The 144,179-nt window shown below is 39.2% G+C and overlaps 2 protein-coding genes across 7 annotated transcripts; one reads left to right on the forward strand and one right to left on the reverse strand.

Moving 5' to 3' along the window:
• Positions 1-4,034: 4,034 nt before the first annotated feature.
• On the reverse strand, positions 4,035-79,623 carry SEPTIN10 (septin 10). Of its 6 annotated transcripts, XM_082744291.1 has the most exons (14): positions 79,455-79,534; positions 74,639-74,777; positions 43,885-44,083; positions 41,228-41,296; positions 34,812-34,932; positions 34,215-34,410; positions 28,799-28,985; positions 25,494-25,655; positions 23,417-23,513; positions 22,058-22,226; positions 13,381-13,513; positions 6,801-6,988; positions 6,131-6,288; positions 4,035-5,040 (listed from the first exon to the last, which is right to left on the reverse strand). In XM_082744291.1, exons 3-13 carry the CDS (start codon positions 43,894-43,896, stop codon positions 6,171-6,173), a joined length of 1,452 nt encoding a protein of 483 aa, XP_082600417.1. In that variant the 5' UTR covers positions 43,897-44,083; positions 74,639-74,777; positions 79,455-79,534; the 3' UTR covers positions 4,035-5,040; positions 6,131-6,170. The 6 variants fall into 6 exon arrangements, with proteins under 6 accessions (XP_082600417.1, XP_082600419.1, XP_082600418.1 ...); XM_082744293.1 differs by lacking the exon at positions 43,885-44,083; XM_082744292.1 differs by lacking the exon at positions 74,639-74,777 and having other exon boundaries at positions 79,455-79,521.
• Positions 79,624-80,226: 603 nt separating this feature from the next.
• SOWAHC (sosondowah ankyrin repeat domain family member C) lies at positions 80,227-84,619 on the forward strand. The gene has a single exon (XM_082744272.1). The coding sequence runs from the start codon at positions 80,308-80,310 to the stop codon at positions 81,934-81,936; it is 1,629 nt and encodes a 542-aa protein (XP_082600398.1). The 5' UTR covers positions 80,227-80,307; the 3' UTR covers positions 81,937-84,619.
• Positions 84,620-144,179: the final 59,560 nt, after the last annotated feature.

Consider the following 144,179-nt stretch of genomic DNA (forward strand, 5'->3'; position numbering starts at 1 on the left):
TCCATCAGTTAATGGGCATTTGGGTTGTTACCAGTTAGGCAGATTATGGAAAAAGCTAAACGTTTCAGTATAGGTCTTTGTATGAGCAAATATTTTTGTTAATCTTGAATACATCTTTTAGGACTAGAATTGCTGGCTTGTAAAACATGGCAGGCAGACCCATGTATCCCTCGATCGCAATCTCTGGAACCTTTGAATGTTAGGTTACATGGCAAAGGGTAACTAAGGTTGCTAGCCAGCAGATACAGAGATGTTGCTAGTGGGCCCCATACAATCACCAGGGTCTCTGAAAGTTGAAAGAGGGAGGGAAGAGGTAAGGTTAGACTGAGGCCATGTGAGAAGGATTCAACTCACCACTGCTGACTTTGAAGATGGGGCCAAGTAATTGAGCCAAGTAATGTAGGTAGCTTCTAGAAGCAGGAAAAGGTAGAGGATTCTCCCCCAGGGCTTCTAGAAGGCACACTGCCCTGGCCACACCTGGACTTTTTAATCATGTGAGACCCATGTCAGCCTTCTGGTCTCCAAAACTGTAATACTGTGTTTTTTTAAGCCACTAAATTTGTGGCAATTTGTTATGGCAGCTGTAGAAAACTAACACATATGGTGAGCAAATGGGAAACTGCTAGACTTCCTGAAATGGCTGAACCATTTTGCTTCCCACCAGCAATGTTCACCACTCCATGTTCACCATTTCACAACTTCTCCCCACTTTTATTGGTAATGTCAGGTTTATTGTTGTTCTCAGCTTTAGCCATGCTATGCCCCTTTCTTCTTGGTCATTCTTTCCATGGTTTTTAAATTTTAATAATCTTTTAAAAATGTAAGAACTTTTTTCCCCCCTATTTCATTAATTCCCATTTTCAACTTTATTATTTACTTTGGGTTTAGTTTATTTATTTTTATTATTTTTTCCTTCTTGAGATGAATGCATATACCACTGGTCTTCAGCCTTTTCCCCTAATACTAGCCTTCAGGATTATAAATTTTGACTCTAAGAATGGCTTACCTGCTTCTCACAAGTTATATGTAATATTTTCATTATCATTCAGCTCAAAACACATTTTTTAAAGATTTTATTTATTTAATTGACAGAGATCACAAGTAGGCAGAGAGACAGGAGGGGAGCAGCCTCTCTGCTGAGCAGAGGGCTTGATCCCAGAACCCGGAGATCATGACCTGGGCCAAAGGCAGAGGCTTTAACCCACTGAGCCACCCAGGTGCCCCTCAAAATATTTTTCTAATTTCCTTTTTGATTTATTCTCTGACCAACGGGTTACTTAGAAGTGCATTTCTTTGTTTCCAAACACGAGAATTTTTTATTGCTATGACCAGGAAACACAGTCCACATGATATAACTCCTTTAGAAGGTACTCAGGCTCACTTTGTAGTCAAATGTCCTAGTCAGTTCTCATTAATGCTCCTGGTGGGCCTGAAAGCAGTGTGTGTTCTGTGATTTGGGGTATACTGCTCTTTAACTGTCCACCAGGCCTATGCAGTTGAATGTTTCCTTCAAGGCTCCCATATCTGTACCAATAGTCTACTTAGTCTATCATATGCAAAAGGTGTGTGAAAATCTCCTATCGAGTATAGATTTGCATACTTCTCCATGTATTCTCATCATTTTTGCTTTAAATATGCTAAGGCTGTTATGTACATACAAATTTGGAGTAGTTATATAGTCTCATATTTGAAAAGTCTATTTCCATCTCTAACAATGCTTTTGCCTTCAAGTTTTAATACATAGAAAATATCGCTACACATTAGCTTTTGGCTAGACTGCATGATGTACCTTTTCCTATCTTTGGTCTGTGAGGACAGGAAGTTTCAGACTTCTCTTGTCAAATGTTTATAGCTGATTTTCAAAGACTTTCTAATCTAAAAAAAATTACAGCATGTAATCCATGTAATTATTTATTTGGGTCTAAATCTACCATATTAACTAAGTGCTTTCTGGTTGTCACACTTGTTTTATTTCCTCTGTTTGCTTTTGGATCATCATTTATTGGATTACTTCTGGCTTGAAAGGCATGTACTTTACCATGTCTATGTGCACTCCAAGTCTCATGTTATGGGTTGACTGGGACTCTCAGTTAATACAATTTATCACCCTCCCCCAATTTATATGACACTCTAGTTTTATATTTTAGTTCTCCCTGTATCTCCATCTCCACAAGACATTTTTTGGTAGTCATTATTCATTTTGACTTATCCAATGGTAAATGGTTACCATTTCCATTAAAATGTATACCTATCAGCATCTGTATTTTTTTAAACACTACTTATTTATTCTATTGCACAATGTATAAGAAGTGCTTGTCTGGACTGCAGTCTTTCTACTGAGTCAGCCAGCTTGGGCCAGTTCCAGCTCCTCCAGTACATCTTTCCTGTGAGCCCTGGAGGAGTATCTGACCGTGTGAGGACAACTCTTTCCATGGCTCCTGCTGCCCACAGGGCTGGGTTTATATATAAACTCTTTCTTGATCTGTCCCCTACCTAATTCTACAATCTCATCCTTATTATGCTCCACATTTCCCCTACACTCTTCACTCAGTGATTTTCTAGAGTACCCAGATTTTATAAAAAACATGCTATTCTCCATTTGTGTCTTTGAAAAACTGCAAAAAGGAAAGATAATTTAACCAGTTCCAATTCTTCAAGGCCCAGTCACTTCCCTGGATGTTTTCTTGTGCTCTGCGGGTAGAGGCTCAGGCCTTCTGAGAGTATTCCATGCATAAATCTGATGTCTTGTTACTGAGAGCAGACTGATTCTGGTTGCTCCATGAGGGCAGGACTAGCCTTAACCACGTGTATCCCCATTTCATAGCCCAATAAGAAAATGAGGCCTAAATGGAATTCATCTTCCAAAAGGAGATTATACTCCCCATAATGCAACTGTTTCCCTTTGTGTTGTTCTGAAGCTGAAATCATAGTCTATGTAAAAGTGCTTTAAAAATCGGGTAAGTATGTAAAGATTAATGGCTGGTAGTGAGTGTTAACTATTTCACATACTCTATGGAAAAAACATTTATACAAAACATGTCTAGCTTTATTTTGTTCCCAGGAAATTTGTTAGTTTAAGTATCAGTGGATCATAACTTCCCTTGTAACCTGGTGCTTGAATAGTGAAAAATAAATCAGCTTTGTGAGGAGAAACATTACAAATTTTAAGTTGTAATTATACAAATTGCTATAAAAATGTAATTGTTCTAAAAATTTTGTTCTTTGAAGGATAACTCTTTTAAACTAAAATCTTACCTGGAATCCCAAATACATAAAATCACATTGTGATTGAAGAACATGTGGTGAGTCTTTCTCACAGCAGAGTCACTAGAAGCACAAGATGATCACCCCTCTAACTTCAGAGTTTTGGGCAGGTTTCCATAATCTCTTCAACTACAGAACTGAATAACTTTGTTTTAGCATGCCAACAACCAATCTGGCATTTAAAAGTAACTTTATTAAAGCTGAGGATAGCTGTTTAATACAGTTTGATATAATAAATCTACAAATAATCACTACTCACATCACATAATTCAGTTTCTGGGATGATACTCTCCTCTGCTAACACTCAGCGCTGTGGCAGTGGTTGGGCTCTATATGATAGGCTACCTGCCCTCATGGACTCATGGGCTCTTGGGCTCCCACATTCCAGAACTTGGGGATTACTGATCAAGAGAAGAAAGTTCAGAGCTTTTTCTGTGATACTTATAACTTACTTTACTAAAGTTTTAAAAGGCTAAGAGACATTTGTAGAATTTACATTTGTGAATGTAAAACTGGAATTTAAGGTGTTTGTCCAGATAAATTGTGAATGAAATGAAATGAAAGGTTTCATTCACAACTTTTACAACTTCACGAAAATACACACTGCTCAGAATCCAACACTGGCTAAGTAAAACATTTTGATTTCTGAACAATACTGGTAATATATACCTCTGTCTTAAAATAATTCAAGAACATGATTAAATGAAAGAATTTTGATAATGTTTAAGATGACAGTTTGCAAAAAGAAAAGATAAAGTAATTTAACCACATTTTAGTAAATATGTAGATACATATTTTATTTATCAAGAGTAAATGTCAATTTTATTTAGGATATTCAAGTAAAAAAATGAAAAATTATATACCAGTGACTGTTAAGAAAAAGTTAAAAGACATTAAATTGTCCTAAGAATACTACAAAGGCACTGAATCCAAATATCCCCTTATATATGAATTACCTAAGTTTTCATATCTTGCTCACAATTATGGTCTTAAAAAATATTTGTAATAAGATGATTCTACCTTATGATTTTTCCCCTGGAAGACAGAGTTTTAAACAATAAGTATGTAAAACATTCTAATGAAATAGAGTGGCAATACCTCAGGTTCAAAGGTACTCATCACTAGAAAAGGGATTTATACCTACATGTTTTTACCTTAAAACACAACTTGTTTCATCACAAAACATCAACGATAGTAAGGCACACTGAAGCATGGAAGGCCATGTTACATAATCTGATACAAATCTTAGGATCATGTTACCAACTGGATAATGATATCAAAAATTAAGAAGTTCTATAAAACTATCAAGAGGTTAGAGCCTCAGGTGGGTAATATGTTTTAAAACACATTTCCCAAAATTTACCTTTTTTATGTACAAAAAAAGGAGTTCATCTTAGAAATAAAAATGCAATCAGATAACCATATAATGAATGACTTCTGTGTTTTCAGGGGCACTGACACTTTGTGGTACAATGCATGTAAGTGACAATAAATGGGTAACAGGAGAAATGATTTAGATTCCTCACAAACCAGCAACTTGAAAACTTCTAACAGCGAATATAAAAGTGATATCATACACTGTGGTTTATGCATTAACCTTATACTTAAGAATGTCTTCCATAAATGGCAATAACTATAGCCATTTGCCAGATATAGAATAACTGATACAGCAAATAAAAACAGCAAGAAAATCAAAGCATACTTCTAACATTTTAATAACTTTTGCTTGTGATGACCTTCTGTGATCTGGAACCTTTGTTTTACATAAAATTGGAGCTGGAAAGAGAAGAAAAAACCTTTTGATTGGTACAACAAAAAAACCATATAGGAAATAAAAATTACTAGAATCATTAGTTTTACAAAGCTTTTACAGAAAGAGCAAACATACATCTAATATACTACAGGATACCTTTGGAAAAGAAAAAATAAAAAAACACCAAACTGTATTTTGTTAAATATGAATTCTTTTGAGCGCTCAAAAAAATTGTGGGCTTGGCCCTGACTTTATAAACAAGAGCACATGCTAATAATGGTCTTTAAGTGGAGCAGGGCAACAATTTTTACAAAGCAAATGTAAACTGTCTTTCATATATGAAATAAACTTGGGAAATCCAATCTTAATAACACTGGATTAGATTAAGGTGAAAGGATAAGAACAGGTAAAAGGTCTTAGCTTTATATTTCAAAGCATATCTTAAAGCCATAATAAATTATAGTTTATCTTTTGAAATTCAATGATTATGGCTATTAAAAGTCATATTATTTCTTTTGACAAGTAACTGTATGCCCACTACTACAGCAGGCTCTGTTTATTATTATTATTATTACTACAGGCTCTGGGGATGGATGCATCAATGAACAAAACAAAGATCCATGCCCATGTAGAACTTATATTGCAAGATTAGATGTGAGAATTCATTCCTTCTCTTTTCCCCACAAACCATAAAACCCACAGGTCAGTTAATCCTACCAAAACTCTGTGGATTCACTTTTCCGTAGTTCAAAAATAGAAAGCTGCCATGGGCCAACATTAAGCTCTCCTAATTATTTTGAACTTAAATTACAATATTCTGAAAATGCTGGGTTTGAAATAAGATGTGATGACAAAATTAAAGCATAAATATTGCTCTGTGAGGAACAGAAGGAAAGCTGGATGCTGCCAAAACAGAGGTAGCTAGAGTAAATTAAGGCAAAGAGTCACCAAGAAGCAGTCTCAAAAGAACCAGTCAATGCTGAATTTCAAGAACAGTCAAACAGGCAAAATGACAAGGATACTTTAAGTGGGAGAAATAAAGGACATAAAGTATAGAAAAGGGAAAAAAAACTTATTTTCTAAAATTTTGGTAACTTTGATTTTAACACATACCCCAAACCTATAAGCCTTGAGATTATCATCCAAATGCTACTCATGGCCGCCCCATTGTACGGGGACCCTCTCTACCTTCCTCTGCATCTTTACGTCCACCATTGGTTTCACAAGCTCTGACATCAAAGCACAGGAGTTCGAATCGATAGCCTGGTTCCCTTATTAAAATAAAAATTCTCACAAAATCATCATCAGTAGAATTTGTTAAAAAAAATAAACTAAATTCTTCTTATCAAGTATTATTTTACTTCTATGATTCCCCCAAAAGTTATATAGCTTCCATTTACACATGAAATTTAACATAACAGTAGTTCAGCAGTTATTAGATGTGTGCTAGAAACACAGCCTAGACAATGAAATAAGGGCAGATATTTTTCCCCTCAGGTAAACTGAGCCTTCTTATATTCTGATATTTTGTTCATTCATTCTTATGCTAATTTTGGCAAATATTTACTGAACATCTCATATGTGCCAGATGCTCTTCTAGATGCTAGGGAAATAGTGAACAAGAGGAACAGGTCTCTGCTCTCAAGGAGCTGATATTTTAGTTGCCAGAGGCTGACAATAAATAAGGAAATGGACTGTAATAAGCGTAAGATCAAATAGGGAATGAAACAGAAAGTAATGGGGGAGAGGACCTCCAGAGTGGAGGGATTTGGAGATAGCTTACTTCTTACGGTCCTTGTCCTTCTTCAGGTTGCTGCCTGATGCCAGGTAGGACTGGTTCTGGTATATCTCCGACGTAGCTTTCTTTTTTGAGAAAGCTATTATTTCTTCTTCCAAGAATCTTCTTTTCTCTTCAAGCTTCATTCTCTCTTCTTGATGAACTCTTTTAAGGTGCTCAAATTTGGCCTGTAGCTGTGAAACAAAGGTGCAATTCCCATCAATGACACAGTGTGGCAGCACGCACACAAGAGTGTTCTCCAGCTAAGCAACAATTGCTAACACTAACCTACACAGTAATCTACAAATTTTCCTGATGTTTCAAAAGTTCATGCTTTAAGTAAAAATGTACATATGAGACTGCCTCGGTCAAAAATGAACTACTGGGACTTCATTAAGATCAAAAGCTTTTGCACAGCAAAGGAAACAGTCAACAAAACCAAAGTCAACTGACAGAATGGGAGAAGATATTCCCAAAGGACATAACAGATAAGGGCTAGTATCAAAAATCTGTAAAGAACTTACCAAACTCAACACCCAAAGAACAAATAATCCAATTAAGAAATAGGCAGAAAATTGCACTACTGGGTATTTACCCCAAATATACAGATGTAGTGAAAAGAAGAGCCATCTGTACCCCAATATTCATAGCAGCAATGGCCACAGTTGCCAAACTGTGGAAAGAGCCAAGATGCCCTTCAACAGATGAATAGATAAAGAAATATGGTCCATATATAGAATGGAGTATTATGTCTCCATCAAAAAGGATGAATACCCAACTTTTGTATCAACATGGATAAAACTGGAGGAGATTATGCTGAGCATAATAAGCCAAGCAGAGAGAGTCAAATATCATATGGTTTCATTTACTTGTGGAACATTAAGAAACAACATGCAGGACAGTAGGAGACGGAAAGGAAAAGTGAAGGGGGGTAAATCACAGGAGGGATGAACCATGAGAGACGGTGGACTCTGAGAAACTGAGGGTTTGGGAGGGGGGAGAGGTGTGGGGTTGGGTGAGCCTGGTGGTGGGTATTAAGGAGGGCACATATTGCATGGAGCACTGGATGGTGAATCTTGGAAAGCTGATAAAAATAATTAAATTGTAATATTAAAAGACAAAAAAAGAAGACACGAACAGACACACGAATAAGTGCTCCGTATCACTTGGCATCAGGGAAAAACAAAACCACAATGAGATACCACCTCACACCAGTCAGAATGGCTAAAATTAACAAGTCAGGAAATGCAGATGTTGGCAAGGATGAGGAGAAAGGGGAACCCTCCTACACTGTTGGCAGGAATGCAAGCTGGTGCAGCCACTCTGGAAAACAGCATGCAGGTTCCTCAAAAAGTTGAAAATAGAGCTACCCTACGGTCCAGCATGCACAATACTGGGTATTTACCCTAAAGATACAAATGCAGTGATCCGAAAGGGCATGTACACCCTAATGTTTATAGCAGCAATGTCCACAATAGCCAAACTATGGAAAGAACCTAGATGAATGGATAAAGATGGTTTTGGATATCTTTATATCCAAATGGTTTTGTGGTATAAATACACAATGGAATACTATGCAGCCATCAAAAGAAATGAAATCTTGCCATTTGCAATGACGTGGATGGAACTAGAGGGTATTATGCTGAGCGAAATAAGTTAATTGAAGAAAGACAAATATATGATCTCTCTGATATGAGGAATTTGAGAGGCAGGGCAGGGGGTTGTGGGGGGTAGGGAAGGAAAAAAATGAAACAAGATGGGATCAGGAGGGAGACAAACCATAAAAGACTCTTAATCTCATAAAACAAACTTAGGGTTGCTGGGGGGTAGTGGGATAGAGAGAGGGTGGCTGGGTTATGGACACTGGGGAGGGTATGTGCTATGGTGAGCATTGTGAAGTGTGTAAGCCTGATGACTCACAGACCTGTACCCCTGGGGCAAATGATACATTATATGTTAATAAAAAAATGAAAGAAACTGCCTTGGTAGCTTTTTTATTTTTTTAAAGATTTTACTTATGTGACAGAGAGAGTGAGAGAGCACAAGCAAGGGGAGTAGCAAAGAAAGGTGGAGAAGATTGATCCCAGGACCCTGGGATCATGACCTGAGCTGAAGGTAGACCGCCTAACTGACTGAGCCACCCAGGCGCCACCCCAGTAACTATAATTATAAATGCGTTCCCATCCAAAAAATGCATGAACAGAAAAATAAATAAAAATCCCCAAACCTGCTTTTAAAACATTTGACCTTTTCTTAGAGTTTTTATTTTCTTGCTCTGTAGTTTCCCCCCTCTGCAAATAAACTTTCTAAAATCTATGTTCAATGAAAGGGACACAAATCACAAAATCAAGTTATCAAAAAAACACCTTATTTTCCAAATAAAGTTACCAACTGTAGTGAAACAGTAAAAAGTTACATTGGTAAACCTATCTGAAAAGTGTCAATTATCAATTTAAATCAAGATCCTTAAAAATCTATTACATTTTTATACAGCCATTAACCTTCTTGAAATCTAAAGTAAATCAAGAAATCCTAAATTTGGGGCGCCTGGGTGGCTTAGTGGGTTAAAGCCTCTGCCTTCAGTTCGGGTCATGATCCCAGGGTCCTGGAATCGAGGCCCACATCGGGCTCTCTGCTTGGCAGGGAGCCTGCTTCTCCCCCTCTCTCTGCTTCCCTCTCTGCCTGCTTGTGATCTCTGTCTGTCAAATAAACAAATAAAATCTTTAAAAAAAAAAATCCTGAACTGAATGGGTTTTTTCATAAAAATACTCACTGTAGTAGAATTTACACCATAATGTGAAAAAATAGCCTGTGTCTAATGAAGTAAAAAAAATAAATTTATGCTAAGTACACTCAATGCAGTTATTAAAGTGAGTCCATAAAAGGTTTTAACTTTACAAGGTGAAATTTCCCTAGGGACTTGAGCAGATTCCACCTGAATCAGCTGTGTGCCTTGCCTGCCAAGAACACAAATACAATATCTAGAATCTAGATCAAAGAAGGCAACTTTTAAAATTTTCTAATCTAAAAGAAACAAAAAAAAAATTCTCTAATCTAGTTATATTAAGTATTTTCAGTTCTGGGAAGCATTCATATAAAAAAGTAGAACTTGGAGCACCTGGGTGGCTCAGGCAGTTAAGCAACCGACTTCAGGTCAGGTCACGATCCTGGGATCCTCTGATCAGACCTCACCTCAGGTGAGGCGATCAGTGGGGAGTCTGCGTCTCCCTCTGCCCCTACCCTGCCCATAGGCACATGGGCACTCCCTCTCTCTCTCTCAAATAAATAAAAAAAAATCTTTTTAAAAAATGTAGGACCTGGTTTCTAGAAAAGATGGCCCACTGAAGAAATGTTTTGCTAAAAATCAGAGGTTGAAGATAGAAACTGAAGAGCTGAACTCCATCCTAATAAAAATTAACCGTTCCAAATCTGGAAGAAGTCATGCTGTACAGGAGATGTATTTAAATGGACAGAGAAAAGAACTGAAACAGATTCAGTAAGACTCTCCTACCCTAAGATTCTTTTATTGCCTTCTTACGGATGGCATTTCAGAGAAGCATCTGTTCCTTAGTATCTACTTATTTATATAGTTCCTGCTTTTGCAAAAAGCTACGTTAAGTGTGTGTGTGTGTATGTGTGTGTGTGTTTAAAGGGTGGGGTATATCTGGTTGTCATTCAAATCAGTGGTATAAATAAGAGAGTCACAATTGAGTATGTGTGCATTTCCTATAAATGCAGGAGAGCAGCTAAGTAAACCCAGGAAAAGAGGATATAGGAGTGGATTTATATAAATTAATAAAGAATATCTGATTACTTAAATGGAGGCTGCATACTCTATATGCATAGTTAAATCTTGAAAGGTTATAGGGTACTTCATATTTCATTCATAAGTTTGACTAAAAATTGCAGAAATACTATAAAGAGAAAAATGTTTTAAAAAGGGAGGTGGGGAAAGGGGGCCTGGCTCAGTGGGTTAAAGCCTCTGCCTTTGGCTCAGGTCCTGAGATCGAGCTCCGAATCAGGCTCTCTGCTCCTCGAAGAGCCTGCTTCTTCCTCTCTCTGCCTGCCTCTCTGCCTACTTGTGATCTCTGTATGTCAAATAAATAAATAAAATCATAACCCAAAAAAGGGGGGGGTGAGGAAGGGGGCGCCTGGGCTGCTCAGATGGTTAAACATCTGCCTTTGGCTCAGGTCACGATCACCAGGTCCTGGGATTGAGCCCTGCATCGGGCTCCCAGCTCATGTGGGAGTCTACTTCTCCTTCTCTGCTTCTCTCTCTCTCTCTCCCCCTCCTTGTGCTCTCTCTCTCTCAAATGAATTAAAAAAATCATTAAAAATAAAATATTTTAAAAAAATAAATAAAAGGGGAGGAGGGGATAGGTGTAACTACTATTCACATCAGGAGTTCACAATTTTTTATTGCAACAATCTATACCATATACAAGACTCACTCATGGTTCACAACTTTCACAACATTAAGGATTTAATTCAAATATATTTTCAAATACTCAGAAGTAGTGTTTAGAAAAGATAAAGCAGTGTACCATACTGGTGATATTGTCTTAAGGGCATTGGTGAGAAGTTAGCAACAGCACAGAGGTCTTCTGTTTTTCTGAACTTGACTCTTAAGTATTTAATGATACTGACTTTAGAATTAAAAAACTGGTCATGAAGTACCTTGTAATATTAATAAAAGAGGCCTGGAATCTACTGCCACTAATGCTATATAATTAAAAGTTTAAAACTCTCGTGAGAACTTTGGTTATTGATGCCTTAGGTTTACATTAACTTCATTTTTTACACTTCACAAAAAAGCACTTGAACCATAAAAGTCTACAAAGGATCTGCTGACAAATAGTCTTTCTCTTTTCCTTTCAACAATTTTGCTACCCTGAATTTTTAATTTCCTTTTAAATAAAATATTCTTATGTGGGATTTTAAAAATTAAAAACTCAACTAAAAACCACTTATACATCTTTTCTCCTCACTGGAGAAACTAAAAATCATGATACATGAGCGAGAAACTCTTAAATAAAGAGTTTTACTCTACTACCATCTTAAGGATGAATCTACAGGGGCGCCTGGGTGGCTCAGTGGGTTAAAGCCTCTGCCTTTGGCTTGGGTCATGGTCCCAGGGTCCTGGGATCAAGCCCCACATTGGGCTCTCTGCTCAGCAGGGAGCCTGCTTCCCCCTCTCTCTCTGCCTGCCTCCCTGCCTCTCCCTATCAAATAAATAAATAATCTTAAAAAAAAAAAAAGATGAATGTACTAATAGAAAAAAATATCAGCATCCTTATTTCCTACTCATCACAACTCTTTCCTCAATATTTGTATTTAAAAATAACTCGGGGCTCCTGGGTGGCTCAGTGGGTTAAAGCCTCTGCTATCAGTTTGGGTCATGATCCCAGGGTCCTGGGATTGAGCCCTGCATCTGGCTCTCTGTTCAAGGGGGAGCCTGCTTCCTCCTCTCTCTCTCTCAGTCTGCCTCACTACCTACTTGTGATCTCTGTCTGTCAAATGAATAAATAAAATCTTAAATAAATAAATAAAACTCAAAACTAGGGGACTATTTTCCAATATAAGAGACTAAACAAAGGTAATACCCAAATGTGACATGAGACCTACAACCAAATTCCAGTTCAAACACAAAGTAAAAAAAATCACCAAAAAACCCCCAAAACAAAACAAAACGAAACAAAACAACAACAAAAGGCCATCTCTGAACAATTAGGGAAGTGTGAATACCTACTGGAGATCAGGTGAGATTATGGCACTCCTATTAATTTTCTTAGGTGTAAAACTCGTACAATGGTTATGGAGGAAAACATGCCTGAGCTTCAGAGATGCAAACTGAAGGGTCTTGGGATAAAGTATCATGATGTCTACAACTAGCTTTCAGATGACCAGGAAAAAACATCCTCCCCTCAGATGCATAAACACACATATATAAAATACAGATGGCAAATTCCCTTTTGAGCTTATCCTTTTTGACCGTCATCTTGAATATGGCCATTTCACTTAAAAGTAGCCACTGTGGTTAGGTCCACAGAAAAGAGTTTAACCCAAATATAAAATTATTGCTTGAACAACTAGAAGCACACAGAATTATGGAAATTAACCGTGATGTTTATGTGTATGCAAGCGCACATGTGTACCAAGATTATCCAAAGGTCATACAACTACCTGACTCATCTAGAAAGCCTGACTTCAAACTCAAAGAACTACTTAACTGCTTTCATAGTTACCTATTTCATAGCAAGCATCAACTCCAACAACTCTCAATAACTCCCAAGAAAGGCTTTATCAAGCCACAGCTAAAACATTTCTGGTTCAAACTTAAAGCACTTAAAACCCTTATTAGTAACCTAGGCCAATGTAAAAGTCCTTGGTGAACCACTTCTTATGGAAGACTATTTACGCAAAAAGGCCAAAAAAAGTCTGTACTCAAAGACTATGTGTTACAATAACTACTTTTTAATGAACAACAAGTAATCTCCAAAAGCATCTCAGCTAAATTCTTGAGCTAAATCTCCCCAGTAGGATACTTAAAAAACAAATGTAGATCACATCAAACCAGCATACTTGCCTCTCTTTCAGCTTCTTTCAGTATGGCTTCTTTCTCCTTTACTCGCTGCACAAACATCTGCTTCATTTCTTCTTCCTTCCTCTGACGTTCTCCATAAAATTCATGTCTTTTAGCTTCATAGGTTTCTTGAAGACTAAAAAGTTATTTGTGGTACTCTCATGTTAAAAAATGATGTAGGAAACTTCCAAACACTCACACTTTTCCGGTTAAGCCTTATACTATAATAACAATTACCAATACCCTCTTATACAGAGTAACCTGAAACATGACATTTCCTACAGCATGAAACATAAAAAGCCACAGATGCCACAGCTACAGAATACCAGGTTTCTGAAATCTCTGATTTATCAAGTCCTTCTCAAGAAGTATTCTCGTATTACCCCAAATGAATTCCTCTTTCAGTCTTAATTAGCATCACTGTCTTTGGAAACCTTGAAGTCTTGAAGTCATCCTTGACTCTTCCCTTACCTTATCTCTGTATCTGATCACCAAGGTCTGAGAGTTCAGTCTGTGACCTTGACATCATTTTAATCCCATCTTCTGATTTCTACAGATATTGTTACAGCCCAACTCAAACTTGGTGATTTTTTTGCCTTCACTATTATAAATTAATATCCTAACTGACCTCTGGGCTTTTAGTTCCCCTTTCTTTCATTTTCTTACTTCTTGCCACTCCTAGATTTTCCAGAAAAACCGCACAGACCTCTTATCTTTTTTTCCACAGCATTAGTTATCTACAGAATATGGTACCACCTCTTTTGAATAGCACTTACACTTTTGAATCTGGTCTAATTCTACCTTTCCAGATTTGTCTCTTACCAAACAAATTCAATCCTCCTAAGGTGCCAGCCATACCAACCTAGTCATTCTTCCTAATACCACAGATTTCATGCTTTAGCTTGTGTAATTCCTGTGCTTCCAACACTAATGCCCCCCTGCCAAACCCCATTCTACCCAGCTAATCCTTTACTCCTCAAGTCCAATTTCAAATGCAACTTCCTTCTGGGTGGTTCAGATGGTTAAGCATCTGCTTTTGGCTCAGGTCATGATCCCAGAGTCCTGGAATGGAGCCCCACATAAAGCTCCCTTCTCCCTCTGCAACTCCTCCTGGTTATGTTTGCTCTCCCTCTCTGACAAATAAAAAAATAACATCTTAAAAAAAAAAAAAAAAAAGCCTTCTCTCCTACCCCCTGTTGGAACTAGCTATGCCTTCTAAGCACTCTCATGGCACTTCGTACTCTTCTTTGGCATTTATACCCTGTCTCTCTCTTCTAATAGATCATTATCTCTGTAAACCGACTACCCAGCAAAGCTCTCTAGACACATCAAGGTCTTTGTACAATGTTCATTTAATGACAGAAATTGCCAGGAAGTAGAGCTTGATTTAACCAAGCAGAGCAAGGATTGTCCTGGAACACTATGCCCAGCTGCCCTTTCTTACTTAAAGCATTCAGAGGTATCACAGACTTCTTATATATGTCAGACACCAAGCCCTTCCATTTTAACACACTATGAGACTATCCCAAAGATTAAACAAGGAACACAAATGTGCCTTCCAGCTGTTTTACAGTAAGAAATTTCTACTGCTTACATAAGTACTTTATATCTAAATAGAAATAAGTATGATGAATTAAGGAATTTTACAGTCTTAAATAAGGTACCACCTCCTTTAAATAGCACTTAAGGAACTTCACAATCTGGCCTAATTCTATCCTTCCAGATTCATCTCTTACCAAACAAATCTAATCCTCCTAAGGTTCCAGACATACCAACCTAGTCACTGTTCCAATAACTGGAAAAATAAATCTTCTAAGTATAGAATTCTAGAAGTAAAAGGAGAATTAGAGTAAGAAACGTTACGCAACAGCTGTTATGGCTGACTGTGCAGGGTATGAGTAGCAAGTATTTTGAAGAGGCAAATATCCTAAACAGTATCTTTAAAAGCAAAATGTACAAACTGCCCTAGATAACCACATTAATGCCCCAGATCTTAAGGAAACATTGACCAGGCTTTTTATTTTTCTATGTTTGTTTTGTTCTTATTTTAAAGAAGCCTCTATATCAGGCTACTTTCATTGTTTTCAGAAACCTCACTACAATTCACTGATCCTACATTGGATTGATAGTCTCTAATGACAAATGACTTAAATAATGTTTTGAATTCGTACCAAATGTAAGTTTAAAAAAGTTCTCATTATCTGTGTATATAAACACTTGAGTTGCTTAAAAGGAAAATAAATCTACCTGGCAAAGAGAAAAGACCTAATATTTATTGAATAGCTACTCCCAACAAGATACTTTCCTGGAATCCTTTATCTACCTAATTCCCATAGCACTCAAGCAAACTAGCACTAATACTCTGTTTTACAAATAAGAAAACTAAAGCTCAGAGAAGTAAAATAATCAAAGCAACATAGCTGTAAGTAAAAAGCTAGAATTTGAACCAGGTCAGATTTTTTGTTTTATCAAAAGATTAAAGGGGCACCTGCGTGGCTCAGTGGTTAAAGCCTCTGTTCAACTCAGGTCATGATCCCAGGGGTCCTGGGATTGAGCCCTGCATCTGGCTCTCTGCTCATCAGGGAGCCTGCTTCCCCCACTCTGTCTCTGCCTGCCTCTCTGCCTACTTGTGATTTCTGTCTGTCAAATAAGCAAATAAAATCTTTAAAAAAGAAAAAAAGGGGCGCCTGGGTGGCTCAGTGGGTTAAAGCCTCTGCCTTCAGCTCAGGTCATGATCCCAGGGTTCTGGGATCAAGCTCCACATCAGGCTCTCTGCTGGGCAGGGAACCTGCTTCCTCCTCTCTCTCTGCCTACTTGTGATCTCTGTCTGTCAAATAAATAAATAAAATATTTTTTTTTTTAAGATTTTATTTATTTATCAGAGAGAGAGAGGGAGAAAGCGAGCACAGGCAGACAGAATGGCAGACAGAGGCAGAGGGAGAAGCAGGCTCCCTGCTAAGCAAGGAGCCTGATGTGGGACTCGATCCCAGGACGCCGGGATCATGACCTGAGCCGAAGGCAGCTGCTTAACCAACTGAGCCACCCAGGCGTCCCATAAATAAATAAAATCTTAAAAAAAAAAAAAAAATAAAATAAAATATAATAAATAAAAAAAAAGATTAAAAAATCATGTTACTCCTCCTGCATATTTTCTGTCACATCTCAATGTTTTTCAGCTTTGAGAACCAGAAGTAAATTTTAAGTAAAATCAATTCTAAGTAAAGAAACCTGCACTATCTTTCAAAAGGTGGTAAAAGAACTCCTAGAAGATCTGTAAGGGAACAATTTACATAGTATTATAAAACTAATGCAGCTGTTTATTATTATGGATTTATTCATTAAACAAAAATGAAAAAGTTTTCTTGCTATTTTAGTAAAAATTCTTGCTTTTTTTAGTATAAAATTAGCTTAATATTCAATGAAACATTACTATACTTGCAAATATCACTGTTTAAAGCAAAGTTTAAAATCAAAGAGGAAGAAAAAAAAATTCTCAAATGCTCATATTCATCAAGAAAATCACTACAGTCCCTTCACTTAGGACTTGTGTTTTATATCCTGTTCTAAAAAGCCTGCTAAGCTTTTTCCATTTCGGCTCTAGACTAAATGCAGAAAGTTATTTATTCTTGAGAGTTCCAAAGACACAAATTTTACAACACAAAAAAATTAAGTCCAACACTTAACCTAAAATACTACAAAAATCTTCCTTTCAAAACTACAGGTCCCTCAACACTTCAAATGGCAGTGATTTTGTACTTAAATGTTAAAGATGATTAACTGTGGGAATGAAAATGGTTATGTTAATCTAAAATAACTTAGGGATTAAAAAAAATAAATAAATAAAATAAAATAACTTAGGGATTTAAGAAGGTTTTTAACACCACTTCTGATCTAGCTTTAATAATTAAAGATCAGCTAATTAAGATTAGAGGAGAGTATAATGCCATTTACTGGGACCTCATGATAAGCACATGAGTAGTGTTGAGAGATTTGGACAATATGACTCAGCCTAACTCTTCACAATAAAATGGAAATGGAAAACAAGCTGAAGGTTCTGGCAATAAAGAAGATTGGGTAGTAAAGAGAATTAAAAGTCATCCCAACAAGTTTATATAACTATTTTTTTAATTGATAGATATAGTATTGAGGGATGAACTTTCAACCAAATCAGAGTGACTACTATTAGGTATACCCCAAATTAAATGGAAAATATTGCCCAGAAAACAGAATATAACTTTTTGAAACTGTAGAACCTTCCTAAGACATCAAGCTATAATGAACTACAGAAGCTTTATCAAATAATTTATTCACAAATAAAACACCAAGAGAAGAAACGTTATGCCGTGCCTGATTCAAGAAATTCAGTAAGAAATGTCTTCTCTCTTAAGAAGAGCAGCCTAGGAAGGGCAGAAGACGCAGGCAGGCAGAGGCCTCCCTTACATAAGATCTAGTTCCCCATCCTTTCTTGCTTGTTCCCTACCCAATCTGTTACCCAGTATAAATTGAAGAATCTCCATTTTCCAATTTTCCATTCTTCATTTGATCAGTGAGCAGATGTTCCCCAAACTAAAGAAATGCTTTAAAAAACATGGATGTTCTAAGCAGTCTTTGATTCTGAATGTCCACCATCTACCTATACCTCCTTTTGGTATTGTTAGCCTGATTAATTTTGGAGAGCTACCTCTTCTCCCTGGGGATATAGTCTGGTGGGACAATTAATTAGATTCATACCCACTCTGGCCAAGACAAAAAGGGTACATGTCCTAAGCCAGGCATATTGGACTAGGCAGTAAATTGTCAAGAAGAAACCAAAAAAGGCTGGAAATGGTTTCAGCTCATTCACTCCACTCCCAGCACAGAATGAAACTGGTTTCTACCTGTTCTAAGGTTTCCCTTTGAATCTGTAATTCTTGGCTGATGTAGTCTTTCATAGAACTTATTGCCCTTTTTGTTTTAGAGGAGTGGTCTTCATTATGTTCAAAGAGCTGTAAAGGAAGCAAATGGATTTTATTACACTGCTGTACTTCTATAGCAAGAACTTGATCCTCAGCTTCAACACAGCTGACTTCTCCCTGAAACTTTCTTCACTTGGCTTCCAAGACATGACACTGCTGGCTTACCTCCTTCCTCTACCCAAGACTTCTCAATCTTTTCTATCTACTTCTCCAGCTGACAAATATCAGAGTGACTCAAGTCTGTTTTCAAGGCACCTTTCTTTTCAGACATACTTCTCTCTCTAGGCAATCTCATCCCTATTCATACATTCAGTTAACCATCTAAATGCTGATGACTCTTAAGTTTATTACTTTGGCCCAGCCCTCTTCCCTGAGCTCCAGAAAAATACCCAAAGTGGAACACTGTCACTTGTATGTTCCAGAGGAAACTCAAGTCAGCAGGTCCCAAACCAAGCTTATGCTCCATCATGCCCATCACTGCAGCTCCACAAAAAAGCCAGTCCTTCCAGAGATAACCTGTCTCGAGGAAAAGTACAACCATCTACCTAGCCAATGAAACCATAATACCAGGAAACTAGATGTCTTTTTTTTTTTTTTTAAAGCAGCATCTTCTGGCATTTCCTGCTTCTTTACCTCATTATATCCAAACAGTCACTAAGTTCTTTCAATTTCATCTTCTAGATATGTCTCAAACACATCCAGTTCTATTTTTACCACTTTTACTTCAGTCCAAGCAATACTCTTCCACTGGTCTCTCCTAAGCATCTCTGCATACCACTTTAATACTTTCTTTGCATTATAGCTAAAAGTGATTTTTCAAATGTAAATATGGTAATGATAACTCCTTGAATGGTGGTTTTGCCTTTCCCTTGGAACAAAGCACAAATCCCAACCAAGTTTGATTACTGCCTACCTGTTCTCTCAATCTTATGCTCTCTAGCTGCGCTGACCTTCTTAAAGAGCTCTGAAGATGTCATTCTCTCTCTGCTTGCAGTCTTTTCATGTCTTGCTCTGATTTCCCCAAATTATTAGCTCAAAACAGTAACTGCCTCAAGAAAATCTTCTCTGATTTTCAAATTAAGTCAGGAAACCCTCCCTCACTACATACCATCTCTCCTTTAGCAGACATTTCACAACTGTGATTAATTGTGCTATTTGATTTCGGCCTCCCCAATAAGAATGTAAACTCCATGATAGGCAGGTCTATAGGCTCTTCCTCAGTATTATATCCCCAGAACTTAGCCCAGAGCTTTATTTTTAAAGTTTTATGATTTATGATTTAAATGTTATGATTTGTTTTAAATGTTTATGATTTGGGGGCACCTGGGTGGCTCAGGTCACGATGCCAGGAGCCTGGGATGGAACACCTCCTCAGGCTCCCTGCTCAGTGGAGAGCCTGCTTCTCCCTCTCCCTCTGCCCTTCCCCCTGCTTGTGTTCTCTGGCTCTATCTCTGTTAAATAAATAAAGTCTTTTAAAAAATAAAATAAAAGTTTATGATTTTTCATATTAAATCACTGCTGACTCCCAAATTATTATCTCAGCCTTAACTTCTCCCTAAGTGCCAGATTCATTTATGTAATAACATACTGAAACTTTTCACTGGAATATTTATTTTTTAAAAGCTTTATTTATTTTAGAGAGAGACAGATAACACATGTACATATATGAGTGGGCAGAAAGGCAGAGGAATAGAATGCTCAAAACAGACTCCCTGCGGAGTGTGGAGCCCAATGCAGAGCTCCATCCCACAATCCATGAGATCATGACATGAGCTGAAACCAAGAGCTGAATGTTTAACCCACCAAGCCAACCAGATGCCCCTTCACTGGCATATTTAATAAGCAACTTAAATTTAACATGTCTGAAACCTCTCAATTATTAATCATAACCCCTAAAATCTATCCCTTCCCCAGTCTTGCTCCTATCAGTAAACATTACCACCATTTAGCCAAATTCAGGTCATTTCTCAATGACTAGAGTCATCCTTGATTCCTCTGTCCTTTTACAGCTCATACCCAAACCATCAATGAGTCCTATGAACTTTACCTTCAAATTACATGTCCTAAATGTACTTTTGACCACTTCTACACTACCAAGTCTTTAGGGTCTCACCAGGACTACTGTGTGAGCACCCCGACTCTATTTTCCACAAAGGTCCAGAGGGTCCTCCTCTCACCTCCATCCCAGAAATTCTGTAAGGCAGTTTCTGTTTAAGCCCACGGTGCTTACCTACCCACTGACCAGCAGTGTGTGAAAGCATATGGGAGACGAACAGCAAGTATCTGTTAGATGAGTGAATGGAAAATTTAACTTAAATGCAGACTCTTAGGCTCTATCCGTAGAAGTTCTGAACCTGCATTTCTTAATCTTCCATAGATGCCTGATGACTGACCCACCAGGCAACCTGAATCCCTCTTCTCAGAGTACTTCAAAGGCTGTCCCACTTGCTCTCACTCAGTATTTGTGTCTTACTAATGTACACTGAGACCTCTGAATTGCCCCTTAGACTTGAAAGAATGAGACATGAAGCCTCCTCTGGAAAACACTAGTAAAGCCAAATCTTCAATAGAGAAAATAGTTTTATCAGAAGTGATCAAAAGCACAGCATGCCTGAAATTGGTGAAGAGGGGTTGAGTATACATAATTCTTTCTTATCATACTACTAGATTTATCATATTTTATATGATATCATATAAAATATCCTAACTTACCATGATGATATCATATGATATGATATCATAATTTATCATACTACTAGAGCTAAAAAAAAAAAACTAATTAAAACCATAGATTAAAAACTTGAAAAATTTAACCTCATCTACTATTAAATCTTCCCAAAGGTCAGATACAATGGCATCACTGAAGTAATGTTCTCCTTCTCCTTTTTGTGTTTACTCTAGTACAAATACTAAGAGTCAGGGAAATGACCAAAATGCAAATAATGAAATGGAAAAAAAATCCTTAGTTCCATAACAGAGTTTTAGAGTGTTTTTTCCTGAAGATTTCCTACTTTCCTCCATGCAAAAAACCTATTCTGGAATGCTACATCATATCAAATCTGATGTAGTAGGTAAGGATTAGAGTTTCATGTTTACGTATCTTAATAAAAACAAGTCAGGAATGTAAAGCCACATAAAATTACCTAGCAAGTTTATAACACTGAATGCTGTAATTACTGAACAAGAAGGTCATCAGGCTTTAAAATTCTTATAACTACCCTGGAATATTTTAAGAAACAGTTTAATCCCTGACTTCCTACAAGCACTTTCATTCTTCCTTTAGAAGACATTTTCCTAAATTTAAGTCATTCCAAACTTTCACCAAGCTAAAAACAACAGGTTTTTTGGTTTAATATGATTCACATTCCAACTTTCTTTTAGAAGAACAGATAAATATACTTTTATCTTTTTCAGAAAAATACAAATATAAAACCAAATGAGAATTCTTTCCTTTAGTTATTCATTTCAGCATGTACTAAGATAATGGGCTTCTGCCATTATGTTCTTTCTTAAACTCTTAGAATCAGATGAAGTATTAGAGACCCTTCAAAGGCAAGAAAGCCTCAAGTGATCTGAGAAGCACAATAATTAATCATAAGCAAATGATTCTACTTCATGGTTTGCCAGGTTTCTGAAAACCACATTCTCCAACATCCTGGATATAAAACAAAGTACAATCCTCTATAACTTCCTCTTTGATTGGCTTCTCACAGAAATCCCGTTACCTGAGCGGCTTATTCTCTGGGCCCACATCTGTAAAGCCCATTTCCTCCAGTTTGCAACGCCTGTAAAGTTCATAATGCCTAGTGTGGGTCTGTTCTCGCAGATCTTCCATGTTTGTACAAATGAGCATTTCCCGGAGCTTTACAAAATCACAGTGGTTTTCATTTTCCACTAGCCATAAAAACAAGAAAACAGCAACACCAATTTTTAATTCCTGGCACACAGTGCTTGTTGAATGAAAGAATCTATAAAAACACATTTGAAATAACAGTGAAATGATCAGTCTAACACCTATGATTGTTTTATGTAAGTAACCAAGGAAGAAACTCTTGCATTACACACACTGAATTATAAGCAATGTAACAGATTGGGAAACTACTTTAAATTTAGTAGGCAATGGATAAACAGGAAAGAAATACATTATATTATGTCACTAAAATGTTCCAATTATTTCACTAATATTTTGTTAGCATTTTACAAACCATCCTTAGGAGATTTTACAAAGTGCTTAAAAAGACCCTGTAATATTATTTTATTAAAACTTCAAAGTAGTAATTCTACATACTCAAGATACCATCTGTACATGCTATAATTATCAAACTCTTTATATACAATGCCATATTTATGATGTTGTGTTTGACACCATTCAAAATTAGTGAATAAATATACTTAGTTCTCCTTACATGGTCCTTCTTCTAGGGTTATGGTGACTGGAAGACTACAAATAATTATGTAACTGTAACCAATAGTTTTAAGTACAATTACTACTTTTATATTTTTATACATTAAAAATGTTAAGTTTTGTCAATATCTTTTAATTACAAATCTGTCAATTAAAATATCAGCAGTATTAGGAAACCAGTACTAACAGGGGTAATCCATTTCCCATTATTAGTACTACAAGTAAATGAATGAACCAGATAGTACTAATTACTTATTCATTACAAGGCTAGATAAATCCTAAAATTTTTTAATTGGGTGACTTAGTTTTGGAAATAGTTGGCAATACTTTGATAATTGGAATACATAAATGTACGAGGTGGTTTATTGTGCCTAGAATTACGTTTTAGTAATTAGTTTATGTATCATGTTTAAACACTAGTATTTATATTCAAATTCTGTTCTGTCTAGTGCTTCCCACTTTCTGAATGTCTTGGCACACCAGGCACAAAATGTGTGTGATATAATAAAGAAAATGGGAAAGCCCAGCCTCCACATACTTGGCCAAAACAAAATACATGCCACTGTTCTGATAAGCAAATCATAACCCAAAATAAGCATCACCTTAGAGAATGCACTGAATGCAACTTTCAGACTGTTAGGTGACATGCGTATTCCCAGTCATCATTCATCTCATTTACCTTGTACAACACCCCACGGGTACTGGCGAGCTTTGACCATCTTATTTCCAACTTTTACCTCATCCATACTTCCTACAACAGCAAATGGCAAATGTCCCTGGAAAGGAACCATGATACCAAATCATATCGCACACTATTATGATAAATCACTAACTAAAAAAGTTTTATGAAAGTAATAGATTAGAGAAAATGTACTAAATAACAAAGTTATTAAAATCAAATGATCTGCTATGCCTCTGATTTTATTTTAAAATTATTTTTTTAAGATTTTACTTATTTGCCAGAGAAAGGGACAGCACAAGCATGGGATGCTGCAGGCAGAGAAAGAAGCAGGTTCCCTCTTGAGCAAGAAGTTTGATGCGGGGGACTCAATCCCCAGGACCCTGGGATCATGACCTGAGCAGAAGGCAGATGCTTACTTAATCAACTGAGCCACCCAGGCATCCCTATATCTCCAATTTTAAAACTTGGCAGTGAGTATGTGACAACTGTTCTATACGAGTAAATTTCAGGCCCCATAAAGAAAATTAATCATTGAGCATCCCCCACATGCAAGGTATCATGCTACAGGAATAAAAAAAGATTCTAGTATAGGTATCATTTCCCTCAATATTATCTTTGCCCTAAAAGACAAAGATAATGTTGAGGAAATTACACACGTAAACACACTTACACATACCAAATGAATAACTAAAATATATATCTATGTTTAATGTGTGCACAGATGCATGGTACTAATACAAAATGGTAGTTAAGCCCCAAACTAGTACAAAAGGTACTAAAATGTTACATAAACTTAGAAGAATGAGGAATCACTGTGAGCAGGAAGATATAACCCAAACCAGAGATGGACCAAGGAGAGTAAGAACTAACTTAAGTAAGGAGAAGATTTTGAACAAACACATAACAGCTAGATTTAGAGAATAGTAGTAGAGTAGACTGGTATGTCTGAAGGTGAGAATTAATACAGGAGAAAGGTCTAATGTTTAAGTATTAAGTATTATGTTTAATTTTTAATAACTGATAAGTATCTTAATTGTGTCTTTCTGAAAAATTATTCCAAGTGGGCACAAATAATAAAATTATATCTAGAGACAATATAACACATCGGTATTGAGATCACTTCATTTACATTAGTCAGTTTTTTATATATTTAAAGTATCTTAATGAAAAATCAGAAAAGGAAAAGGAGAAATGGCATGAACAGTTACTGAATGTCACTGTGTTAAGCAGTGAACAAAGACTAAATCCTCACAACAACCCAACTGCAGGTATTAACCCAATTTTGTAGGTAAGTTAACAATCTCAGGGAGGTTAGTATTTCCCACAAGAACATATGGTTAAGTTAAAACCAATGACTCTTCAAAATATAGCCAGATATTTAAGAATTTAGTAGCCTGAAGAAAGTATCACAAAGAACTTAGCCATCTTTAGTCATATTAGATAAAAAGTTACGTGAATATTGGGGCACCTGGGTGGCTCAGTTGGTTAAGCAACTGCCTTTGGCTCAGGTCATGATCCTGGAGTCCCAGAATCGAGTCCTACATCAGGCTCCTTGCTCGGCAGGGAGTCTGCTTCTCCAGCTGACCTCTCTCATGCTCTCTCTCTCAAATAAATAAATAAAGTCTTTAAAAAAAAGAAAAGAAAAGTTATGTGAATGTTTAATATGTACATGTGATGCTGTAAGGGAGGATGAGCTTAAATACCAGATCGGAAATATGTCCTTAAAGATTTTAAAGTTCCCAAGCATTCCAAAGGAGAATAAATAGAAAGACTTCACATGTTTTTTAAAGATAGGACTAAAGGCATCTTTCTAAGGCAATTAGTAAACATGGTGCCACAAAAGGAAAATCCCAGCCTTGCCAATGTATCATTTTATTTAGGTGAAAGTAAATACATTCTCATATATTTTTTCCAACTCTAGAAAATAAAACATTTTCCTATATTGAACTTATTGAAAATTCAATAAGTATGAAGTCTTTTTGGAAGACACAAGTGAAAGTGTGTTAGCAGAAATGTCACTTATAAATTAGTCTATTCACATGTAAATAAAATTAAAATTCAACTAGGAGCTTACATTCATTGAAGCATTGATTTTAGCAATAGTTTCATCATCTGTTGGAAACTGATATATCTGGACACCGTTGCTAACCAATTCACTCATGAGCTTGATCTTAAACTTCTGTAATTCAGCTTTAGAAATTGCATCTGCTTTGGCAATCACTGGTATAATGTTCACCTATTAACAATAAAGAAAAACAAAATATCATAATTGGAGATTTATTTTTTTAATTCTGTAGTTTTGCATTCAAAACCACTCAGTCTCTGACTAACTTCCGTAACCTAGATCTGGGAATGAACAAACTATGGTACAGTTGTCTGTTGATATAAATTAAGATTTACTAGAGCACAGCTTCACAGAAAAAGCTTGCCAACTCCTAACCTAGATAATCGCTGACTGTCACTGTCACCATATTCCCCTACACAAATCACTTCTATAGATGCTGGCCTTAATAGTAACTGCTTTTAAAAGGCAGAATTCTTACAAAATTAATCTTACATCTGAATTTAGGGTTAGAAATCTTACATTTTCTTCTATTTCTCAAAGTCTCTCATAATTCTGTCACACACAAAATGTAAGCAGGAAGCTGAGATCACCTGCTGAATTCACTAAGTATTTTTAATTTAATAATCTAAGCATTAATAATCAGGATAATTGATCCTTCTGTAGAACTATGAAGCAGGTGAGTTTCTCCTTCTTCCTCTCATTTTGGCAGATCCCCTTCCCAGTGAATCCATCTAATCTGTAGTATTTTTTATTTCTTAATAATCTAAGCATTAATAATCAGGATAATTGATCCTTCTGCAAAACTATGAAGCAGCTGAGTTTCTCCTTCTTCCTCTCATTTTGGCAGATCGCCTTCCCAGTGAATCCATCTAATCTGTACTCTGTTGTGAGAGACTCCTACCTAATTGTTTGAAGAAAGGAAATTTTATGAATACCAATTGAAAGTGTTCATGACATTCTCAGCCTTAAAGTCCTATCACTGGCCAGAAAGGAAAAACTCTGGGGTCATGAAGACTATCTTTGCAACATCAGTCCCATAAAAGATTGAGGTCTCCACAAATCTAGGGTTTGTAGGTTTTTTTGTTTTTTGGTTATTAGTTGGTTTCAGTGAAAAATTTCAAGCTAACTAGTATCAAGAGAGTGAGGTATCAATGTAATTTTCAGAATGAAAAGTAAAAATCAATTCTATTCTTAAATTTCTTGCTCTTCTACAATTCCACACTTACTGTGTATATTCAATTTATTAGTCTTATAAATATGCTCCAGAAGAAATAAAGATTTTCTCATCTACCCATGAAAACTCACCAGCAATAGTGGGTAAACAGCTTTCATGCTAAATTAGCTAAAGTACATACAAATTTGATGCCAAGTTCTTGGATTCAATATTATATACTTAGACTGTCAATAAACTATGCCAAGTTAACATCTTATAATTACTTCCACAGTAGATAGCAAAAGCACTCTGTAATAGAAGTGTCTGACATTAAGCTTTGATTGTCAAGGTGCTCATTTCAAAGACATCCATATCGAATAAACATATTGCTAGCTGTATGACACAGCTAATAGCAAAACCGGATAAGGCACAAAGCCACCTCCACCCGTAACATTTTCCTTTTAAAAAACCTGGGTGACCTTGATAACTGACCACTTGAGCATGCCCTAATCCCACTCTTATGTTTTAAAATTGCCAATAAAGAGTGAACTTATAAAACCTGAGACACCTGACGCTCAACCCTAATAAAGGCAGAGCCCAGGATCACATTTAACCCCATTGTGTGGCCTTTCAGCATGCCATGTACCCTCTAGGACCTGTAACAGACCTTGTCCTTCAAAGTTTCCTGATGGTATCTGGCTGAAGTCCCAAAATCATAGTAAGAGCCACAAGGGTTGGCCTAGTCATGACACTGGCCCTGGGGATAATGTCTGTGGGGCTTGCTATAAATAGTATAGTTGGGGAGTACCTCAGGCATTCTTAGCCAAGAATATCACTATAATTAGGCTGGCAGGGTACATCACAGACTGAAAGCTAAACTGAAAGCTGTACATATATTTGTATGTTAAGACCAAGGAAAAAGATGGTTTACACTGATGGTAACCTGTCACTGGTTGCAAAAGGTAACTTTCATTTCAAGCAGAGGAGTATTCTGCTTTTAGGAACGAAAGACAAGCTATCAATTTAATTAACACTCACATCTGCCCCCGGAAGTAGGGCATTATTCTCCTTAAATTTTTATTTTAGATGTGAGGAAACTGAGGCTCAGGAGACTATAGAAACTTATCAAAGAACACAAAGCTATTAAGTGACACAGCCAGGATTTAAAACCAGCCTCCAAGGACACCAAATTCTATGTTGTTTATACAGATTAGTTTATACAGATTACATCATGTTGCTTCTCTCTAGCTAAGAAAAATTCGCACACTCTTGGTTTTATGTTGATTTTAAGAGTTTCTATATAATTAGACTCAACTATGAAAATACTGGATAAATGGTTATGACATCTGATCAGATAAGTAAACTACCATAAAAGCTTCATCAAGTTTTTGCTAAAGCCAGGGGACTATGCAACTAGCCAAAAGTCAATCAATCACAACTTCACTGGCAGCCTTATGCTTTTCCAGACTGATTTTTATACAGAAAATACTACTGGCCAGCATGCCCTTTTTCTTGAATCCTTTCTCAAAAAATCATTAGCCAGTATAATGAAAGCTGCATTTCTCACACCATCAGAGGTTATAGGAAAACTAGTTTTTTCAGTAGAGATAGCAGTCTTCAACCACCTTTAACATGGATTTAAAAAAACAAACAAACAAAAAAAACCACCAAGTAAGTTAATTTGTAGATATTACTTTTTATAGCTCCCTGAATTTATATATCACTCTTTGGCTGGCTCAGAAATTCAAAAGCAGGTTTTCAGACGGTTCAAATTAAAACATAATTTATTATAACACATGATGAAACATTAGACCTTAATCTTTGTCAATGAACTTCTTCTCATTTAGTAGCATCATAAAGTAAAATTAGTGTCAAATAAATTCTGGCATGCAATTTAATCACTTAAAAAAAGGACTAAAACTTTATGTTAATGTGTTTTCTTTGCAGCTCATCTTCCAAACTGAATTTCTCTGGGAAAGAACCTAACATTGAAACTTATCAAATGTTCTAAAAATGCACAGAATAAAAGTTAAAATATATATGTGTGTGTGTATATATATATATATGTATATATATATATATATGTATATATAATAAAGATATTTTAGAAGTTCAAAATAAATATTAAAGCATGACAAACTGAGTCCTTTTCCAAGCCCACCTTGCTGTCAAGGCTCTTCATTGTTAAGAGATCTAGTGTCTTCAGAGAGTGACCTGTCGGGGAGATGAAGTAGAGACACACGTGGATGCGAGAATCGTGGTAGCTAAAGAGAGAGCGCTTGATCTTCAGCTCCTCTTGGAGATAGGCCTCAAACTGAGCATCTATGTAGTCAACTATTGGTTGGTAGCTGCAAAAATAAATATTTAATTATTTAATACAGCATATCCATGTTACCTAAGTAAGATATTTATGTAATTCTAAGGTGTGAGATCTATACTTTTACCAATTAATAAATAGTTATCGTATTTGCTAAACAGAGAACTTTAATAATAAAACAAACTGCACAGAATATGCATACAAAGGTAGAACTTTAAAACCATCAGTACAACCTGTGCTTTAAACTGCTTTATAGAAACTGAATGAAGATACATGGACTCATTTTCACATTCATTCACACATTGCACCCCTTTCTGATAAGGGTTCCCATACTTGCCACGGTGCTCAATGAGGCCAGGCACTTAACCAAACTGAACATATTATTTAACTGAGAAAAGGCATGAGTATTAATAACCTAAAAGACATTTAAGTCAAATTCTATGACTTCTTGCTTTTTAAATCAGATTCATAAGGCATGAAGAACAGTAACAAAGAAAGGAGGAAAGGCGTACATCAAATGAAAATAACCAGTAATCCAGGCATGATTTTATCTTTAATTACAAGTAAAGGAAAGGCACACACACTTTAAGTCCTTGCTTAGATCACTTCTCTTCCTGGCATGCCTTTTTCCCTCTAGCTATTTCATTCTATTCGTCCTTCAAGATGCAAATCATATCACACTGCATGGACATGGGCATTCATCTTAGTTTGTGAATGTTCCACTTCATTCTGATATACTAAAAATTATCTACACAATTCAACTTCCTACTCTTCTTAAGTAAACCTGACTTTCCAAGTAAAAATAATAGCAAATAGTTCCTCTGTCAAATTCCCTGGACACCTTTATAATTGTCTTTGTAGCCCAAATGGAGATGTACTTTGAGAAGCCTAGGGACTCAATAAATGTGCACAGAACTGACTTCTTCCATAAAGTTGCCTGATCCTTCTAGTCCTTCAGGATCATCACCTTTTTTAATTTCGCAGAATACCATTCTTCCCATGCAGATGGTAAACAAATGTGAGAACAGAGACAGTTATCTTATATTTCTGTGTTCTCTACAATACCTAGCCTATACTTTGAACATTATCAGAGAGAGTATTAGGAGCACAAGTATTCATTATCAGGAACACTATCCTTGGGAAACTTGTCTAAATGTGATCCAACATGATTCCCTCCCCAAAATAATAAAATAGTAAAACTTAATCTGTAAGTACATATTTAACATAAGAAAAATTCAAAGAAGCATGTATTAATGACCTGAAGGAGATCAGTAACACGACCTATTTTATGACCTAATAGCCATAAACAGTCCTCTACATGACTGTGTTGCATTACACTTGTCATAAATGAAGACCAAAACATCTTCTGCTAAATAAACAGCATACCATTAGAAGTTCTTCCACAGTAATTTGCCCTAGGTTTCCAATTCTAATACACTGCATACTCAGTCTTCCAATGAAACAAAAGACAATGGCTTAAAATATAAAAATCACCTCCTTAAAAACTTCCAAAGTGATAAGGAATTACCAGGTCAAAATTGAAGAGACAGTGGAGCCTGAGAGAGGTGAGCAGAAGACTAGAGAAGGGGGTCAGTAAATGGGCCAAGTCCAGATAATGTCTGTATCACATAGGCCTGTTCACTGGTTTATGTATTGCCTATGGCTGCTTTGAGTAGTTTGGACAGAGATTGTAAGTCCACAAAGTCTGAAATATTTACTATCTAGCACTTTACAGAAAGAGTTTACTAACCCCTGTACTAAGAGCATCAGAGCTAGTTTTGTCCTGAGGCCACTTGTCAATCTAGTTCCTGAGCCTCACTTCTAAAGGACTCACAGGACAAGAAGGAAAAAATCAAAGCCCAGGGACCATACAGGTAGGAGTCTATTAAGAAACTGCCTCCCCACACTGAATGGAAGTCCTAAAAGCCACACCTTCAGGGTAAGAATGAACTAGAAATTAACCTACAATTCCTTTCCTCTCCCCAAGTTTCTGTAGGAAAGGTTGCCCTGGCACTAAATGAATCAGGAAAAATAAAAAGGGAGACAAAAAGCCCTTGAGAACTTGAAGTCACAGGGTCTGCTCTCACACATATTCAAAGCCATAAACAGTCCTCTACATGACTGTGTTGCATTACACTTGTCATAAATGAAGACCAAAACATCTTCTGCTAAATAAACAGCATACCATTAAAAGTTCTTCCACAGTAATTTGCCCTAGGTGCCTCTTTGATGCTGAGAACCCTGAGTCATAAAATGAGTTTAAGGATCCTCAGAGTATTAAAGCCAATAGGGGCCAAACATAAACATATCCAAATCTGTTTAAAGGAAGACAACTTCATCTTAGACCTCAAAGTATCTCTGCAAAAACTTTTCCAAAGACCATGAAATCTACAATAAAAAAATAACAAAGCATAAAAGAAAAAAAAAACACAATGAATGAGAATCAAAGGAAAAAAAACAAACATCAGTAAATAATTTTTTATCTTAAGAGCATAAAGCTGAGAATCAATGAGAAATTAGAGCAAATTAGATCAAAACCCAAAGAAAGGCAAAATAAGTAGGAAAAAAACAATATAAAATTGAGAAGACCAATAATAAAGCCAAAAAAAAAAAAAATAGACGACCTGGAGATTCACAGACCTGTACTCCTGGGGCTAATAATACATTATGTTAATAAAATTTAAAAAAAATTTTTAAGAATTCCACATAAAACAACAACAAAAACACAAACAACAAAGCTTTGTTGAGACTGATCAAAGGGAAAAGAAAACAAGCACAAATAATCAGAAACAGAAAAGAAAATGAAGATAGCTTCACGGATGATGTAAACAATAAAATGATATGAGGAATACATTATCAAATATTTTAAATAAGTATCTTCGAAAATTTGGATGAAATGGACACTTGGAACACTGTTAAGATTACAACTGTCTCAAGGGGCACCTGGGTGGCTCAGTTGGTTGGGCGACTGCCTTTGGCTTGGGTCGTGATCCCGAAGTCCTGGGATTGAGTCCTGCATTGGGCTCCCGGCTCCATGGGGAGTCTGGTTCTCCCTCTGACCTTCTCCCCTGTCAAGCTTTCTCACTCTCTCTCAATAAATAAATAACATCTTTAAAAAAAAAAAAAAAAGATTACAACTCTCGAGAAACTACTCTCAATTGGCCTATAATCATTAAAGAAAATTAGTTACTAATTAAAAACCTCAGAAAACTCCAGACTGAGATGGTTTTATTAGTGAGTTCCACCAATCACTTCAGAGAAAAATAACTCTAATTTTATACCTAATATATAAAGAATACAAAATGGTATTCAAGATTTTGAGGCTAAGTTACCAATGAAAAGTCAGTTACTAAAATTCATCTTGTTAAAGATTAAAGAAAATGTACAATCTTCTCTACAGAATGCAAAAACAAAAAATGTCTGGTAATATTTACTCATAATAATAAAAAAAAACCTCTCACTAGTAATACAATGGAACTTCCTTATTCCAACTTTTAAAAAAAGGAAGCAAGCATAATAAATGGTAAAAAATAAAGCTTTCCCTTTGCATCAGGACATGGCAATGATACCCACTAATAACATGATTATCCAACATAATACTGTAAGTCCTACCCAGTACAGTTGGGTTTTAAAAATGGAAGAAAGAAAAATTAAAACTGTCTTTAGCCATGATGAAGTAACCAGGACTACATTTATTCTCCCACTCTGAACAACTACAAACTTGATAAAATATACAAAAAAGTCTTTCAGACATCTGACAACAGGCAGTGTAAAATTGTGTTCATTGAGAAGGGAAATAAATGAGAAAAGCTTTATGATTCTCCCAGCTTACTGCCTGAAGGCAAGTTTCCAGAGCACAGCACAAGAAAGCAGAGAGCACAGTGGACTCACTGAGTTGAAGAGACAGAAACAGGAGGTCAGGAGGGCCAAGACAACTAGAATTGGTAGGTAAGGACACTGAATAGAAGGCCCTGCACCAACAAAAGTACTAATAATCTAGACAGACAGCAGTTTCTTCCAGTCCGTGGTGAAGCATTAAACCTGCACATACATGTGAGAAAAGAACCTCAGACCATGGATATTTCCTATGTTATAATCATGGTAGTAGTTAGAAAACTATGTATTTGTCAAAATTAACTGAGTTGTACACTTAAAAAAAAAAGCATTTTATTTATTCTGTTTAAATTATACATCAATAAAACTTTTTAAAAGAAAGAGAAGAACTGAAAAAAATATATAAATGTTACTATTTGTAGATTATACTATTATACATACATAGAAAATCTACACAAATTTAGAGATGAATTGTTGGAATTAATCAGAGAATTTACAAAAGTCACTGTATGCAAAATCAATTATATTTCTAAACACCAAATAGAAAATGAAATATTTCTGAAAGATATCATCTATGAGAGCATCAAATATGCCAAATATCTAAGAATAAATTTAAGTAAAGATGTATAAGAGCTCTACATAGAAAACTATAAAGAAGAAATTATGAAGATTTAAAGCAACTTGTGATAGGCCTTTGACTACCACTAATCTGCTTCTTCTGGAAAGTCCACATAAATGTGCTGAAAGGCTCACGTTAAGTCACATAAAGGGAATCAATTATGCAAACTATTTCCCCTCTAAATCAAACTTAGAAAATTAGAAATACACCTCTAACAATGAAAAAATATGCATTTCAAAAAGAAAAAATAAGAAGTTCCTGCTTAACCGCAACCTATTTCCCTGTTTCATATTTTGAGTCTCATACACAATCTATAATCACTTTATAATACCATAGAAGAAAGAATGACATAATACAAAATATAAATAATAATTTCAACTATCAAACTTTTCCTGCAATGCTTAATAGTGGACCTGGCTGATTTGCTTAGAATTTTACACACAGAAAAATTCATGCACCATGATTTTGGCCATTATATATTTGCTATTGTATGTCTTACTTTTTTTCCCCTTCAACAAAATAAGTCCTGCCTCAAAATTAGTACAAATCACTTATTATACACCAAACTGGAATATGATTTTTGCCCAAGTACACATTTCAATAATTTGAGTCAAATTATGCTAAAAAGAATTAAGACAACTGGGTAGAAAAATGTCAATTTGTTAAGAATAAACATTGCTGATTTATTTAAAAAAAATAAAGTCTGGGAGGAAACGGTATGAATTTCCATAGTAGAAAACCAAATCATGCCTATTGGGACAAGACAAATGTCTTAAAATAAGACAATTACAATAAGAAAACATGTACCTCTCTTCTTTGTTTATTTGGTCACCAAATCCTACTGTATTCACAATGGTCAATTTCAATCGAACATTACTTTCGTGGAGTTCATATGTCTGAGCTTTAAGTTTAACATGTGGGTAAAAATGTGAGGATTCATGGTCTTCAAAATTAGTATTAAACAATGTGTCAATCAGCGTTGATTTTCCAATTCCAGTCTCCCCTGAAAGAAACAAAGGTACATTGTCCCAGGTGTAGAGGACAAATGAGAAAAAGAAGAACTCTTAGACTGGTTTCAAGGATCCCAAATATTTCAAACATTCCAAGGACTGTGTTGTCTATGAAAGACATACAAGTTAAGGCTGGTCCACTGAGTCATTAGCAGAACATAAAAGCTAGTATACATGCTAAGTTACTCAGCATTCTGAAGAAAGCACTGAATTGTTTAAAGATCAAAAAAGTTTAAAGCAGTACAGCAAAGAAAACCAAAACTGATAGGATTTAAGTAACTGAAAAAATCTGTAATCATCTCAAATTAATAACATGAGCATCATACTGCTTCCAAGAGTGAAGAGAACACAAGGAATATAAAGGAATAATTTAGAGGAAGAGTTTGCCACTTACCCACACAGAGAATATTAAAACAGAAGCCTTGCTGAATGGATCTATTTACCAGCTGATCAGGCAAACTCTCAAAACCAACATGGCCAGACATAGTTAAAGAACGAATATTTTCTTTTTTTTGCTGAAGGAAAACAAAGACAATGGCAATAATTTAAAACAACTAATTAAGATTGTTTTAAATTAAATTTAAAATTTTAATTATAATTCATTAAAGCAAAAAAACTTTTACTAAAATAGGATGCAGGCACATTTGAAAAGATAAATATAATTTACCAAAGAAACTAAAGATTTTATGATCATTAGACCTTAACCAAGATACAACCATGTTAAGTTAATTTGTGAGAAACCCGATTCCAAACCCTGAAAACAAACACATTTCTTATTCTCTTCATACAATGAGAGTCCAGCATTACTTACAACATTCAAATACTTGATTTCCAAAAAATAGGAAATCATGTAAACTATGGCAGAGTCACTCACAAAATGGAATAAAGTTATTATAGGTGTTTATGATAAGTATTTGGTAACTTAAATTTTACATTGAAATGTCACATGGGCTGCCTGGGTGGCTCAGTGGGTTAAGCCTCTGCCTTCAGCTCAGGTCATGATCTCAGGGTCCTGGGATCCAGTCTCTCATCGGGCTCTCTGCTAGGCAGGGAGCCTGCTTCCTCCTGGCTCTCTCTCTCTCTCCCTCTCTGCCTACCTGTCATCGCTCTCTGTCAAATAGATAAAATATTTAAAAAAAAAGTCACATGAAAAATGCACAATACATTATGCAGTTTTAGCTCCCAGTAATGGCATGGTAACTTATGTCACCTGTTAATAACATTTATAATCTATTCTTCCAAATCAGTGGAGTGCAACCAAAGTCCAATGGGCACTGGAGGGAATGAGACTCTTGGGAGTAGGAAACCATGTAAAGTGAGATGCACTTTTTCAAGGTCTTTCTGAAGGCATACCCCAGTCACTGCTGCACAAAGAAGACAGACCTCACGATGGGTTCAGAAGTTGGAAATAAGGGCAGGTGTATCAGCTGAAAATTGAAGAAGAAAATTATAGAAAGGAGGGAGTCCAAAATCTGCAAGTGCACTCCCCTCAAATCTCGTTGACTGCTGAACTGCACAAGTACAGGGGAAATACAAGGAGCCTAGCAAAGGGAAAATGGAAATCAGAAGGAGCTATGTAGAGTTTTCAAGAATGTCAGCCCAGGAAGCTTGAAGTTTAACTCTGTAAATTAAAGGGGCTGAATAAACATTTCAGACTTTCCACTAAAAACCTGTATGAACCATATGTTAAGAGTAAGGATCATATCCCAGGAATCAGAAATGTTCCCTAGTACACAACTGAAATAGATCTGCCCTAATAACAAAGTATAAAACTAAGGCTCAACATGAACAATACAACAAGCTAATAATTTACTGCCTGCTAGAGCCAAGGTCAACACTCTTCAGAAGAAGAAATAAGAATCCAGCACCTCTACAATGTATCACCCACAACATCTACTATACAATAAAAAATTACTATAGAGGAAGAAGCACAAAAATGTGATTCGCAGTCAGGAGAAAACAGTCAAAAGAAAGAGATCCACAAATGAACCAGATATTCAATCAGGTGATAAAAACTTTAAAAAACGACTATGACAAATATGCTGAAGAAGAAAAAAAATATCCTCTTTTTCTACAGGAAAAGAAGATAGATATAATGGGTGGCGAGCTACAAGAGAGATTTGAAAACTCTCAACAACAAAAGGCAACAAATGGGATTCCTAGAAGGAAAAATGCAACATCTAAAATAAAAAACCTACTGAACAGAATTAACAGCAGTTCAAACAATGGAATGAAATTATTTGTTCAATAGTTATATCCAAGTTAAATATCTTCATCAATCCAAGCTAAAAATATCTTATAGAAAAACTAAAACTGTAATAGAGTCCAAAAAAACTGTGGGACAATATCAAATGGTCTTACATACTTGTAATTGGAATGCCATACAGAAAAGATGGGGACAGACTGGGGGAGGGAAGGAAATATCCAAGTGATAGTCACCGAAAATTCTCCAATTTTCTAAACATGAACTAAGAGATCCAAATTAGCAAACTACAAACAGGAAAAAATCCAGAGAAACCCATAACTAGGCACATTAGAGTAAAATATTTCAAAAGAAAGATAAAGAAAAACTTTATGAGCTACCAAATATGGGGAGACATATTATAGACAAGTGAAACATATAAAATGACTACAGGTTTCTCATAAACAACAATGCAAACCATAAGACAACAGAACATCAATAAAATGCCAAAAGAAAAAAATGACAACCTAGAATTCCATAACCAATAAAAATATCATTCACAAATGAAAGTCAAAGGAAGACATCTTCAGACCAAAAAAAAAAAAAAAAATCTAAGAAAATACACTAATAGCAGACCTACACTATTAAGAAATGTTAAAAGTTATTCAAGAGAAAGGAAAATGACATCAGACCTATAAAAAGAAATGAAAACAGCCAGAAAAGTAGAAATGTGGATAATTGTAAGAGAACTTTTTTGTTAGTTTTAATTTCTTGAAAATATTATTGTTTAAAACAACAACAACAACAATGTATCACAGAGTTTGTAATCACAGAGTAGAATGTATGACAGTGACCGCATAACAGATGGGAGAGGGAATGGAGAGATACTGTTGTGAGGTTTCTATATTATACATGGAACATTATAATATTGTTTGAAGATATGTGTGATAAAGTAAAGCCTACACCAATTACTATTTTAAAGAAATAAAAGGCCAAAGAGATACAGACAGTAAGTCAATAGTAAAGATGAAATGCAATCATAAAAATAATCCAAAAGGCATAGAAGAAAGAAAAATGAAAGAACAAATGTGACAAAGAAAATAGCAGCAAACTGGCAGACTTAAACCTAGCCAAGTCTATAATTAAATTAAATGTGAATGGTTTAAACCAGTGATATCCAACAGAACTTCCTATGATGGTAGAAGTGTTTTATATCTGAGCTGTGCAACAGGAACCCACCAGCCAGCCACATGCAGATACTGAGCACTTCAAATGTGACTAATGCAACTGAGGAATTGATTTCTACATTTTATTAAACTGATTTAAATTTAAATAGCCACACATGGCTAGTGGCTACCACGCTGGACAATGAGTGTCTAAACATTTCAGGTTAAAAGGAAATAATCAGACTGGATAAAAGAGTAAAACAACTCTATGACAATCTGGTTCTAAAATCTATATGGAAATGTAGGCAATTAGTAACAACTACAACAATTATGCAAAAGAACAAAGTTAAAGGACTTAACTACCTTAACATGAAGGTACAATCACCAGGAAGTATGATATTGTGACAATCTAATTATTTATCTATTTGTATGTTTCATCAAAATTAAAAACTTGTGGGGTGCCTGGGTGGCTCAGTGGGTTAAGCCTCTGCCTTAGGCTCAGGTCATGATCCCAGGGTCCTGGATCTAACCAAGCATCGGGCTCTCTGCTCAGCAGGGGGCCTGCTTCCCCCTCCCCTTCTGCCTGCCTCTCTGTCTACTTGTGACCTCTCTTTCTCTGTCAAATAAATAAATAAAATCTTTTAAAAAATTAAAATTAAAAAATTTTTTAAAAAATTTAAAATTTGTGATCAGCAAGGAATATGTAAATCAAAGACTGAAAGAAAATATTATATACTTGGCATATATACATGACAAAGCACTTATATTCAAATATCTGAAGAATTCAAATAATTTAATAACAATCCACTTTTTAGAAAATGGGTAAAGACTCAAATAGAATTTCACAAAGACAGCCAAGCAAATGAAGGACTGGTCACAGTGCCGGTTATCACTGAACACTCTCCAAAATGGCTAAATTTGAAAGCCTGATAATATCAAGTATTAGATATTATGAAGTGGAACTCTGATAAATTTGCTGGTGTGAAAGCAAAATGGTACAGGCACTTTGGATTAACAGGTGGGCAGTTTCTTATAAAGTTAAAACATACTACTATACAACCAAAAAACTCCACCTGTAGGTACCCAAGGTAAATAAAAATACACATGAATGTTCTTGGCAGCTTTAGTCCTAATAGTCAAAAACCAGAAAGAACCCAATACCCAACAATGGGTGAACAGAGAAATAAAATGTAGTATATCCATACAATGGAATACTAAACTACTGATATATGCCACAATATGCCTAAGTCTCAAAAATTAAGTGATTTATTTACTGTGATTTGACTAAAAAATTAAAGTATATTTTTTCATATTCTCATATCTATGAATATGGATAAAAATCTTTCAAAGGGTAACGACAGACTATGGAGAGTGGTTACTACTGGAGAATGCACTTGGAAGTTGAGGGAGTGGTCTGGGAGTACAGGTGAGAAAGATTCACTTTTTACACTGTACAGTGGATAAAATTCTAACATGGACCCCATGTCAGATGGCCTCTTCTATTTTTTCCGATCAATCACTAATCTACATGATGTTATGAAGGGATTTTGTAGGTATAATTAAGGTCACAAATCAGTTAACCTGAGAAAGGGAGATTACCCTGGGTGGGGCTGACATAATCAGGTGAGCCCTTAAAAACGACCAGGAGCTTCCAGGTGAAAGAGATTTGAAACCTTAAGGGGATTTGATAGTTGGGTTCTCCCCTCTTGTATGGATGACAGAGAACTATATGGCAAGGACATAAGCTAGTAACAACCAGCCAGCAAGAAACTGAATTCTGCCAACAGCCTGAAAGAATTTGGAAGGGGAGCCTCAGATAAGAATCCAACCAGCCAACATCCTGAGTGAGACTCTGGGCAGAGAAGAGAAGCCAGTTGTGCTGGCCTGGCTTTCTAACCTACAAAACAATGAGCTAATAGATAGGTGTTTTTTAAAGATGCTAAATTCATAGCAATTTGTTATGGGGCAACAGAAAACTAGTATACTATATTCTCTTTTCTACCCTTTGATTTCCTTTTAGTAGTCACGTTTGTTGAGAGAGAAGAAACACTATGCTTCCTAGTCATGAAAGTGTTCAAGAAGATTAGAGTAATACTTGTTAGAGTTTTTACGTGATAAACACACACTTACCAGATAAAAGTTAAATTAAATGACCTACAGAATTCCTTCCTGTTCTTAAGTTGTAAGATTTTAGGGTCATGGTAACAGAAGCTTTCCAAAAAAATGTGGTGGTAGTCACCATAATTCAGTGAAGAGGGGCCAGAGAAAATGAAGATTAAGCAATGACCACTCAGTGGATTAGTCACTAAAGTATTACTAGTGACTGTGACAGTAGTTTCAGCAGAGCAATGTGTCAGAAAGCAGATAAAGAATAATTCCAAAGGTCTGCCAGGTGATAAAGATGGGGCAGATTATTATTACCAAACCATTAAAAAGAACAATAGTTTTGCAGTCAAGCTACAATTTATCAAAACTGTTGGGCCTTTGGGGCGCCTGGGTGGCTCAGTGGGTTAAGCCTCTGCCTTCAGCTGAGGTCATGATCTCAGGGTCCTGGGATCGAGTCCAGCATCGGGCTCTCTGCTCAGCAGGAAGTCTGCTTCCCACTCTCTCTCTGCCTGCCTCCCTGCCTACTTGTGATCTCTCTGTCAAATAAATAAATAAAATCTTAAAACACACACACACACACAAAACTGTGGGGCCTTTAGCATGTGTGAAGGAAGAGGGGAAAACAAGAAGAGGCTTAATGGGCACAGAACTAAAAAAATAATTAAATCTTACTGAATTATCCAAGCTTGTATTTGTAATTTTCATTTTTTTAAAAGATTTTATTTATTTATTTGACAGAGAGGGTGAGACAGCACAAGCAGGGGGAATAGCAGAAGAAGAAAAAGAAGCAGGCTCTCCAGTGAGCAGGGAGCCCAATGCAGGGGATCACAATCAGAGCCAAAGGCAGATGCTTAATCTGTTTTTGCAATTTTCTGTTTAAAGAATCATCAACTCACCTTTCACCAAGTTAAATTTATCTCTCTTTTTAAATATAAATTTTAATATGAATTACCAAAACATACCCCTCCTATGCGGGCACACTTAGAAGAACCTTTAAGGGCTGATCTGGCACTCAGGCAAGCCATCTGACAGGGCCATCCAGTGAATTCCTACGTTCTATTATTAAAGGAGTTCTCTCCAAACACCAAGTTCTGCAAGAATGCCCTATTAAAGCAGTGCTAGTCTTCTTACTGAATGCTGTGGAAGAAGCCAGAGTTTTAATTTGCTTCATGTCCCTTAGGAAAGAGACACTGAAAACATTCAACAATTATTTAAACTGATTTTTAATTTCAATCAATATAGAAGTTAATTTATATTCAAGGTACAAACAAAAGTCTGTCAGGTCTCTGAGTAGTTATTTTGAAAACCTAGAGGCATGTAGAGTACAGTATGGATCTATTTAAAAGGTATACTCACTTTCTGTTCATCTTCAGATACTTGTGAGGACAGACAGGTTGTTTTTGTTGGCATGTGAGACTGAAAGAGCTGAAAAAGAAAAAAAATTAAAACAGATATTAGTTGATAAAACCTTGTATCTAAATAATATATCTATGTTAAGAAGGAATTGTAATATTATCATTATTAAGTTTTTACTTGCAATCTATACAACTGACTCATACTTAAAACCATGATTTTCTTACTGCGTAAATACATGCAAAAGTAAATAATATATAATATTCAACATATACATCAACATACTTACCCAAACATGCAAAATACTGTAAAAGAGTAAATTTCCATTTATAACCAGGAAGACAAAGAACATTACTTTTATTTAAAAGACTTAATAGTGGGGCACCTGTGTGGCTCAGTTGGTTAAGCCTCTGCCTTCAGCTCAGGTCATGATCCCAGGACTCTGGGCCCCACATCGGGCTCTCAGCTCAGCAGTGGGCCTGCTCCCCTCCCCACCCCCGTCTGTCTCTCTGCCTACTTGTGATCTCTCTCCCTGTGAAATAAATAAATAAAATCTTAAAAAAAAAAAAAGATTAATAGTGGAACAAGAAAATAACCTGGATAGCCAAGAAAATGTTGGGGCGGGGGTCAGGGGATACTGAAGCTGGAGTCATCACAGTTCCAGATTTCAAGCTGTATTACAAAGCTATAATCATCACGACAGTATGGTTCTGGCATAAAAACAGACACACGGATCAGTGGAACAGAATAGAGAACCCAGAAATGGACCCTCAACTCTGTGGTGAACTAATCTTCGACAAGGCAGTAAAGAATATCCAAACGGTCTTGGGAAAACTGGACCATGACACACAAAAGAATGAAACTGGACCACTTTCTTACAGCATACACAAAAATAAACTCAAAGTGAGTAAGAACCTAATTGTGAGGGGAGAGGGGAGAAAAGATGGCGGGGAAGTAGGAGGAGGTGCCATTTCAACCTGTACCCTAAAGTGAGCTGATTACCTACCAAAGATGTCTGATCACCCATGAAATCAGCCTGAGATTAGAATTATACACTTCTGGATCTCTATGGGGGCAGAAGACGCCAGTGGGCAGGTAAAGCGCAGTGGGAACATCGGACTGACATTGGAAGATAAACAAAAGGGGGAGGGAGCCAACAGAAGCCACCCGTTGGAAAATAATACCCCAATACGAGAGTGCTCTGTGATTGGGACCAGCATTAACTTCGAGTATGGTTGAAAGCACTCAAAAAGAGCAAAGAATCGTTGGGGGAAAATTGTGGGTATCGAGACAGTTAGGTACAGGGGCTTAAGTCCCCCCAACCCAGGAAAGTCACTGCTGGCACTGAGCCAGAGAGAGTGTGGTGAAGAAGCCAGGTCTTCGTCCCTGAGCCACCATCACGCCTGAGAGCACCAGGGTGGCAGCACCGGTGAGGGTGAGAGAGCCTCAGCAGTGAGCAGAAACACAGCCCTTTGCACTTTCCACTCGCAAGCCACACAACCAGAGTCTGAGTTGGGCCCCACACCCTACCCTGAGAGGTGTGTGCAGATGCCAGCCTGCACAACCACAGTCTTTTCCCACTCTCCATGTGCGTGCCCTGTGACCAGAGTCTGAGTTGCGCCCCACAGCCTCCCCTGAGAGAGGTACATGCAGGTGCCGCCCGCACTCTCTCCGTCTTGGAGAGTCTGAGCACTCCCAGCTCTCAGTGTGCTCTCTCTGCTTGGGAGAGCAGAGCCCTGCCAAGACAGCCGCGGTTAGTATTTCTCGTGGTTTTAGGTACAAGCAAAAGTTCCTGTGACCCCAGAGACCATGAATGGGAACGTGATCTGCTAACGGCAGATGGGTAATTTATGTGCTCTGGAACACCCAGAGGAGAACAAACTGAGGCTTCTCTCTGAGAAGGAGGTCTGGGTACTGTTTGCTTTCCTCTAAACCTCCAAAAACCATCAAAAGCTGCCAAAGGGAGAGAAAACAAATGAACAAACCAACAAAAAAACCTCCAGAGAACAAAAGCCTGGAAAAGTGGTTTCCTCAGAGCCCACCCCCTTGATGGGGGCAGGATGACATAACTCCAGCAAGATTCTCTGAAAAACCACACAGCAGGCCCCTCCCCCAAAAAGCCAACCAAAAAAAAAAAAAAAAAAAAAAAGAGGACAACCACCACTAACCTATTTATCATCACAGTGAGATGTCCACAACATCAAATTCCATAATAACCTTTTCAGCTGAACTTTTTGATACATATACCTGTGTTTTTCTTTTTACTTTTCTATTTTTTAATTTAATTTTATTTATTTATTTTTTTAAATATTCATATAGACTTAAGCTCTTTCCCCAATCAATGCTACCCCTATAGGTAAACCAGTTTCTAATCTCTCTTTATCTTAGGAAAGTTGAGTCCTTTAACAAAGATACCAAAATACATCCAGGAAGAATCAAAATAACCTTCCTCGCCCACACTGAGAATTTATAACCACTCTCCCATCTTTTCTTCTGCCAGTGTTTCTATGTATTTGCTTTTATCCTGGTAGTATATAAATCTTATACTTGGGGTTGTTTTTCATGAGCTTCTTTTTTTGTTGTTGTTTTTTTTCTCTTGTCATCTACTTTTGTCAGTCTTTTTGTTTGTCTGTTTTGTTTCTATAATTCATAAATCTTACCTTGGGGCCCATTTCGGCCGGGAAGTCTCTTTTATTTTATCTTTCTTTTTTTCCCTGTCTCTCTCTCCTTTTCTTTTCTTTTTTCTTCCTTTTGGGTGGGGACTCTAGATTTCTCAGAAGCGTTCCAGGGTGCACCTTGCCTGCACCACGGTCAATACATTCAGCTACACATCCATTCAGCCATCTCTCACCAAAATGACTAGAACGAAGAATGCCCAACAGAAAAAAAGTTCAGAGACTGGTCCTTCTGCAACAGAGCTATTAGATATGGACATAGACAGTATGTCGGATTCAGGCTAACAAATATCCAGGCAATAGCTAGGCTGGAGAAAGCCTTTGATGACAAAATGGAATTGATTAGGGCAGAACTGATAGCCACCAGGGATGATGTTCACAATGTTCTCAATGAGTTCCAATCTAATCTAAATTCTCTAAAAGCCAGGGTAACTGAGTCGGAAGATAGAATTGTGAACTGGAGGACAAACATATAGAGAAAAAGGATCGAAGCCTGGAATAAACAACTTAGAAGCCATGAAAACAGAATTAGGGAAATAAATGACGCCATGAAACGTTCCAATGTCAGAATTATTGGAATCCCTGAGGGGGAGGAGAAAGAAAGAACACTAGAAGATACGGTGGAACAAATTCTCCATGGAAATTTTCCCAATCTCGCATTCATGTACTAGAGGTGGAACGGTCTGCCCCCAAGACCAAGGAATCTAGAAAGACCTCAAGACACCTGATAGTGAAAATGATGAATCATAATTGTAGACAGGAGGGGCGCCTGGGTGGCTCAGTGGGTTAAAAGCCTCTGCCTTTGGCTCGGGTCATGATCACAGGGTCCTGGGATCAAGCCCCGCATCGGGCTTTCTGCTAGGCAGGGGGCCTGCTTCCTCCTCTCTCTCTCTGCCTGCCTCTCTGCCTACCTGTGATCTGTATCTGTCAAATAAATAAAATCATAATAAATAAATAAATAAAAACCACTTATCTTTATAAAAAAAAAATTGTAGACAGGAGCTTTTGAAAGCAGTGAGGGAAAAGAAATTCCTTAGGTACAGAGGAAAACCCATCAGAGTAACATCAGACCTGTCAGGAGAAACCTGGCAAGCCAGAAAGGGCTGGCAAGACGTATTCAGGGCACTAAATGAGAAGAACATGCAGCCAAGAATACCTTAAAATCCAGCAAGACTGACATTCAAAATGGATGGAGAGATAAAGAGCTTCCAAGACCGGCAAGGTTTAAAAGAGTATGTGACCACCAAACCAACACTGCAGGAAATATTAAGGGAGGTTCTATAAAAGAGGAAAACTCCTCAGAATATTATTAAACAGAAATATATGGAGACAATCTACAGAAACAAAGACTTCACAGATAACATGATGTCAATAAAAACATTATCTCTCAATAATCACACTCAATGTGAATGGCCTAAATGCGCCCATAAAACGACAAAGGGTTGCAGATTGGATAAAACGACAGGACCCATCCATTTATTGTCTACAAGAGACCCATTTCGAACCTAAGGATACGCCCAGACTGGAAGTGAAGGGATGGAGAAGCATCTTTGATGCCAATGGGCCTAGAAAGAAGGTTGGGGTAGCGATTCTCATATCAGACAAATTAGATTTTAAACTAAATACTGTAGTCAGAGATACAGAGGACACTACATCATTCTTAAAGGGACTATCCACCAAGAAGATCTAACAATTGTAAATATTTATAAACCCAATATGGGAGCAGCCAATTACATAAAAAAACTGTTAATCAAGATGAAGAGTCATATTGATATGAATACAGTAAAATAGTAGGAGATCTTACATGCCACTCTCAGTAATAGATCATCAAGCAGTAAATCAATAAAATTGAACCAGATGGACCTCATAGATATGTACAGAACATTCCACCCTAAAACAACAGAATACTCATTATTCTCGAGTGCACATGGAACCTTCTCGAGAACAGACCACCTACTGAGTCACAAATCAGGGCTCAACTGATACCAAAAGATTTGAGATTATTCCCTGCATATTCTCAGATTGCAATGCTTTGAAACTGGAGCTCAATTACAAGGAAATGTTTGGAAGGAACTCAAACACCTGGAAGCTAAAGACCACCTTGCTTAAGAATGCTTGGATCAGAGGGAGGAGTCAAGATGGCGGAGAAGTAGCAGGCTGAGACTACTTCAGCTAGCCGGAGATCAGCTAGATAGCTTATCTAAAGATTGCAAACACCTGAAAATCCATTGGCAGATCGAAGAGAAGAAGAACAGCAATTCTGGAAACAGAAAAACAACAACCACTTTCTGAAAGGTAGGACCGGCAGAGAAGTGAATCCAAAGCGAAGAGAAGATAGACCCCGGGGGGAGGGGCCGGCTTCCGGCAAGCAGCGGAGCAACGGCGCACAAAATCAGGACTTTTAAAAGTCTGTTCCGCTGAGGGACATCGTTCCAGAGGTTAAACCGGAGCGAAGCCCACGCGGGGTTAGCGTGGCCTCAGGTCCCACAGGGTCACAGAAGGATCGGGGGTGTCTGAGTGTCGCAGAGCTTGCGGGTATTGGAACGGGAAAGCCGGCTAGAGACAGAGCCGACAGTAAGCTCACAGCTCGGTGTTACCTTGAACCGGTCGCAGGCTCGGTGAGCTCGTAGCGCGGCCGGAGGTCAGGCAGAAGGGAGTAACTGGCGCTGTTCTCTGAGGGCGCACTGAGGAGTGGGGCCCTGGGCTCTCGGCTCCTCCGGGCCAGAGACCAGGAGGCCACCATTTGTATTCCCGTCCACCGGAACTCTACGGAAAGTGCTCAGGGAACAAAAGCTCCTGAAAGCAAACCCTAGTGGATTACTCACCCCGGCCCCTGCTAAGGGCGGTGCAATTCCACCTGGGGCAAAGACACTTGAGAATCACTACACCAGGCCCCTCCCCCAGAAGATCAACAAGAAATCCAGCCAAGACCAAGTTCACCTACCAAGGAGTGGGGTTTCAATACCAAGGAGAGCAGCAGAATTCCACAGGAGGAGAAAGCAAAGCACGGAACTCATGGCTTTTTCCCTGTGATTTTTTTTAGTCTTGCAGTTATTTAATTTTTTTCTTTTTCATTTTTTGTTTTTTTCTTTGCATTCGGATAAATTTTTTTTTAACTTTTACCTTTTTCTTTTTTAACGTTTTTTAACCAGTTTATCTAGTATATATCTTTTTTCTTTTTTATATTTTTCTTATTTGTTTTCTTTTTTTTTAATTCTTTTCTTTTTTCTTTCTTTCTTCCTTTTTGAACCTTTCTCCCCCCTCACGATTTGGGATCTCTTCTAATTTGGTTAAAGTATATTTTCCTGGGGTTGTTGCCACCCTTTTAGTATTTTCCTTGCTCCTTCATATACTCTTATCTGGACAAAATGACAAGACGGAAAAATTCAACACAAAAAAAAGAACAAGAGGCAGTACGAAGGCTAGGGACCTAATCAATACAGACATTGGTAATATGTCAGATCTAGAGTTCAGAATGACAATTCTCAAGGTTCTAGCCAGGCTCGAAAAAGGCATGGAAGATATTAGAGAAACCCTCTCGAGAGATATAAAAGCCCTTTCTGGAGAAATAAAAGAACTAAAATCTAACCAAGTTGAAATAAAAAAAGCTATTAATGAGGTGCAATCATAAATGGAGGCTCTCACTGCTAGGATAAATGAGGCAGAAGAAAGAATTAGTGATATAGAAGACCAAATGACAGAGAATAAAGAAGCTGAGCAAAAGAGGGACAAACAGCTACTGGACCACGAGGGGAGAATTTGAGAGATAAGTGACACCATAAGACGAAACAACATTAGAATAATTGGGATTCCAGAAGAAGAAGAAAGAGAGAGGGGAGCAGAAGGTATACTGGAGAGAATTATTGGGGAGAATTTCCCCAATATGGCAAAGGGAACGATAATCAAGATTCAGGAGGTTCAGAGAACGCCCCTCAAAATCAATAAGAATAGGCCCACACCCCGTCACCTAATAGTAAAATTTACAAGTCTCGGTGACGAAGAGAAAATCCTGAAAGCAGCCTGGGAAAAGAAGTCTGTAACATACAATGGTAAAAATATTAGATAGGCAGCTGACTTATCCACAGAGACCTGGCAGGCCAGAAAGAGCTGGCATGATATTTTCAGAGCACTAAACGAGAAAAACATGCAGCCAAGAATACTATATCCAGCTAGGCTATCATTGAAAATAGAAGGAGAGATTAAAAGCTTCCAGGACAAAAAAAAACTGAAAGAATTTGCAAACACCAAACCAGCTCTACAGGAAATACTGAAAGGGGTCCTCTAAGCAAAGGGAGAGCCTACAAGTGGTAGATCAGAAAGGAACAGAGACCATACACAGTAACAGTCACCTTACAGGCAATACAATGGCACTAAATTTTCATATCTCTCAATAGTTACCCTGAATGTTAATGGGCTAAATGCCCCTGTCAAAAGACACAGGGTATCAGAATGGATAAAAACACAAAACCCATCTATATGTTGCCTCCAAGAAACTCATTTTAAGCCCGAAGACACCTCCAGATTTAAAGTGAGGGGGTGGAAAAGAATTTACCATGCTAATGGACATCAGAAGAAAGCAGGAGTGGCAATCCTTATATCAGATCAATTAGATTTTAAGCCAAAGACTATAATAAGAGATGAGGAAGGACACTATATCATACTCAAAGGGTCTGTCCAACAAGAAGATCTAACAATTTTAAATATCTATGCCCCCAACGTGGGAGCAGCCAACTATATAAACCAAATAATAACAAAATCAATGAAACACATCAACAATAATACAATAATAGTAGGGGACTTTAACACTCCCCTCACTGAAATGGACAGATCATCCAAGCAAAGGATCAACAAGGAAATAAAGGCCTTAAAGGACACACTGGACCAGATGAACATCACAGATATATTCAGAACATTTCATCCCAAAGCAACAGAATACACATTCTTCTCTAGTGCACATGGAACATTCTCCAGAATAGATCACATCCTTGGTCCTGAATCAGGACTCAACCGGTATCAAAAGATTGGGATCATTCCCTGCATATTTCCAGACCACAATGCTCTGAAGCTAGAACTCAAACACAAGAGGAAGTTTGGAAAGAAGCCAAATACAAGGAGACTAAACAGCATCCCTCTAAAGAATGAATGGGTCAACCAGGAAATTAAAGAAGAATTGAAAAAAATAAGCAAACAAATGATAATGAAAATACAACGGTTCAAAATCTGTGGGACACAACAAGGCAGTCCTGAGAGGAAAATATATAGCGGTACAAGCCTTTCTCAAGAAACAAGAAAGGTCTCAGGTACGCAACCTAACCCTACACCTAAAGAAGCTGGAGAAAGAACAAGAAAGAATCCCTAAGCTCAGCAGGAGAAGAGAAATCATAAAGATCAGAGCAGAAATCAATGAAATAGAAACCAAAAAAACAATAGAACATATCAACGAAACTAGGAGCTGGTTCTTTGAAAGAATTAATAAAATTGATAAACCCCTGGCCAGACTTATCAAACAGAAAAGAGAAAGAACCCAAATAAATAAAATCATGAACGAAAGAGGAGAGATCACAACTAACAACAAAGAAATACAAACTATTATAAAAACATACTATGAGCAACTCTACGCCAATAAATTTGACAATCTGGAAGAAATAGATGCATTCCTAGAAACATATAAACTACCACAACGGAACCAGGAAGAAATAGAAAGCCTGAACAGACCCATAACCAGTAAGGAGATTGAAACAGTCATTAAAAATCTCCAAACAAACAAAAGCCCAGGGCCAGATGGCTTCCCGGGGGAATTCTACCAAACATTTAAAGAAGAACTAATTCCTATTCTCCTGAAACTGTTCCAAAAAATAGAAATGGAAGGAAAACTTCCAAACTCATTTTATGAGGCCAGCATCACCTTGATCCCAAAACCAGACAAGGATCCCATCAAAAAAGAGAGCTACAGACCAATATCCTTGATGAACACAGATGCGAAAATACTCAACAAAATACTAGCCAATAGGATTCAACAGTACATTCAAAGGATTATTCACCACGACCAAGTGGGATTTATTCCAGGGCTGCAAGGTTGGTTCAACATCCGCAAATCAGTCAATGTGATCCAACACATCAATAAAAGAAAGAACAAGAACCATGATACTCTCAATAGATGCTGAAAAAGCATTTGACAAAGTACAGCATCCCTTCCTGATCAAAACTCTTCAAACTGTAGGGATAGAGGGCACATACCTCAATATCATCAAAGCCATCTATGAAAAACCCACCGCAAATATCATTCTCAATGGAAAAAAACTGAAAATTTTCGCTAAGGTCAGAAACATGGCAGGGATGTCCATTATCACCACTGCTATTCAACATAGTACTAGTGGTCCTAGCCTCAGCAATCAGACAACAAAAGGAAATTAAAGGCATCCAAATCGGCAAAGAAGAAGTCAAATTATCACTCTTCACAGATGATATGATACTATATGTGGAAAACACAAAAGACTCCAACCAAAACTGCTAGAACTTATACAGGAATTCAGTAAAGTGTCAGGATATATAATCAATGCACAGAAATCAGTTGCATTTCTCTACACCAACAGCAAGACAGAAGAAAGAGAAATTAAGGAGTCCATCCCATTTACAATTGCACCCAAAACCATAAGATATCTAGGAATAAACCTAACCAAAGAGGCACACAATCTATACTCAGAAAACTATAAAGTACTCATGAAAGAAATTGAGGAAGACACAAAGAAATGGAAAAATGTTCCATGCTCCTGGATTGGAAGAATAAATATTGTGAAAATGTCTATGCTACCTAAAGCAATCTACACATTTAATGCAATTCCTATCAAAGTACCATCCATCTTTTTCAAAAAAATGGAACAAATAATTCTAAAATTTATATGGAACCAGAAAAGACCTCGAATAGCCAAAGGGATATTGAAAAAGAAAGCCAACGTTGGTGGCATCACAATTCCGGACTTCAAGTTCTATTACAAAGCTTTCATCATCAAGACAGCATGGTACTGGCACAAAAACAGACACATAGATCAATGGAACAGAATAGAGAGCCCAGAAATAGACCCTCAACTCTACAGTCAACTAATCGTCAACAAAGCAGGAAAGAATGTCCAATGGAAAAAAGACAGCCTCTTCAATAAATGGTGTTGGGAAAATGGACAGCCACATGCAGAAAAATGAAATCGGACCATTTCCTTACACCACACACGAAAATAGACTCAAAATGGATGAAGGACCTCAATATGCGAAAGGAATCCATCAAAACCTTGAGGAGAACACAAGCAGCAACCTCTTCGACCTCAGCCGCAGCAACATCTTCCTAGGAACATCGCCAAATGCAAGGGAAGCAAGGGCAAAAATGAACTATTGGGATTTTATCAAGTTCAAAAGCTTTTGCACAGCAAAGGAAACAGTTAACAAAATCAAAAGACAACTGACAGAATGGGAGAAGATATTTGCAAACGACATATCAGATAAAGGACTAGTGTCCAAAATCTATAAAGAACTTAGCAAACTCAACACCCAAAGAACAAATAATCCAATCAAGAAATGGGCAGAGGACATGAACAGCCATTTCTGCAAAGAAGACATCCAGATGGCCAACAGACACATGAAAAAGTGCTCCATATCACTCGGCATATCACAGGGAAATACAAATCAAAACCACAATGAGATATCACCTCACACCGGTCAGAATGGCTAAAATCAACAAGTCAGGAAATGACAGATGCTGGCGAGGATGCGGAGAAAGGGGAACCCTCCTACACTGTTGGTGGGAATGCAAGCTGGTGCAACTGCTCTGGAAAACAGCATGGAGGTTCCTCAAAATGTTGAAAATAGAACTGCCCTATGACCCAGCAATTGCACTATTGGGTATTTACCCTAAAGATACAAACGTAGTGATCCAAAGGGGCACGTGCACCCGAATGTTTATAGCAGCAATGTCCACAATAGCCAAACTATGGAAAGAACCTAGATGTCCATCAATAGTGAATGGATCAAGAAGATGTGGTATATATACACAATGGAATACTATGCAGCCATCAAAAGAAATGAAATCTTGCCATTTGCGACAACATGGATGGAACTAGAGCGTATCATGCTTAGCGAAATAAGTCAAGCAGAGAAATCAACTATCATATGATCTCCCTGATATGAGGAAGTGGTGATGCAACATGGGGGCTTAAGTGGGTAGGAGAAGAATCAATGAAACAAGATGGGATTGGGAGGGAGACAAACCATAAGTGAATCTTAATCTCACAAAATAAACTGAGGGTTGCTGGGGGGAGGGGGTTTGGGAGAAGGGAGTGGGATTATGGACTTCGGGGAAGGGTATGTGCTTTGGTGAGTGCTGTGAAGTGTGTAAACCTGGTGATTCACAGACCTGTACCCCTGGGGATAAAAATATATGTTTATAAAAAATAAAAAATTAAAAAAAAAAAAAAAGAATGCTTGGATCAACCAGGAGCTCAAAGAAGAACTTATACAATTCATAGAAACCAATGAGAATGAAGACCCGTCGGTCCAAAACCTATGGGATGCAGCAAAGGCGGTCCTAAGGGGGAAATACATAGCCATCCAAGCCTCCCTCATAAAAATGGAAACATCCAGAATAGACCAGCTGTCTCTACGCCTTAAATAACTGGCGAATCAACAACAAATTAAGCCAACTCCACACACAAGAAGGGAAATAATCAAGATTAGAGCAGAGATCAATGAGACAGAAACTAGAGATACAGTAGAACGCATCAATGAAACTAGACCCTGGTTTTATGAAAGAATCAATAAGATCGATGAACCACTGACCAAACTAATCTAAAAGAAAAGAGAGAAGGCCCAAATTAATAAAATTATGAAAGAAAAGGTAGAGATCACAACTAACACCAAGGAAATAGAAACAATCATCAGAAGTTATTAAAAACAGTTAATGTCAAGAAGTTTAGCAACCTAGATGAAATGGATGCATTCTTGGAAAACTATATACTATAAACTTCCAAAACTGAACCAGGAAGAAAGTGACAACATGAATAGACTGATTCCAGTAACGAGACTGAAGCAGTGATCAAAATCCTCCCAAAAAAAAAGGACCTGAGAGATTCCCGGGAATTGTACCACACTTTCAAAGAAGAAATAACACCTATTCTCCTGAAGCTGTTTCAAAATACTGAAGCAGAAGGAAAACCTCCAGTCTTTTTATGAAGCCAACATTACCCTGATCTCCAAACCAGGGAAAGACCCCACCAAAAAGGAGAATTTCAGACCAGTATCGCTGATGAATAGGGATGCTAAGATTCCCAACAAGATCCTAGCTAATAGGATCCAACAGCACATTAAAAAGATTACCCACCATGACCACGTGGGATTCATCCCTGGGTTGCAAGGATGGTTCAACATTCGCAAATCAATCAATGTAATAGAATAAATCAGTAAAAGAATAGAGAAGAACCACATGGTCCTCTCAATTGATGTAGAAACAGCATTTGACAAAATCCAGCATCTGTTCCTGATTAAAATGCTTCAAAGTACAGGGATAGAGGGAACATTCCTGAACTTCATAAAATCTATCTATGAAAAACCCACAGCAAATATCATTCTCAATGGCAAAAAGCTCACAGCCTTCCCGTTGAGATCAGGAACACGACAAGGATGCCCACTCACACCACTCTTGTTCGACATAGTATTAAAAGTCCTAGCAACAGCAATCAGTCAACAAAGAAAAATAAAAGGTATCCAAATTGGCAATGAAGAAGTCAAAGTCTCTCTCTTCACAGATCACATGATACTTTATATGGAAAACCCAAAAGACTCCACCCCCAAACTACTAGAACTCATACAGCAATTCAGTAGTGTGGCAGGATACAAAGTCAATGTACAGAAATCAGTTGCTTTCTTACACACTAACGATGAAAATACAGAAAAGGAAATTAGAGAATTGATTCCATTTACCACAGCACCAAGAACTATAAGATACCTGGGAATAAACCTAACCAAAGAGGTAAAAGATCGAGGAACTACAGAACACTCATGAAAGAAATCGAAGACACAAAAAGATGGAAGTCCATTCCATGCTCTTGGATCAGAAGAATAAACATTGTTAAAATGTCTCTACTGCCTAGAGCAATCTATACTTTAATGCCATTCCGATTAAAATTCCACCAGTATTTTTCAAAGAGCTGGAGCAATAATCCTAAAATTTGTGGAACCAGAAGAGACCCCAAATTGCTAAGGAAATGTTGAAAAAGAAAAACAAAACTGGAGGCATCACGTTGCCTCATTTCAAGCTTTACTACAAAGCTGTGATCACCAAGACAGCATGGTACTGGCACAAAAACAGACACAGAGACCAGTGGAACAGAGTCGAGAGCCCACATATGGACCCTCAACTCCATGGTCAAATAATCTTCAACAAAGCAGTAAAGAATATACCGCGGAAAAAAGACAGTCTTTTCAACAAATGGTGCTGGGAAAATTGGACAGCTATATGTAGAAGAATGAAACTTGACCATTCTCTTACACCATACACAAAGATAAATTCGAAATGGATATAACATCTCAACGTGAGGCAAATAATCATGTCAAACAATGGGTAGAAGACATGAACAGACACTTCTCCAATGAAGACATACAAACAGCTAACAGACACATGAAAAAATGTTCATCATCACTAGCCATCAGGGAGATTCATATTAAAACCACATTGAGATACCACCTTACACCAGTTAGAATGGCCAAAATTAGCAAGACAGGAAACAACGTGTGTTGGAGGGGATGTGGAGAAAAGGGGAACCCTTTTACACTGTTGGTGGGAATGCAAGTTGGTGCAGCCACTTCGGAGAACTGTATGGAGATTCCTCAAGAAATTAAGAATAGAGCTTCTCTATGACCCTGCAATTGCACTCCTAGGTATTTATCCCGAAGATACAGATGTAGTGTAAAGAAGGGCCTTCTGTACCCCAGTGTTCATAGCAGCAATGGCCATGGTCGCCAAACTGTGGAAAGAACCATGATGCCCTTCAACGGAGGAACAGATAAGGAAGATGTGGTCCATATACACTATGGAGTATTAGGCCTCCATCAGAAAAGATGAATACCCAACTTTTGTAGCAACATGGACAGGACTGGAAGAGATTATGCTGAGGGAAATAAGTCAAGCAGAGAGAGTCACTTATCAAATGGTTTCACTTACTTGTGGAGGACATGGGGAGACGAAGAGAAGAGGGAGTTGAGGGAAACTGGAGGGGGAGATGAACCATGAGAGACTATGGACTCTGAAAAACAATCTGAGGGTTTTGAAGGGGTAGGGGTGGGACGCTGGGGGAGCCTGGTGGTGGGTATTATGGAGGGCACATATTACATCTAGCACTGGGTGTGGTGCATAGACAATGAATTCTATTACACTGAAAAAAAATTTTTTTTTAAAAATCCTATTAGATAACACTGGCAGCCACCTTTTTGACTTTAGCCACAGCAACTTCTTAGACTTGTCTTTCAAAGCAAGGGAAACAAAAGCAAAAATGAGCTATTGGGACTTCATTAAGATAAAAAGATTTTACACAGCAAAGGAAACTATTGACAAAACTAAAAGGCAACCTATGGAAGGGGAGAAGATACTTGCATCTGTCTTATCAGATAAAGGGGCTAGTATGCAAAATCCATAAAGAACTTACCGAACTCAAAACCCCCAAAACACCAAAAAATCCAGTGAAGAAATGGGCAGAAGATATAAACAGACATTTCTCCAAAGAAGACATACAAATGACCAACAGACACTTGAAAAAAATGATCCACATCACTCAACATCAAGAAAATATAAACCAAAACCACCTGACAGATGTGAAATACCATCTCACACCTGTCAGAATGGCTAAAATGAACAACTGAGAAAACCCCAGATATTGGCGAAGATACGGAGAAAGGCTAACCCTCTTACACCACTGGTAGGAATGCAAACTGGTATAGCCATTCTGGAACAGTATGGAGGTTACTCAAAATGCTACAAATAGAGCTACCCTAGGGGTGCCTGGGTGGCTCAATGGGTTAAAGCCTCTGCCTTCCGCTCAGGTCATGATCCCAGGGTCCTAGGATCGAGCCCCACATTGGGCTCTCTGCTCAGCAGGGAGCCTGCTTCTCTTCCTCTCTCTGCCTGCCTCTCTGCCTACTTGTGATCTATCTGTCAAATAAATAAATAAAATCTTAAAAAAAAAAATAGAGCTATCCTAAAACCCAGCAATTACACTTCTAGGTACTTATCCAAAGGATACAAATATAGTGATTCGAAGCGGAACATCCACCCCAATGTTTATACCACCAATGTCCACAACAGCTAAACTATGGAAAGAGCCCAGATGTCCACCGACAGATGAATGGATAAAGAATATATAAACACATCACATGTATATATATATAATACATTTATATATATATTTATATATGTGTGTGCGATGTGTTTATACACACACACATATATGGACATGGACAGAAACAGAGGGTATTAGGCTAAGTGAAATAAGTCAATCAGAGAAAGTCAATCATCGTATGATTTCCCTCATACGTGGAATTTAAGAAACAAAACAGAGGAGCATGAAGGAGGGAGGGAATAATAAAACAAGACACAATCAGAGAGAGAGACAAACCATAAGAGACTCTTAACCATAGTTAACAAACTGAGGGTTGATGGAAGGGAAGATGGGGTAACTGGCTGATGGTCCTTAAGAAGGACACTTGATGAAATGAGCACTGTTATAGGCAACTGATGAATCACTAAATTCTACCTCTGAAATTAATAATACACTGTATGTTAAATTGAATTTAAATTAAAAACTTTTAAAACTGAAAGACTTTACAGGATTAAAAAGGGAAAAAAAGCTATTTCACTAAAAAATATTCTAGGAGCCAAGAAGATACTCAAGATTGGTATATTCCACAGTAGCATGCCAGGGTAAATACAAATGTTAATGATCTAATTTCAGTATAGTTAGGAAAATAAGCATTTAAAAATCTGAACAAGTCCCTTAGCTATCCAATTAAAACAGAAATAATTATTATTTATAGGATTCCTGTCATATGCCAATCACTAAGTACATTTTTTTATTTAAGTACATTTCTTAGTTTCTGAGGTATACATATTCCATTCCCACAGCCTACATGAGAAAATTAGGATTCTGAAAGGTTCCATAACATACCCGAAATCACAAAAGCCAGTTAGCCACAGACATAGGTCTGACCTGCCTGTGAAGCTAATGTTCCTTCCACTACTGTCCCAATTTGTTTGGCTATAAACCAAACAAATGTTCACTATTTTCAACAGTGAGGAATGGGGGAAGAAAAGTACAAGAGAAGTGGGAATTTCAAAGCAATGCTGCCCCAATAATTGCTATTGTACTTTTGAGTGCAGCACAAGATACTAAGGAAATGTGGCATTTTTTAAAAAGTAGCACCATACGGATATAGTAAGAAAAATGTAAACAGTGCCAGTAAGGAAATAGTGCAAAGTAAGTTCCTCTTCTATCCTTAATTTACTAGGACCTCAACAGACCTATGTATCTTTCCAGAGAAAGACCGTGCATTTTATGAGTATATGTGAATAAGCAGGTGTCTTAATTTATTTAAAAAAAAAAAAAAAAAAAAAGGCAGTGGCCTATTGCTCTGCATTGTGGTATTTCTCCTTAATCTCTCATGGAGACCGTTTCACTGTTAGGCAGATCTACTTCACTCTTTCAGTAGTATAGTATTTTGTTTTATATGTAACAATATATGTGGATCTCTATCTTTATTTTATCTTTATTCCCTAGTCTTTAATTACAATAAATTATACTGTAATGAGCAGCTTTGACCACATGCATGATGAAAGGGAGAATCTTCCCACTGCAGCAAGAGAATAGTGGTTTTGGCACCTTGAAGTCCCCCCCAACACACACACACACACATTGGGATTATGAATGCAATCTCACAGATACACAGGTGTGTATCATGACTGGATTTTACAGAATGCTAACAATTTCCCTCTGTATATTCTGGGTAATATAAGCTATTGAAGCAAGCCTTGTAACTTAATTACTACATATACAGTGTTTCCAAATCCTGAGTACCTAACTGAACACATTGTTTCAACATGAAATGACTCTTGTCCTCTTGTCAGTTGGAAGATGTCCTTACATAAAGCACACAAAAGTTCTATGATGAATACTTAGGTACTGGCTGTATTTTCACAATTTAAAAAAGTGAAAAATACACAAGCACATCAAATTGGCTTATGGTTTTGTTTTTTAACTATGCATACTTCAACTTAGTCCCTCCAGCCAGCTCCTCTGTCCCTAGTCATTGTGTGCCATGTCGGCAGTAGCTCATGTCCCTCTCCCATGCCAGAACACAGAAGAGCAAAGAAGAGCAGTGGTAGTTATGGAGATGTGGAAAAAGAGATCATTAAAGGCCAAAGCAGTTTTCAGAGAAGACCATGATATTGCAATGAGTCAGGAAAAGTGGCAAGAAAGAAGGTGGCATTTAGGGTAGAAAAAAAAAATCCCTGAGTATCAGAAGGAGGTAGGATTTAGTATTTGGAGAAAGAAAACAGCGAATATAAGAGTTTCGTGGAAGGAAAAAAAAAACTTCATTGGTTTCCTATTGTAGTTACGAATAAGTTTATAAATGAGGTTGAGAAACTGATTACATACAACAGATAGGTATCTGACTGAGGAATTTTGAAGTGCCCATATCAAGAGTCTGACTTATTGGTAAAGGCAAAGAAGTGCCACAGAAAGTAACTGTTTGGGGCCCTGTTTAGAGCTTGCCTTAGACACACTCAGTGGGAGAGTAGAACAGTCCATGGCCAGTGGTACTTCCTGATGTCAAAAAATTATGATAAGAAAGCTGCACAGTTTTAACATAATGACTAGCATATTTTTGTTAAATACTTGCTGAGTAAGCCCTTTGGCTGAAAAGTAAAATGTGCTTAAAAAATGGGATGGGAGGTGCCTGGGTGGCTCAGTGGGTTAAGCCTCTGCCTTTGGCTCGGGTCATGATCCCAGAGTCCTGGGATCAAGTCCCGCATCGGGCTCTCTGCTCGGCAGGGAGCCTGCTCCCCCCTCCCTCTCTACCTACTTGTGATCTTTGTCTGTCAAATAAATAAATAAAATATTTTTTTTTAAATGGGATAGGTTTTGTACTAGTTTATCATTAAATTTTGACTAATAAAACCTCAATTATATTTCTGTCATTTATGGAAGTTCATTTCAAATCTGCTTTTGATTGTTCATTTCCTGTGTTTCTGAATACTTGCCCAAAAAAGTCTACTTAGTATCTCTGTAGATAAATGTTTTGATCAGGAAGTATGAATGAGTCACATAGAAGTATTAAAAATAGTTGTTTTTAATATTCCCACTGCCACTACCTGACTAGTCATATTTCCAAACCAAGTTTTAGAATAAAGTTTTTAACAAATTAACAAGACATTACTGAAGGCAAAATAACATGGGGACAAGAGCTGACCAAGTCCCTCTAGTGGCAAACGCTAAGCTAAAAAAAATTAGAAGCAGATTTCCAGTCTGCAATACCAATGATCACTTACTATGTGTAAATCACTGTGCTGGGTACTGGGGTCTCAGGAGGAATAAAACAGAGTCCTTGATCTTAAGAACTTACCTCAGAGAAACACAAAGCCATTGATCAATCTCATTCCAAGGAAGACTACAAATCACCACCTATACTTGATTACTCAGTTTGCTTTTCTATAGTTTTTACTTTATTTTAAATACATACACAGATCATACACAAACACATAAAAAATTTAGAACTATCTACATACTACCTACAAGGAAAAACAAAACAACATACAGCACCTTTAACTCCTGGCGAAGTCTAATACACTTTTTTTTTTTAATTTTTAATTTTTTATAAACATATATTTTTATCCCCAGGGGGACAGGTCTGTGAATCGCCAGGTTTACATACTTCACAGCACTCACCATAGCACATACCCTCCCCAATGTCCATAAACCGACACCCCTTCTCCCAACCTCCCTCCCCCCAGCAACCCTCAGTTTGTTTTGTGAGATTAAGAGTCACTTATGGTTTGTCTCCCTCCCAATCCCATCTTGTTTCATTTATTCTTCTCCACACTTTTTTTTTTTAAGTTGTAATATATAATGAATCATAGAAAAAGGGGCCATAACATTTTAGGGCAGCTGGAGGAAGAGATGGGCTCTCTACTTTCTTCAAAATTTCAGTTTGGGGAGTATGGGCAATACAACAGGGGTGGGTCTTGTTCTGGGGTCCTGTGGGAGACATACAATAGATGACCTTTTTCCTATCAGCCAATTACAGGGAAACATTTGGTGATTCTTTCACAATAGGACCTCAGATAACAAGTTTCCTTACTTGTAAACATTTTGAAACTAACTGCCCCTCTCTCTAGGTATAACAATGAACCTTACAGGAACAGAAATGTGACTTGGCTTTATCTTTGTCCTACATTTTTTTTTTCTTTATAAAATTAATCCAAGAAATAGAACCAAAGTTTTCAAACTCTTCCCTGGTGTTTCCTGGAGTTCTTCAGGAGAAACGAGGGTGCGGGGGTCTGGGGATGGAGTAAGAGAGAATGAAAAGCAGAGAGTGGTCAAAATAATTACCTGAGCCTATTTTATGGGTTTAAGATGACAGAGTTCTTTGACTTAAAATAATATTTTGCAAGATTCCACGAACTCATTATTTAAAATCATTTTATTAACTCTTCAGGTTAAGGAATCTTAAACTTAAAAGAGCGCCAATCTAAACTTTTCCTAAAAACAAGTAATAATAACGTTACTGACTCTAGAAGTGGATGCTAATTACAACCCAGCGGGGAAAAGAAAGAATTCAGATGAAACCAGTAAGACTGGAGAGCATAAGGCAAAGCAATACAGCAGCCCCGTGAGTGCATATCCCACCTGGATTTCCCCCAGGGCAGTCTCAGTTCAGGGCAGCTTGGGGTAGTCAAATTTCCATCAAAATATCATCTCAGTGGGGTGCCTGGGTGACTCAGTGGGTTAAAGCCTCTGCCTTGGCTCAGGTCATGATCCCAGGGTTCTGGGATCCAGCCCCACATCGGGCTCTCTGCTCTGCAGGGAGCCTGCTTCCCTTCCTCTCTCTGCCTGCCTCTCTGCCTAACTTGTGATCTCTGTCAAATAAATAAATAAAATCTTTAAAAAAATCTATCATATTAGTGTTACCATCATTTCCAACAAATATAAAAATTAGAGGATAACTACAAAGTCTAAATTTCAGCCTCAGAAGATCAAGACATGGAAATTCTTGAAATTCATGTAATAAAGAGTTAGGGGTATCAAGCTTAACAAAAGCTTACAGTAATTAGAAGGCCGCTTAAAATAATAAATACAATTTATTTTGAAATTACTTCTCTCCCTTTAATTAGAAATGGGAGTATTGGGGCGCCTGGGTGGCTCAGTGGGTTAAGCCGCTGCCTTCGGCTCAGGTCATGATCTCAGGGTCCTCGAGCCCCGCATCGGGCTCTCTGCTCAGCAGGGAGCCTGCTTCCTCCTCTTTCTCTGCCTGCCATTCTGCCTACTTGTGATCTCTGTCAAATAAATAAATAAAATCTTAAAAAAAAAAAAAAAAGAAATGGGAGTATTTTGTGTTTATTATAGGAAAAAAATACCATTCTTTATTGTGTCATTTTTTAATAACACTGCAATGAACATCCCTCCTGTGGTACACTACTTAGATTTCCCTTCTAGCAAGAACCTGCCCTTTGAGTACAAAGAATGCAGCTGGCTGACAGCCTCTAGCTATGGATGGAGCCTTCAGGATCTGCCTAGTACTCTGGAGACCAATCCTCCCTGGAAGACCCTAGCCCAGAACTGAGCACAGTGAGGGTGTCAAGACCTGGCCCCCTCTGTGCTAGATGGGCAGCCCTAACAGTCAAGAGAGCTTTCCACTGCTTTGGCCCAGACTCTGCCAGACCTGCATGGCATCTGAGGCTCTCTTCACCAGGTTCTAGCTTCCCAGCTTCTTTCCTTTCACAGCTGGCTGTCTGCAACTGCATCAGAGACTGAAGGCTCTTCCTTTCCAATCCCATTTCCTCCTTTCTGTTCTCCCCTCCCTACCTCCTATCCCCAATCTACCTCTTACACTCCTAAGTTCAGCATCTGCTTCTTGGAGGAGCCAATGGGTAACAGCTGTATAAGCATCAATCATTTTGTGCATTTGATAATTTCCTCATGATAAATTCCTAGAATATAATTATTGGTCAAAGGTACGAACATATTGCCTAAGTGCCCCTCAAAAAGGCTATACCTGGGGCACCTGGGTAGCTCAGTGGGTTAGAGCCTCTGACTTCAGCTCAGGTCATGATCCCAGGGTCCTGGGATCGAGCCCTGCACTGGGCTCTCTGCTCAGCAGGGACTCTTATTCTCCCTCTCTCTCTGCCTGCCTCTCTGCCCACTCATGATCTCTGTCAAATAAATAAATAAAATCTTAAAAAATAAAAAGGCTATACCTACTCACATTTCTAAAACTCGTATGTTCAAAAATATTACCAAAAATCAAAACTGGTATGTTCATTTCATTATTTAGTCAACAATACAGGGTATTAACACTTTTTAAGTGTTTGTCAATTTGACAGAACATTGACATCTTAATTTGATGTCCAGTATTCTCAACACTTTTTCAGCATATTTTCATAAATCATCAGTTCCATGTTTTGGGCCATTTGCCCATCAGGGTATCCGTTTTTTGCTCCTCTTATTAACAAAAGTCGTTGGATATAACCCTGTACTTGCAATATGTATTATAAATATCTTTTCCTGATCTGTCACTGACCTTTTCAATTTTCATAGAGCCCAATTTATCAATCCTTGCCTTTATGGTTTCTTCCCTAAACAAAAAGGTTAAAAAATCTTTTCACACCCTGAGGTTTAAATAAAATGCATCTAAATTTTTCCCAAGTTCTTTTAGGGTTTCATGTCTTACACATAAGTTTTTATTTAGGCTGTCTTAAAATTACTTTCTAGCACTGTGTGAGTCAAGGCAATCTGACTTTTTCCCAACATCCTTAGCCTACTACTCCGTTAAGGGACATTCAAACATCCATAGTCTGTTTTAGGGAAACGAAACCCCAAGGGAAAAATTAGAATGTATGAATGGACTAGAGAAGCCAATCTGACACAGTGAGGAGAAATTACTGAAGGACTAGGGCTGCCTAGCCAGAGTAGAATGGCTGTCTAATAAGAGTGAAAGGATTTAGCTACTGCCCTCCCCAGGGCAGTAGTTGCGGGGAGGGGGGGGGGGGTTCAAACAGTGATACAGTCATCAACTGGTCAAACAGTAGACCAATTTCGGCACTAAGTGGGAAACAAAAATAATGATCTTCTAAGGTCTCTTTCAACTCGATTTTATGACTGTATACCTATGAGCAAGGATGTGATGTATTAGAGAATAAAGAATGAGTCATGGAAACTGCATGCTCAGACAAGGGGAAGTAAGGAAAGGCACAACAAAACTGCTAGTTGGTGAAAAGACTTCTTGAAACTAAATCTCAAGGCTTAATTAAATGAAAAGTAGACAGCTTGAATTCCTGAGAGAAGGAGTATGTTCCATGCAGACTAGGTGACAAAAAAGCCAATCAAATTTTAAAAGTCATTTATTTCACCCAGAAAAAGCAAGTGGGAAAAGGAACTGAAGAAGGGGGAAGGCAAAAGAAACTCATTAAAAAGACTTAAAAGTGAAAAGGAATATCTGAAGAAAAAAAGAATACTGAGGAATCAGGTGAAAACAATCAATACACAACTGCTTTTTAATTGTTCCACAAATGCACACCATACTTACTAAAGGACTTCCATTTTCAGGACAGAAATACCCAGGCACTGAGGATCAAAAGTGAGTAAGTCAAATATCCTTGCAATTTCAATTTTAGTACAGTGAAAAAACAGTCTTTCAGTTTATGAACAGGACACAACGATAGCTCAGGGAATAAGGAAACCTGCATGGTCAGAGAAGATACTGACAAGATAAGGCTTGAGTAAAGACTTGAAGGAGAAATACAAATATTCCTAGCCAATGGGAAAAGAAAATAGAGGAACTGATATGCGCAAAATATGCAAGTATACTTGGAATGGATGGAAAACAGCAGTAAGCTCATTATCATTTAAGCCCAAGGAGGCTTAAGGTTAAGTGCAAGGAGGACAGAAAAGGTGAGCCTGGACAAAGCAAGGAGGGCAGGGGGCTGAACATCCACTGTGCCTTAAAGTGAAGGCCTGCCCACCTTCAAGTGTCTTGACCTAAGATAATCTGGTAGATGCTACTGTGAAATAGGAAAGAAAATGAGATAAATCAGCATATGTTTGATGCAATTTTGGAAACGCTGAGTTTAAGGTTCCCCTCTGGATCTCTTACAGAGTCTAATCACCCAAATCTTTAGTCAAGTATATAATTAATCTAGGGTAATTTTTTATGATTATTAAAAATACAGTGATAATTCTCCTTTCTAAGTTTCCACTGATTCTCTAAAACTGGAATTCATCCATATCGGTAATTCTTCTACATTTTAGAGCACTAAAAAACTTAGCCTAACTCATTTAGTCAGTCAGTCTTACTTTTTAGACTGAACATAGTTAATGCTATATTACTACTAGTAGGCTGCAGTTTAGGAGATAGTTTCCATTTTTGTAAGTCAGAAAAAGAAATGATTTTTAAAAAAGGAAAAAGTGGGGCAACCTGGGTGGCTCAGTGGGTTAAGCCTTTGCCTTCAGCTCGGGTCATAATCCCAGAGCCTGTTTCCCCCCAAACCCCTCTGCCTGCCTCTCTGCCTACTTGTGATCTCTCTCTCTGTCAAATGAATAAATAAATAAATCTTAAAAAAATAAAAAAATAATTTAAAAGAGGAAAAATTGCATCTGAAAGTCTATATTGAAATACTATGGGGAATATTATCACAACAACTGGAAGCAATAATTATGAAAATTAAGAGAAATGATATGATGTGAGATTAAATGACAAAATAAGAATTTAAGACTGCATTGACATCATGGTTATAACTTATTTACATATGAACAAGCATAAAGAGTTTGATTCTTAGAAGGAGGAGAATAAATACTATCTTTTTTTATTCATATCCATTAATATTATCACTTATATGAACTTAACAAAGACTGAAAGGAAAAAAGAAATAAGTATTTTTAAAATACCTATAAAAAGGCACTTATTCAACAGATACGTATGTGTATGAGTGACTACTACATTTCAGGAACTGTCCTAGGTACAGGAGAAGTATAACTTAACAAAACAGAAAAAACTCCAGGCCATCAGCAAGCTTCCATTCCAGTTAGGGGAAGACAGACATAAAGCATATGCTGTGATAATAGGTTCCATACTATAAGGGGTGTCCATTAATGACAGTAAGCCTTGAAACAACGCTCCCACAAATCCCCTGTGGGAAAAGTTTGGTCACATGTAAAATTGGTAAAATATTACTATACTCTGACTAAATTAACAAATACATAAGGAAGGCTTAATCCTTCCTAACCTAAGAAAAGCAATGGGCAGAACTCTCTAGGGAACTGTGAAACAAAACACAAGCAATAAATTTAAGTGAAAAATTTTATTATTCCTCTTTCATCTGTACTGACAAAGAGGAATATTATGCTGTGATGATGCTGTTCCCTCTGTAGGGCAATCCTTTTTCCCTGGGCCATACTCTCCTTTGGTACCATGGCCTCTCTAAGGTCCTACAGGATCTGACCACCATCTTTCTTTCTCTCCAGCTTCATCTTGTTCTTGATGCCCCCACTTTGGGCATGTTTTCAGACAGGCCAAAGCTGCACGCCACCACAGGAAGGCGCTTTGCAACTGTCACTCCATCTGCCTGGATACCCTTTCCATCCTTGGTCCCATACAAAAATTCCTCCTTTCAAGGAGCTTAGTGAAGAGGAGGCAGTTAAAAGAAGAAAGCAGAGTATGGTCAGCGTTAGGAAGGGAAGAGAGAGATGTGAACCAGAGCAGTCAAAGGGATAATGGGGAGAAGGAAAGATTTCCAACAAGGTGCAAACACAATTCAATGGAGAAAGGACAGTCTTTTTTTTTTTTTTTTTTTTTTTAAATGGTGCTGGAACAATTAGACTCCCATATGCAAAAAAAAAAAAAGGGGGGGGGGATGGAAGAAGAAGAAGATGGAGAAGAAAAAGGAACCTTGTAGAACCTTGTACAATATACAAAAATTAATTCAAAACAGACTGTAGATGTAAAACTTTATGGCCTTAGTTTAGGTTAGACAAAAACGTCTTAGGTACAATACCAAAAGTGTGATCCATAAAGAAAAAAATGATAAATTGAATCTAACAAATGAAAAAACTTCTGTTCTTCAAAACACACTATTAAGGGAATACAAACACATTACACATACTTTGATGACACATTTTTAAGTCATTTATCTCATAAAGGACATATATGAGAAATACATATATATTTAAAGCTTGTACAACTCAGTAATTATACAAGAACTTAATTTTGTAAGTGGGTAAAGTTTTGAACACACACTTCACCAAGAATATAGGGATGGCAAATAAGCATAAGACAAGATGCTCAACATCATCAGTTAATTAGGTAAAGCCAAATCACGAGCTATCACTATATACCTATCAAAATGACTTTTTAAAAAACTGACACCACCAGTAAAGATGCAGAGCAACATGTCATTACTGGTGGAATACACATTGGTACAAACATTTTGGAAAACAGTTTGACAGTTTCTTAAATTAAATAAACACCATTCCACTCAGCAATCTTACTCCTAGATATCAACCCAGATGAAATAAAAAATTATATTCACATAAAAACCTGTATGTGAATGTAACCAGTAACTTCATTTAAAACTATTAAAACTGGAAACAGCCCAAATGTTCCTCAAATGGAGAAAGAATGAACAAACTCAACTTTGACACATCCATACAATGGAATAATACTCAGCACTAAAAAGAAACATAAAACAGGGACCAATCTCAAAAGTATTATATTCAGTGAAAGAAGCCAGCTCAAAAGCTACAGCAATTCCATACATAGGATACTCTGGTAAACGCAAAACAATAAGGAGAGAAAACTAATCAGAGATTAGGAGGAAGACAACAAAACATAAAGGAATGGGGGTTAGATGGTTTTATACCTTTGATTGTGGTTGTGGATACATAACTGAATGTGTTCATCAAAACTCAAGGAACTTTGTATTAAAAAGGGTAAATTTTACTACACATATATTATACCTCAACAAAAAAAAAGTAATGAAGATATAACAATTTTCTAAGTAAATATAAGGAAGCAATACATGGGAAAGCAGTTGCTAACAAAAACTTAGAACATTTGAGGATAAACTAAGTAATTAAGACAACGTATCTGTAAGCAACAGAAAAAGTAAATACATCAAAATAAGCAAATGCAAAAGGCAATTAAAAATTTTCTCCAACTGTTCAAATTACAACTGAGCATTAGGTTCTTCTGGCTCTCAGAGTTATGTGGAAACTGTAAACTATATTTCTATTCTATACAACAGAATCTCTGTTACTAAATGACAAGCAGCCTATCTTCTCCCAAAACAGAGAGCCCTAGAAATGATCTCAATGGTCCATGTCACAGTAGAGAAGAGTTAACATGACATCAGTATAAATGTACAGCTTAAGAAGGCTGTTAGAATTAACTGCTTATAGTGGTAACAGATGCTAACTGCTGGAGCACAAAGTAACTGCCGAAGCCCTGTACGAGGAGGTACAACGACAACATGAACAAAACAAGATTTCTCTGGGAGCACCTGGGTGACTAAGTCGGTCAGGTCATGATCCTGGGGTCCTGGGATTGAGTCCTGCATCAGACTCCCTGATCAGCAGGAAATCTGTTTCTCCCTCTTGTCGCTCACCCCACTCCTGCTTGCTCTCACTCTCGCTCTCTCTCTGCCTCTCTCAAGTGAATAAATAAAACTTTAAAAAACAAACAAAAAGCAAGATTTCTCAACAAAATTTGAGAAAGTTAATGTTCATCCTCCCAAAATGGAGTAAGAGTACTTAGCTCCTAGGGTTAGGAAACAAATGTGGTAATACAACCAAAGTACTTGTCATAGTGAATGCGCTTTAGCATTTGGTGGCATTCAATCATGCTGGTGGATATACTCAAAGCAGCAAAGGAGAAATCCACATAAAAATATATCTAGAGGGACACCTGGCTGGCTCAATCGGTTAAGCGTCCAACTCTTGCTTTCCATGGTCTCAGTCATGGGATCCCAGCCTAAGCCCAGTTGGACTGTGTCAGCACAGAGACTGTCTGAGATTCTCTCTCTTCTCTCTGCCCCTCCTGTTCATGTTCTCTCTCCCTCTCGTAAACAAATAAATACATCTTTAGCCAAAAAATTTTAAAAGTATCTTGAATACTTTAACGTTTGCAAAGATCTTTAGAGGTTACTAGGCCACTAAAAGAAATAAAAATATGTCCAGAGAAATTGGAAGTAATGGCTAAATTTATCTTTAGTTTTTACAACTATACCTCAAAAATTTTGAAGGGAATTTTTCATGATTAGTCAATATAATTAAAAGGCATCTCATGTTATTTTAAGATTGAATATACAGACTGAGTCTGAAATACCGAATCTTCCTCCTACCTAAAGTATCTAGCCAGTTCTTCTAATCTATGGCCATCTCTTCCTTTAATATTTAGCTCAATATTGAACTTTTGCAAAGTCTTCACTAGATAACTTAAAACTAGTACAAATCATAATGGGTTGTATTTTCCAAAAGTTAATTTTAGTAATAAGCTTTTTGAATTTAGAATACAGTTTCCATTAGAAACAATATTATAAATGGAGTTCAGGTCCTGAGTAGGTTCACAAATGCCTCATTTATTTACCTATGATATACAAACAATTTATAGTCCTAGATTAAGTTTTCAAATCCAGCAGCTAACCAAGAAAAAGGCTATTTGTTGCCTTCTTCCTAGAAAGACCAACTCTAGATCATGCATTCATAATGGAGGTATTACTAACCCACAGAAAGGTGGCAGAAATCAGTTCTTGGGGCATGAAAAACCCCAAATTCAGTGGTCTGTAGCCCTCCCAAGCTCAACCTACCTAAAAGAATTATTCTTTGGTATTGAATTCCTCTTATAAGGGAGAACTTAAAGTTATTTGGTTAATTAGAATAATTAATTTTAAGGGATTAATTAAATCTCCTATTTGATTTAATAGGAGCTAAACTAAATTTGATTTAAATTTAATTTTTCTCCTTAAGGGGCAATGATGAAAATAAAAGGTAGAGAAATACTACTCTAGATAAACCTTGAAACAGGCTATGTTTGCCATTTTGTCTTTTTCCACCTTGCTTTTGCAGCATTCTCCCATGCTGTTCTGCCCACTCTAGTCTCTTCCCCCAGTCTGGCCCCAAATCAAAACTCCTAATGGATTACCTTTCTGGATTCCATTAGGTATTAGGTATTAGGAAAGTGACCCACTGCCTTTCCAGAGCTAGCTATACTTTCACAAGAGAAGGAAAGACTTTTTAATAAGTGGATTTCATGCATTATAAATGGGAAAATAATGAAGATCATATAGGTGGGGGATAATTCAGTGTCTCTCTTTTTTTTTGAAGCCCTGACTCACTGCTCTGCAGACTGAGCATTACTAGCTACGAATTTTCAAATAGGAAAATATCTCATCCATGTATATAGGACTACCCTAGTTAACAACTCCTCTTAAAACAAAGCTCTTTTATAAAAAAGGCATCGTTTTATTTTCAAAAATCAATCAAGTGATTCTGGCTTAATCCACAGCTCAAAGTAATATTCTAGCTAAAGAGTATACATACAACTAGGCAAAATATTGCTATGCACTACTTATATTTGTCTATTAAAAAAACAGCATACAGATGACTCACAAAATATCTTTCTACACATATCAGAACAATAGGACTCCCTGGTGTGTCTATAAGCATAACCCACACAGAGAGTAGGATAAACTTGACCTGGTTCTTAAGAGGAGAAGGGAAAGGATACCTGAGATGTCTGATGATTCTCCCATCTTCTCTTTGGTAAACTCCTTGGTCATGTGACACTAGGATGCCTAAAACTAGCTGAAGGGGCCGAGGCATCCATCACACCTGGCAAGGACCTGTAGGGTTGGGTCATCCTCCTGGTCTCACCCCACATCCAAATCTCAAGCACAACTGTCTCTTCTCCTTTCCCTTAACTATAGCCCCTTCTTCCTATGTACATATTACCTTGTTAAAGATACAGCATCATTTTAGTTTATATTTCAATTTAATATATTACCCTGATCTGACACCCCAGAAAAAACCCTAAGCCTCCTATATAAGTTCTACTTCTGGTCATAAGGTTTTTGGAACACAACTTTTGTTAACTATGCAATCTCTACTATACTGATGTATACCTTTCTGTCAGTTGTCTCAGGCCTAGATATCAGAGTACATAGGATTCTTTTTTTTTTTTTTTTAAGATTTTATTTATTTATTTGACAGCGAGAGAGAGAGAGAGATCACAGGTAGGGAGAGAGACAGACAGAGAAGGAGGTGGAGAGGAAGCAGGCTCCCTGCTGAACAGAGAGCCGGATGCAGGAATCGATCCCAGGATCCTGGGATCAGGACCTGAGCTGAAGGGAGAAGGCTTAACCCACTGAGCCACCCAGGTGCCCAAGAGTACATAGGATTCTTAGAATGGGAGAAGATGTGGGACAGCCTTAAATGGAACATGGCTCTATAACCTTAGCTCACCCTACTATTCTTATCAGAAAAACTACCACCTTCTCTCACTTGAGTCTCCAAGCATCTTCCCTTGTAACAGAAAGAAGTAGGGGTAAAATTCTAAAGCCTGGGGTCATTCTCCTCAGTTTATATCTCCCCAAGGGTGATTTTCAAAAATCTTTCACATGCTGTTTGATTTTACCTTCCTTTCTAGTCTTAATACCCAGTCCACTTTTTAAAAATTTGCTCTGTCAATTTGTTTACTCCAGGATTTAAAAATGTCTTAGTGTCTGATAAAAACAGACTGAAAGAAATCTGAAAATTCTAGAATTCCCCATGTAGTCAATTCATGTTTACTGAGAAAATATGGTAACCATGTTTCTCCAAACACAGAGTCTAAAGGGATCATGGTACTTAGATAATTGGTACTATCACAGAAAATCCAGGACTCAAGACTTCTCTAAGTAGTAAAACTCTAATCACACACCTTCATTTGTCTATGATAATGAGGTTTGTAGCTAGCCATAGGGAAACCTATACATTTTATTTGACATTATTTAAGCAAATAAGGAAAAGGGGAGTGCCAAAATATAATTCTGAACAACTTTAAGACAAGCAAACAAAATTCACCTTCAAAGTGTCATGTTCTGGAATAAAAGGGGCAATGATGAAAATAAAAGGTAGAGAAATACTACTCTAATATTTAGCTCAATATTGAACGTTTGCAAAGTCTTCACTATATAACTTAAAACTAATACAAATCATAATCTTACTAATAGGTTGTATTTCCCAAAAGTTCATTTTATTAATAAGCTGGAATAAACTGTTTCAGCTAAATTTTTAGTGAAAAATCTCGAGCCTTGCTAAGAAAAACAAAGGAAGAAGTTAATTTCAAATTAGTGTAACTGCCAAAGACAAAATTTGAAAGATAGGAAGGATATTAGAAAAAATATGCACATTTACTACAAGTAATACTAACAGAGCCTGTGTTAGTCTACAAAATCATATTTATTTTAAAAGTATTTAAAATGAGTTTTTAATCTTTTATTTATGTTACTGAGACTATAAGAAATGTGATTCCTACTTCCGTGATCTTTAAATCAGTGGCAGATACAAGTCTTACAAGGTGTTAAATAAATTTTTGAAATAAAGCATCATTTAAATCAAACTTCCTTCCAGAAATGAGAAGAAAGTGTAAAAATCAAAGTTCTCACTGAGAGAGCTTTAAAAATCAGATATTTTTATCAGGAGTACTTAAAATCTTAAGCAGAGAAAATTAGATTTAATATGGCTAAAAATGGGGGTTGACACATACTCTTGAAGAGAGGACATCTATTCTGTAGTAAAACACAAAATTTTAGGGGCACCTGGGTGGCTCAGTGGCTTAAAGCCTCTGCCTTCAGCTCAGGTCATGACCTCAGGGTCCTGGGATCTAGCCCCAAATTGGGCTCTCTGCTCCACAGGAAGCCTGCTTCCTCCCCTCTCTCTGCCTGCCTCTCTACCTACTTGTGATCTCTGTCTGTCAAATAAATAAAACCTTAAAAAAAAAAATCATAAAATTTTAAAAGCACTGTTCTTCCTCTTCTCCCACACACTAAAATACATAACATACATACATATGTACATACCAATACAAATAAGTAGTCTGGGACTATGTTAGATCAAAAACAGTCTCGGAATGTCTGAAAGGTATGACATTATCTGTATCTAGCCTGGTGGAAGGTGGAGCTTCATGAAAGCATAAATGTAAATCAAGAAATAGCTCTTGACTGCCTGTAAGAATTTATAATTTCTGCATTTAACATTTAACAAGAATAAAACTATTCAAGGTGAACTTATTTTCCATATGAAGAGTAATCAACATCCATCCTCAACAACATATAATCACGGCTATGAAGGATACAAAGAATATTACAGACTGCTCTTCCTGAAGACAGATCATTTAATAGAGGGGGAAAATACAAGACTCATTAAAACTTAGTTGAGTGCAAAAAATTAAGTAATAATACAAAACTTAAATTAGGAAGTATTACAAGGTAGCATCTAACTAAGTGGCAAAAGAGCAGTACGACAGGTTGTTAAGGATTAGGATTCTCTGGGAAAACTTCAGAGAAGGTGGGACAGGTACCGGGTATTTCATTATCCTGTGATGATTATAGGATCTGGATCAGTGGGAAAGAAGGATGTCTCTCCAGAAATACAACAAGGCATTGAGGTAGTAATCAATTTAAGGACATGAAGGTAAAGAATTATGAATTACAACTTCAAAATAGAAAATAAAACAAATGAGGAAAGACTCTACAATACAAACATTATCTTCAGTGAAGGATAACTAAAGTAGAAACATAAATGAGTTCAGAAGCATTACAGCTGGAAGAGGAAATAAAAAATGCAGATAAGAGTTGAAAAAAATTCAGACACCATTTAAAAGCTTTGGTAAGGACAATCTAGAAAAGTGGGAAATTCTAAGTTCTTTTCTCAGAAGGCAACAAAAGGCAGTCAACATTATTTCAATATCTACTATTGCAGTCAGCAATAAATAATTATACAGTCAAGATCTCTTAAATGATAGCACTTATGCAATTACTAATAGGGGACATGCTGGAGACAGTGGTGAAACAATATGGCCAAGAGCAGATCTCACCATCACCAGTGGTAATTCCTTGAGCAAAATACGAAACTTGCCTGAATCTTGATATTTTCCTCTCTTAAAAAAAAAAGTCTGAAAACCTGAGTACTAAGTGAGATTTAACATAGCTCTTTATAAAAGTAGAATGAAAATGAAAACACAACATACCCAAATTTGTGGGACACAGCTAAAAGCCGTGCTCTAAGGGAAATTCATAAAACAAAGTCCATATGTATTACAAAGGAAGAAAAGTCTCAAATCAGTGATCTAAAGTCTTCTCTTGAAAACTTAGAAAAGGAAAAACAAAATAAATAAAGAAGCAAAAAAAAAAAAAAAGAGGAGATAAAGGTAAAACCAGAAATGTTATATTTAAAATAAGACAATAGAGAAAAATCAATGAACTAAAGCTGGTTCTTTGAAAAGACAAATAAAACTGACAAACTTCTAGCAAGATGAACCAAGAAAGGCATAAGACACAAATTAACCTTATCAAGAATGTTACAAGGAATATCATTACAGACCCTGAAGACATCAAAATGTTATGAGCAACTCTACACATATAAAATTTGACAACTTGGAAGGAATGGATCACAAAACCACGCATTAACAAAATTCACCCAATAAGAAATACTATTAATAGCCACATAAATACTAAGGAAATTAAATTTGCAAGTTTAAAGCTCTAAAAAAGAAACCTCCAGGTCCCAATGGTTTCACTGAAGGCTAGCAAACATTTAAAGAAGAATTAACAATTCTATACAATCGCTTCCAGAAAAAAAAAAAAAAAAAAAAAAGGAGGGAGCACTTCTCAATTAATTTTATGAAGTTATTATTCCTCTGATACCAGACAAAGACAATACCAAAAACCTATAGACCAATACCAATATACCTCATGCACTGATAAAACATCCTCAAAAAAAAAATCTACATCTGTGACAGAAGACTGAATGCCTTCCTCTAAACAACACAAAGCAAGGATATTTATTCTTACCACTCTTATTCAAATAATGCTACAAATCCTAACCAGCACAAATGAAGCAGCAAGAAAAGGCAAACAGACTGGAAAGAAAGAAATAAAACTGTCACTATGTGTTAAATGATACAATTTTCTATGAAGACCATCCCACGGTATCTACTAGGAATCCCAATTCCAAGAATAAATGAATTCAGCAAGGTCAAAGGACATGTAATAAACATACAGAAATCAACTGTATTTCTACATGTTAACAATGAATATGTGGATGATGAAATTAAAATACAACTTATAATTGCTTAAAAAATGAAATGTGTGTAAATCTAACATGCAAGATTATATGCTGAAAGCTACATAATGCTGATGGAAGAAATGAAAGAAAATATAAAGAAATGGGGAGAGAGGCGCCTGGGTGGCTCAGCGGGTTAAGCCTCTCTCTGCCTTCGACTCAGGTCATCATCTCAGGGTCCTGGGATGGAGCCCCTCCTCGGGCTCTCTGCTCAGCAGGGAGCCTGTTTCCTCCTCTCTCGCTGCCTGCTTGTGATCTCTGTCAAATAAATAAATAAAATCTTAAAAAAAAAAAAAAAAAAGAAAAGAAAGAAAGAAATGGGGAGAGATACCATGTCTGCAAGTTGGAAGACTCAACATACTAGAGATTTCAATTCTCCTTAAATTGATATACAGATATACTGTAATCCCTATCAAAATCCAAACAAAAGGGGCACCTGGGTGGCTCAGTGGGTTAAGCTGCTGCCTTCGGCTCGGGTCATGATCTCGGGGTCCTGGGATCGAGTCCCGCGTGGGGCTCTCTGCTCAGCAGGGAGCCTGCTTCCTCCTCTCTCTCTCTCTGCCTGCCTCTCTGCCTACTTGTGATCTCTCTCTGTCAAATAAATAAATAAAATTAAAAAAAAAAATCCAAACAAAATTCTTTGTAGATATAGACCAGACTATTCTAAAATTTATAATGAAAGGCAAAGATACTAGAATAACCAAAATAATTTTTGAAGAAAACAAGAACAGGGGCGCCTGGCCACGTGGCTTAGTTGAGTAAGTTTAAGTGTCTGCCTTTGACTCAGGTCATGATCCCAGGGTCCTGGGACGGAGCCCTGTGTCAGGTTCCCTGCTCAGAGATAGCTCTGTCTCTTTCAAATAAATTTTAAAATATTCAAAAAGAAAAGAAAAAAAAGAAGAACAAAGTGAGAGGATCATTCTATTTCTTTTTTTTTTTTTTTTTTTTTTTTTTCCACTGGATCATTCTATTTCAAGGCTTATATAGCTACAAGAATCAAGACTGTGTGCTAGTAGTGACCCAGAAATAGATCCACACAAATATACTCAACGGCTTTTTGACAAAGAGCAAAAGCAATTCAATAAAGAATAGATAGCATTTTTAACAAATAAGTCAAAAAATGACATGATCTAAGTCTTACACCTTATACAAAAATTAACTCAAAAACAGGTCATGGGCTTAGAACCCCTCACTGGCTCACTCAGTTAAGAATTCAACTTGATGGGGCACCTGGGTGGCTCAGTGGGTTAAAGCCTCTGCCTTCGGCTCAGGTCATGATCTCAGGGTCCTGGGATTGAGCCCCACATAGGGCTCTCTGCTCAGCAGGGAGCCTGTTCCTCCCCCCCCCCCCCCGCCTCTCTGCCTACTTGTGATCTCTCTCTGTCAAATAAATAAATAAAATCTTAAAAAAAAAAAAAAAAAAAGAATCCAACTTGATTTCAGCTCAGGTCATGATCTCAGAGGTCCTGAGATGGAGCCTTACAGCGGGCTCTACCCTCAGCAAGGAGTCCTGCTTGAGATTTCTTTCCCTCTCCCTCTGCCCCTCCCTCTGTTCACACTCTCTCTGTAAAATAAATAAATAAAATCTTTTTTAAAAAATGGGTCATGGGGCACCTGGGTGGCTCAATGGGTTAAAGCCTCTGCCTTCGGCTCAGGTCATGATCCCAGGGTCCTGGGATGTTGCCCCGCATCGCTCTCTCTGCTCAGCAGGGAGTCTGCTTTCTCCTCTCTCTCTGCCTGCCTCTCTGCCTACTTGTGATCTCTGTCAAATAAATAAATAAAATCTTAAAAAAAAAAATGGGTCATGGGCTTAAATATAAAATAATAAACTTTAAAACTTTTAAGAAAAAGATGAGAAAACATCTGGGATCTAGGATTAGGCAAAAAGTTCTAAAACTTCACACCAAAAGAATAATCCATTGTAGGAAAAATTGTTAAAATGGATTTCATCAAAATTAAAGATGTTTGCTCTGCAAAGAAGTCTTTTAAGAGGACAAGTAAAAAAGCAATAGGCTGAGAGAAAAGATTTGCAAACTACATGTCAAGAAAGGAGAGGCACCAGACATATATCTAACAAAAGAAAAAAAAAAAAAAACACCTCTAAAATTAACAGTGAAAAAAAATCCAGTTAGCAAATGGGCTAAAGAAATGAAGAGACATGTGCTGTGAAGAGCAGTAGGTGTTACAGGCAACTAATGAATTGTTGAACACTACATCAAAAACTAATGAACTAAAACTAATATGTTGGCTAACTGAATGCCATTAAAAAAAAAAAAGGAAAAAAAAAAGAGACATTTCACTGAAGAGGACATGCAGATAAATAAGCCCATGAAAAGATGCTAATTATTAACCATCATGCAAATGCAAATTAAATTAAAACCAGATACCTGCATAATACATAATACATATCTATACATATCGACCAAAATGTCTAAATAAAAAATAGGAACACTAAATGCTGATGGGAATGCAGGGAGACTGATCCCACATACACTCCTGGTGGGAATGTAAAATGGCACAGAAACTCTGGAAAGCAGTTTTTTTTTTTTTTTTAAGATTTTTATTTATTTATTTATTTATTTATTTGACAAAGATCACAAGTAGGCAGAGAGACAGGCAGAGAAGAGGAAGCAGGCTCCCTGCTAAGCAGAGAGCCCGATGTGGGGCTCTATCCCAAGACCCTAGGATCATGACCTGAGCCGAAGGCAGAGGCTTTAACCCACTGAGCCACCCAGGCGCCCCATGGAAAGCACTTTTAACAGTTTCTCATAAAAACGAAGTATGCAGGACAGTGGGTGGCCAGGCAGTTTAAGTGTCTGCCTTCCGCTCAGGTCATGATCCCAGGGCCTGGGATGGAGTCTGGCATCAGGCTCCTTGCTCAGTGGGGAGCCTGCTTCTCCCTCTGACTGCTGCTCTCCCTGCTCTCTCTCTCTAACAAATAAAATCTTAAAAAACAAAAACAATACAAAACAAAAACTAATAAACATGCAACTGCCATGTGAACCAGCAACTATACTCCTGGGCATTTATCCCACAGAAATGAAGACTTATGTTACATGACATGTTACTGTACTGCAATGTTTATAGCAACATTATTCATAGTAGCCCAACAATGGAAACAACTAAGTGTTCCTCACACAAAGTGTGATACATCTATACCATTGAATACTACTCAGCAATTAAAAGGCACAAACTAATGACGTGCAACCACCTGGATGAAATCTCCAGAGAATTTTGCTCTATGAAAAAAATCCAATCCAAAAAGGTTAGGTACCCTGTGATTCTGTTATATAGCAGTCTTAAAATGAGAAAATTATAGAAACAAAAAACAGATTAGTGGTTGTCAGGGGTTAAGGTGGAAGTGGTATAGAAATGAAGTGGATGTGGTATAAATAGACAACCTGAGGGATCCAGTGGTGATGGCAAGTTCTCTATATTCTCAGTATCTATGGCAATGCCCTGTTTGTGGTCTTGTACTATAGTTTTGCAAGATATTATTACTGAAGAAAACTGGATAATAGTACAGGGGATTTCTATTATTTACCAACTGCACGATTACATCTGAATCCTCAATTACCTCAAAATAAAAGGTTTAATTAGAAAATAAAGGTAGCATTATTGCAAAATAAGTACACCAACTCACAAGAAATACAATACCAATTAAATAAAGTGCTCTCTTTAGCTCAAGTTTAATTCTGAAGATTATTCTGAATCAGTTTATAAAGCACATTTTCCTCATCTACATACGCACACCAAGGAACGGTAACACAGTTCAAACAGAAAAACAAAGTTCTGTGAACACGTAATAAAAGTGCAAAGAGATCTTGGGCTGTATCAGGGAGAAAAATCCTTATCCAGGCTCTATCAAAGAAGCTGGCTGTAAAACTTCCACACATCACCTTACCTCTAAGGCTACCGTAGTTCCCAAACGTCCTGGTCTCAGGCCCCCAAAGAGCTTTCACTTACCTGGATTACAACCATTAATATTTACAGTATTAGGTAATTAAAAGAACTTTTTTAAAAGACAAGTACACACATTAGGCCTCAGAAAGGTGAGGTCATCCCACCTCACACAGTCTCTTGAAAACTCAATGTATACTTAGAAAGAGGGTGAAAAGGGCAAGTAACTCCTTGGTATGGTTATGAAAATAACTGTGACCACACTTTGAGAACCACTGGCTTACTATCAAATGAGGTAATTATTTAAGTGATTTTAAAAGTATAAAACATTGAACAAATCATTGAACAAAACATACATTCTTTTATGTTCCAGGCTGCCAAAAAAAAAAAAAAAAAAAAAAAGCTCAAATCCTAATGGAGGACAACTAGGACAAGCGCACAGTTGGTAAAAAGAGGGAGCTTCTTCAAAGTCCAAGAAAGCTGGGCTCCAGTTGAGTATGGTCAGGGAAGAGTGTACAACCGTAAACTACTACACTACTGTTGGATTGATCCGCTCCGCACGTTCAAAACCGTTATGAAAATGATGGACCCGCAATCACTGTTTCAGATTTAACTTTGGGCAAGACAGGGAAGCAGTTGCAAAACTTCCAGCCACTCCAGCACCGCGCTCTCCGCGAGCTACGTTGGGGTCCGTCCCGGGCCCCGCTTCTCGGGGCGAGGGACTGCCCCGCCCGGCGTCTCCCGCCTTGCCGCAGGAGAAAGAGAACCCCTCCTCCCCACCCGCGTCTGACCAGCCGGCCGCGGGCGCCCGGGGAGAACCCGGCGAGTGGGCAGTAGCGGCTGAGGAGGGGCGGGGCTCACAATCCCCGCCTGGACTGGCCGCGGCCGTGACTGGGCTGCGAGCTCCGAGCCCCGCGCTGAGGAAATTACGCTGTGACCTCGGGAAACGCGGGGCGGGGGTCCTGGGAGTCGGGCCCTGGGGGAGCAGGCAGTGCTGGGCAGCAGAGGGGGCGTGAGGGGTCGACCGAGACTCACCAGGTGCCGCGCCACCTCAGAGGTCATGGTCCCGAGCGAGAGCTGAACGAAGGCGGGGGGGGGGGGGCTCCCAGCGAAGCGTGGGGTCTCAGCTCCAGCCCCTGATCAGAGCGTCCAGACCACGAACCGAGCAAAGTGGGGCCGGGAAGGGTGGAACGCGCGGGGAACCGGCCGGAGGCGGGTATAACGGGCGGGACCAGCCTCCGCTGGGGGAGGGGGCGGTATTATTGGGGGGGGCGTCCAGGAAAAGGGGAGGAGCCAAGCCAAGTGGCCTCAGTGACGCGAGGGCGCGGAGCGGGAGGGCGGAGGCCCCACGAGGCAGGGCGCGCGCCATTAGCCGCACAAAATCGTTGCGCGCGTGCGCGCGAAGCGAGTTTCTCAGAAGAGTGCTCCTCGACGTCTCAGAGAACGATAAATCCATGCAGGGGGAGGGTGACTGGAGGAGGTTCGGAAGAAGATGCGAGGAAACAAATCTCCTCCACCGGCGGAGAGCCGCGGGTACGTGCAGTGATTGCAGGCCCGCGCGGAGGCCGGAAGTGGGAGGGCCATGAGGCGGGGAGGGGGCGTGCCCGCCGGCGGCTGGCCGGAGCCGAACTAGCGGCCACCGCGGGGACCGGAAGTGGGCGGGCTCCGGGGCGGAGTGAAGCCAGCGGGGCGGGACCGGCGGGGGCGTGTTCTCCCGGGGAGCGGCCCCAGTAAGGCGTTGGTGGCGTCTCCCGCCACGGACACCCAGGCGCGAATACCGAGTAGCTGTACGGTTCGATTCTACGTCGGTCAGAAGCCAGCGTTTTGAAGCCGGCCGAAATGGGGCCGGGTTAAGCTGCCCGCCGCCGGACGAGCAGCGCGGCCAAGAATGGAAAGGTCGGCGGAGCTCAGCCCCGAAGCCGTGCTGCGCTTCCTCTCGGAGCGCGGGGGTCGGGCCCCGCATGCCGAGCTGGTGCAGCACTTCAGGGGTGCCCTGGGCGGCGAGCCCGAGCAACGTACCCGCGCCCGCGCCCTTTTCAAGGAGCTGGTCAATGCCGTAGCCACGGTGCGCACCGACCCTGCCGACGGCTCTAAGTATGTGCACCTTAAAAAGAGGTTCTTGGAGAGGTCCACGTCGTCCGAAGCCGTGTCCCCACGGGACTTGCCGAGCATCTCGGTGACTGCAGAACCGGAATCCAGCAGCTGCTCCCTGGGGGCGTTCGACGGCCTGGTCGAGACCCGGGAGAGCGGCCTGTGCCCAGAGGCGGCGTCCCCGAGTCCGGGTTGCGAGCCGAGCGATGGGGAGCCCCCGGCCGCAGCGCTTGGGCAGCCAAGCCCGGCCGGAGAGAGCCGGAATGGGCCGCCCTTCAATGGCGGGGCCCGGAGGAAAAACTCGCGGCGAGACGTGCAGACTCCCCCCCGGGGACCGGTCCCCGGGCCCAGCGAGGACCTAGCGCCCCCGCCCCACGGCTGCGGGGAAATGGACTCGGGCAGCTCCCCCGGGGGGATGGCCACCCCAAGGTCTACCCGCCAGAACCTCCGGGACCTTGTGATGGGAAGCTCCCCGCAGCTGAAGAGGAGCGTTTGTCCAGGAGGGAGCAGCCCGGGGAGCTCCTCTGGGGGAGTACGCGTCAAAGGGGGGGGCGATTCAGACAGTGCATCGGTCGCTTCGTCCTCGGCAGAGGAGGAGAGCAGCGGCGGGGGTTCGGTGACGCTGGACCCTCTAGAACACGCGTGGATGCTCTCAGCTTCAGACGGCAAGTGGGACAGCCTGGAAGGGTTGCTCATCTGCGAGCCTGGCCTGCTCGCCAAGCGAGACTTCATCACCGGCTTCACCTGCCTGCACTGGGCCGCCAAGCATGGCAGGCAGGAGCTCCTGGCCATGTTGGTCAACTTCGCTAACAAACACCAGCTGCCAGTGAACATCAACGCCAGGACAAGCGGAGGCTACACTGCCCTGCACTTAGCTGCCATGCACGGGCACGTGGAGGTGGTGAAGTTGCTGGTGGGGGCTTACGATGCAGACGTGGACATCAGGGACTACAGTGGGAAAAAGGCCTCTCAGTACCTGAGTCAGAGCATCGCGGAGGAAATCAAGAACCTGGTGGGAGCCCTGGACGAGGATGATGGAGAGAGTGCCACTGGCAGCGCGGGTGGGCGCTGGAGGCTTTCAAAGGTGCTCCCTTCACACCTCATCACCTACAAACTCTCACACGTCCTGGAGGATGGAGGGGATCATCACCATCATCATCACCACCACCACCACCACCAATTGACTGAGGGATGGGCTGGAGGCAAAGCAAAGGATCCAGGTCGCAAGGCCTCCAGCAGCTCTAGTGGACGAATAAAACCCAGACTCAACAAAATCCGCTTCAGGACCCAGATCATCCACACTACACCCTCTTTCAGAGACCAGGAGCAGCCACTGGAGGAGGGGGAGGAGGAAGAGGAGGAACGGGCTTTTAAAGGTCACTCATCTTCATTCAAATTGAGGCCGAAATCCAATGTATTTGGGTAAAAATAATTTCGTTTAGAAAATTCTAGGTTTATTGGTCTTCAGGAATAGAGTACACACTGTAGGCTAGTAAGTGAGACCAGAAAAGAGGCCAAATTTTGCATTCTTACTTGAGGAGTTGGAATGCTGGAAGGAATTCCCCTAGCATTCTGGGTTAAGTAGGTTTCCAAGTGATTTCATCAAACCTGCCCTAGGCCTCTTTCCTGTGCCATCCCTCTGACTGGAGTCCCGGTGTCTGAGGACTGGGAATGTATTTAAATTGGGTGTACAGAATTGGTGATTGAGGGTTCCTTTGATTTTACAATTACTGGATGCCATGCAAAATAAGGAATATTGCACTTTTATGTTTCTGTTTTTAAAAGTGGTTACTCTTCAAAGGGCAACAAGAAGTGCAAGTTATAATGAAATTTTAAGTGAACAAAACTACATACTGCCTTGGTTTTTTGTTTTTCACTAATTGCATTTACCTTTTAAAATACTACTGAAGGTCAGGTCAAAGTTGAAAAGCGAAAATACTATTTAGTGAATAAAAATGGTATCCTGTTTATATTCTAAGTAGTGCTCAACTATTTTTTTTAAAAAGCAATTTCAACTCTAATCACTGAACTAAAGAAATAAGCAGTATTCACTTTTGAGGTAATCCGTAGAGTGGTTTCCTCTTAACTCGAATATCATTGCACTCAGTGTTAAGGTACATTATTTTAATACAAAAATTATTTTATTTAAAGAGAACACAATCTATGGTACTTTTAAGTAAAACATTGCCTTTGGTTCTGATTCTCATTAATTTGTTTTGCTATTCTAAAAGTCTAAATTTGCCAGAGTTTTAATTCTAGGGATCATATAACCATTGGTTCTATTTGACAAGACCCTATTTGGTACTTAGAAGTGAATTGCCTACAGAAGCTGTTTCTAATTTAGATGACCAGCATAAATGTTAGTGAGCCTATGCTTCTGTAAAGTAATTATTAAATCAATGATTCTCACGTAAGGTACACTTTACTAATAAAGTACACTCATAGTCTGTGCTTTGTAGCAATGTTTGCATATGTTTCTAGTACTAAAGACTTTAAATTTTCCAGTGTGTCCTTGAATTTGTTAGAGGCGTACAGTGAAATTATTGAAAAGCTGTGTAGTAAATCTACCCAGTTAAAAATAGCACTTTATAAAAGGGAGAAGAGGTGGAACTATTTCTTTATTTAAAAGCTGCTGGCTATTGAATTCTTTTTGTATATAAGTAGAAAAATATCTTTCATTACAATTACAGCGTTAAGTGTAGTTCTTAATCACATTTCATTCAAATTTGTTAAATGTCTATATAATTATTATAAAATTTAACTCACAAGCATATTAAATCAATTTGTAACAGGATTCAAAACAACTTCCTGGGAGATTAATTCTCACAAGTTCTGCTCCCTTAGTCTTTTTGGTCTCCGAATTGCTGAAACTAAGTACCTGGAGCCCTTAGAGGTTAAGGAGTGAGTTAACAGCTTGCAGAGTCAATGAACCAGTATATAAATAGCACAGAACTGAAGGTTAGGGAGTTCTTAGATCTTTACTTTACCAGTTTTTAGAAATTTGTACCATGTGTGTCACACCTTTCTAGATAGCAGTTGAATTTGTTTAAAGACATATCGGAAATATTCACATAAAATACATAAATTATTACCCAAATAATTTATACCCAATAATTCAGTTTCCAAATTTGTGTGGCTTTTGGTTTTAGATTATGGAAGTAGGCTATGTACATTTGGGAAGCACTTTTAACCATACATATGGGTAAAAACAGTCTAATTTTGTATATTAGAGGTTCCTTGAAGATGAAAAGCAGTCATTTGTTTGGAATTATTTATATATATCTATATGTATCTCTCTCTCTCTCTCTCTCTCTCTCTCTATATATATATATATATATACCTGTATCTAGTGCAGAACAAGCAATATAACTTCCCGCTGAGGAATCTTACATTTCATTGACATATAAAGCTAAAATGAACTATGGAATGTAGATACTTCAGAACCATCTAAATGTTCTATTGAGGTTGGTATTAATCTCAAAATGTATATATTAGTAACTAATTGCTCAAAATCTATAATTTACTGGGTTTTTAGAGGTCGAGTCAGTACTTCAGTTTAACCTGCTTTAAACACTAAAGATTTTAACTTCCAATAAAATCTAACTTTAAATTTTCAAAAATCATTCCTAAGAGGAACCACTTCTAGCATTCCTTGTCACGATGTGCTTGTGTGCAATGAGTATAGCATTTTCAGCTACTTAAACTCTACATTCCTCTTCTTTTTCAGTTTCCAAATTGAGATTATTAAAAGCAAATGATATGTGTAATTTGATTTTATGGAGTTGTCTTATGAAAATAAGTATGTCAATTACTTAGATGTTTATTGATACGAAACTATGTGATATAGACAACCCAAGTATGTCCGTGTGTTTCTTATAGGTACACTTGAAACTAGTGAATGTTTGGTCACAATTCTCTTCACTTCAATGGTGTGTAAAATGCAGCTAGTTTATATAACTTGAAAATCTGGTACTATTTTAATCATGACTGAAATCTTGGGAGTCCAGGATGCCTCGTCTCTTATTTTTTAAATGAGTGAAGCTTTGGGAGTTTATAGAGAGTGTAATTTGTAAAAGTTTGTTTTGTCAAAATAAAAGGTTCACACTACATTTTTTCTCTGAATTGTCTAAATCACTGTAGCCCTTTATACTTTTACCTGTGTAGTATTTTATAGTTAACAGTGCCTTTCAAAGTTGCCATTTTTATCTGATCCCTTTCCTCTTCCTTAAAGTTGTTAAGGGAATGAAGATTGATGGCTCTTCAGGGTTACGAAGTAAATGGCAGCTAGCAAGATTTTAAGATTAAGTGCTTTTCTACAATATTTTCTGCACTTCAAATTGCCAATTTTGGGCAAACAACTGTAGTTTGGCTTCAGTGTTGGAGGAATCAACTTGGACAGAAGGGGTAGTACCACCACTACATTTAAAGAAAAAAAAAAAGTATAGTTCATGCACATACCAACTAACCTGAACCCTTCCAACCCAGACAGATCTTAAACATATGGGAATGCCTTTTTTAATTTTCTTCAGTATCCATTTGCTTTGGTCGTTAATGAGCTCATTTCCTCACCAAATAAATACTTTAATCTCTAACAAAATTCACTTCTATTCAGATGGCAAAAGGATATGTGGGAAGACTTGTACTTTTTCTGCCATTGTGCACCTGGGAAGATCCAATTATCATTGCTGCTGGGGATTTTTATTGTCACTCTTGCTTTATGACAACTTATAAAATATTTTTCCATATACCTGAAGGACTAAGTTTAGTTTCTGTTTCTAGAATGACTTCTTTCCTGAGAAGTATGTATCTTAGAAGGATTCATTGAACAGCCCACTTGAAGGATCTTTGTATTTAGTCTTCGTGAAAAACTATATTTTGCTAAATAAATGGCAGTTTGGAGTTTCCTGGAAGTTAATCCTAAAAAATAAATACTCTGGGAATTTACTGCAAACCATTGTTCTTCAGTGATGAGTCAAATTTTCATGAATAACATTAGAAGTTAAGTTGGAAAATTACACTTTGTGGACTCATTTTTTAAGATTCGGAAGTAGAGTTGTTTGTGTCATATCTAATTATTTTCCTCTGAAGAATATCACTTTCATGTTATACTTTTTCTCTCTTTTCTTAATAAAACTCAGTTTTGTCTTAGGAGTGGCTTCCCCACTCAGTTAAAAAATTGTCTCTTTTTCCACATTTATTGGTAAGGAATATTGGACAAGTCTCCATCCTCACACAATGTCTGGTGTGTTGGAGATAATGAGTGGGTGTGTGTGGTGTTTTTTTTTTTTTTTTAGTGGAAAACACTATAAAATATTTCATAATGTCACATCATTTGGATAATTTCAATGATACACATTTATGCCAAATGTATTTTCCATAGGATCTGGCTCCTAACTGCTAGCCAACCACCTCATTTACAGACCAGCCAAAGAACAATCTTTCAACCCCAGAGGTAAAATCTGCTTTAATAGGATTTTACTTTGAGAGCAACTTAAAAGATTTTCATGAGTAAATTTGATTATAAGAAAGTTTTACCTTACAAGTTGATTCAAGTACATAATCCCTAGGAGAAACTTTTTTTTTTTTTAGATTTTATTTATTTATTTGACAGATCACAAGTAGGCAGAGGCAGGCAGAGGTGAGGGTTGGGGGAGCAGGCTCCCTGCTGAGCTGGCTCGATCCCAGGACTCTGGGATCATGACCTGAGTCAAAGGTGGAGGCTTTAACCCACTGAGCCACCCAGGTTCACCATAGGAAAATCTACTTTAACTGACTTTAAATATTCTAACTATTATCATGTATACAAATGACTACTTTGTATAACCCCAAAAAGCAAAAGAGAGAGTCACCTCTAAGTTTAGCTTAGAGAACTTACTAATAATCACTTTAACCATGCCGTGAACTGTCTCAGGAGGCACAACACAGCCCTTGGAAATCATTGATCAGAGGTTATAGGAGCACCTAAGAAGTTAAAATAGATCTAAAGAAACTTTGTGACTGATTCTGTCTTGATACACACTGCTCTAGGCCGTATTCATTCTGACTGAAGTTTTTAGCTGAAAGTGGCCTGACTTTGAAGTTACCCAGTGAAGTAGCATAACATAATTTTTTTAACCCAAATTTATGCTGTTCTGATGAACCAGGAAACGTGTTAGAATACTCTTATGGGTCTCTCAGAAGTGTTAAATTCCTAAGATTTGTCGAGAAGTTTCCAATATTGGTAAATGTGATCCTTGAGTTTTGTGAGGCAGTGTTTGGTCGTGGTCTTCAGTTCAATCGTGTGGCTGCATGCTGAGTTGCACTAAGGAGATTCTAAACCCAGAGAAGGGTTTTCATTGGCTGTATGGAAACAGGTAATACTTCCAGGAAGCTTACTATGCATGCCAGGCAAGGTTTTAAGCACTTAATAAAAAATAAGCCATTTAATTCTCCCAGCTTCATCCCCATTAGACTGTAGTTTGTCTCTATTATTAATCGGAAATTGAGGTGCAGAAACTGGCTATTTGTCCAAGTTCACAAAGCTAGTTAGTAGTAAAACCCGGTCTTAACCCCAGGCAACTCGATTCTTGGGTTTGTGGTAACCCAAAACTATGCCACTTCTCTGGGAACTTAAGTTATAGTCAACTGGCCATAAGCTTACAAGGCTACCACCGGGTGATGTAGAAATGATGGAGAAAATTCACAGTCCCTGTACAAGAGACAAAACAAAAACAACAGGCAAGCACTGATGATTGAGGTAAATACGAGTTTAGTACCTGATATTGCTGCATAGGAATAAGATTAAAACTAGATTTTTAGGTGTTTAGCTTTTTTCTTTCTCGCCTAGGATGAAATTCATTTGGGCTGAGAAAGATCATTTTCTTAGCTCAGAATGATAGAGTTGCTAAAATGTATAGGGTATGGTTATGTTTCTTTTTTCAGGCTCAATTCCCCTCTCCCTAGCCTCTTCTCACTTTGAGCACTAAGCTTTAATAGAAGTCTCGCTGCTTCCGCACAATCTTAAGATTAAAGGTCAACCTGCGACAAAACCAGCAATATGTTATCCATTTTCCTTGCCATAAACTTACCAATTTTTAACCCAATGAGTCTGAATTTTGATAACTCATTTTGGAATAGTCATAAATTTGCCTTTGCTGTATCACAAAGGGTGATGTTCATATATTTTAAAGAACAGAATATTGGGGCGCCTGGTTAGCTCAGTGGGTTAAGCCTCTGCCTTCGGCTCAGGTCATGATCTTGGGTCCTGGGATTGAGCCCCACATTGGGCTCTCTGCTCAGCAGGGAGCTCTCAGCTCAGCCTGCTTCCTCCTCTCTCTGCCTTCCTCTCTGTCTACTTGTGACCTCTGTCAAATAAATGAATAAAATCTTAAAAAAAAGAACAGAATCTTCAAGGATATTTGTCCCTTGTTTGCAAACTGATCTTAAAAATGAGTCACTTCCTACAACTTTGACACCCAATTAATTACATATGTACTTCAAATGAATAAAAATACCTTGTTTTATTAGCTATTTTTATATATAAAATGTAATGTATGTTCATGGATTTAAATAAATGACAGGATAGAATCAGATAGGGGAAGAAGTAAAAACTACTCATTTTACCCCATTTACATTCCCCAGTGTAACTTCAGCTTAATGGTTCCTTCTATATTGTTGGGTATCAGACTTTAATTTAGGCTATCCCCTCTCCATGGTCTAAAATAGTTCTTTCAGTTTTTACTGGGTTATACCTAATACAGATAGTGAAAAGAAAAAAAAAAAAGCAAGTATTAGATTTTCACCTAAGGACACCTTAATTCTAAGGCATCGGAGATGAGAGTAGGACTTGTTGCAATTTGGGTACCACAGGAATCTGCACTAAGATGCTGGCTCAATCTCCATATGCCCACTGCCAGTCCGTGGCACCCTTTCCAGAGGGATATTTACAAAGGACCATCTGACTGTGCCATTCCCTGGCTTCGGACTGACAAGGTTTTCACAATCTCCCAGGGTCCACATTTTTCTTTCTGGCCTCATCCCCTGCCACTCGCCTCCCTGCCTTCTACCTCACCGTGATATATATGATTTCAATCCACCTTGCACATTTCATGAACATTTTTTCACTCTCCTAGACTTTCCTTCAGATATCCTTCTGAAACCATCTGCAAGTTGCCTGGGAAATGTTACTTGAGGTCTGCTCTTCTTTTCTTTCCCTGTGTGTATGTTTGGCGGGGGGTAATTAACGAGTGTAGTCTAGACATGTGTAATTCTTTTATTTTATTTTATTTTATTTTATTTTATTTTATTTTATTTTATTTTATTTTATTTTATTGACAGAGAGATCACAAGTAGGCAGAGAGGCAGGCAGAGAGAGAGGGGGAAGCAGGCTCTCTGCTGAGCAGAGAGCCCAATATGGAGCTCGATCCCAGGACCCTGAGATCATGACCTGAGCCGAAGGCAGAGGCTTAACCCACTGAGCCACCCAGGTACCCCTAGACATGTGTAATTCTTATGCTGACTGTTCAAATTCACTCTCTCCTTGTGTCTTTGTGTCTCCTTGCATATATCTCTGACTCTTGGGTATACACAGAAAATTTATTCAGATTTAGATTGTGCTGAAATTAAGTTCTTAACAATTTTATGGAGTGATATTTTGGTAAGCAAATGAACAGAATAAAGGAGTATTTAAGGGAAACATTGGTAGGTGAAGACTGTAAACCACCACCATATGCCTTTCATTCAAGGTGAATACTACCATTAGTATAGGATATTGAGGAGAGAATTCCTGAACTGTGGGAAGTTGGACGGGATAAACTTTGAGGTCATTTTAACCCGAAAAATCTGTGACATAGATGCTTATTTATATGCCCCAGCCTAGCTGCAGGCATTCATTAATTCTGGGACCTATGTTGAAGCAGAACTTTGTCAGCCTAGTTGGAGTTTATAAATGGAAATGAATTGCACTTATCTTATAATTCAGATTTTTCATCAACTCATGTTATTGAATGAAATTAGGTAAATCACTCAAATCAAACTAGAAATATAGTAAACTTAAAGATGGTGATAAGAAATACAAAAACAATACAGTAAATTTACAGTAACAATTTGAAAAATATTAAATAGATAATGTTTTCAGGGAAAAAGACTTAAAAATAGAGAATCTTTATTTTTAAGATTTTATTTATATATTTTGGGAAGAGAGTGAGCATGGCAGAGGGAGAAGGAGAAGCAGGCTCCCCCTTGAGCAGGGAGCCCAACTTGGGGCTCAGTCACAGGATCCTGGAGACGATGACCTAGGCCAAAGGCAAACACTTAACCAACTGAGCCACCTCGGCACCCCCCCCCCAAAAAAAATCTTTAAAAAAGAAATAACCATTCAAGAAATTGAGTAGTTGGGGCACCTGGGTGGCTCAGTTGGTTAAGAATCTGCTGTCAGCTCAGGTTATGATCCCGGGATCCTGGGATTGGGCCCCATTTTGGTCTCCCTGCTCAGTAGGTAGCCTGCTTCTTCCTTTCCCTCAGCTGCTCCCCCTGCTTTTGCTCTCTCAATCTGTCAAATAAAAAATAAAATCTTAAAAAAATTTTTTTAAAGATATTGAGTTGTTAATTAAAAGTAGTTCTTTTTGGGGTGCCTGGGTGGCTCAGTGGGTTAAAGCCTCTGCCTTTGGCTCAGGTCATGATCCCAGGGTCCTGGGATCAAGTCCCGCATTGGGCTTCCTGCTTGGCAGGGAGCCTGCTCCTCCTCTCTGCCTGCCTCTCTGCCTACTTGTGATCTCTGTCTGTCAAATAAATAAATAAAATCTTTAAAAAAGATAAAATAAAATTCTTTTCCAGAAACTGTAATCTCTCAAAACAAACAAAACATAACACAGATACTTTCTAACATACACTGTTTAAGAGAATGTAAAAAGAAACACTCACTTTATGAGTTTAATGTAATCTTGACAACAAAATCAGACTGGTAGAGTACATGAAAACAAAACTGTAGGCCAATTTTACTTATTAAACTAGAGTTAAAAATCCTTAATAATAGCTTATCAAGTTTGGCCAATTCAAGTAAGGTACTCCCCTCAGAAGTGAAAGGCTGTTTCAAAATCAGAAAATCTGTTTGATATAATATACCACAATCCAGTATGGAGAAAAACTATGTAATCATCTCAACAAGTTTATTTTCTTATAATACTAAGAGTTAGGAAAAATGTACAGCAACTGTCATTTGTAGAAAGGGTATAAGATAGAACCACTATGGAAAGGAATTTGGAAAAATGGAATGAAGTTGAAGATATCTATACTTTTTTTTTTCTTAAGATTTATTTAGTTATTTATTTGTCAGCGAGAAAGAGAGCACACAAGCAGGCTGAGCAGCAGGCTCCCTACTGAGCAAGGAGCCCGATGTGGGATCAGTCCCAGGACCCTGGGATCATGACCTCAGCCAAAGGCAATGGCTTAATCAACTGAGCTTCCCAGGCATCCCGAAGATACCTATACTCTTTAAGCCAACCATTCCACTTCTCAATATGTACCCTACTCAGGAGGTACCCTCTATTTTTCTTTAAAGATTTATCTATTTATTTGAAAGGGAAGGGGAGATGCTCAAGTGCAGGGAGGGGCAGAGGGAGAGCCTTAAGCATGGAGTAAGGCTTGATCTCAGCATCCCGAGATCAGGACCTGAGTCAATACTAAGAGTTGGAAGTTTAATGGACCGCACCACCAGGTACCCCAGTGGATGGTCTTTATACCTAAAGCATCAGCATCACTTTGTAGCTTATTAGAAGTCCAGAATCTCAGGCTCCACCCATACTTCCTGAATCAGAAATTGCATTTCAACAAGATCCCAGGAATTAGCTAGCTTTGGCTTTAGGGAAATCTAGCAAGGACAAGTGCATGTTTGTTGCAGCATTGTTTCTAATAACAACCAAAAAGGGGGCCCCTGGGTGGCTTAGTTGGTTAAGGGTTTGCCTTTGGCTCAAGTAATGATCCTGGGGTCCTGGGAGTGAGTGCTGCATCAGGCTCCCTGCTCTGTGAGGAGTGTGATTCTCCTCTGCCCCTCTGCCTACTCATTCTCTTTCTCTCTACCTCTCTCCTTTTTAAAAAGATTTTATTTTTTTATTTTACAGAGGGAGAAACAGTGAGAGAGGGAACACAAGCAGGGGGTAGTGTGAGAGAGAGAAGCAGGCTTCCCACCTAGCAGAGCCTGATGCTGAGCTTGATCCCAGGACCCTAGGATCATGACCTGAGCCAAAGGCAGATGCTTAATGACTGAACCACCCAGGTGCCACGCCCCCCCCAAACTCGTTCTCTCAATCCCTCTCTCTTTCTCTCTCAAATAAATAGCCTTTAAAACAAACAAACAAAAAGGGAACAACCCAAATTTCCAACACAAGGAGAATAGATACATTGTAGTACTATCATATGGTGACATACTATAAAGCAGTTAAAAATAAATGAAGTAAAGCCATATATACCAACATTGTAGTGTTAAGTGAAAAAGGAAAGCAAATTGCAGTCTGAAGTGTACAGTATGATACAGTTTATATGGTTTGAAAATAAAATAATACTCTTTCATTTGGCGATACAAACATATGCAGCAAAAAAAAAAAAAAAAAGGCATGGGGTGATATATACCAAATGTAGTATGGCTGTTACCTTCGCAGGAGAAGGAGAATGAAATGAGGAAATAACTATATCGGTGGTGTTCTGTTTCTTTTTAAAAAAAGAGCAGAGGGGCACCTGGGTGGCTCAGTGGGTTAAGCCGCTGCCTTCGGCTCAGGTCATGATCTCAGGGTCCTGGGATCGAGTCCCACATTGGGCTCTCTGCTCAGCGGGGAGCCTGCTTCCCTTCCTCTCTCTCTGCCTGCCTCTCTGCCTACTTGTGATCTCTCTCTGTCAAATAAATAAAAAAAATCTTTAAAAAAAATTTAAAAAAAATTAAAAATAAAATAAAATAAAAAAATAAAAATAAAAAATAAAAAAAGAGCAGAATCAGGGCACCTGGGTGGCTCAGTGAGTTAAAGCCTCTGCTTTCGGCTCAGGTCATGATCCCAGGGTCCTGGAATAGAGCCCTGCATCAGGCTCTCTGCCCAGTGGGGAGCCTGCTTCCTCCTCTCTCTCTCTCTGCCTGCCTCTCTGCCTACTTGTGATCTCTGTCTGTCAAATGAATAAATAAAATCTTTAAAAAAAAAAAAGGAGCAGAATCAAACATAGCAAGATGTTTAAATATGGTACAGCTGGGTGATGGGTATATATTTGTTCACCATTTTTTATATGTTTGAAATATTGCACAAGGGGGAAAAAGTCCAAAAAAAAAATAAAAAAATAAAAAAGACATACTTTGGTTTCCTGTCATGACTTTTCCATTTTTCCTTGTTTTGCTGTTTATCTGAATGTATTTACAATAAAATCTAATTTATAAAATATAGTCCCTGAGAAGGCTACAGCATCAAGCTGTTAACAGATGAGGCAGGATTAAACTAAAGAGGCAAATATCAAGGACATCAGCTAGTGAATGGTAAAAGGATGCTGAGTTGCACACTGATCCCACAATTCCATCCTAACCCCCTGTCCTATGCCTCACTCTGGAAACTGGCATATTCCAAACTTGCAGCTATACTTCTTAAACCCTCAAATTTGAGAACTTTTAATTAGACTGGCTTCCATCAAATTAGTGCTGTGCAGATTAGGAAGGTCAAGGTGAGATGCAGGTTCTTCTGTCTCTGTCATTCCACAGGCAAGCTGGGGATGGAGATCTTTCCTGGGAGTAGAGCCTTGGTCCTTAGAGTCATCCAAGTCTAGAGCAGTGCACAGGCATCGAGTTTGCTGGTGTGGACTGGGGCTAGGACAGTGGGGCCTAGATCCATAGTTGAGGCAGGTACTTAAAATTTTTTTATGGGAGTATATGAAATACTCCACAGGTTAATTTTGACTTTGTATGTTACATAAATGGAATCATATAGTATATACTCCTTGTGTCTGACTTTTTTCCTGAATGGGGTTTGTAAGATTCAGTTGTGTTATTGATTGCAGACTGGTTGTTTATTCTCATTACTGTATACTTGTGTGACTATAACACAATTTATGTCTTTTATGTCAATTTAGTAGTTTCTTTTTAGGGCTATAATGAGTGTGTTATGAATATCCCAACAAAAGGCTTTTGGTGACTGATCCTGGGTGGCAGGGTATCATAGCTTTTTAACTCTGGTCCATCTGGAACAGTGACTTCTTGATTCTCCATTTCCCGGACAGAAACAGAGGTGGCTCCTCCAGTGGTCCTCTTCTGTGGTAGTATTCTGGGAGGGTTTTAGAAGCTCAGCCTACAACCTTCTTGCTAACACAAAGATGTTCCAAGACACCTAAGAGACTGCAGTAAATACCCCTTTCCTGATTTCTGTTACAAACAACTGATCATGAACTTTTAAAGAATATATTTCCTGTTATTCCCATTATAGCCATATTTAGTTTATTTGGGTAAGCCCTTCCCCTTTATATGCTTACTGACATTCTCACGTTTTCTATGTGGATGCATTTTTCTTCCCCCAATCTGTCTGCTTGTTTTATATTTTCTAAAATCTACCCACATTTCATTTTATTTCAAGGCATTTTATCAATATGATGATATCATATTGTTTCCAAATTGTTTCCATATAGTTTCCAAATGGCAACTTTTGTCAATCTTACAAAAGTACTTAAGTAGTTCTGGTTGTTATTCCTTTTCTTCTTGAAGAATCTCATTTTTTTTTTTTTGACAAGTGATCTGGGAATTATTTAATTGTTAAATGTCTGACTAAATGTAAAACATTTTGGAATTGGATAAATACTACTGAATAGCCACCAGCAAGTACAAATATTACTTGGCCTAAAGTAGTTTTTCTTTTTTAATAAATTATATTAATTTTTCATTTTCTGGGCCTTATTTCTACAAACTTGAAAAATGATAAATCTCTACCTTAATATAAAAATTAACTTTATATATGTATGTGTGTATATATATATACATATACTAAATTGAAAATTGATTTTTTAAAAGATTATTTATTTATTTATTTGACAGAGATCACAAGTAGGTGGAGAGACAGGCAGAGAGAAAGGAAGGGAAGCAGGCTCCCTGCTGAGCAGAGAGCCTAAAGTAGGGCTCCATCTCAGGATCAGGACCCGAGCCAAAGGCAGAGGCTTTAACCCACTGAGCCACCCAGGTGCCTGGAGAATTGATTTTTAAATCTCAATATCATATATGATAGAAAATTTCTAAGATTAAAAGCTTGAAAACTATATATCATAAATAGTCTACAAGTGCTAGCTATTTGAAACTTAAATACACATGATGCTATCATTGTAGGAACTGGCAGTTGACTTGTGGCAGGCGTGGAATGGCAGATATCATCTTGTCCAGCTCTTGGTGTTATACATGGAGCAGCAGAGATAAGGCAAGAGTAATAGTGTGGCTGAGATAGGGTGTGGATCTAAGCCCAAAGAGCCCTCAGCTCACATTTGTTGCCTCCACTTGGACTATTTTCTATGGTTTGAGTGAATTATACTTTCTTACAATAGGATCTTTGAAAAGGCGGCTTGTTCATGGTCCCAAATCTTTTGGAAAGTGAGGTAAGTATATAGATATCAATTCATAAGGTTTAATGACAACATCTGTCATAACTTGCCAAATCCTTAATTTGGGAAACCCTAGTTCCAAATAGCATTCAAATTGAGTTGTATATTGATTTGTGTGTTAAGTCCCTTCCCACTACTAATATGAAGTTCGATAATCCTGTGCTCTGGGAGAAGCTACATGTCCATTAAGCCATTTCATAATCATTGTTGTATAATAAAGAATGTTTCTGGTCTTTGTCTTGGCTTCCTGTCATGGAGTCTCTTAAATGTCTTGGAATTTCCTAGATGATAGGAGTGTTTTCATTTTGCCAATGAGGTGACCCATGATAGGTCCCTAAATAGTTTTAGGATGGCAGGCTGGTCAAAAAAACAAAAAGCCAACTATGTAATTAGAGGGTTGGGACTTTGAGTCACACCTTTCGGGAGGTGGGATGGGCCTGGAAATAGAGTTCATTATGTGGTCGATGATTTAATCAACCATCTCCATATAATGAAACCCCAATAGTAACACACCCTGATTCCACAGGGAGAAGGCACAGAAACTATGCATTTTGGACCCTCCCAGATTCTGCCCTATGTGTATCCTTTACAATAAACCTATACATATAAAGTATAGCGCTTTCCTGAGGTCTGTTAGTTGTTCTAGTGAAGTATCAAACCCAAGGGGACCCTCTGAGACTTGTGGAAAACCATTTTGGGAAATTGTAGTAAGCAGGATCCTGATGGGAAATAGAAGGCATGTTCCACTGGAATTTTTAAAAAGACTTTTGAATGAAGGAACTCTTAACAAAAATTCTTGGAATGCAAAGATTTGGTCGGAGGGAAGGAAAAACTTTATTGCCATGACGTTTATAAACTGGGGAGACATAGCCTATGCTGCAAACCAAAAGTACGCTCTAAAACTGGTCAGACTCGGGCGCCCAACTGCAAACTTCAGGAGCAGAGTGACCAGCAAGACTCAGCTCACCATTTCTGGTAGCAGTTTCAGGATGTGGCAGCTGCCGCTGAAGAGTACGATAAGATACGTAGCATAGCAGGATCTTTCTGCAAATTTTGATGAATTTTGTGCAAGCTTGTCATCTTGGTGCTGACTGGTTTTGTTCCTCATGGTCATTCAGCCTGATTATAATTTTCGGGGTTTTTTCCCTTGACACGAAGGGACTCATCTTGTCCGTTAACTGTTGATATCTAAGTCTTGGGGTGTCTTGTTCTCAGAACAAGTTTAAAAAGAATGGGGAGGAATAAGAAACCAGCAGGGAAGCCTGAGGCACCCAGGGAAACCCTCAAGCCTGAAATGTTACCAGCGCCTGTTGAGAGCTGGAGAAAGGTGCTGTCTAGCAAGTCCTTTCATCCCAAAGGACACAGCCACTGCAGAACTACAGCCAAGGGCAAGGAGCGAGTCAGCTTCCCTCCTCCTGTGCTTCTCAGCAGTGACTGGAACTGAAGCAGTTAAACCCAGATTATCTGTCCCCTAGGGAGAGAATGAATCTGGGGATGAATGGATGATATCTAGCACAAAGAATGAGTGTAAGACTCAAAATTAGGGACTGGGAGATACGAGGGCTGTCACAGATTGGTTGATTTTTAAAAAGTCCATGGATATTTGTTTTCTCCTGTGGCTTGGAGTTGATACTATTTAATACTGTTAAAAATCTAGTTTATGCAACAGCTGGTATCATATGAATGCTATTGCTCAAGAGAAATACGGATTAACTGGTAACTTCAACTTGCAATTTGTAGTTAGTCATTTTCTTTAGGAACCCTTTGATGAGTTGGCTACATTTATATGTTATATGCTCCCTGTTGCATTTTCCCCTCTGATGTTGTAATTTAGTTTTTCTACCTGACTATTTTCTTTACTATGTGGTGAGCTTTCTCTGGGCATAGATTTCTTCATACTCCTTTCTGAACAATCATCACAAAAATGTGAGCAACTAATGAGAAACTCTAAGTTGAATAAACTTATTTGAAAAAGAATTAAACAAAACATTTTTTAAACGATTTTATTTATCCAGGATGCCTGGGTGGTTCAGTTGGTTCAGTTCAGTTGACCTTTGCCTTCAGCTCAGGTCATGACCTCAGGGTCCAGGGACTGAGCCTCACATGGGGCTCTCTGCTCTGCAGGAGAGCTTGCTTCTCCCTCTCCCTTTGCCTGCTGCTCCCTCTACTTGTGCTCTCTCTCTTTGTCTGTCAAATAAATAAAATCTTAAAAAAAAAATAAAAGACTTTATTTATCCATCTGACAAAGAGAGAAAAAGCACAAGCAGGGGGAGCAGCAGGCAGAAAGAGAAGCAAACTCCTTGCTAAGCAGGAAGCCCTATGCAGAACTCAATCCCGGGACCCTGGGATCATGACACCTGAACTGAAGGCAGACGCTTAACCTACTGAGGCACCCAGGTGTTCCTAAACAAAACTTTCATAATATAATATATAGTAATTGAAATTTAAAATGGACAAACTTAATGAACAGCCTGCCTTATACCAGGTGAACATTTCAGAAGAAGAAGAAAAATAAATCAACTGGAAGATACATTTGAAGAAATTTTCTAGATGCAGCTCAGAGACAGATTTTTTTTTAATGTAAAAAATAAGGTAAGATACATAAAGGGTAGGATGAAACCTAACATTCATGAATTTAGGATTCCAGTAGGAGATAGAGAAACAGTGATGGAATTTTCTGATGTCCTGACTGATGAAAAATACCAGCTGGCATTATAATGGCAATCATTGATCAGGAAGTCCAACAAATCACAACCAGAATAAACGAGTAGAAACTGACAGCTGCGTATGTTATACTTAGACTGAAGAACACCAAGCACAAAGAAGGAGCACTAAAGTAAGCCGAGAGAAAGGCACATTATCTCTCCAAAATGGACAGGCAGGCTGAAAGCTAATCTCTTAATAGCAATAAGAGCAGTAAGGGCCATAAGGCCAAGGAGATGATGGCTACACTGCACTGACAAAAATAAGTCAGTTGTAACTGATGATGAAGCTAAGAGGTCTTTCAAGACTGAAGGCACAACAAAGGTGTTTTCAGATAGTAAAAACTGAAAGAATTCGCTGCTAACATAGTTGTGTCATTAAAGAACTATATTGAGAAAAAGCCAAAGTAATCCCAGACGGAAATTTTGAGACATATGTGGTGATGTGTACATTGATGTGCATATGTGGGCAAGTCAAAAAAGGACTATTGACTGTATAATACAACAATAACAATCACTTGTAATATTAAAAATTAAGAGAGAACATAGGAAGGAGTTTAGATCTACAGCAAAAAAAGATAAATGTTCACTCTAATACTAATTTGTGCATACTATAAGTCAAACCACAAATGAGTATCTATGAAGAAATTAAAACCTGGTAAACAATTATAATCATCTTTTTCCAGTTAAATATTCTATTGCTGACCTGTTTATTTAGTCATCTGTCAGCCATCCTTAACACATAGGGTATGACAAGGACCTACATCCTGAGCGTTAACACCAATTTATAGGGAAGTCTGAAATTGATGATCCTAATATTTTCTATGAATTGCAAAATGTTTTTGAATGTTAATGAGTTAGTTCTTCAATCCACTTTATGAAACTTCAGTATTTGGCAGAAGTGAGAAAATTACTTAGCATATTCATTCTAAACATGTGTTTATTTAGTGACCCAACATTCTCCAGCACTGAAGTGAGTGGCAGTTTACCACTTTGAGCTTCAGAGGGGAATCATGTGTCATATCCTAAGAGGGAGCTGTGTCTAGACTGGACCGCTGTGTGATCCTGTCTAAGTTGAGAAAGAAGCCAAGACTGAGGAGATCCAGAGTGGGTTGCCATGTCACAAAAGATGGTTTGTGAAGATGAAGTGAATGCTCTCCTCTTGAAAAGTAATTCACTCAGTAGGTATTAGTGAGTGCAATTAGATGTCGTGTACTTTTCTGGGTGCTAAATTGTAGACAGGAATAAGACGTACTCTATATATATTCTGTAAATAAATACAGAATGATACTAAGGCTATTAAGAATCTGATGATGGCTTACAATTCTCATGTGTTTCCTACTGAGAAGAGCATGCCAAGACATAGTTTTTGATGAGAACTTATTATGTACTACCATAATACGCCTCCTGATATGAGGCACTGGAAAGAATACTTACTTTTCTATGAAATTACTTCCATGAAATTTCTACCAAAGGTAGAATGGAATAATTATGAAACATCTAGCAAACCCAAATGGAGAGGCTTTCTATAATATATTGACATGCTGTCTTTAAAAATGTGAATATCATAAAAGACAAAAAGAGAGGAATTGTTCCAGGCTAAAAAAGACTAGAGAAATATGATAATCACATGCAACACAGGATCCAGTCTGTCTTTTGCTGTAAAGGACATTATTAAGATAATTGACAAAATCTGAATAATGTCTGAGGATTATAATGGCATTTTGGCATCAAAATTAACATTTTGATGTTAGTTTTCTGACTTTATCATTGTGGTTGTGTAAAATAATGTCTTTCTTCCCAGGAAATACACACTAAGTATCTGGGCTAAGGAGCATTGTATCTACAACTTACTCTCACATGGCTCAAGGGAAAAAAAAAATAGCAAGAGAGAAAGTTAAAGCAAATGTGGCAAATGTTAACATTTGGGGAATCAGGACAAAAGACAAAATTTTTTGTGCTCTTAATGCAACTTACATTAAAAATTAGGTGAAAGAACAAAACTATCATGCAAGAATTAAGTTAGCATTCACTGGAACAATTAAGTTCATTTAAAGATGCGGAAAATACTGGGTTTGCTCTCTCAAAGTAGTTTCCATATCAGATTTAACTTTTTTCCTGAAACTTTCATTTTTATGTTCCATAAAAGCAAACCCAAGTTCTAAATTTCCCACCAGATGTGCATGTTACATATTTGGACTAGTGTGTATTGTTCTTATTTGTCCTGAACTTGGCTTTGAAAATGACTTTGAAGCCTGGAACTTAGCCATTTACAAAAAGATGATAGTGATCTAATTGCTGGTCTTCTGTGTGAACTTTTTCCATTGACCAGCTTAAAAAGCAATTCATTTCGATTCAGCTTTCACACATATGTTAAGAAAATCAATTTTTGGGCGCCTGGGTGGCTCAGTGGGTTAAGCCTCTGCCTTCGGCTCAGGTCATGATCTCAGGGTCCTGGGATTGAGCCCCACCCTGGGGGTCTTTGCTCGGCAGGGAGCCTGCTCCCCCCCCCCCCCGCCTGCCTCTCTGCCTACTTGTGATCTCTGTCTCTCTCTCTCTCTCTCTCTGTCAAATAAATAAATAAAATCTTAAAGAAAGAAAGAAAGATAATCAATTTCTGATTCCCTAATATAGTAATACTCAGTAATACAAAGTAATACAAAGAGTAGGTTTGCAAAGTAATAAAAAAATTTTTTTCAAATGAAGCCTAGCAACAGGGGTCCCATTATTCAATACTTTAAAAAATCCTTTTAAAATAGTTTTTATTTATTTTTAATGGAAATATATTTGATAAATACATTGTCTAAATTTAAAGCATATACATGATAATATGATACATTTACATATTGTAATATGATTGCCATTGTAGCAATAATTAACACCTCCATCACATTACATAATTATCCTCTCTTTTTAGTGATTGGAATCATTACGTTCTAGTCTCTTAGCAAGATTAGTGACTATAATACAATATTGTTGTCTTTTAGGTTCTTTTAATGGCTCATTCATAAGGCCCTGATTTCAGCTACTAGAACTGGCTTTCCAGAAAAACCACTAAACTGCTGAAAACCATTAAAAACCACTGAAACTGTTAAAAAGCAGTTTTAAGTGCCGAAGAAATTGCATTGTTGAGCTGATGCTCTTGTAAGACTCCCTGGTTCTTCTGCCAACACCCTGAGATGATGTTTCTTGAAATAGAGGTTGGAGACTTTTTTCTACCTCCAGGAGAGTTCTGGCCATGCTCCAGAACAGAGCCTGGATTCAACAAATGTTGCTACTGACCAAATCCCTTTATGGCAAACATGGGGCCAATTTAAAAGAGGTGTCACCTGGCTTTTCTAGCCAATAATCTTGGAAAGAAGGAGGTAGTTTGCCTAATGCTTAGAATGGTTTTTGTTTTCAGACCTTTCACATGTTCAGGTAGTTTGATCTACAGCACCTCCCCATCTGCAGAGAGTCACTGAGATTTTTTCAAGTGCTTTTATTCTCTACTTTCTGAATTGAGGAATTAATAGTAGTGATGGATTTAAATAGTCCAAATTTATGCTAAGAAAATAAAGCAGATGTTTCTCCATCTCACTGGGCGTTGTGGTAAAGAGAATCCCTCCAGAATCTTCTGCAGGTTTTAATTAAGTAGTTGTTTGACTCTGGAAATCATGTGAGGAAATTGGTTTGTAATCTAAAGGCCCAGACGGGCCTTTTACAGAAGGTTACTATAGGTCACTCATGTTTTCTGACAGTACTAGATCAGAAAAGAACCCACAGAACTGCTTGCTCAGAAGGGGTTGCAGATTTTCTCTCTTTGGTCTTCAACTTTTTTTCGGAAAGCCTACATTAATCAATAGCGGGGGATTCACAGAAACATTTACGAATTATATGATTTCTTTTTTGCAAAGCCCGAAACACTTTAAATATTTAATCTTTCCTCACAATGGCTCTGAACAGTAAGGCTGTTTCACAGGTTCCCTTGTCTAAAAGCTGATAAACTCAAGCCAGCGAAGGGCAGAATTGATTAGTCACCTAGGGCCACAGCAATGCCTCATTAGCACAGTGTGTCACTGTGATCCTTAACTTGGCTGCCAGCTTCCTGCTCCCGTGAATCACAGCCACACTCAGCCATTGCTCAATGGGAGGCTCAGATTCCTGGACTCTGTTTTTACCCTGACTGCTGTTTACTGAACAGTCGTTCCAAATCCTTAAGCCCAGAGACTGAAGCATCTGTTATTCTAAATCAGGCTCAGGTATAGCAGGAAGGACTGAATCAGATGGCTTGGCGCCCATCCATACCCACCTGGCTCCTGTTTCCAAATCAACTCTGGCAATCTCCTGACACTGAAATGCCAATTGAATATTACCACCACCTTAAAAGACCACCAGAGATGTGAGTCAAAGCCAAGCAGCAAGGGTTGTTTATTGCAGGTTCGAACCTGGACCTCTGCACCGCTCGTTGCCGATAACACCGAGAGGTCCAGAGCTGGGTTGGTGCAGGATTTTTATAGACAGATACAAACAAGTTTCGTGTGGGGCTGAGCTGATTGATTGATAGTTTGAACAGGCATACTTGGCGTCAGTGGATTGGGTTAGGGGACTCCGCAAGAAAGCAGACAAAGCAATTTTACAGAAGCAGAACTGGCCCGGTTAGCCCACGCATGTGAAAAAAGCACTACCAGGATATTGAAGGCCTGGTTACTTATCAAGTAAAGACAATTGGGAGTCTCCTGGTGGAATGTTACATTCCTGCTATCAAGCATCCTTGTTAATGAGATTTAGGTTTAGAAGAAATTTAACTTTATTTACTTTTCCTTCTACCTCCGCCTCCTGCGGTGTTTTATGGAGGGGAGGGTGACATTAGGGCTTGAGGAACTGAGTTTTGTGTCCCTGGAAATTGGGCTATTGATAAGGTAACTTCTTTGTTTGTAAATCTCAAGGACATTTGCAAACCAAGGGAGACTCCTGTCCTGCAGGATTGTGATCTCAGCAAGTTAACCATTTATCATTTTATGGCAGTCAGGGGTCCCTGAGGAATGCCACACATATGGAGGGGAGCGGGTGAAGGGGGGGTGCAAGGCGCCAGCTTTTGCTTTGTCCCCAGCCAGCCCCCTGCTCCTTCAACACTCAGAGGCTGTTGGTTTTTATATGGGGCTTTATACCAAAGGCTAGTAATTGAAGATAAATCTTCTAGAATTCCTTAAAAAATGAGAGAAGGGAGAAGGGAAATATTCAGTATGCCTAAGAAGTGTAACTGCAAATAATGGCTTCCAAACATGGGTTAGGCTGGAAATATACCCGAAAGAATTGAAAAATAGGGACCTGAACAGATATTTCTACACCAGTGTTTATAGTGGATTACTCACAATAGTTAAAATGTAGGAACACCCCAAATGACATTGGTAGGTGAATGGGTAAACAAGATGTGGTATACTCATAGAGTGGACTATTATTCAGCCTAAAAAGGAGTGAAATTCTGATACATGCTATAACCCGGATAAATCTTGAAGACATTATGCAAAGGGAAATAAGACAGGCACAAACAGAGAAATACTGTATAATTCCACTTATGTGAGCTACTGAGAGTAGTCAAATTCATAGAGCTAGAAAGTCAAATGGGGGCTGCCAGGGCATTGGGGGATAACGAATAGGGACATAGTGTTTAATGGGTATAGAGTTTCAGTTTTGCAAGATGAAAAAGTTCTGGAGATGAATGGTAGTGAGAGTTGCACAACCATAGAATGTACTTAATGCCACTAAACTGATCTAAAAATGGCTAAAATGGTAGATTTTATGTTATGTGTATTTGCCACATTAAAAAAAATGAATTAGGGAAGAAAGGGATAATATTCTAGCCAGCAGTGTAAATGGCAGAGGCGAGCTTTCCATTTCTCGAATAGCCTTTCTTTATTTTCCTTTGGCTGTTTGAGATACATTTTAGAAAGAAATTAGGATTAATAAAAGGAACTGAGTAATGTCCACTTGATGAGCGGTTCAGGGATGTTTCAGCCAGTTTGTGTACTTTGGCAACTGAACATTTGGGACAGACAGAAGTGGTATGCTGTAAGCAGGAAATAAAAGTCCCTTGTGTGTGCACAAAATGACACTTTACTTAGAGCCTGGGGAAATCTGCTAATATTATCTGCTAAGGGCATAAGACAAAATCCTCCTATGCTAAACCCAAAGTATTCAAAAGGCTGTCACCAGGTAACTTTTTTTCTCTTCTGGGAAGTTTGCCTCCTTCTGGCTTTTCTTTTCCCCACCTTTGCTTTCAGATATCACCATCTTTTTTCCTTTCAAAGGCTCTACCTCTAGCATCTGAGTCATTATAGCCATTTAAATAATATTTATTTCATCACTTACTATAGACCATAGTGCCAAGTCTTCTGTGTGTACCAATAAGTACAAGACAAGGTTTTGGATCCTAGGGACTTATATCTTAGGGAGGAAAGTCACCTGTATACAGAAAGGTAACTAAAAATGTCAGTGCTAAAGGTGAGATACACATACTAATGTGTCACTGATGTTCCCAGAGGAAAAAGTGTATAGTCCAATGGGAAGGATTAAAGGAGAGAGATGGAGGAACCATGTACCTAGAGTGATGATGGATGGAATGGGTCCAGCAACAGGACAATATAATGCATGTCCTCAAAGTCTGGGGTCTTCATTTGCCATTGGAAGACAATGAATAACATACTTTGGTTAGAAGAAAGTGACTTTCAAGAAGTAGAAGATAAGGTAGGAAATAGGATTTGCTCTCAAAAGATTGTAGGTTCTTAAGAGCCAAGGATATTATCTTGAGGGAAACAGTTAGCTGTTGTTGCTAACGTCATTTTGGAATACGTCAAAAATAAGGAAAATATCTATAAGCCCCAGTGAACCCACAAACCAGGCTCCACTGTTGGCTGTTTTGTCAAATCCTCTTTCATCTATTTTCCTACCCACTTTCCCTTGTCTCATGTTATTTTTTTAATCTTTTTTTTTTAAGATTTTATTTATTTGACAGAGAGATCGCAAGTAGGCAAAGAGGCAGGCAGAGAGAAGAGGAAGCAGGCTCCCCGCTGAGCAGAGAGCCCGATGCGAGGCTTGATCCCAGGACCATGAGATCATGACCTGAGCTGAAGGCAGAGGCTTAACCCACTGAGCCACCCAGGCACCACATGTCTCCTGTTATTTTGAAGAAAATCCCAGACATCAGAAAAAGTGACATTCATATGCATTGTTGAAATGCTTAAAACTGCTGCTGGTAATTTAGTAATATAGATTTTGAAATCTAAATGCCTGTTTTATACAAATTGTAAAAATATAGACACTCCCTGTGCTGCTGAATTGTACCTCATCAAGGTGTGTGTGCAGTGAGGTATGTGAGGGTGTTTAATGCAGGAGTGTGTAGTGTCCGGGGAGGCTTCCCAGTCCTCTATGAAAGATTTAGATTTTTAAAAAAGATTCATTTATTTATTAGAGAGAGAGAGAGAATCCTTAAGCAGACTCTCTGCTGAGAGCAGAACTGGATGTGGGGCTCAGTCCCAGAAACCTGAGATCTTTTTTTTTTTTTTTAATAGATTTTATTTATTTATTTGACAGAGATCACAAGTAGTCAGAGAGGCAGGCAGAGAGAGAAAGGAGGAAGCAGGCTTCCTGCCAAGCAGAGAGCCCGATGTGGGGCTCGATCCCAGGACCCCAGGATAATGACTAGAGCCAAAGGCAGAGGCTTTAACCCACTGAGCCACCCAGGCACCCTCTACTGAGCCACCCAGGAGCCCCAGACCCTGAGATCATGCCCTGAACCAAAACCAACTGAGCCATCCAGGTGCCCTGAAATATTTAGATTTTTAAATTCTTTTTTTAAAAAAATATTTAATTAATTTATTTTATAGACAGAGGTCACGAGTAGGCAGAGCAGCAGGCAGAGAGAAAGGGGGAAGCAGGCTCCCCGCCGAGCAGAGAGCCAGATGCAGGGCTCCATCCCAGGTCCCTGAGATCATGACCTGAGTTGAAGGCAGAGGCCCTAACCCACTGAGCCACCCAGGCACCCCTAGATTTTTAAATTCTTAATAAAACTCAAAATTAAAGTTTTTGTCCCTAAAAGGAAAATGTGTATACACACACACATACAAAAATCATATAATGACAATATTATCATCATATCTAAAATATCAGCAATGATTCCTTAATATCATCAAATATCCAGAGTGTCCAAATTTCCCCCATTTTCTCAGATTTCTAAACAGTTGTTGTTGTTGTTGTTGTTGTTTTTAAACACAGTCCAAGTTTGGTTCATGCACTTCAATTGGTTATATGTTAAGTCTCTTAACTGAAAAGTTTCTCCCCCAATTACTCCATCAAAAAAAAAAAGTTTCATAGCATTTATTTATTTATTTATTTATTTATTTATTTGAGAGACTGAAAACTCGAAACAGAGCATGAGAAGAAGGAGAGGGTTTGGGGAGAGGCAAAAGGAGAGGGAGAAGTAGATGCCCTGCTGAGCAGGGAGCCTGGTATCGAGCCTGATCACAGGACCCTGAGATCATGACCTGAGCCAAAGGCAGACACTTAACCAACTGAGACACCCAGGTGCCCTGTAGTTTCTATTTATTTGTTGAAGAAATTGGTTCATTTTTCCTGTAGAGTTCCCACAGTCTAGATCTTGCCAACTGTATCCCCACCGTGTCTTTTAGTACATTCTTCTATCCCCTTATTTTCTGGAAATTAGTATTTATATCTACAGGCTTAATTATATTCAGGTTCCATTTTGCCAATAACACCTCATAAGTGGTATTCTGTACATTTATCAGGAGACCCATAATATCTGTTGTTTGTATATATAAGTGTGAAGTTTGCAGTTATTGAATATGAGTGTCTAGATACACTATTTCATTAAGTGTTGCCAAATGGTTATCTCCTAATTCTATCATTCCCTCTTCAATTATTAGCTGGAATACTTCTGTAAAGAGAAACTTCTCATCAACTATTCAGTCACACTGAGATACAGTTCATATGGGAAAAGAAAGATAGATGCATAGGTTTTTACCCCTTTATTTGTCAATTTTCCAAACAACAAAATGGTTTCCTAGAATCTTCCAGATGTGCCCAGGGAATGAGATTTTAAAGATATATTTATGAATCGTAAGCTTTAACATATTTAATGTTTTTCAACTCTCCCTAATTATTTTTGATGCTCTAATTTTCTTTTATCTTTTTTTTTTTATGATGATGATGCTTTAATTTTCATAGCCAACTTGAGAGGGTCTTTCTGACTTCTATTGGCTCTCAAGTTAGCTAATAACTCATTTTGAGGGGCGCCTGGGTGGCTCAGTGGTTTGGGCTGCTGCCTTCAGCTCGGGTCATGATCTCAGGGTCCTGGGATCGAGCCCCGCATCGGGCTCCCTGCTCCGCAGGAAGCCTGCTTCCCTCTCTCTCTCTCTCTGCCTGCCTCTCTGCCTACTTGTGATCTCTGTCTGTCAAATAAATAAATAAAATCTTAAAAAAAAAAATAACTCATTTTGACACAGCTCTAGTAGTCGCTGTTACTTCTTTGCTTTCCTTCTTCCTCCTTAATATGTTGCAAGGTCATTTTGTACATTTCCTTTGCCATACTGTGTGTGTGTGTGTGTGAGAAATGCCATAGACACAACTAGGGTGCACATTGCTATTGGGTCTATCACTGTTTCTAGGCCTTTCAGAGGACAGAGTTATAAAATCCATTTTAAAAAAAAACACACACATTACTGGGGCGCCCTGGGTGGCTCAGTGGGTTAAGCCGCTGCCTTCAGCTCAGGTCATGATCTCAGAGTCCTGGGATCGAGTCCCGCATCGGGCTCTCTGCTCAGCAGAGAGCCTGCTTCCCTCTCTCTCTCTCTGCCTGCCTCTCCATCTACTTGTGATTTCTCTCTGTCAAATAAATAAATAAAATCTTTAAAAAAAACCACACACATTACTAGCTTGTGAGACTTACATCAGTGTGATTTACTTCTCTGAGCCTCAGCTTTCTCATCAGCAAAATAAAGATGAATAATACCTACAATCTCATAGGCTTGTTACGGGAATTCAACAAGATAGTATATGCTAAGTTTAACTTGATGTCTTTCTACACAGCTTGAAATGCAATTCATAGACCTGCTTAATCTTAAAACCATTATACATTATTGGGAGGTAGCAGCCCAAGGTCTAGTCTCTTCCCTTCCAAAACACTGTCCCTTCCTCTTGATACATGCAGTTTATCCCTCATAATAACGAGGTCACTAGAGAATGTATCTTTGACCTATCTTCTTTTGGGGCAAAGCCTGCAGTGGATGGATGGGGTTGGACTGTTAAGAAGATTGGATTGTTAAGCAGACACCAACGCTGAAAAGTTATTTACTCTAGTATCTGTCCTGTCCTAAGCCTCGAACTGTCAGCTCCCCTATCCTCAACTTCTTGCTGGCTAAAGTTCTCTTGACCGGTTTTTCTTAAACTCTCAGAACTCAAAATATCTTGTTTCATCATTTTTCTAAATCATTCAAGAGATGACTGGCCCATTCTTAGTGAGACCAATAATTTTTTTTAGTACTGACTATGCTGTGAAGTAACTGGCATTTTCTCTTTAAAGGAGAATGTAAAAGTCAATGTAACATCAGCAAAGGCCCCCTTCTAGCAGAGCACCCTTCTCCAGAAGTCCAGACAGAACAGAGGGCTGGAGGGTAAAGGTGAGGGTCGCACCTTGGAGGAAGAAAAGGATGCAAGTCAAGGTCAAGAGCCCATATCAGGGTGAGATCCATTCAGTATCTGATCCCAGTGGTGAGACAGGAGGCCTGTGATTTTTGGATGCCTTATTACCATGTCCTTATCCCTATCCCTTGTCTTCAGCAGTAACAACTAATCATGTTGTTTCACTCTTCCCACTTACTGTGTAGACTCTAGGTTTGGATCACCAAATAGAATTCTCACAGAATTTTAAAAATTATAGCACCATTCCATTAATTTTGACTTGAAGGGATTCTGAATAGTGAATAGTAGCCTATATAAAATAAGTCACAAGTCAGTCATAGATGCACTAAAACTGGAATCATAGACTTTAAACCTCCTGGTATATGCAGAAGGAAGTTTTTAGCATCCCTTATGTATTATTCTTGTCATAAAAATGTAACCTAAACTTAATAAAACCTCTAGAGCTAGCTACCACTTTTCTAATAAGAAATAGCAGGGAACAGTGAGACAATTTAAATGACACCCTTAGGGTGTCATCAATTGATTCAGAATCCAGATAACTCCACAGGACAAATGACCAAGTTCCCCCCAAATTAATGGCATAGAAGGAGGGGAAAGATGATTATAAAAGAGATTTAAGGAACAAATTAGCCAAATGCAATATGTGGAAATTGTTTGGACCCTGATCCCATCAAAATACTTGTAAAATTAGGTTTTTAAGACAATATGTACAGTATGAAAAGAGTATTGCAAATTTTATTAGCTATGATAATACTTTGGTGATTATGTTTCTTAAAAATTTTACATGGGGCGCTTGGGTGGCTCAGTTGTTAAGTGTCTGCCTTTGGCTCAGGCCATGATCCCAGGGTCCTGGGATAGGGCTCTACATGGGGTTCTCTGCTCAGTAGGATGCCTGCTTCTCCCTCTCCCACTTCCCTTGCTTGTGTTCCCTCCCTCATTGTCACTGTCTCTCTGTCAAATAAAAAAATAAAATCTAAAAAATGAAAGAATTTTACGGAAGCATACTGAAGAATTCATAGAAAAAAGTGGCATGACAGGATAAAATTGCTTTAAATGTTCTGAAATAAAATAAAATACCAGTGTTTGTGTGAAATACCAGTGTTTGCGTGAAAAAAAATAGTATGAGCAAAATGCTGATATTGGAAGCTGGTTGATGGGTTTATGGAGGCTTATTATAGTATATTCTCTACTTCTTGTATGTTTAAAATTTTCCATAATAAGGATTTTTTAAAACATAAAAAAGTAAAAATAAGTGATAGAGAAGGAGGGAGGGAAGCTTTCACAATATAATAACCTAGGCGAATGGGGAAGGTGCCTTACACTCTAGTTCTGTCAGTGAGATGATGGGAACAGAATTATTCAGGATATATTTTGGGAGAATAGGTGATTCTTAGGTTTTTGGCTTTGAGCAACTGGGAGGATGGCTATGAACTTGTTGAGGGGAAAACTAGGAGAGGCAGCACTCAGAAGTTCAGATTTGGCCATAGTGAGTTTGAGGTGATTAGAAGTGTCAATGCACAGTTGAACATCCAGCTGTGCAGCTCAGAGGAGATAATGAAGCTGGGATGCACGTTAGGAGCCATCAGCCATTGATGGTATTTAAGGCCACAGGCCTGAATTAAGTCTCGAAGGGAGAGAGCATGGTTGAAGGAGAGTAGTCTGTGTTAAGTAGAATGTTCCAGAATCTAAAATGAATACTAAGAAAGCATGTGCAAAGTTTCTCTAAGATAAAAAAAGAAAATCAGGTTTTCGCAGTGACCACATTCAAACCGCAGGAACTATGAATTGGCTCCAGTGTTTCTTTACCCCCAAGAGCACCCAGAGCACTGTAGCTGGGGAAGTTGCAGCAATGCTGCCTCATTTCAGCCTTGGACTGGAATTTAAAGCTGAGGCCAGCACTCCACTTTCCAAAGAAATGGAACTCTTGTCCAAACCTGGACTCTGTTTCCTGCCCTGTTTCCTCAGCAGCTTGTCAATATTTGATTTCCAGATCACAGAACCCCATTGACTGCCAGGGTCCAGAGCCTATCACTTAGAACAAACAGAAGAGGAAGTCAGCAGAAAACGCTCTGCTCACACTGTCTACTTTTAGGGACTTTTCCCTGGTTGATTTGTTCCTGCTCTTCCCCCACTCCCAGGAATAGCAATGCAGTGCTAACTCTGAGCAGCTTTTGTTTGCTTCCCGGACTATGTGGCCCCAAAGAACAATACCACGATTCACAAGCCAGTGGGATCCTAAATGTCAGAGTGAATGCTAGCAGCAAGGTTACTCTTCAATCCACTGGTGAAATTCCTCCACTGGCGTTTTATTTATAATGCACGCCTTCATGCACCCAGCGAATTTAATTCCTTGCAGACTGCTTTTGAGCTTTGATTGCCAAGAGAGTGCATGGATAATCTTGCGAGGTTTAGAGACAGGCAGAAGGCAATGGGGGTGGGACTAGCACTGCATATCCTCAACAATCCAGTCAGTAACTTCAACTACCTGCCCTACAGCAGTAAAAAGAGTGGGTACCCAGCCTCTTCTGGCCAAATCCCTGATGGGAGATGTCTAACATGCATCCTTTCAGCCTGAGATTTTGTTCTCTGTGTAAAGCCAAGTGCTGCAGCCATTAGTAAATGAGCCCATGCTTTATTAAAATAAACCCAGGTCTTCCCAAGTTTATATCTGAAAGGAGACTCTCCAGGTAAGGACGGCACGCTAATGCTCAGGGGGTTGGTGCAGGTGGGAGAGGTCGTGGTTCTGGGCCTGAGGCCCATGTGTACACACAGGAAGCCCAGTATGAATGTTACAACTACTTGATTATGGTTGTCACCCCACACTAGCTCCAGGGGTTCACTATTCCCATTTTAAACTCTATGCTCCCAGGGTGGATAAAGCCCTTTTTCCTTGCAGAAAAGCTGCGGCATTTGAAAAAACTTCACTAAGACACAAGGGAGAACCAACGGGTTCTAAAGGCAAAGGAACTCTGAAGCCTGATACCAGCTACACAGGGCACTAAGAGACAGGGTGGGATAGGGCTACACCACATTCAGGCTACTTCCTACTTCTGACCTCTGACCTTCCCTCCTCAGGCACATTGGTTTCCTGAGGGAGACCTCACTGCGCACACTCCCTAGGTTACTTTCTGTCAGTTGGTTATATTTTTAATCTCTTTTCAGGTGACTGACCCTCATATTTCAGTTAAGGACCAGGGTGAGGAATTTACCTAGAGCACAAGCTGTAAGGGGGACAGTGCTAGAAAATTCAGTCATCTGATTAATAGTTTGATTTAATATTTTTAAAAAATCACATGAATGCAAAAAATCTATGATGAATGACATATTCAAAATTTAAATGAAGATCCAAGGCACATTGGAGCCTGAGATAAAGGGAATAATGTGCTTCCCTATATTCATGTTTTTATGTATTTTTATTTATTTATATTTTTTAGATTTTATTTATTTATTTGATGCAGAGAGAGACAGCAAGAATGGGAACACAAGCAGAGGGAGTGGGAGAGGGAGAAGCAGGCTTCCCACCGAGCAGGGAGACTGATGTGGGGTTTGATCCCAAGACCCTGGGATCATGGCCTGAGCTGAAGATAGATGTTTAACAGAGCCACTGAGGCACCCCATTTTTATGTATTTTTAAAATGGCTAATGAAGTATTGATAAAGTATTTTTTTTTAAGATTTCGTTTATTTATTTGACAGACAGACATTACATGTAGGCAGAGAGGCAGGCAGAGAGAGAGGAGGAAGGAGGCTCCCCACTTAGCAGAGAGCCCAATGCGGGGCTCTATTCCAGGACCCTGAGATCATGACCTGAGTTGAAGGCAGAGGCTTAACCCACTGAGCCACCCAGGCGCCCCTTGATGAAGTATTATTAATAAGGTTTTTCCATTAAAGCCTGGAAAGTAAAATGATAATTCTGTTTTGAGTGTAAGTAAAATATTTAAACTTAAAATAATTTTAAGGGAATTCTAATAAACCTGTTTCAAAATTTTCTTAACCATTAACTACTTTAATGTTCTGGGGGGAAAAATCATTACAAAATACATGATAATCTAAAGGGAGCACCAACATTTTCTACCCTTTGCCTCAGGCTCCAATATGGCTGCTTGGCAGGGCCCCTGGCTTGCTTTCCACATCTGGTGATCTTGGAATATGTGTAGGCATCTGGCGAGGCACCAGCCCAACCAAGGGCTCTCTTTACTTAAGCATTGTTCCTCCACCCCGAGCAGTGGTCCCTGCAAGGTCACATCTGTCCCAGGTGACCCTCCCAAACACACATCTGAAGACATGACCCAAACTGTACACAGTAGATCTCGATTGAGAATTGGGAATTGGGACCAGAGAAGCCCGTCTGTGCTGGCCACTGCACAAGGACATGCTAGCCTGGAGATGAGAGGATAGCTATGGCTGTGTATGCAGAAAGAGTTAGGGTCCTCAGAAAAAGAAAGATGAGACTTGGCTTTTGTGACAGAAGGGAAGTCCTTTCAAGCCCCCAGCTAGTTTCCAGGATCTATCTGCCCTACTTACCTGCTCTACTTGCCCAAGCAGGCTTCTTGGGAAACTTCCTAGGAGGTGTCAGGATTACAAAGAAATGCAAAAAACTCAGTAAAGATTTTAAGAGAACAAAGTGAATGCAAAAACTAACAGTCTCTACCAGGCCAGGAAATAGCCCAAGAATATCAGAGATGATAAATCAGTAGTGAAACTCTCTGTGTTGTTTCAAAAGTAAGCAAGGCCTTGCATTCCTTACAGAAATAATGATGAGGGAGCACGAGGCTGGCTGAAGACATAGCAAAAGCTGGCGCCTTGCACCCCGTCTCCATCCGCTCCCCCTCAATCATATGTGTAGCATCCCTCAGGCAGCCCTGACTGCCATGAACAATAAGCAAATAGTTAACTTGCAGAGCTCTCAGTCCTGCAAGACTGGAGTCTCCCTTGGCTTACAAATGTCCTAAATCTCACTAACAAAGACAATTGGTAGCAGGATTGTGAAACCCCACCAAAAAGTCTCCCAACTATCTTAATGTTGATGGCTGGTCTAAAGACAACTTTGATCAAGCCGCAAGGGCAAGGCCTCAGGTAGGCCTCGGACATCCTGGCACCTTGTAGGCCCTCTTTAGCATATGAAAACTCCATTGAACCCTTCCTTCCCCTCACCTTCCCCCAACCGCAGGGTACATAACCTGCCATCCCTCACAACCCCAGGCAGCTGCATCTCCACCTACCCATGGGTCCTGTCCCCGTGCTTTCATAAACCACCATTTTGCACCAAAAATGTCTCAAGAATTCTTTCTTGGTCATCGGCTCTGGACCTCAGCCCACCGAACCTCACCTAGGTTCTAGAACTTCATCAATAGGGAGCCCAAAACCACATCCAGTTTGTGCCTGTCACACCTGTAGCCCATTTCTCTTGCCAGTGGGTTATATCTGCTTCATTATAATGTTAAAGTCTCCACCCCTGTGCTCCTTGGAGGAGCACAAGCTTCATTAACATATGTATGCAGGCATGTGTAGGTATGTTTTCTAAGTGTGCCTGCACAGCTTTATGCCTGCCTTTACATGTGATGACAAAGCTCCTCGCTCTGAATATTCATCCTAAATCCTAAATAAAAAGAACCTGCTTATAGGTTAACTCACAGTTTTGGAACTTATTCCCTGTGATCTCCTTATTTGTCGGAAATAAAGTTCCCGTTGTGTGACAACTCCACATGGTGTAGTCTCTACCTGTAACTTACCAAGGTTGGAACTCATGTTCTTTCGTTTTCACGTCTACAATATGTAAAGGCAGAAATTGGGCCATGTGCAGATGGAAATGGAGTCAAGTGACCCTGTGGCTGGGAGCAGGACTTGGAAACAACTTTTTCCAATGTCCTGGGTATTTCCTTGTGAAGCTGCAGTGGGTTTCATGATCTACATTCGTGTCCTTATCGATCAGTTTTTTTTTTTTTTTTTTAACCTTTTAGCTAGCGTAGGTGGATTTCCATTACTTAGAATTAAAAAACAAAAACAAAAAACAAAACCCTGGAGGCAAATTTAGTGAGTCAAATAGGGTGGTGGAGCCCTAGTAACATGGCTTCACTTGGTATTGCTGTCTTGGGCAATGACCATAGATTCATGAATACAATATATAAGAAAGGTCAGAGAGGGAAGATAATATTAACATCCAATTAGCAGTTGGAAGGTAATACAGGGCAGTTCCAAGAGCGGCTATTTCAAGCCACTGCAGAAAGCTTGATTGGTTAACCACTACCTCTTCAGAGAATATTTCCCTGACTCCTAGACCAAGGTAAGTCCCTCCAAATTATGCAATCAAATATTTGTAAGAACGTTTTATTGTTTGTCTTCTCTGCTGGAATGTAAATTCCCTGGAGGCGGGGGTCTACATCTGTTTGGTCACCATTCGTTCCCTAGTATCTAGCTCTGGAGTGAAAAATACCAGGTGCTTAATACTAGTTTATTAATGTAAACAAACACACGCGACGGGTAAAATAGTTTCTTACTGTGATATCATGATCCCAAAGCAACTCTAGAACTTATAAATGCTTGATTACAGAGACTCCCATTCTTCACAAGTAAATATTTGTTCTTAGAATGGCTGCTCACAATCAATGCTTAAGTAGTACTTGTTCTGCTATTAGCACTTACCTGAGTTACCATTTTGATCCTTACAATAGTTTTTGATTTTAAAGATTTTATTTATTTATTTGATTGATAGAAAGAGGGAGCGGCAGGAGGCAGAGGGAAAAAGCAGACTCCCCACTGAGCAGGGAGCCTAATGCAGGGCTTGATCCCAGGACCATGGGATTGTGACCTGAGCCAAAAGCAGATGCTTAACCAACTGAGCTATCCAGGTGCTCCTCTGCCAATAGTTTTAAGTGGGAGTTCAGGTGAGGGCTGTCCTTTGAGTCAGTCCTCCAGCCTCAGGATGCTCTCTTTGATGGAATGAATGAATTGAATGAATGCTGAAACAGAAATGATTCCATTTCAGTGTCATTAGTAACTCATATCTTATGAATAAACACCTGAGAGAATATAACAGGGAAACCAGAAGAAGATTATTAGGCCTCCTAGAGGAGGGAGGCATAGAAATATAGAAGTCACTTGAACAACTCATTAGATCTGCAAAGTTATAGCCTAAGAACAAAACTAGACTTGCTTTTATGCCCTTCCCTATTGAAAGCCTTTGGAGCACAGCTGTGACTCAGACTTTGGAACACATATCATTCCACAAACCTTCCTTGGTCACCTTACTGCACTCCACCCCCATGCGAAGCTCTGTGGCTAGTGGAAAGTGATCCCCATATCTGCTCTGGAGTTGCTTACAATCCACTGGGGGAGTGAAAAAAGTAAGCAAGTAATTGGGCACATAAGCAGGAATCAAACATCAGAGGAATCTAGGAAGGAAGAAGAGAGGATGAAATAATAGAGTGACCAGGGCTGGCTACTGAGGGAAGGCTGGCAGGAATCTGTGACCATATTCTCCATGTAGTGGGAAGTCTCTGGAAGATTTTAAGTAGCAGAGTGACATCGTATGATTTACATCTTTTAAAAGCATATTGCTGACTGTTTTGTGCAGAATGGAGTGATGGGCTGGAGGACGAGAGGTAGAGATGGGATACCAGAGAGCAGTCCCAGCAATAATGGAGTCCTCGACCAGGAGAAGGGGTAGAGGCCAAAAGCAAGGTCCAGGCTGGAGATTTGTTTTGGAGTTAGCATCCTCAGGACTTGCTGACAGAGTGAATGGAGAAATCTGGGGAACAGAGTCAAGAATGAATCCCAGTTATGTTTTCAAAAAGAGTGCCTATCTTTTAGACCTATATACTAAAATATATTTGAGTAAAATGGTATTATGTCTGGCTGGGAGGGGGAAGCGGATAGAAGTCTTAATGGAAAAAGGCCAGTCATGTGTTGATAATCACTGAAGCCTGATTTTGGATGTGTGTGGTTCAGTATGCCATTCCTTCTTCTTTTGTATATGAATGATATCGTCCATTAAGCATTTTTCTCTAAAAAGAAGGAGCTGATGTTATATGACACTTGATCCTGCCAGACACCTTTCTGAATGTACATTTCTGCATTTGAATGCCATATTTATCATCACCATGTCCATTTTACAGATGGGGAAGCTGAGACACAATTTAAAACTTAAGTGTCAGTACCAGGGTTCAAACTCAGGCCACCTGACCAAAGACCACCACATTGCATCAATTTCTGCCCATTCTAAAGAATTAGGCTCCAAGTCATTTCACGTGACATTCTAATATTTTTGAGACAGTCATGGAAACATTAATATGTAGCAATCTCAAAGAATATTAAAATAAACTTTGAAAATATATAGGGGCACCTGGGTGGCTCAGTAGATCAAGTGTCTGCCTTGGCTCAGGTCAGGAACTCAGGGTCCTGGGATGGAATTCTGCATGGGCTCCCTGCTCAGCGGGGAGTATGCTTCTCCCTCTGCCCCTCCCCCCAGCTCATGCTTCTCCCTCTCTCTGTCTCACAAAAATAAATAAATAAAATCTTAAAAAAAATAAATAACAATAACATACATCCAAATAGCCTCAACATACAAAAATCAAAGAGTAACATACAAATGTAAGGTAATATTAAATACCAACATATTTCAAATGAAGCAAAGCAATACCCTTGGGCCTGTCTGCTCTTCTGAAGGGAGAGTAAGGGGTAAGCTACTGCTTCTTAATGAATCATCACACTGGGTGATCACTGCCCAGACCAAGAAAGTCACCTTATCAGCTCCCAGAGCCCCTCTGTGCCTCTCCAAGTCCCTGCTCTATCCACCTCCCCAGAGGGAACCACTGGTTTGCTTTCCAACATCACCAGTTAGTTTTATTTGGTTTGTGTCAAATGATCCCCATTGTCTTACCTGAACAATTTGATGGCTTTATTGAGATGATGAACTGGTGGGAGGAGCAAGTTTTAGGGGGAAACCAAGGGTTATATTTTAGGATAGGTTAAGTTTGAGATACTTATTCAAGGGGAAAGGTTAGGCAGCCAGTTGGAAATTAGAACCTAGGGAGGGTCTGGGTCAGGGCTGAGAGCTCATAGATGACGTGGGGAGCCTGGATGAGATCACCTGGACTGGAGTCCTATCACCAGGTCAGACCACATCCTGCGGCCCTTTGGCAGGTGTAACCTGGGGAGGCAGGCAGTGGTGCAGTTAGGAAAGCATGACATTTATTCTCACAGCAGTAATTGCATGTCACCTATGAATGCTTAGTCAGGCTCTCATGGATCACCATTTCTGGGGGTCAGGATGGGTGTGTTACAAAGGCAAACCCTCAAAAACTCAGAGATGTATGTGGTCCTCCTCCCATAGAGTGGCTGCTGCCCTAACCAAAACACTCTAACCATCTCAGAGCCAATATCAGAAGATGGAAGAATGAGTACCCCTCCCTCCAGGTAACCCCAAAATACATTATCAGGTAGGTTGTGACCATGTGTATTGACAAATAATGAAGGAACATACAGGTGCAAGGTAAAATATTACCTTAATAAACCGGCCACAGAGAAGAGACTTTGCTTTATCAGTGTGAGTAGCAAGGCTACTCTGTTATTGGGAGGACTTTGGACTCTTATTATCTTTAAGTTCCAAAAAATCCACAAAAAAACAAAAATAAAACAAAAAACAAGACCAAGTTGTTTTAGGAAGAGTATTCATTATCTCTTATCACACAACATTCCAGAGGTATGATGGTCATTCAGTGATATCATCCGGGACCCAGGTTCACTCCATCACTCTGCTCTGTCATCCTTTGACTGCTGTGTTCAGGTGAAACCCCCCAGAGCTGTGGATGTGGGCCCCCATCATAGCCAGACACTGACACTGCCTATGGTAGGAGACCCCGTTTCTCCCCGGAGCTTTCTTCCAAGATGAGGGGATTTTTCTCAAAGACCTCTGGCCCTCTATGTGTCTCAGCCAGAAATAGGTGAGTGAGCCCTGGTTTGGGAAAGGGACCTTTATAGGGGCTGACAATGTATTTAATAGCCACCTTGAGTCCCTGATAAGAGAAGGCCCGCAAGGATAGCTTCTGATCTCAACCACTGAGTAAAGCAGGCCTGTTGTGCCCTTGGGCCCTCTCTGTTCAGGCTGGCTGCTTAAATCAGAATGCTTGCTCTTCAGCCACCTCTCAGGTTGGCTTTGTTTTTCTGCATATTGTTCTTCCTACCAAGGCCATGGGAGGTAATCACACAGAAGGAAAAGTGCTTCTCCAGTGTGTTTGAGGAAGCAAACATGGGATTCCACAGCCTGGCCTTCCTGCACCTGTGCCTGGGAATGCCTCCAACACACTTCTGGCCCACGGCCCTTGGGGGTGGAGGGCAAAACCAGAGGAGAGGAAATAGAAACATTTCTGATGTCCTTCTCCATCCTTACCTGTTGAAACCCCCAGGAAAGATGAGTAGCTGCTTTCTGCTCCTGTGGACCTGGGGAATATCATTTCCTCAATGAGAATGATGCAAACTACTTCCTCTGGATTCAGGTCCAACAGGAAATGTTCCACCTCTGAGGTGGCAGCCTCCCCTACTGCTGGCTTCCACCTCCCCAGAATGCAGCAGACAGGGAGGGTGTAGGTCCTGAGCATAGGGGAAGGTGGGTCCCTGGCCTCCTCCTACACTCCCCTGCTTCCCATACCTATTTGTTTCAGCTGGCCTGGTAGACCCCCTGTGCATGCTGACATCCGAGGGCCTTACTTTTAGTAGCATGGGTGTGGCTGCCTTCTCATGCCAGAGCTGCTCCTTCCCAGTTATGGTCAGGGATCCACTGTCAGGGAGGGCGACCTTACCCCAGTGTAGAAATCTTGGTCAGTTTTGGCCCTTTGCCATGTTTGTTGTCTTGCCAGGCAAATTCTGCAAGGGCCAGCAACTGATCCTGGCTAATGAGATGTGTTGGGAAGGCTGCTGGAGAGCTCTGGGAAAAGGTCCCTCATTCTTTAAGGAAAGAGCACATGGGCCTTCAGCTGACCGGGGTCTACCCAAAGCCGGGAGTAGGGATGTCTGCCTAGGGCATTGCCTTGTTGAGAAGGAAGCAGGAGGGAATGGGTGTCACTTCCAGTGTCTGAAGTTCTCTGTGCTTACAGGGTTTGGGGAGGAGACGCTCTGATTCAAAATAAGCCACGTGCCCTTCCTGTGTAGTTGCTATCGCAGGCTTGCATGGGGCCTCAGGGGATCAGAGCTGCCTTCTGCTCTTCCTTCAGTGCCACAACCTGCCCAAGACAGTCAGTGCCGGAACCCAGACTCAAACCACGACAGTCTGTATGCTTACCCATGACTATTTTAACTTTCTAAAATTACTTTAATAAAAACCTCTACACCATGGAACTGTGCTTCTTCAAACCTGAAGGTGAAAGTGAACCAACTGGGAACCATGTTGAAATTTGAATTCCTGACTCACTCAGTAGATCTGGGTCTTCTTTTTCTTTTCTTTCTTTTTTAAGATTTTATTTATTTAATTGATAGACAAAGATCACAAGTAGGCAGAGAGGCAGGCAGAAAGAGAGACCGGAAGTGAAGCAGGTTCCCTGACAAGCAGAGAGCCCGATGTGGGGCTAGATCCCAGGACCCTGGGATCATGACCTGAGCTGAAGGCAGAGGCTTTAACCCACTGAGCCACCCAGGCACCCCAGGTCTGGGAGAGCTGATTTCTAGAATATAATTTTCCTTTAAGAAAGGTTTCCCTGCCCGTGTATTTAGGGGAAAAGAGTGGCTACTTAGGCAGATGAACTTGGAAAAGCCATCACACTGATAATTAGCTCCTTGGAGGCCATGACCCCTTGCTCATTAGCATGATTACTATATATGATTAAAGGACAATTCTAGGACGCAGCTGTTTGTTGTAAAATGGTTGTGACCTTTTCTTTGGGCAAGACTGCAATAGTCCTAAAGCTTCCCAGAGCAAGCTCAGTTTTGGATGTCCTTTGCAGGGCACTGATGTATGTGAATTTGACTTTTTAACTGATTCACAAATGTTGGGGCTCATTTGGATTTTGTGGGGAAAAAGGCAGATAATAGACATTCTTACATTCTAGTGATGTGACAGCACACATAGTAGTAATTAGGCTTGAGAGACACAGCCTAAATAACACAGATCAACAGGGGGAATTGAATCTGAGGAATTAGGAACAATGGGTTAGGAAGCTGATAGAGCACAGTGGATGGCAAGGTATTCCAGACATTAGTGATTTCAGGAAGCACTACCTCCCTGGGTCAGAAAGGATAAAGAAAGGACGTGAAGCCTGATATCCAAAAGCCAGCAGACCCTGTGTGTACCAGAATTGGTGCTATGGGAGAGAACCCACCTAGTCAGAACTGAAGGAGATACTGCAAGAGGAGGGAGAATGGAGAAGGAGTACCCTACTTCTCTCCTTTTCCTTCCTGCCAATCTCTTGCCAGTTCCTCCCATTGGCCAGTCCTAACTGGAAGCTGGCAAGGAAGTCTGTGAAATAAAGTCTGATAGAGCAGAGCAGGCAGACTGAGGGCTGAGAAGGTATGAGAGCAGTTGAAAAATAACTGGCACAGCAACTCCTGTTGTGGTTCTATTCTCATATATCTGGGCATATTTAATTCCCATACAATAACGTCACTGAATCCAACTACCAGGATCGGCTCCCCTTAAGATACTCTCTTCCTTCAAAGAGACACAAAGCCCCAGCAATTTCTGGATCCACCTCAAAGTGCATACATCGTTATCTCTGTCAGATCCATATGTGGCTTCATATGTGGCTTCACATGTGGTCAATGAACTATGCAGGTTAAATAACAACAATTCTCCTTATCTAAAATAATAGGCAACAGGGGCACCTGGGTGGCTCAGTGGGTTAAGCCTCTGCCTTCAGCTCAGGTCATGATCTCAGGGTCCTGGGATCGATCCCTGCATCGGGCTTTCTGGTCATCTGGGATCCTGCTTCCTCCTCTCTCTCTGCCTGCCTACTTGTGATCTCTCTCAGTCAAATAAATAAATAAAATCTTTAAAAAAAATAGGCAACAGATAAAGTGGATGTGTGTATGTATAATTTAAAAACTTAGGTATGTTATGTTTTTATTTTTATATATTTCCTCTATTTTATTATTTAAAACTACTATAGTTCTCATTTCTGAAACTGTCATTAGGATGACAGTTTATATTATTATTATTATATTTTTACCACCCTTTCCAAATTCCCTTTGCCATGATGTAGTTGGCATTCTTTACCTGATAGAATGACACAAACCTTAATTTCTGAGTCATGTGTGTCCTCAGTGGTCCTACCTTTAACAGACAGCTGTAGTTTTCTACTGAATTTTACTTTTGGGCATGAAAGTACTAAGAAGAGCTCACTAAATCCCCTGGGTACCAAACCTGGTCCTCTCTTACCCCTACTATACAGAAACAAACTAATATCCCCTTGGGATTCAGGATGTATTACCTAGACAGCTCATGAAGTCCCCTTCTCTATCTGCCTATTGCTCTGAGGCAGTGGCATAAGGAGGCCCCAAATTGCCACATTTCATGACGTGAGTCAGTGGGAACATTCTGTATCCCTTTGGTAAAGCATCCTACCCTGCCCCTTGACAACCCAAAATTCTAAACCTCTAGACCAAGTTTTCAAGAATTGTGATAGACTATCAGGTAATGGTGAAAGTGTTCTTTAACAATTCCACCCCATTGATCTCTGGACTTATAAATTCTGTGGAAAAAATGGCACTATATATTGCTCTCAGCTGGAGGCATTCTATAGGGTAACTCCCCCTTCCAACATTGTTTCCCAGCTGATCCTATAAATAAATATATATAAGATTGGCCTTAAGCTGGTCCAGAAGGCAGAGAGTCTTGATGTCCACTCTTGCTGTTTTGCTGCCCCTCCCTTCCTCCAAACTTAAGCCTTATAGAAACTCCCTATGATGATATGAGAGGGACATAGAAACTTGGATCTGGTTTACAGATGTATCCACACAACATTAGGTAGCACCAACAAGAAACAAACTGCTGTTGCATTCAGACATTTCAGGGTGGGCCTGAAGGACAGTGGTGAAGAGAAATCTCCCCAGTAGACAGAACTTTGAGCTCTTTGCTGAACCGGAGAGTTAGCCAGAGATAAGAATCATTAGACAGTGGCTAATGGTTTGGTTGGTTGTTTGGGGACCTAGAACAAAACTGGAAGATTTATGACAAGGAGATCTAGGGAAGGGGGTCTGATTTCTCAAAATGGATGGAACATGATCATGTTTGTGTCTAATCTAATAACTTCCCAATGCTTTCTGCCTGCAATACTTCTGTTAGTCCCCCTATTGATGGGGTCAAAGAATGCTCTATTTATCCTCATGGTATCTTGTAAAACCTTTCTCTGTCCAAGAGACTCTTACACATCAAAAGAAGTAAGGCATTTATCACTTGATAATGAATTCCTGCTGTGCATGCACAGCCATATTGCTTGGTGGATCAGAAAGCACCCAGTTCATGATGTCAAGTTGTGCTGCCTACTAATTTGGTGTTCTGTGGTCAAACTTTCAGTCTCTACAAGAGTTCAGTAGGAAACCAGCAGCTGTTTCTCAAAAGCATAAATTACAGTTGTCAGTAGAATATGCTACAGATTTGCTCTGAACGGTAGAACACAGAGATATTTTGGTCTAGAGATTAATATCAATATATACTTAGTAAGCCCTCAAAACTCATTATTTCTCTTTGATGCTTAGTTACCCTGGTACATGACCTTGGGTCCCTTTGGGGTTAGCTTAGAGGAAGACTTACATATTATTGTATTTCTGACAGTGCTGAAGAGTCCTTCCTAAGGAAACCTAGTCTTCTCTTCATCAGGGAATTGGGGCTCCTGTGAGGTGGCAAAGCTCTGGGAATTAAAAGAGAAATAACTTCCTTTTGCAGTTACTCAAATCATGTTTCTGGTGACCTAGAATTTTTCTGCTTTTGTGAAGTAATGCTTTAGTAGGATGTCCATGCTTCTTTTGAAAGGTAATCCCAGCAATTCAAACTTAAAACTCTCTTTACCCCTTTTGCAGATTATAGTAACTGTACCCATCTTGTCTGCTGGTTAAGCACTGTCAGTTGGACTGATTGCCCCAGGATCCCATCATCCCCACTGAACCAGAAAGCCCATTTCATTGGAAATTCTCCAGATGTCATTCTCACAGGGCTGTTCAAGGATTCTGGTTGTCTCCTTACCAGAGCATGTCTCAAAGCCTTAACAAAGGACAGTCTCTGGGTCTTCCTAGGAGACATAATCAGGTGGTGGGTTAAGTGGGTTGCACAAAATAATTCCTTTCAGGTTTCTCATATTCCTGAGTCTTTGACATTATTCCAGGGAAGTCTGAACCTCTGTGCTTTGTTAAACATAGACTGCTGTTGGATCAATAGTCAACCAACAGTTAACCAAATAGCCAAATTAGTAGAACTAATTCCAGCTCTTCAAACTAGCACATAAAGTCCAGAATCTTGGATAATAATACCCATATTAATAAATGTAGTCTAGTCCAGTATTTTTTCCATTTCAGGTTCTTATGGATATAAACTTAGCAAAATTTTGCTGTTGTTTTGGTATATAATCTATCTCTAGGTATAGACTGAGGATGCATGGATCTTACTCTAACTATGGGTTTCGAGGTAATGAGCAGAGTGATGGCAAATCTTCAGAATAAGCTTTTCCTTGAAAACTTATTATGTCAGATGAGGCCACAGATGGTGTGGAAAGAGGTATTTGTACTGGTAAGAAAGGCTTAGTGGATTTGGGATGCAATGTTCTTAGATTTTGCAAATCTACCCAAATGTCTTCACCTCAGTTTCAAGTTCCCACAATCCACACTAACATAACCTAATCTTAACATGAGTCTTGATATTGTGAAAGTTGTACTTGTCTTGTAATTTGGGAAGTCTGTACAACTAGATTTTGATCTAGTCTTCAGTGTGTGATATAAAAATAGGAAGTTCTCTTAGCACCATCATGGAAGATCTCCATTTCTTTAACCATGCCCTGACTTGAGCCAAGAGTTCAAAACCCTGAACTTAGTGCTTTCTTCTAATAAGTTCTCCAATGCCACATGAAGAAGCCAGTCCTTCTTATCAATACTACCCTAACTATCAAGTACAGTAGCTCCTTTATGTCTCAAAGTCTTGTTTTCCAATGGCCCTTCACCTCAAGTCAGCACAGATAATAGTATAAGTCACTGTGATATTATAGAATTGGCTCATAACTGCTTTCAAGGTCAAATAGGTAAGCATTCTCAGAATTCCTGAATCTCCAAGTTTCTGGAACTACTTTTGGGATCGGCCAGGAACCAGCCAGGGCAGGGAATGCATCTTGTCCTACCACACAGTGCCAAATGGCCATGAACCATATATCTCTACTCCCACTGCTTCCAGCCACAGTTCTTTGGAAGTAGGAGAATGTTCAGTCAGCAGCTTATAAATGACTGGCAATGAAGGGCTCTGCCCAGAAAGAAGAACTGCTCTAGTCAAGTCTCTCATTTGGAAAATATAATGGATAAGAGGCAAGAACTCCTCAGGTTTGGTAAAATTTGAAGGCCATGGTTGTTGTTTTGGTTTTTTTTTTAGATTTTATTTTTATTTATCTGACAGACAGAAATCACAAGTAGACAGAGAGAGGAGAAAGCAGGCTCCCTGCTAAGCAGAGAGCCCGATGTGGGGCTCGATCCCAGGACCCTGGGGTCATGACCTGAGCCAAAGGCAAAGGCTTTAACCCACTGAGCCACCCAGGCACCCCTGAAGGCCATGGTTTAAACTGATGAAGAAGCAAAGATGACTCCTTCTAGGACGAGAAGAATGGAGGAAAACACAGAGCAGATAGGAATAAGTAGAGACTAAGAAGTCTGTAAGGAGAGAGTGAGGTGCACCTTCACTGGGTGTCATTGTGCACAAGTTTCTGCTTATTTCCTCATGTGGGTTCCTCAAGAGGGCCCTTTATCTTTATTTTATATTTATTTTAAAGTAAATGAGCAAAAGTAAATCCAACAAAACAAAGCCCTCCCTTTCACTTGAACAGTTTTCCTGGTCACTCTTCCTTAAGACCAAAATATCCTTGCCTGAGGAAGAAAAGAACATCTCTAATACATCGTTGTAGTAAATGAGGTAATTTGAGTGAAAGACTGGATGTAGAGGGGGGAAAAAAGAAACTTGTCTTCAGAATCAGATAGTTCAGAGTTCCAATTCTGGGCCTACCACTTATTATTTGCATGACTTTGGGTAGCTTAACCTCCCTGTACCTCAACTTTCTCAACTGTAAAATGAAAATAATAGTTTGACTTGAAATGCCCCTCCAGACCTACCAATTTCCATTTGTGAACCCATCCTTCAAAGTCAAGCTTAAGTGATATCTCCACAACTCCTTCCTAAGTCCCTAAGGGAAGTCACCTTTCTTCTGTGACTCAGTTGATTGATCCTACTCTGCCTCACATACTACTTTTTTATATACCTGCTTCATCTCCCTGAGCATCCTGCAGTTAAGGGTCATTCGTCCTCTGTCCCTAATGGGGCATAGCAGAGAGGACATACAGAATAAATGTTTCTGGAGTGAGAGAAGCATATACTTCCCATTAGAACCACTTTCTTTCTTTTTTTAAAATTTCAACTCCTTTTCTTAAAAATAAAATTCCAAATTTCATTTTGGAATTTCATGCAAAATGGAATTTTATTTCATTTTGGAATTTCATACTATATTTCATGCAGTGATTAGATAACAAATTACAAAATTAATTTTCTCTTTAGCACTAATTAATGTTATGTGAGTATTTTGGGTTTTCTTCAGCTTAAATTTTAGTGAATGCAAAGTAAGGCCTCAAGGGAATGGAAAAATATAAAAAAATGATCTATGACTCTATTAGAACAATGAAAAGAATTTAGAAATGTAGAAAAATGCATAGGAAAAATCAAGATCTCCAGTGAAGAACAGAAGAGGTAGATGGTGGGACGCCTGGGTGGCTCAGTTGGTTAAGCAGCTGCCTTCGGCTCAGGTCGTGATCCCAGCGTCCTGGGATCGAGTCCCACATCGGGCTCCTTGCTCCGCAGGGAGCCTGCTTCTCCCTCTGACTCTGCCTTCCACTCTGTCTGCCTGTGCTCGCTCTCTCTAACAAATAAATAAAATCTTTAAAAAAAAAAAAAAGAAAAGGCAGATGGTAAAAATTAATTATAAGATGGGGATGATTTTTTTTTTCAACCAATTATTTCAACATTGGGTCCAATATGATTTGAAAGATGAGGTCATTTCAGGCAATTTAGAAACAACCCCTTGGTACTCTGCTTTTATGAATAGTCCAAACCTAGACATTACCTAACTGCTAAATGGTTAATGATCATGCTCTGTGGGGACATGCAGACATCCCTGCATTTTAACATGTCAAACAGCTGTTAGTTAAGCAGACACTCCCAACCATGTTCTTTCTCTGTATTCCCATAGAAAGAAAATCATAAGTGTGCAGAGTGAAGTTCAACTTGAAATAAATATTTAAATTAGTTATAAATTCTTGGTCAATATGTATAACTATAAGTAATTAAGAATGGTATCATTATTAGGGGAGAAGATGAATATGTTCTTAGAAGGGAATGTAAATAGACTGAAATCTCCAAGGCACGAATTAGCTGAGTTCATTAGTTACCTGATGTGGAAGACTTACCCCAACTTCATAACTTTGAAATTAGCACAAAGTGGAAAGATGGTATATAAGCTGATTCTCACTCTCCCCCAACAAATAACTTCATTTTATTTTATTTTATTAAGATTTTATTTATTTGAGAGAGAGAGCGAGCATGAAAGGGGCAAGGGACAGAGGGAGAAGCTGGCTCCCTGATGAGCAGAGGGACTGATGTGGGATTTGATCCTGGGACTCCAGGATCATGACCTGAGCTGAAGACAGTTGCTTAACCAACTGAGCCACCCAGGTGCCCAATAACTTCATTTCTAACAAATGTAAACCAGAATCACAATATTCTCCCTTCATTTAAACAGACCACCATATATCTAGTGATAAAATCCTTTTAGAACAATGTTGAGTTGTAGTGAAAGGATCTTATTAGAGCTGTCCAAAGACTGAAAGATGACATCAGTGATATCCCAGGAAGGAAACTAGATAACAAAATCAAATAAGCTCAAGTAACTGCATCCCAGTGGGCTGGGCTCAATTTCAAAAGTGAATGTTGGTGACTATCAGAGCCCTGTCTACTGCTGATTTATTTTTAGATGGCTGTGGAATGTGGTCTGGGACTTGTGGCTGGGTGGATTGTGGCAGTAATGTGTGAGACACAGCCTCTGCAGCAGGGACTGAGTACAAAGATTTTGTCTGGCAGACAGAATGTGAAAGACCAGGGCTGAGGGTTGGCTACAGATGAGGTGGTGGTGCCCTAATGCAAGGGTTTCCTCTGAATTGCTAAATTTCAGGTTTTCTTACCATAAAAGATACTAAAACTGAATATAGGGGCTGTCTGCATGGGCCTGATCCTTAGTACCTAGGAGGAGAACAAAAAGAAAAGTATGTGTGGGTACTCACATTCTCAGTGGATTAGGTGGACAGGGCTCTTGGGACCAAGGGCCAAACCACAGCCCCTGTTATGAGAATTGGGGCACAAGGTGTGACTAAATCTCAAGGACAACTAGATGCCCAGATGGCTAAACTGGGGTAGAAGATGGGGGCACAGAATAAGCAGCACAAATATGTGCACATTTATTAGGTATTCCTCAGGAATAGAATTATTTCATGAAGCATGCATATGCCTGACTTAATCAGAAAACACCAAAAGTTTTCCAAGGTAGTTGTGTCAGTTTACCATTACAAACAATGTGTGAGGATACTGGTGATCTCCAAACTTGTCTACAATTGACATTGCAAGGGTTTTTTTCTTTCTTTCTCCATCTTAGCTCATCCGGAAATAATGTTACTACATTGTTCAATTGGTTTTAATTTGCATTTCTCTGAATAATAAATTCTGTGAATTTATTGTCCATTTGGCATATCTGTTTTATAAAGTGCCTCTTCCAGTCTTTTGTGCCCAGCCCCCACTTTTTAATGGGCTGTCTGCCTTTTTCTAATTAATTTGTTGGGATTATGTTGCAAATAACCTTCTCATGTCCTATGTGAAGAGTGAAACACCTTTCACTCTTACTATTGTTTTGATAGCAGCTTTGCATTGTATTAGTTTTTACAATTAGTGGATACATCTTATTCTAAACAATTAGCATCAAGTGTGAGTATATTTTAATATAGCAGGAAAAAACTGAAGTAAAATTGAAGGAATTGCTAAATTTCAGGTTTTCTTACCATAAAAGATACTAAAAATATATAATACTAAAGATGAAGTAAAAATACTAAAGATGAAACCAGAGAGACAAACCATAAGAGACTCTTAATCACAGGAAACAAACTGAGGGTTGCTGGAGTGGAGAGGGGTGGGAGGGATGTGCTATGGTGAGTGCTGTGAATAGTGTAAGACCTGATGAATCACTGTACCCCTGAAACAAATAATACATTATATGTTAATAAAAAAAAAAAAGAAATAGAAAAGTAAAAAAAAAAAAAGTATACTAGTTTCTAAAATAAACCTGTTAAAATTAAGGAAAGAGCATTTTTTGAAAAGCAGTTATTTTAAATGTGTTTTGGCTTTATGTGGTATCTGCTAACTCCTTGTTCTGAATAAGGAAGTTAACATTTGTAGATTTCCTTTTCCCTTCTCTCTCCCACCCTCCAGCTTTATACTGTTGAGATTTTATACTTTAACCTGAAACCACAGTTTCTACCATAGCAGAATCTTGACTCTGTTTATGTGGGGTCATCCCTCTTTGCCAGTCTTTTTTATCATGCCTCTCGGTCCCTTTATTTTTTGATTTTTGTTCATCTCTTGGTTGGCTGGACTTCATTTCCAGCTACATTCATAAAGGTCCTCAGGTGCTGGTTTCCTCTGATACTGGAGAGCATCTGGCAGGCCCCTGGTGGCAGGCCCCTGGATAAGATCATCCATACACCTCCCACAGCACTCTTGCTTTATAAGTCCAGGGAATGTAAACCAATTCCCCACTGACACTTCCTTGGTGCACTGAGAACAAGCTCTCAAGTTCCTGACTCAGTGGGCAGAAGCCAGATCTTGAATGGAGAAAGGAACCTTGGCAGCCTAAGTGGCTCTTTTAGCCCCTGCCCTCTTGCTTGCTCTAGCTGCTTCTCTTTTCCTGGGTGGGATCTGCTCCAAAGTGTGCAACAAGACAAGCCCTGCTGGTCCTGTGGCATGCTCTGCTTTCAAACCTATGATCTGTGAGGACTCTACAGAGTGGTTAATGTTTCACTGTGAAGTGAACTGTTTGGTTCCTGTGGGAACACGGGCACATGTGTGGATCGGTAAGATTATAATGGCCATTGAGGAAGACTGAATGTATTTATCTAAGTTATCCATGCATTTATTCCTCCCACAAACATTTATATACAAGGAGGTCCTTCCGTGTAACATCCACTACAATCTTGCTTTGTGTGTGAGGTACTCAAGAGAAGTTTTCTCCGACAAGCTGGAGAGACCAGTGCCAACTAGCATGATGTCACTCTGTCTGGCCCTAGTCCCCCTGAGTTTTGCACTCTATGTTTTCCTACTTCCACCCACATGGCCCTGGAAGGCATGGATAAAAATGGAGCCACTCTTCCTCAGGATCTTTATAGGGCAGCCTTTGCCAGTACCGTCCTCTACCACCATGCTGGACATGCTCCCTCCTGCCCTTCCTTTGCACTGACTAAATAAGTAACTTTGCTGAATGCAATTTAATTGTTGCTGTTAAAGAGAATCAGGGAATCCCACAGCAGACATGTGCAGACACATCAAATACACCCATTACCGAGTCTACGCCATGCAATATTGTCAAGTAAAATTTCTATCTATTCAGCATTGTCAGGTAGAAAATACCAGTTTTGCCCTAAGCACTGGGATTACCTTCGTAAGAGCAGAAGCCTTAGAGCTGACAGGATAGGACAGGCTCAGGAAATTCCAGCTAAAGTAGGGGTTGTAAGCCTATCCATGGAAAGAAAAGAAAGGTTTTTTTGTTTTTGTTTTTTTCTTTTTGGTTTTTGTTCTTCAGTATAAGAAGCCAAGCAAGATATTGACAACATAGACCCTGAGCTTGAAGGCAAGATAGCACAGTGTGTTCATTTCACACAGTAGCTGAATTCTTCCCTGAGCAATGGGTACAACCACAGTCAGAGGCTGATCTCCATTTTGGGAGTGGGGTGGGGTGGGGATCTGTAGATACATATGGAGGGAGATAGCAGTAAGTTTTCCTTTGATCCCTTTGTCATCTGTCATCATCTATCTACCTATCTTTAGACACCATGACTCTTGAAAGTGGACAGGACAATATGCGCTGTGAGATTTAGATTTCGGTACAAAAAGTTTCAGAAGCTGGTATATCATCTCAGGTTTTCCTTCTCTGTTCCACTCCTTACTTCAGGGGTGCCATTGCTTTATGACAAGTTCTCCATTTTCTGAGGTTCGATACCCCAACTTGCGGGTAGCCCTTGGCTCTCTGCCTTCACTCCTGCTGCTTCTCAGCACATCCTCACCTTCTCCTCCTTCTGTTTTCTTGGGAGTTCCCTCCTCTGGACACTTTCTTCTGACTCTCACAGCCCATCAGAAGCTCCTGCCCTGGTCTATGATATGGGACAGCCCCATCTGGGCCAGGCTCCCCACCCCTTCAGATCTGGATAGGACTGACTCAGGTCCTCTTGCCCAGCTTGTCATACTGCCCTACCCAAGATTTCTCTGAATTTATGTTCTCAAAGTCACAACTGTGGCAATCTCCAGCCTTGGCCAAACTATTCTTTTCTCCATAAGCTATTTTGGTCCCTCTGCCCTGACGTCAACTCAAAATGTGTTGAGGCCTTTTCTCTTTGATTATTATTCCCTTTATGGTAACAGTCAACTGGATTCTGTTATGAGCAGCAAAATGTCTATTGGAGGTTTATGGGTCACAGGAAGTGCTTTTAAAAGCAAAGCACTTAAAATTGACATTGCTTTCTAAACTGGTCCTCCAACCAGGGATTTCTCTAGCTGGGGTAACTTCCCGTCCTTCTTGTCCCCTTTTTTTCAGAAACTCTCCCCTAAATTCTCTTCTGCCAACATCTATGCCAAATCCCAACCCAGAAGTTCATTAGATTATCCTTCCAATAAAGCCAGTTTCCTCCTAGTGAAGAACTCTGATGTCAACTGTTTAGATAAAGCAGTGTCTTTATTTCCTAAAATAGCAACCACCACACTGTAGTATAATCATCTATTTCTGTACCTCCCACTGTAACCAGTCTGAACAACTAAAGGCAGAAGCCTCCTCTTTTGATCTATATATCCCCCTTCCCTAGCAAGAGGACTCCTAATGACTCTTTATACCCAGCCACTGACCCAAGGGCCTATCAGGCACCATGCCTGTGATGGTTCTACCTAGCAGGAGCATGAGGGTCAAGCCAGGCAGTCTGTTGCTAGTTGATAATGGGGCTCTGTAGAGGGGTTTGCAGTGTTGCTTAGCAACACTTCCTCACTCTCCTGTCACTCATAATGTCTAGAACCAAATGATTCTTATAGTGAGACTTGGTCTTTTGACCTATCTCACTTAAAAAATAGGGAAGATTTTTCCTTTTGACTAAGCACAAAACACATAATTTTTTCAAAGATCACAAGAGCAAAAAAAATCTGAAATATTCACACTCAAGTGTCTATTTCATCAGAAGGTTAACTGAGTCTGAGGGATATTGGGAAGATTTCCAAGAACCCACAACCTGTCTTCTGTTCCCTGAAAAGAAAAATTCTGTTAGCTGTGGCCAGTAATGCTGCTGGCCTGGAGTTCAACCAAGACTCTCCTGCAGGCTCAGATGTAGAAGTCACTCATGTGACATGGCCTGGACCAGAGTCAGCTGGTCTCCAAGGACAGAAATGCCTTCTGGATATAGTTGATGTTTCTGAGACTCACTTAGCTCAGGAAAAAGAACATTCAGATTTATTGTTCATCTGAAATGTAGAAAACCTTGGTATTGAACTTCAGTTCCTTGAAGCATTTGCATTGAAAAGATTGCACATGAGTCAAATAATCATAAATAATGGACTAGATTTCCCTCTGTGCCAGATAATACACAGCATATACTTTGTGATTATTTTTCCTTCTCTTGCTTTCCCACTACCTTCCATGAAGGGAAGCTGGTGATGTGCAGAAATCTGGATCCAGACTGCAGAGCAGGGCTAGAAGAGGGCTCTCATTCAGTTGTTGTGGGTTCAGGTGAGGCCCCACTGTCTTGTAGCTGTGAAGCCAGCAGCTTGCTGGGAATGGTGATCTCCAGGTAAGGCTAGACACAGTAGGGGCACAATCGATGATCCAACCCACAATCAACCCAGAATAATTCCATCATTCAGCATTCAACAAATATTTGTTAAGAGCTTGCCTAGGGGTGATACACAAGCTCTAAAATCAGAGCGGTACTCCCTACATTCAGAGCTCTGTCTGACTGGAAACCAGGCCAGTGAGCTGCCTCAGGCCTAGGCTCACAGTTCTCCCTAGTAGTTATGTTCTGTAAAGTCACAGTGAAGACTACTCGTTGCCTATAAGGATTATACAGGGATAGGTCCCATGAGAACAGCACTTTCATCAACAGATCAGTATATAACGCTGTTTTATGCACATTTCTGTTTAAAGATCCCTTATTTAATAATATATCTAATATAGGGACGCCTGGGTGGCTCAGTTGGTTAAGCAGCTGCCTTCAGCTCAGGTCATGATCCCAGCGTCCTGGGATCGAGTCCCACATCGGGCTCCTTGCTTGTCAGGGAGCCTGCTTCTCCCTCTGCCTCTGCCTACCATTCTGTCTGCCTGTGTGCGCACGCTCTCTCTCTCTCTGGCAAATAAATAAATAAAATCTTAAAATAAATAAATATATATTATATATATATATATATATATATATAATATAAATACTGGACTCTTGCCAACAGCACTCTAACTCAGACCTGAACAAAGCTCATCAAACACGCATTTTCTCTCTCTAGCACATCACAGCCTTCCCGTGCTCAGGAACACTAGGCAGCACTTGCATGTGATGCTTGGGGCCCATTTCGACAGTGAAATCACCTGCAAAAAGCACACAGTGTAAAAACTCTGGCACTAGAAAGAACACAAAAAAGATACCGGTTCCAGTATGACAAGCAGAAACAAGCAGTAGAGCCTTAGTTGGTTGGCCTCAGCTGGGAACTGGCCAGATTTTTCTGGTTTTTCAGATTTTGAAATTTTCTTCACTCTGCACATGTCCACAATGACTACAAAAGCATTGCAAGTGTTATTTTTTGTTACAAATAGTAGGAGAGAGTGAGTGAATTCACAAATACAGAATTTGTGAATAATGAGGATCAACTACATATATGTACATAAGTATATGGCATTATTTATATCTATTTTAAAGCATGTACACACACATGAATATGCAAATGCTCGGCACCTATATGCGTATGTATGTATGCATTTAAAAAGTAAAACTTATACCCACCACTACACAAGGAGAAAATATGACCCTAAAGGCACCATCATAAATGCTACCTCCTTTAGCTGATTGGAACAATCTTCTGGTTACTTGGTTTCCAAACTCTTTAGAGTAGAAATTTCTAAATCTAACAACCCCACACTATTTCAATCAGACTAACCCTGCCTGTATAAAAAAACACACCTTGTTAAAATTGTGTGTGCTAGTCCCTAATCTTGTTCCTGACCGATTGAAACAAAATCTGGGTAAGACAGGGCAGGGGCCCCGCAATGTGAATGTGTATTCTATATAGCTTTACAGAGCTCACAACTCATGTTTGAGAATAGCAGTGGAGAGGTTCCCAGACAGTTAAAAAGATCAGCCCTTTGACTCCAGGGCAAGAGGCAAACCACAGATTCTTCCTCCACCTACCCCACTACTTGTGAGTGGATGAGACAAAACTAAATGGGACCCCCAGGAATAACTTCTAGAAGGCCAGTGGGCAGTTCCACTTAAATTCCAGTGACCTAAGGGAAGGTTGCTTAACTTCACCGTGCCTTATCTGTAGAGTAATGGTAACAATAGTAGTTATATTTTATGGTCCTCTTAGAATTCCATGTATTCATACACACAGAACATGTAGAGCAATGTGTGCAAATACTCATCAATCATTTATTGTCATCATTATCACCTCCTGCCACCCGGACTTCAGTCAGTTTCCCATAGCCAGGTATCACCCCTTCCCTCATACTCACTTTTTCAGCCACATGAATCTCACCTCCTTTTCAAATCTTCCCCGTTTCACTCTGGATGTTTCTGTTTAAATGGCTACTTTTTTTAAAAAAAATTGTATTTGAAAGAAAAGTAGGACGACACACCCATCTGGGTGGCTAAAAATGAAAGACAACACCTGGAGTTGGTAAGGATATGGAAAAAGTGAAATTGTTTTTCTTTCTTTCTTTCTTTCTTTCTTTCTTTCTTTCTTTCTTTCTTTCTTTCTTTCTTTCTTTCTTCCCTTCCTTCCTTCCTTCCTTCCGTCTTTCTTTCTTTCTTTCTTTCTTTCTTTCTTTCTTTCTTTCTTTCTTTCTTTCTTTCTTTCTCCCCTCCCGTTCCTTCCCCTCCCCTCCCTTCCCCTCTCCTCCCCTCCTCTCCTCCCTTTCTTTCAAAGTGAAATTTTCACACCTTGCTGTTGGGAATATAGCTTGGTAAAATCACTTGGAGAAACCTGTTGACAGTATCTATTAAGGCTGAACATGCTCATATACTATGACCCAGCCATTCCACTCCTAAAGGCATTGTTGCAGAACCTGGACAGGATCCTGGCAGAAGAACCAAGTGGCACTCGGAGACATTGGAGGATCGGAGGTTTATTTAACAATGGCAGGCTCATACGGGATTATTCTCCAAAGGTCTGAGCCCCGAGCACAAGCAGAGAGTGGGATGTATACCCTTCTACTTCCACATACTTGGTACCTTTGGCATGCACAGGAAATGGGGGAGGAAGGAAGAACCCAGAAGGGCTTTGAGACAGGGACTAGAATTCCCTTGCTGGTTTGGTCAGCCATCTGTTTTTCCCTATCAGCATGAGTACTGTAAGGGAGGAAAACCCTTTTTTCTACCTTCTTAGGATCTGTGTGGGCGTAAGAATTAAACTGACATAAGACAGATTAACAGAAGAAAAGCATTCAAATTTTATTTAGTATTGTTGTGTTCACATGGGAGGCTTCATAGGAGAAATGAGACCCCAAATAGCAGATGGGCCTGACAGATTGTGTACCATTTTTAATGATGAACAATAAATTTATGGAGAAGCAAAAAGACAAAGGGTTAAGCTTCTAGCTATTGTAAATTGTGGGATGGTGACTGGTCCTTTCCATCTCTTCTTTCCCCCTGTTTTTTAGGTACTGGAAGATGAAAATATGTGCCAGAATGAACGGAAGATAAGGATCATTTAAGTAGGTTTGTTTGCACAGGCCTGTCTTTTTTTAAAATTATTTTTTATTTCTTATATACATATATTTTTATCCCCAGGGGTACAGGTCTGTGAATCGCCAGGTTTACAAACTTCACAGCACTCACCAAAGCACATACCCTCCCCAATGTCCATAACGCCACTCTCCTTCCCCCAAGCCCCCTTCCCCCAGCAACCCTCAGTTTGTTTTGTGAGATTAAGAGTCACTTATGGTTTGTCTCCCTCCCAATCCCATCTTGTTTCATTGATTCTTCTCCTACCCACTTAAGCCCCCATGTTGCATCACCACTTCCTCGTATCAGGGAGATCATATGATAGTTGTCTTTCTCTGCTTGACTTATTTCGCTAAGCATGATATGCTCTAGTTCCATCCATGTTGTTGCAAATGGCAAGATTTCATTTCTTTTGATGGCTGCATAGTATTCCATTGTGTATATATGCCACATCTTCTTGATCCATTCATCTGTTGATGGACATCTAGGTTCTTTCCTATTGTGGACATTGCTGCTATAAACATTCGGGTGCACGTGCCCCTTTGGATCACTACGTTTGTATCTTTAGGGTAAATACCCAGTAGTGCAAATGCTGGGTCATAGGGCAGTTCTATTTTCAACATTTTGAGGAACCTCCGTGCTATTTTCCAGAGTGGCTGCACCAGCTTGCATTCGCACCAACAGTGTAGGAGGGTTCCCCTTTCTCCGCATCCTTGCCAGCATCTGTCATTTCCTGACTTGTTGATTTTAGCCATTCTGACTGGTGTGAGGTGATATCTCATTGTGGTTTTGATTTGTATTTCCCTGTGATATGCCGAGTGATATGGAGCACTTTTTCATGTGTCTGTTGGCCATCTGGATGTCTTCTTTGCAGAAATGTCTGTTCATGTCCTCTGCCCATTTCTTGATTGGATTATTTGTTCTTTGGGTGTTGAGTTTGCTAAGTTCTTTATAGATTTTGGACACTAGTCCTTTATCTGATATGTCGTTTGCAAATATCTTCTCCCATTCTGTCAGTTGTCTTTTGGTGTGCAAAAGCTTTTGATCTTGATAAAATCCCAATAGTTCATTTTTGCCCTTGCTTCCCTTGCCTTTGGCGATGTTCCTAGGAAGATGTTGCTGCGGCTGAGGTCGAAGAGGTTGCTGCCTGTGTTCTCCTCAAGGATTTTGATGGATTCCTTTCGCACATTGAGGTCCTTCATCCATTTTGAGTCTATTTTTGTGTGTGGTATAAGGAAATGGTCCAATTTCATTTTTCTGCATGTGGCTGTCCAATTTTCCCAGCACCATTTATTGAAGAGGCTGTCTTTTTTCCATTGGACATTCTTTCCTGCTTTGTTGACGATTAGTTGACTGTAGAGTTGAGGGTCTATTTCTGGGCTCTCTATTCTGTTCCATTGATCCATGTGTCTGTTTTTGTGCCAGTACCATGCTGTCTTGATGATGACAGCTTTGTAATAGAACTTGAAGTCCGGAATTGTGATGCCACCAACGTTGGCTTTCTTTTTCAATATCCCTTTGGCTATTAGAGGTCTTTTCTGGTTCTATATAAATTTTAGAATTATTTGTTTCATTTTTTTGAAAAAGATGGATGGTACTTTGATAGGAATTGCATTAAATGTGTAGATTGCTTTAGGTAGCATAGACATTTTCACAATATTTATTCTTCCAATCCAGGAGCATGGAACATTTTTCCATTTCTTTGTGTCTTCCTCAATTTCTTTCATGAGTACTTTATAGTTTTCTGAGTATAGATTCTGTGCCTCTTTGGTTAGGTTTATTCCTAGGTATCTTATGGTTTTGGGTGCAATTGTAAATGGGATTGACTCCTTAATTTATCTTTCTTCTGTCTTGTTGTTGGTGTAGAGAAATGCAACTGATTTCTGCACAGGCCTGTCTGGACATGCACTCTCAATCTCCGGTAAGAATGTTCTCTTCCTGGTAAAGGAAGATCATCTTTCTCATGGGAAATTTTACAACTTGTTTTTAGGTAGAGGAGGGAATTCAGAGAGCTTTTGTGCATCTGCTATTTCTCAAGGGCATTCAGCTCAAAATATTAAAAAATGCCAAAGCCCCATTCTTTGGGGTGGTATGTTCTGATTCCTGTCAATACATTCAGCAAAAGACAAGTGCAGGAATATAATTAGTAATAATCAAAAACTAGAAGAACCTAAATGGCCATTAACAGTAGGATGGGTGAACAAACTGGGATATTCATACAAAGGAATTCTACATAATAAATGGAATGAACAAAGTGAATGCCCTCAATGTGGATGAGTTCCACAGACAGAAAGTCAGGTGAAAGAAGACTAAAGAAAGCACACTATATGTTTCCATTTATACAAAGTATAAGAAAGGCAAAATGAATGGGTGATGTTAGAAGTCAGGTGGGGGTGCTCCTGAAGGAGGAGACTAATGACTAATGACTCTAGAGGAGAGACATGAATATTTTCAGGTTTCTAGTTATGATTGATTCTGGGCTGCTGATACATGTATCTGCACCTTGTGATAACTTTCTGTAGTTGTGTGCTTATTCATGCATTTTACTAAATTTATATTAGATTTTAGTAAAAGTTAACATCAAAAAAGAAAGACAGGAGTTTGAAGAATTCTGTGGTTGGAGTCAGGGATTGATGTCAAAGATGGAGAACGGTTGAGCTGCTTTAAAAAGAAGAGGAGGAAAATATCAAGGGGAGTTACAAGAACTTTTTACTTATAATGATTTTGAAGGACCAAGTACAGAAACCCACAATTCAAAGAGAATTCATAGAGCACCAACTTGGAGAATCATAACCAGGAGGCAGAGCCCTGAGTCGCCTCCGGAACTACTTTGTGGTGACCCCAGTAGTCCTCCTTAGCTGGCCCCATGGTTCTACAACATCAGAGGCTCCACGTGTGTGCTTGTGGCATGGCTGTGTAGCAAGTTTCAGGGTGGGAATGTGTCTTGTCCCAAGATGACCATGTTCATTAACTAGCAGAGATTTACTGAATATTTACTCTATGCAAAGCAACTCTCCTACACTTTTCTATTTACCTCAAGGCGAGTGGAGACAAAAGAGCACTTGGAGGGAATGATCTACTCTGTTCTCTGGAGCAGAGAGGTGGTCTCTTTCCCCATGTTTCCTAGACCTGCCTGCCCATCAGAAACACCTGAAGTGCTTGCCAAAAATGTAGGTTCCCAAGCCAACTTCCTAGAAATTCTGGCTTGATTGGTTGGGGCAAGATCTGGAATTCCAGGCTCCTCTTCTAATCAGACCACTTTAGGAAACAGTGCTCTAGTATTAGGGGACATTCTTTTGAAAAAAATAAACATACTATTGTAAATAGTGAAATGAAGTTTTGAAAATAATTCAAAATTTATATTAATATTATAATTTCCTGAAGAGGAAAGGAGTGGGATCCTGACAGTGAGTCTAGCAGTAAATTTGCTAGATAAATATATGGGACACCCAGTTAGAATTGAATTTTAGATAAATAATGAATAATATTTTAGTATAAGTATGTATGAAATATACTTAGGCTAATTTTTTTTTGCCATTTATCTGAAATTCAGATGTAGCTGGGTGCTCTGTATTTTAATTTCCAAATCTGACCAGCCATCCAGCAGGGGGACGAGAAGGCATTTGCTGGCTGATTGTAGATGGAAATAGACAGGCTGGCTGGATCAGAGGTGGCACGCAGGAGGTTAGGATGATAAGGACATTTGTTGACTTTACTAGGGGCTAGATGCTATTTTAAGCTCTTTACATTAATATATTCATCTTTTATACTAACATATGGTGTAGATATCCTTATCTTTATTTTACAAATTTGGAAACTAAAGCAGATAGTGGTAACTTGCCCCAAACCACAGTGGTGAGGAACCAGAACAGCAGGATTCCTCCCAGGTAGTGTGGTCCTGTACCTTTGTGCAAGCCACCATCCTGGCTGCCACCAGAGGAAAGAGGCAAGGGTTTCTCTAATACAGGGGTTCTTAAATGCCATGGATGGTCCCTGGTCCCTCTTCCTCAATTCATTAATCTATTCAACAAATGTTTACTGTGTGCCTACTCTTGCTAGATACTAGCCTGGGACTTGAAGGATGTGGTGGTAAATGAAACAGACCCAGTCCTTGCTTTGTTAGAACTCATAATGGTGGGAGGTGAGGGATGGTTTCTACAATTTATATCAGAAATTCAAGTAAGCCCTAACCCGACCTCAGGGAAAATCAGGAGCCACCGGTCTGGCTCTTCTCTCCCACTGATCTTTCTCAGATCCACCACTGCCTGGTCCAGTGCTGGCCACCTCCCAGCTGTGGCTCCCACTATGTGTTATCAATATGCTTTACCCACTTGTGTTTTTATCACTGCCCTGAAAACTCGGGCAGCACTTTGTCCAGGAAGCAGGAGGCATCAGCCTACCAGCTCCCTAAGCAAAGTTCTCAGAGCCATGTTTGGGAACATTTGCAGAAGACCTCCAAGTGGACTTCAGTCCAGGATAGAGGCCAAAGGGGAAACTGGCACATGTCTGGGAGAACCTGGTACCCAGACAGGAGACTGCCCTCCTTTTCTGGTAACCTGAGGCACCTTGCCATTGGTTGATGAACTTTCCTCAGCTCCATTAGCAGGTAATGGCAGAACATCTTTGAAGCCTGGGGCTCCTCTCTGTCTTCATAGAAAACAGTTCATCCCTCCTCACTCTGCCCCACCCAGGCAGCAAGTTAAGGCTTTTAGCACAGCACTTAAAACACAATTACTGCCAAGATCACAATGAAGAGAAAGCAAAGCAAAAATGTGAGGTCATTCTTCACATATCAGACTGACAAATACCTTAAATGGTGATGGCCTGTGGTGTTGGGGAGTATGGGAAGACAGGTGCTGTCATACACTCTTGGGAGGGAGCAAATTTTTTGGAGGGCATTTTGATAGTATCTACAGAAATTAAAAAATACACACCCCTTTTGACCTAGCAAGATTCCTGTAGAATTCACCATATAGCATAATTCAAAATATTCATAGAAGGATATTTCACTGCACAGGATATAACAGTTTAAAAAAAACAGAAATGATAGCCTAAATGTCCATCAGTGGTTGAATGGTTGGTTACACAGATGGCAGTTTCTTTGTAAAACTGAATTTTCTGCAACCATAAGAAAGAATGAACTAGGTCTACAGATACTCAGATGCTACCCATGATACATTTCACCTTTTTTTCATCTACTGTTTTCATGCACAGCAGTCACCATAATTTCTGCATGCCAATCACAATGCTAGAGTAGAGAAAATGGCTATGATTGGGTAGGATGGCCTTAGGGAGACAGAGGGGCAGGGAGATAGGTGGGGGAACCCAGAGCAAAGGAACAGAGAGTTTAGGGGGATAGGGGTGGCCACCATAATCATAAGATGTCAACTTCATGTTAGAATAACATTGCCCTTTGGATTTAGTGCCTAGGGGACTAAAGGAAGGCTATAGGGGACTCTGGCAACAGCTGTGCCAAAGGGAACAGACTCCAGATTGGAGAGGACAGAGAAGAAACAAGAGGCAGGAAACAAGACCATAATATAGAACTCTTGAAAACTGCACATGGAAACAGAGAAATAATGTGATGGGTGGAATTGGGTGAGAGGAAATTGAGATCCACTTTTTAAATAGGAGAAATTTGAATATGTAAAAACCAATGGGAAGAATTTAAGTGCGTTATGCTATTAAGTTAAAAACAATAGCCACAAAATAGAGTGTAATATGGTATATATACTATAATAGAGTCTGTATGTATACACATATTATACACACACACATATTATATACACACACATATTATAATCTAATTTGTGTAAAAACTTAAGACCATTCATATTCTGGTACATAAAACTTTTTCTATAAGGACACGAGAAATTATTAAAATTGGTAGCCATCGTTAATTATTAATAGCGGTAACCATTATTATCTTTGGGAAGAGCTAATGGGATGAGAGAGATCATGAGTTTTACTTCTTATTTTATACTTCAGAACTCTCTTCTTCCCCCCTCAACCAAAATTCCTAATTTTCAGGGTAATTGATCTCATCTAAGTACCCAGAGGAAGGCAATTCCAATTAAAGGAATCCAAAGAATCCAAGCTAAAAACTACATTGTAAATAACCCTGCTTCTGGCTCCTCCACACCCACCCACCCAGGGGGTTTACATCCTTAAACAACATTCATCTTCTCTGGGATAAACTTTGTCAAATCACAAAGACCAGGGAGGAATTTCAGGAATGTTAGGCCATCTTTCCCCTTTCTGGGTGCTTGTTTCACTGAGGCTGTGCCTGGAAGCTAAGCAAGGTCCTGATTAGTGGTACTCAGCCCTGGCTGGTGTTGGAAAGATACTGATGACCTAATACCACACTGGCTCAGATAAATCCAAACCACTGGGGTGGAGCCCAGGTACCATTATTTTTTAACACTTGACGCTCAACCAAGTGTTTAGAGCAGTGGATTCTCAACCTGGCTACACACTGACATCACACGGAGTAAAAACAAAACAAAACAAAACATTCACATCTGCATCAGTCTGTGGGGGTTGCAATCCCACATACTGTAAGGTTTTGTAGGCAAGAGTGCCTTTAATAAACCTTGCCTTGCACCCACTTAGCCTGGTGTGTCTTGTTTATCCCACCTATAAAACCTTACATTTGGTGCCGAAACCCGGGAGAGATTGAGCCCCCACCCCAGTGAGGAGGCTCTCTCCTCTCCCTAGCTGGACCTGGGCCTACCTTTCCCAATGCCACTTCTGAAGCCACGGTGAGTTTCTCCCCCGATTCCATGCCTCCTTCCAGAAAGCCCTGCCCTAATCTCGGCTGTGTAAGGGTGGACCCCGCCGGTCACCAGGTGCCCTCTGTGACTCTGAGAGGCTGGGAGATGTCCTAACCTCTACGGCAGTCAACAGTTCTTCTGCAACCCAGTGGTGGATGAGGGGACGCCTTCCTCCAGCCCTCGGGTTGCCTGGCAATGAATCGTGGGGACTTCCCAATTCAAATTCGACCCTAAAACATCCTGGGGGTGTTTTAGGCCTGTTGGCCAATCTTAAAACCCTGGAACTGAACCAGGACCTGCGAAAACGATGCTACTGTACTGTCGCTTGGCCACAATACCGATTAGACAATCAGTCCCAATGGCCTCCAGAAGGCACGTTTAATTATCAGATTCTCATGGACCTAAATAACCTCGGCAGACACCAAGGCAGATGGGCCAAGGTCCCTTATGTCCAGGCTTTCTGGACTCTGTGCTCTTGCCCCTCCCTCTGCTCTCACTGCTCCACTTCACAGGTCCTCTTGGCCTGCTCCCCTCCCCCTACCCTACCCTCCACTTCTCCCAAAGACCCGGACCTCTCCTCCCTTTCTCTCCTCTCTGAACCCCTGGAGAGCTTCACCCACCCACCGACAAGAGGGCCCCAGTTCCTCTTCCTCCTCCTCCTTACCATAATCCCTTACCCCAAGGTCCCTTAAATTCAGGATTTCTGAACCGGTGCCATTGTCTACCCCTCCCGCTCCCCACTCCTATCCGAACTCCTGACTAAGTTATCCATAGTAAACGTGAAACTTCAATCAAAGTTTACTGAAGGTCAAATAAGCTCTTGTTATTTGTTAAAATCTGTTAGCAAAGAAATGACTAAACTGATGGCTAAATATCTGTCTCAAAGTTTTAATGAGTAATTGCTGATATAGCTTTTAAAGACTTTGGTAACCTGAAAGTTTAAAGTTTTGCTTGGATGACAAATGGAATTAAATTTGTTGGACATTTAGGTCTTTTCCAAAGAGGATAAAATGCCAAGTCATTGTATACTGAACATAAGTTTGTGCTTTTGACTTCTTACAGCAAAGAAAATAAGAATATTTAAATCTGTTAGTAAGCATGGTTTGTGCTTAACTGATTCATAAATTGGCATCTAAAGAATTCTGTTATAACCGTTCACAATTAACTAAATTGTTAATAACTAAAGTTTAATAACTAAAGGTGTTTCTAAGAGTACAAAATTCTGCTAACTGTAAGACTGATGGAAATAAAGGAAGCCACTCTGTATGTAGGAAAGTAGAAGATATATAAGAAAGATTTACGGAATGGGTGTACATTTTATTGAAAGTAAAAGGAGATAGTTTTGTCCAAAATGAGATGGTTGTTTGGGATAAAACCTGAATGCAAAGGAAAGTTGTAGAAGGTTTATGAAGGGAAATAATTCAGGAACCTAATGAAAACCTGGCCATGTTTCTTAACCGACTTACTAAAGCACTGACACAATAC

Source organism: Mustela nivalis (genome assembly GCF_964662115.1).
Source record: "Mustela nivalis genome assembly, chromosome: 8".
Classification (NCBI taxonomy): domain Eukaryota; kingdom Metazoa; phylum Chordata; class Mammalia; order Carnivora; family Mustelidae; genus Mustela; species Mustela nivalis.

Excerpts from the sequence above, each read along its gene's own strand:
- SEPTIN10 (XM_082744290.1), bottom strand. The coding sequence starts at position 79,481 with ATGACCTCTGAGGTGGCGCGGCACCTG. Across the intron at positions 34,933-41,227 it reads TATCTGAAGATGAACAGAAA|CAAAAAAAAGAAAATATTCG; the intron begins GTGAGTATACCT and ends GTTTTCCTTCAG. Across the intron at positions 23,514-25,493 it reads AAATCAATGCTTCAATGAAT|GGACATTTGCCATTTGCTGT; the intron begins GTAAGCTCCTAG and ends GTTCCTTTCCAG.
- SOWAHC (XM_082744272.1), top strand. The coding sequence starts at position 80,308 with ATGGAAAGGTCGGCGGAGCTCAGCCCCGAAGCCGTGCTGCGCTTCCTC.